The 144,179-nt window shown below is 41.4% G+C and overlaps 1 protein-coding gene and 3 long non-coding RNA genes across 5 annotated transcripts; 2 read left to right on the forward strand and 2 right to left on the reverse strand.

Annotated features, from left to right (window-relative positions):
- Positions 1–17,428: 17,428 nt before the first annotated feature.
- On the reverse strand, positions 17,429–65,090 carry LOC116987252. Of its 2 annotated transcripts, XR_004415677.1 has the most exons (5): positions 64,917–65,090; positions 62,333–62,441; positions 39,227–39,342; positions 35,915–36,577; positions 17,429–17,443 (listed from the first exon to the last, which is right to left on the reverse strand). It is a non-coding gene; the product is annotated as an uncharacterized LOC116987252 (long non-coding RNA). The 2 variants fall into 2 exon arrangements; XR_004415676.1 differs by lacking the exon at positions 17,429–17,443 and having other exon boundaries at positions 34,507–36,577.
- Positions 65,091–65,845: 755 nt separating this feature from the next.
- Positions 65,846–74,570, forward strand: tbx3 (T-box transcription factor 3). Its single transcript, XM_033043127.1, has 7 exons — positions 65,846–66,582; positions 67,776–68,043; positions 69,154–69,300; positions 70,820–70,896; positions 71,269–71,432; positions 71,969–72,633; positions 73,324–74,570. The coding sequence occupies exons 1-7, from the start codon at positions 66,191–66,193 to the stop codon at positions 73,783–73,785; spliced, it is 2,175 nt and encodes a 724-aa protein (XP_032899018.1). The 5' UTR covers positions 65,846–66,190; the 3' UTR covers positions 73,786–74,570.
- A 2,324-nt stretch (positions 74,571–76,894) lies between these two features.
- On the reverse strand, positions 76,895–78,172 carry LOC116987253. The gene is made up of 2 exons (XR_004415678.1): positions 77,349–78,172; positions 76,895–77,125 (listed from the first exon to the last, which is right to left on the reverse strand). It is a non-coding gene; the product is annotated as an uncharacterized LOC116987253 (long non-coding RNA).
- A 43,636-nt stretch (positions 78,173–121,808) lies between these two features.
- LOC116987195 lies at positions 121,809–136,480 on the forward strand. The gene is made up of 3 exons (XR_004415659.1): positions 121,809–121,849; positions 135,560–135,569; positions 136,471–136,480. It is a non-coding gene; the product is annotated as an uncharacterized LOC116987195 (long non-coding RNA).
- The last annotated feature ends 7,699 nt before the right edge of the window (positions 136,481–144,179 follow it).

Here is a 144,179-nt window from a genome sequence, read left to right on the forward strand (position 1 = left end):
AGCTGTGCAACAGGTTAAAAACTCACCAGGTGCCATTTTAATTTATTTTTTCATAGTTAAGTAATGGGGACGAATATTTATCTCAAACCTCTATGTCCATAAAAGGACACAATGTGTTGGAGTAACTCAGCAAGTCAGCTGGCATTCCTGGAGAACATGGATAGGTGATGTGTTAGGTTGAGCCCCTTCCTCAGGCTTTTGAAGTTCTTTGTTTTTACATTCTTCCTCTTTGTCCATAGTTCTCCCATTGACTCCATTACTGCAACAGTGACAAAGTCATGGATGTAACACTATGCATCTGTGGCAAAGGAAATCTATCCTTCCTCCTCTTTCTCGACAAGCACGCAGAATTTCTGACCTGTGTCAATATCTGTCTGCTTCACCCCTTGGAATGCCACTGTAACTGTCTGGTTCCATTCTAATCCATCCAGTCACCAGCAGAAAATTATTAGAATTATTAGTGGTTTATATGCCCTGCCCATGTTATAACTGGTGTTCTTCAAGCCACATTCCCACCCTTCCCTCTAATATTTCTCATCCACCTGCTGTCCCTAGGTGCTATTATTCATAAACAGTGTAGGCTTCCACCCTTGGCAGTTGTGCATTGAACAGGGGAGGATCTAACTCTGCAACTCCTTCAACCTAGCTGCTCCTCTACCTCAATGGTTTCTTCATTGTATGTGTACCAGGTGCAGTGGATTATATTTTCTGCTTACAGCTCTGCAAGACTATCCCCGTACATAAGCACAAACCCCTGGTTAGTACAGTATGTACAGAACAGCCCACTGTTCACACAGTGCACTAATTTAGAAACAATCCCTTTGGCCAACCGAGTCCACGCCGACTAGCGATCCCCGCACATTTACACTACCCTACACACACCAGGGACAATTTACATTTACACCAAGCCAATTAACCTTCAAACATGTACGTGTTTGGAGTGTGGGAGGAAACCAAAGATCTCGGAGAAAACCCACGCAAGTCACGGGGAGAACGTACAAAGTCTGTACAGCCAGCACCCGTAGTCAGGATCGAACCCGGGTCTCAGGCGCTGTAAGGCAGCAACTCTACCGCTGTGCCATGGTGCACTCGGTACACGTGGCCATAACAAACCTGATGTCATTTAAAGAGGCCACTCAGCCTGTGTTTCAGATCAACCATAATTCCAATTTTTTTCTCTATTCTCTCTCATGTTTGACAACACCCCAGCTCCACTCCCCGCCTTCCACTCATTCTCCCACCACACATTTGAATACCCACACCTCTTTGGGAGGTGGGAAGGAACTGGTGCAGCTACGCATTCGCAAAGAGCAAAGGAGGTCGGGATTGAACTCTGCTCATTGGAGCTCAGAGGCACCCCTATTATCCATGGTGCCACTGTGCCACTAAGCCACATCATCAACAGCTCATAAATTAACCACAGCTGTTAAAGCCGGTCCTCCTTCCTCTGAGATTGGAGCAGGTATGTTGCGAAATAACCTGTTTGGTTAAGTATAAAACTTTTATTTCCCAACCTAATTTGTAATCCACTGTGACATTTGACTTTCCTTCTATTTATCAATCTTCTGAAAAGCATTTATTTAAGTTGAATAAATGATGGCCCTACGGGTTGAAGTGAACCATTTGTGACTATATGGCATGGAGCTATTGCCCCACAGCGCCAGAGACCTAGACTTAATCCTGACCTCGGATGCTGCCTGTTTAAAATTTGTACATTCTCCCTGTGACCACGCGGGTTTCCTCGAGGTGTTTGGTTTCATCCCACATCCCAAAGACGTGCAGGTTTGTAGGTTAATTGGCTCCTGCAAAATTGCCCCCAATGTGTAAGGATTGGATAAGAAAGTTGGATAACAAAGAACTATTGTGAACAGATGTTGGTGTGGACTAGGTGGGTAAAAGGGCTTGTTTCCATGCTGTATCTCTAAACTAAGCTAAATTACACACAGTAGAAATCTCAGATGAACAGTCTATTGTTGCGCCAGTTTTGCTATTGTAGCAGCTTTGTGATTCAAATCAAAGCTGGCACAAGAGTAGTTTAAGTTCTTGAAAAATATCTCTCACCCATGATGCCAAGACCTTACTACATACTATGGAAGTATCATTTCAAGGTCATCCTGAAGAAAGGAATTGGCATTTATATGTTCTCTTTCAAGTTTTCAGCATGTCCAAAAGTATTGCAGATCCAATATGATATGTCTGAAGTGTGGCCTTGGTTGTAAGAAAGAAAATGCAGTAACTCAGCAAGTTGTCACACACCGCCATAAAATATGATCAGGAAAATCTGTTTCAGTTGTGATGATGGATAGGGAGATCTTATCCGTTATACTGGGCAAGGTTCCGTTTCTTTCATGTACGACCAATAGAAAAGACTGGGAACTATCAGCAGGTCAGGCTGCAGCTGTGGAAAGAGAAAATGAATTAACATTTCAGGTCAAAGATGCTTCATTAGAAATGAGAAAGAGAAAAAAATCAAGTGAGTTGTAAGTTGCTGGGTGGAAGAGGGTGGAATGATCACACGGAATATCTCTGATAGCATAACATCTAGGTTGCTATGGTGATATTATGTTGATGAGGCTATTTGATTGATATATTAATGAGGGAAGATAATGTGTGTGAGAGAGAGAGAGAGAGAGAGAATAACAAAGGCTTAAGTGTTATATATCATCCTTTGCATGTTGCAAACTACTGGATTCAAACACGAGAACGCCCAGCTCATCCATGCTAAACTAGACATAGTCACATTTACCTAGGTGTGGTCCATATCCCTCCAAAGTTTATGTAGAAAGGAACTGCAGATGCTGGTATAGATCAAAGATAGACACAAAGTGCTGGAGTAGCTCAGCGGGACAGGCAGCATCTCTGGAGAAAAAGGATGGATGAGGGCTCAGGTTGGGACCCTTCTTCAGACAGGAAAACCCGACCCAAAAGGTCACCCATCCTTTTTCTCCAGAGATGCCGCCTGACCCGCTGAGTTACTTCACCACTTTGTGTGTCTCTCCCTCTAAACCTTCCCAATCTGTCTATCTAAACAAATCACTTTTAAACGGTGCAATTGCACCTGCCTCCACCACTTGCTTTTGATAACTCATTTCATATTCACCACTGTTTGTGTGAAAAAACTTTCTCCTCAGGTTCACTTTAAATCTTCCCCCTCTAACTTTAATATCCATATTATATTCCGCAGTTTCAGCTAACTTATTTTCTCTGTTTGATACAAACAGATACAAGCAGGTCCTAATGGGCCAGCTCTGCTGTAGATTATTAATCTGTAATATGAATTTACTTTTTCTCTCTCCTCTGACACGAGTTGATCTGCTGATTAATTTCTACAACTCTGACCTGCATTCAGTTTTTATCTGATAATCTCTCCGTTGCTCTCCCTCTCTCCCACCCTCTCCCCCTCCCTCCCTCACTCCCTTCCTCTCCCTCCCACTCCTTCTCCCTCTCCCCCTCTCCCCACCTCCCTCCCTCTCTTTCTATCTATTTCTCTCTATAACTCTTTCTACCTCTCTCCCTCTCACTTTCTCCCACACCCCCCAATCTCATTAATCTATCAGCAACATATTATCACCATGGCAACCTTGGCTTCAACCAATCGAGGATACTCGTTTTATCCTACCCATCTCTTATAGAAACATAGAAAATAGGTGCAGGAGTAGGCCATTCGGCCTTTCGAGCCTGCACCGCAATTCGATATGATCATGGCTGATCATCCAACTCAGTATCCCGTACCTGGCTTCTCTCCATACCCCCTGATCCCTTTAGCCACAAGGGCCACATCTAACACCCTCTTAAATATAGCCAATGAACTAGCCTCAACTACCTTCTGTGGCAGAGAGTTCCAGAGATTCACCACTCTCTGTGTGAAAAAAGTTTTTCTCATCTCGGTTTTAAAGGATTTCCCCTCTATCCTTAAGCTGTGACCCCTTTTCCTGGACTTCCCCAACATCGGGAACAATCTTCCTGCATCTAGCCTGTCCAACCCCTTAAGAATTTTGTAAGTTTCTGTAAGATCCCCCCTCAATCTTATGAATTCTACTGAGTACAAGCCGAGTCTATCCAGTCTTTCTTCATATGAAAGTCCTAACATCCCAGTAATCAGTCTGGTGAACCTTCTCTGCACTCCCTCTATGGCAATAATGTCCTTCCTCAGATTTGGAGACCAAAACTGTACGCAATACTCCAGGTGTGGTCTCACCAAGACCCTGTACAACTGCAGTAGAACCTCCCTGCTCCTATACTCAAATCCTTTTGCTATGAATGCTAACATACCATTCGCTTTCTTCACTGCCTGCTGCACCTGCATGCCTACTTTCAATGATTGGTGTACCATGACACCCAGGTCTCGTTGCATCTCCCCTTTTCCCTAATCGGCCACCATTTAGATAATAGTCTGCTTTCCTGTTTTTGCCACCAAAGTGGATAACCTCACATTTATCCACATTATACTGCATCTGCCATGCATTTGCCCACTCACCCAGCCTATCCAAGTCACCTTGCAGCCCCCTAGCATCCTCCTCACAGCTAACACTGCTCCCCAGCTTAGTGTCATCCACAAACTTGGAGATGTTGCATTCAATTCCCTCGTCCAAATCATTAATATATAATGTAAATAGCTGGGGTCCCAGCACTGAGCCTTGCGGTACCCCATTAGTCACTGCCTGCCATTGTGAAAAGGACCCGTTTACTCCTACTCTTATAAATCCTCTCTGCAATAGTTTCTATCTTCTCCAATCCTGACAAAAGATGTTTAACTGGAAACATTAATGCTGTTTCTCCTTGCATAGACACTGACTTTCTGAGAGTTTCCAGCATTTTTAGTTGTTTTATTACTAATTTTAGGCATTTTATTTTTTGACTTACTTTCTCATTATTGAGGTTTCATGCAATCTTTAATGGCTACTGGGGTGAGAAAATATGTCCTTGCTTTAAACATTAAAGCAATTGAAACTATTAAAACAACTGCCCAAATTGCCTGCTCAAGTTTCTTGGGGTAGGACTTAAACGTTCTTCTCATGAACTGAGGCGATGTGGCCAAGAGCAAAGATACTAGAGCGGAGCTTCTGGCCAAGAGTGCCCTCCAGCAGTGTTATGTGTAAAACCACATGCGGAAGCTGGATGCAAGTCATGTACATGCATTTCATAATTATGACTCAGAACAAATGTCACACCTCTGAAAGCGTTGTTATTCTGGAAAATCCAGTTTCACATCCTGGCAAACATACAACTGGGTTAGGCACAGAAACAGAGAATGGTTCTTCCATATTCCCAGGAATTTACCAAACTCCTCTGTAAAGGGCCCGTCCCACTTGGGCGTCATTTGCGCGTCATTTACGCAATATCATTTACGCGTCACGACGCACGACGCGCGCGTCGTGATGTGCGCATGGTGCGCATTACGCACGCATGGTACGCATTACGCGCGCATGGTGCGTGGTGACGTAGGCAGTGACACGCGGTCGTGCGCGGCGCCCCAGGATTTTGGGATGCCATCTGCGTGACGTGCAAATGACAGGCCCTTTAGTCATTCCAATGTTGTCGTTCCACTTAATAAATGCTACTCGCGTTATTCCCTTTATCATGTATCTGTGCACTGTGGACGGCTCGATTGTAATCATGTATTGTCTTTCCACTGACTGGTCTGCACGCAACAAAAGCTTTTCACTGTACCTCGCAACATGTGACAATAAACTGAACTCAACGCAACTCAAATTCAATTAAACAACTAATGATAATGTAAAATATGTTGTAAATACACAAGGAACAATTATAGCAAGAAAAGTATGTTAAGTATGTTAATAACTGTATGGGATCCACAGTAGCACAGTGGTAGGTGCTGCCTTACTGCACCAGAGACCCAGCTTCGATCCTCACTACATGTGCTGTCTGTATGGAGTTTGTACGTTCTCCCCGTGACCGATATGGATTTGCTCCAACAGCTCCAGTTTCCTCCCACACTCCAAAAACGTGCAGAGTTGTCAGCGAATTGACTTGGTAAAATTGTAAACTGTCCCAAGTGTGTGTAGGATAGTGCTAATGTGCGGGGATTGCTGGTTGGTGCAGACTTAGTGGGCCGAAGGGCCTGTTTCCGCATTGTGTCTCTGAACTGACCACCGGGTGGTGACAGCAATGGCTGCTTCGCCAACAGCCAGTCTGTCCTTTCCTTCTTTGTGTTTAAATAGTATGTGTTAAATGTATGCTTTTAGTGTTCTTTAGCTTGTTTCATGTGAGGGGTGGGGGGGAAGGTTTGGGGGTTGGGGGAAACATTTCTAACCTCAATGGAGATGCAATTATTTTTTTTCCGTATCGTATCTCTATCCACACTGCGGCCTAACAACGAGGAGTTGGCGGCCTTTGCTGGAAACCGACCTTTGAGAGCTCCACCGCATGGAACCTACTGGACTTTAGCATCGCGGATCCCTAGTCAAAGACCGACATCGGGAACTACAAGCCGCGGGAGTTCCGACCGCCCCGACGTGGGAGTTTCAATTGCCCCGACACGGGGGATTTGACCGCCAGCTGCGGGAGCTTCAATCACCGGCTGCATGGGCTTCGACCGCCCTGATGGATGGTTTGAGTGCCCGGGCCATGGGAGAAATAAAGAGGAAGAAGGTTGGACTTTTTTGCCTTCCGTCACAGTGAGGAATGTGGGGAATCCACTGTGGTGGATGTTTATGTCTACTTTTATGTATTTGTCTGTCTTTCTGGGGGGTTTTTCCGTATGGCTGTAATTCGCATATCACTGAACCTTAATTGGTACACGTGACAATAAAAGTCCTTTAAAATGTTGATCTTTGAACTAAACTAAACTGAACTAAACAAAACTAAACTAAAAACTGCCACTGAACAACTAAAAAAAACCTTTGTTTTATCATGCAAGAAAAAAAGCAAAGGCACCTAAAAGCTGCCAACAGCTGACAAATGAAGCAAGTTTGTTACCTGCCCTGCCACTGTGGTGTACCACAGATAGCTGCCAGGAATAAAGTGGCAGGGGTTTCACAGTCAGACTGAACCTCCTTGCATTGTTTTTTACCTCACCAGCTTTACTGGAGTTACAGTGCAGGCTCGAAGGGCCCAATGACCTTCCCATGTTACAGATGGAGTTCATACGTCTTGCTCACCCTGTGTAGGCTTTGTAGGCACCACTCACCTTTTCCTCAGGAAAGATTACTGAACATTACTCTCCCTTGCCATGGAGGCAGTAATATACAATATGATACGATACGATATGTTAGGATGCAATAGAACTTTATATAACCCATGAGGGAAATTGATCTGCCAGCAGTCATCAAACACAAAATATTTGAAACATGAAATTAAAGTGATGATTGGAAAGGATTGGGGATGTGCAAAGGGAGGGAGGGGGGAGTCAGTCCACCGCATTTATTGAACTTATCAAAAAATGTTAGACACAAAATGCAAGTGTAATTCAGCGGGACAAGCAGCCTCTCTGGAAAGAAGGGATGGATGATGTTTCAGGTCGAGACTCTTCTTCAGACTTCAGAAAAAGTTAACCCGGAGTAAAAATATTAGTTTTTAAATAGCTTTACAATTCTGAAATGCATCTCAATTTATTTTATTTAAAACAGTTTATTAGCATTATTCATTCTTATATTTGACAATTATTTCACATTGGATTGTTTGGAATCCATAGAACCATACATACATGAACAAATAGATCATTTCCAACCATTATTTAACCCACTTTTTTTTCATTAAGATAAGTCTTCAGTGGAATTACTAGACTGAGTAATCAAATAGTCTTTTCATTGATTTCATTTGTGTGAGAGTACTTACAATGCCACCTTTGGTAATGAGGGAAGCATTTTGAATAAGACCAGGGAAAGTCAGAAAATACTTCAGACATTTTCAGTAAATGAGGTAAAATCTATGCAGTGTGTAAGAGGAATACTATAGGAGAGAAGGGAATTTTTCTTCCCATTTTTCTTTGAAGCAAATAAGAAACTATTCAATGATTCAATTATATTTCATAGGTAGACAAAAAATGCTGGAGAAACTCAGCGGGTGAGGCAGCATCTATGGAGCGAAGGAATAGGTGACATTTCGGGTCGAGATCCTTCTTCAGACTGATGTGGGGGTGGGGGGAGGGGGCGGGAAGAAGAAAGGAAGAGGCGGAGACTGGGCTGTGGGAAAGCTGGGAAGGGGAGGGGAAGGAGGGAGAAAGCAAGGACTACCTGAAATTGGAGGTCAATGTTCATACCTTTGGGGTGTAAACTGCCCATTGGAGAAGTCAATGTTCATACTGCTGGGGTGCAAACTGCCCATTGGAGAAGTCAATGTTCATACTGCTGGGGTACTTCATTGTCATATGTATCCAGATACAGTGAAATTATTTGTTTTTGTGTACAATCCTGTAAAATCACACAAAGAGTCGCCACATTTCTGACGCATACAAAAATTCAAAGGTTCTTGGTAGTCTTATCTTCTCGCAGGCCAGGCTCGGCTCGGCATGCCAAGAGAATTATTTGATCACATATTCCTCTTGGTTTCACTTTAATGCATTGGTAAGTTTAAATAACATTTCTTATGGTTTGGGGGGGGGGAGGGGAATCTCTTCCTCCAATCTAGAATTTGATGATAGTGTTTTCTATCCCTACTGCTTGAATTTCTATTTGGGTCAATTTGTGATATTCATCTAGGGGAAATTTGGTGGGAGTGCATTAAATTCAATGTTCATAATTTGCGATCATTGTTTGAACCTTTACTCAATTATAAATTTCTACTGGGCGACTGGGGGACATATTTTTGATTGAAGATATATTACATACAATATATTTTCAGTATATATTATATAAATGATAATGGTAAAAAAAAGGCCAGAACAAAACAGGGCCGGCAACAGACGACCAAGGAAGGGTGCAGCCCATAATGGGCCATTGTTGGCTGAGGAAGACGTGATAATGAAGGGATAGAAAGATGTGAACAGTGAGTGGTAGGAAGACTCGGGCGAGGGAGGGAGGGAGAGAGGGGGGGAGGGAGGCGACAGATCGGTTAGGTTAACAATAGCTTGAAATTGTCTGATTTAAAGGCAGGGATACTGCACATTGGAAAGCAATTCTTAAGCAATTTTACAATTTATATTTTATTATATTAAGTAAAATTTCCCTGGTATGAAAAATTGAAATATTTGTATTCTCTTTCTTTCTTTTCCTTTTATATAGGTCCTGCCTTTCTCTGCACCTACAGAATTTTTTGCCTGTAGAATTTTCCAAAGTCGTTAATGGTACTGCTCTTCAAGTGGTCACAATGAAGGAAGTGACAAAGATTTAGAGTCAATTAATTCTCCGGCTTCCTTCCTGCCTTGAAAAGTATCTACTGTTCCTTGCTACTCTGAGACGCAAGCAAAAACCACACATTCACTTAATGACACACTTCACTGCTACCACAATAACTCATCTATTATATTTACAGGGTTTTTTTCAAAGAGAGCACTTTAAGAAGATTCTGCGCAATTAGGCATTAATTCAGATTCTTATTAAAATTAAATAAATGCAAAAATTCCAGAAAATCTAATTTACCGTAAGAATTACATTGAAACTTTAATTTCACTCATTCTTGCACTCCTGCTGCTCTTTGGTTTTACATTTGCAGCCAAAATGCAATGCAATGCGGGAATAAAATATGTCTGTTCTATTTCAGAAATTCCAGCCTGCTATACATTTTTATTTCTGTACCCTGGGTGCCAACTAAAGCAAAAGCAAAACTTGTGGCATTACCTGTGGCTTTGTTTGGCTGACCCAGCTCTGCTCAGGAGCAAAAAGTCCTTGCAAGAAAAATATTGGTGTGGAAACAGTTGAAAGAAAATAAAATGAATTGGAATGGAGACCATGGCATCAGATGGACTTGGATCCACTAGAAAATAAGGTAACTAATAAAGGGATAGGTGATGATAGGAAACGTCACATGTTCCTCCTTCAGAGATGATGTCTGACCCATTGAGTTATTCCAGCTCTTTGTGTCTATCTTCGGTTTAAACCAGGATCTGCAGTTCCTTAGATAGACACGAAAAGTTGGAGTAACTCAGCGGGACAGGCAGCATCTCTGGAGAGAAGGAATGGGTCTGCAATTCCTTCCTGCACAGCTAGTAAAGGGACATATACCACTTATTACATTAAATTAATGAAAAATGCGATCAGGTAATTTTCCAGATATTTTAGTTGATATCCTTTAGATCATTGTCTGTGTAATCTATCGGCAGTGCCAACATCTTAGAAAATCATCTACAAAGTGTGCTCCAAACATTTCTGTCACTGGAACAATGTATTCAACACAAAAGGCAAGAAATTGCCAGACTATTGTCATATCCAATCTATTGTCATATCCAATGCAAATGGGAGAAGTTTTGAGCAATATCTTCAAGTATAAAACGTCATATTAAAAAGGAAAATTCAAAGGTGAACAAAATCATCTTTCTTTCAAAGATTATTTGCCTATTTATTTACGTAAGGAATTATCTCAAATTGCAGGTCTTGTAATGGTTAGATGGAAATTTGTACACTTCTGTGAAAAGCATTTGAAAAATCCTAGCTATTTTGCAAGTAAGAAAGTATTTTTTGTAGTTTTGCATTGTATTTTGCATGCCCTTGCCATAACAAATGCCAATAGTATAATTTCTTCTTCACACTAAATGTCAAACATTGGTATTTTGCAATCAAAGATAACTTTGGAGCACATTTTGCAAGAAGAAAGGTAGATTAGGAAATGATCTATTAATGTTTATACATAGAAATCATGACACTACATAAATCATCACATATCTTCCTCCCCCACTGGCATTTCATAATAACAATAATAATTCAATAATTATTTCAACTGTGACTTCAACAGAACTGCATTGCTTTGCAGTCACATTATCCTTTATTCTGCAAAATCCCAAATAACATGTGTTCAGTTTAGTTTATTATCATGTGTACCGAGGCACAGTGAAAAGCTTTTGTTGCGTGCTATCCAGTCAGAGGAAAGACAATACATGATTACAATCGAGTCAGTTACAGTGCATAGATACATGATAAGGGAATAACATTTAGTGCAAGGTAATACCAGCAAAGTGCAATCAAAGACAATCCAAGGGTCACCAGTGAAGTAGATAGCAATTCAGAACTGCTCTCCAGTTTTGGTAGGATGATTCAGTTGTCTGATAAAGTTGGGAAGAAACTGTCCCTAAATCTGGAGGTGTGCGTTTCGCACTTTGTGACAAGTCTCAACTATCATTAAAAGTTTAAATTGAACTTAAAGTATAAATTGATTCATTTTACACCATTTTAATCTCCAATCCATGTGAGTGCAGGTGTTTGGTAAATTCAAATTATAAAATTAATTGACATTCATATTTTTGTTGCAACTTGTGTAATTCTACACGTTGGACAAAATAGTATGCGGCTAGTATGGCTACAAAATTGTGCTGCATTTTTTGTAAGTCACATTTTGGAGTAGGTTCATTACTTATGTTTCACCCAGTTTTCTCATGCCTGGGACGGAATTTCAAATGCAGTAACAAACATCCAGACCTTCACTTAAATAGTCTCACATTCACACTCTGTGAGTATTGGCAAGGTCATTCCCCTTGGTGGTATTATAGGAAAACCTGATCTGGCTACCACAAGGTATTTCCAGACTAATGCTACTGCTGTTGGCACTCAGCAATGGCCATGCCTGCAAGTCCCAGATGACTCTTTTTCTCCCAGGTTCAGCGGTAATAGCTGTAATTTTAACTGACTGCGTCAATGAGGAATCCCACAAGATTAAATTTGGTCTAAACAGTACCTACTATTGCTCCCCAATGATTTTAAAGATCAGTAGAATTGTGCTTACACTATTGCCCCTAATTTTATTCATATCCTAAAGATTCATTAGGTCAAATTGGCTCTTTTCAATGCTTCTAAACTTAGGTTAGGTTAGGTTAAGTTTGTTATTGTCACGTGTACTAAGGTACAGTGAAAAGCTTTGTTTAACATGCAATCCAGTGACATTATCCATATAATTAAAGGTCTAATCTTGACCACTTCCTGTTTATGCTGTATATTGATTTTAGAAAAAAACGCTACCACTTATGGTTGCGATTTCTGGCCATCTTACTCAGAGTCCCCCTCCGCTCATCAAGTGCAGAGGATTTTTCCCATCAATGAAAAATAAAAGAATTATTAGTGTTTAAAAAATGTTGAGATACTCTCTCCTGTCAATCACCGCCATGAAGGCCACACCCCTTCCGGGGTATGGACGGAGAAGCTATAAAACCCGGAAGTCTGGACATGGCTCTTATGCAAGCGAGAGGTCACGACTCTCAGTCTGAGCTGTGAATCTACAGAACACTTAGTGTCTACTGACCTGTGAGTGCCCTTTATGTTTTTAAACTGTGGCTTTTGCAACTATGGCTGTTAAAATGTGTTGCTGTTGAAATGTGTGGCTATTGAAATGTGTGGCTATTGAAATGTGTGGCTATGGCATTGTGTGGCTATTGAATTGTGTGGTTATTGAAACTGTGCGGCTATTGAAACTGTGTGGCTATTGAAACTGTGTGGCTATTGAAACTGTGTGGCGTTTGCAACTGTGTGGCTATTGCAACTGTGTGGCTATTGCAACTGTGTGGCTATTGCAACTGTGTGGCTATTGCAACTGTGTGGCTATTGCAACTGTGTGCCTTTTGCAACGGTGCCTTTTGCAACTGTGGCTTTTGTAACTGTGGCTTTTGCAACTGTGGCTTTTGACAGCGATATGGAGTTGGTCAGTAGCACTAAGTTCCTGGGGGTGCAGATCACTAACAGTCTGACCTGGTCAAATAACATCACATCAATAGTTAAGAGAGCGCAGCAGTATTTGCACTTTCTGCCCCGGATGAGAAGAGCTCACCTCCCCCATCCCGTCTTCACCACTTTCTACAGAGGCACCATAGAAAGTATTCTGACCAGCTGCATCTCTGTCTGGTTTGGGAACTGTAAACCCTCCGACTGGAAGTCCGTGCAGAGAGTGGTGAGAACGGCTGAAAAAATCATCGGGACTTCTCTCCCCTCAATTGGGGACATTGGGAGCAAACATTGCTTGTCTAACACCAGCAGTATTATAAAGGACCCCACACATCTCCATCATGGACTGTTCACTCTGCTGCCCTCGGGGGAAAGATATCGTAGCTTAAGGAGCAGAACATCAAGGTTTTGCAACAGCTTCTTCCCACGAACCATCAGACTCTTGAATGCCATGTAAATGGGCCACCAACATTATCTATTTTATCTTTTTATCCATTTTATCTTTTTATCCATTTTATCCTTCTGTTTATTTTTGTGTTGCACAGGGAGCGAAATGCAACGGATTTTTGTTTAGAATATCATATATCAATGTATTTCTAAATGACAATAAAGTTTTGATTGATTGATTGATTGATTGATTGATTGATTGATTGATTGATTGATTGATTGATTGATTGATTGATTGATTGATTGATTGATTGATTGATTGGAAAAACATTGTAAAAGTCCCTCTCATTTTGTGATTTCCGTTTAGTGGACAGGTCACGCTGATTGCATCATTTCCGCTGAGTGTAGACGTCGTGCTGAATGCGGGAATGTTGCTGACTGCGGAAGGCTCAAAGTGGAGACGCCGTGCTCAGCCGTTTGAGTATTCAAAAAAGTTTACTGCCATATATATGGTGAGCGTGTGTGTGTCTTTGTGTTTGTGTTTAAGTGTGTGTGAGTGTCTTTGTGTGTGTGTGAGTGTCTGTGTGTGTTTGTGTGTTTCTGTGTGAGTGTGTGTCTGTGTCTGTGTCTGTGTGTGAGTGTCTGTGTATGTGTGTGTGTGTGCGCTGTGTCTGTCTGTGAGTGTGTCTGGCTGTGCGTGTGTCTGGTTGTAAGTGTGTGTGCGTGTGTCTGTGTGTGTGTCTGTCTGTCTGTGTGTGTGTCTGTCTGTGTGTGTGTGTGGCTGTGTGTGTCTGTGTGAGTGTCTGTGTGAGTGTATGTGTATGTGTGTGAGTGTCTGTGTCCGTCTGTGTGTCCGTCTGTGTGTCTGTCTGTGTGCCTGTCTGTGTGTCTGTCCGTGTGTCTGTCTGTGTCTGTGAGTGTGTGTTTGTGTGAGTGTGTGTGTGTCGGTCTATGTGTATGTCGGTCTGTGTGTGTGAGTGTCGGTGTGAGTGTCTGTGTGAGTGTCTGTGTGAGTGTGTGAATGTCAGTGTGTGCGTGTGTGTGTGTGTGTGTGTGTGTGTGTGTGTGTGTGTGTGTGTGTGTGTGTGTGTGTGTGTGTGTGTGTGTGTGTGTGTGTGTGTGTGTGTGTGTGTGTGTGTGTGTGTGTGTGTGTGTGTGTGTGTGTGTGTGCACTGCTTGAAATGCTGTGAATTTGGATTTGCTGGCCTGCACTCCACTTGGAGTGCTGTGAGGTGGGACTTGCAGCCTGCACTCCGCTTCAAGTGCTGTGAGATTGGATTTGCAGGCCTGCACTGAATGATGAATTTTGAGGTAAATTCTCAGATTTTCTTTGTTAAAATGTGACCGCTCAATCTCTCTATATTAAAATTTAAATTGTCTTTTTTTATATCAACAGCAAAGAGCCATCAAGAGGCAGTGAGCAGCAGAACACAACAAGAGACACAACAAGAAAGAACTTAATAAATCTCATCTTTAACATTTAAATTGTTGTTATATTTTAAGAGTCATTCACATTTTAAACTTTAAAAAATCCTTTTTCCAATTGCCATGCCTGCATGTTCTTCATCACAATGGGAACCTAATAGGCAGGAATGGCTGCGCTGTCGGAGAGCCACTAAGAGTGCATGGGAGGGGAGGTTGACGGGAGATGGACTGAATGCGTGGGGGGAGGGGAATGGCAAGGAGCAGAGTGGGGGGGGGGGAGGTGAAGGTTTAGGGGTGACTGAGTGAACTGCCACCACACCAGCCATGAGTGACTGGCCTGCCAGCCCACCAGTTGTAAGTGACTAAAGTGCCAGCCCACCAGCCATGACTTAGTGAACTGCCAACCCACCAGCCATGACTCACTGAAATACAAGCCCAAGAATCCATTCAGTCCACAATATCCATACTAGCCCTCTGGAAACCAGTCCCTTCAGCACACAAAACCCACACTAGCGCTACAGAAAGCCCCCCCCCCCCCTATACACAAGTACAATCAAGTCAAACCCAAGTAAAATGGCATGGCATGGTGGCACAATGGTAAAATTTCTGCATTACTGCGTCAGAGACCCTGGTTCAATCCTGACTATGGGTGCTGTCTGACCGGACCGGTTTATATGTTCTTCCCGTGACCACATGGGTTTTCCCCGGATGCTCCAGTTTCCTCCCACATTCCAAAGACGTACATGTGTAGATCTGAAGATATCTGAAGAAGGGTCTCATCCCGAAATGTCACCCATTCCTTCTCTCTAGAGATGCTGCCTGTCCCACTGAGTTACTCCAGCAGTTTGTGTCTATTTTCAGGTTTGTATGTTAATTGGCTTCAGTAAATATGGTAAATTGTCTCTAGTGTGTAGGATAGTGCAAGTGTCTGGGGATCGCTAGTCAGCACAGACTCGGTGGGCCAAAGGGCCTGCTGATCCATGCTCTATCTTTAAACTGTACTAAACTGAACTAATCTACAATCCTTGGCCAAGGTGAGATTTGTTAATTTACTGAAGAGCAGAAATAAGGCTCAGAAATAGACTGTGAGGTCTAGCATGACATCATTCAGGTATTGTACAATACCATTGAACACATATGAAGGAGAAGTAAGCTTTAACACCAATTCATATTAAACTCACTTTGTTCATGTCATAGAATAAATCTGATCCTTGTATGTCTCATTAGAATGGGTTACAATTCATGTTTCATCACCAATGGATTTAACAAATAGAGCTGATCTTATCTATCTTTCTATCTATCTATCTATCTATCTATCTATCTATCTATCTATCTGTCTGTCTGTCTGTCTGTCTGTCTGTCTGTCTGTCTGTCTGTCTGTCTGTCTGTCTGTCTGTCTGTCTGTCTGTCTGTCTGTCTGTCTGTCTGTCTGTCTGTCTGTCTGTCTGTCTGTCTGTCTGTCCATCTATCCATCTATCCATCTATCCATCTATCCATCTATCCATCTATCCATCTATCCATCCACCCACCCATCCATCCATCCATCCATCCATCCATCCATCCATCTTTAAAATTCTGTGTGTGCGTATGTGTGTGTGTGTGTTTCTGCCTGTCTTGTGGGTGCCAGCCTTTGATTCGTAGCTACGCCAACACCACACGCAAAAAGATTTTTTCCATTTCGGTAGAGATCTCACTTTTCATTCCAAGTATCCACTACTGATTAAATTTTGTCGTGTTTATGTACACATTTTTAATAAAATCCTTCTTCCACCCCCATCCCCCCCCCCCCCCCCCCCCCCCCCACCCACCCCAAAATTTTGAAATGTTAAAAAAAAAACAGCTCTCACCCATACAATGTTGGTGAACGTTCCATCATGTGATGTCACAATGCCCAATGCTTACAGATGTCCAATCGGAATGGACCCATTTACATATGCCTTTGCCGCAGCCCCAGACCCTCCCCCCACCCCCGCAGCCTGTGTCGAAGCGCGTCATCATGTGTGTGGGAATAGAGAAAGAGGAGTGGGGGTGATAGGGAATGGGGAACAGATGGACTGTCCCTACCCCTCCCCCTTCCACTCTCCCTCCGCACTATTTCCCCCCTCTCCCCCCATCCCTCTCCCCCTCCCTCCACACACTTCCCCCTCCCTCCCTTACTCCATCTCCCTCCTCCCCTCCCTCCCCCATCCCTCCCCCCCTCCCCGCACCTCTCTCTCCCCCTCCCCCATCCCTCTCTCCCCCCTCCCTCATCCTCTCTCCTCCCCCTCTCCATCTCCCTCTCCTCACCCCTCTCCCTCTCCTCCCCCTCCTCCTCCCACCCCATCCCTATCACCCCCACCCCCCTTCCCTCTCCCCCCTTCCCTCCCCCACCCCCTCTTCCACCACTCCCCCTACCCCTCCCTCCCCACTCTTCCACTTCTCTCCCCTTTACCCCACCCCTCTCCCACCCCTCTCTCGCCCCCTCCCTCCCCTCCCTCTCCCCTCTCTCCCCCACCACTTCCACCTACCCCTCTGACCCTCTTCCACCACTACCCCTACCCCTCTCCCCCTCCCTCCCCACTCTCCCACTTCTCTCCCCCCTCCCCTTCCACTCTCCCTCCCCACTCTTTCCCCTCTCTCCCCCCACCCCTCTCCTTCCTCCCCTCCCTCCCCCATCCCTCCCCCCTCCCCCACACCTCTCTCCCCACCCCATCCCTCTCCTCCCCCTCCCCCTCCCCCACCCCTCTCTCCTCCACCTCTCCATCTCCCTTTCCTCACCCGTCTCCGTCTCCCCCCCACTCCCCTTCCCTCTCCCCCCACCCCTACCGCGTCTCCCTCATCCCCCCCTCCCCACACCTCTCCTCCCCCTCCCCCTCCCCCATCCCTCTCTCCTCCCCCTCCCCCACCCCTCTCCCCCCTCCATCTCCCTCTAAGCACCCCTCTCCCTCTCCTCCCCCTCCTCCTCCCACCCCCATCCCTCTCTTCCCCACCCCCTTCCCTCTCCCCACACCTCCCCATCTCCCTTCCCTCTCCCTTCCCACTCTTCCCCCTCTCTCCGCTCTCCCCCTCCCTCCACACTCTTCCCCCTCTCCCTCCTCCCTCCCCTCCATCCTCCCGTCCCTCCTCCCTCCCCTCCCACGCCCTCTTTCCCCCCTCCCCCACCCTCTCTCACCCCCTCCCGCACCCCTCTCTCCTCCTCCCTTTCCCCCCTCTCTCCCCTCTCCCTCTCTCCTCACCCCTCTCCCTCCTCCCCTCCCACGCCAACCCCCACCCCTCTCTCCCCACTCTCTCCCCCCACCTCTCCCTCCTACCCATCTCTGCCTCTTTCACCACTCCCCTTAACCCTCTGCCCCTCTTCTGCACTCTTATCCTCCCCCCTCCCTCACCACTATTCCCCCTCTCTCCCCCCTACCCCTCTCCCCCTCCCATCCCACTCTTCCCCCGCCCCCTACCACTCTCCCCCTCCCTCCACACGCTTCCCCCTCTCCTCCTCCTTCCCCTCCCTCCTCCCCCTCCTCCCTCCTCCTCCCTCTCTCCCCCTTCCCCCACCCTCTCCCCCTCCTCCCCCACCCCTCTCTCATCCCCTCCCCCACCCCACTCTCCTCCTCCCCTTCCCCCCTCTCTCCCCCCTCTCCATCTCCCTCTCCCTCCTCCCCTCCCCCCCTCTCCCCACCCCTCTTCACCCCCATCTCCCCCCCGCCCCCTTCCCCTCTTTCTTGCACCACTCCCCACTACCCCTCTCCCACCTCCCTCCTCGCCTCCCTCCCTGTCTCCCCCTCCCCCCACCTGTGTGTTTGGGGGGTGGTTAGTGTGAGTGTGATGCCGCACCCCCCCCCCCCCCCCCCCCCCCCCCCCCCCGCAAACACGCGTTTGGGAAACAGACCCAACGTTTAGTCTAGTTACCCATAAAAAGCTATTAGGGGACTAATGGTCAACAGACTGGAAAAAAGATCAAAGTGCAATTATGACCATGTTTATCAGGTCAAGGCTGTTATCTGGTGCCTCACTGTAGCAAGAGTGCAATGTACAGTAAAATATATTTAACAGAATGCAAACTGCATTATATAACCAGATAACATTGTGTCTCGGTTTTCTTACATTTGAACCAATAATTATTTTCATACTGGCACAAAGGAAGCATTTCTTCATTACAACAGATCTTAATAGAAAATTGTGGGCAAAATGAAAAACAAAAAGCTGTTTATTCATCCCACATAAAAAGGAAAGTTCACAGTTTGAGCAGAAGGCTGATTACACTTCAAAGGTCTCATTCATATTTGACCTGAAAATTAGAAGAAAGTATTCCTAAATGAAAGAGATCATGGAAAATATTGGCCTTTGGATTGAATACTCTTCACGATTTTGTTCTCTGCTCAACAAAACATCCACTCATCCTTGGTCTGAATAGCATCATGTGCTCACGATTCGCTCTTTATCAATAATTTCCAAATCTTGATGCAAAGGCGAGACATAGGTGCACTTTGTCACTCCCTGGGTCTTCAGGCAACCCAGAACCCCTCGTGATTCCATGTGCTTGCACCGTTTGCAACTCCTAGCACTAGAGAAAAACAATGTGGTTTCTCTCCCATGAATATAGCACATTATGATATCCATGTACTGCAACCAGCAGCAAGCTTACTGGCATTGATTACATGGTGTGCCTACAATGTACAGAGACTAAAAAGTTCAGAGTAACTTTGATCTTGACTCCAGGCAACCCAGACTAGCCCACACACGTTTATGCTGGAACACTGTCTAGAGTAACGTATAGATTTGTGTACCCTCTTGACTTCAAAAACCTTAGTTTTCAGATATTCTGCTTCTTGGAGAACTGGCAGTGGGATCTATAACTTTTGGTGGTGGAGGTCTATGAATATGAACTCTTTGTCCCCATTTTCTGGATCCAAAACATGTCTGTTCATGTGTGTTGGCCCATATATTGCAAGACAGGAACTCACACGACAAAGACAAGAAATTACAGTCCCAATAACATGAATAAAACATATTATGATATCCATATCCGGCGCCCAGCAGCAAGCTTAATGGTAGATAGACGCAAAAAGCTGGAGTAACTCAGCGGGTCAGACGCCTGAAGAAAAGGAATAAGTGACCTTTCAGGTCAAGATCTCTCCTCAGACTGAGAGTCAGGGGATAGGGAAACGAGAGATATAATGGTGTTATATAGAGATATAGAATAAATGGATGAAAGATATGCAAAGATGTAATGGCGATAAAGGAATCAGACCATTGTTAGCTGTGGGCAAGGTTAAAACGAGTTGCAGCCAATGAGACACAATATGACAACAGGCTTAATGGTATTGATTACTTGGCACTGCCAAGGGGTGGCACGGTGACACAGTGGTAGAGTTGCTGCCATACAGCACCAGAGACCCGGGTTTGATCCTGACTACGGGTGCTGTCTGTACAGAGTTTGTGCGTTGTCAATGTGATCTGCGCTGGTTTTCTCCGGGAGCTCTCGTTTCCTTCCACACTCCAAAGACGTATAGGTATGTCGGCTAATTGGCTTGGTAAAATTGTAAATTGTCCCTATTGTGTGTCGGCTGGTGTTAGTGTGCAGAGATCGCTGGTCGGCGTGAACTCGGTGGGCCGAAGGGCCTGTTTCCGCGCTGCCTCTAAACTAAACAAAACTGTACTAAACATTGTGCATGCTATTCATGTTTTGAGAGTAGATCTGAATTCTTTTTTTAATTAAGCATAGATTTATTCATGCAATTGGGGTTTTTTAGGCATGCGTGTAACTAGTTTCATTGGTTAATAAAAACATATTTTCCTGAAACCAATCCAAAAATAATTGTACCATCACTGTAAGGCACCCCTTCCAAAATGTTTTGTGGCAATGATTTCTGAAAGTATGAGCCAAGAATTTCCACAAGTTCTTGGCCTGATCTGTAAAATAATCTTCAAAGTAAACAAATGAACGTTAAAGATTTAAATAAAATGGTTTCCACTATATACAGTGCCCTCCATAATGTTTGGGACAAAGACCCATCATTTATTTATTTGCCTCTGTACTCCACAATTTGAGATTTGTAATAGAAAAAAAATCACACGTGGTTAAAGTGCATTGTCAGATTTTATTTAAAGGTTTTTTTATACATTTTAGTTTCAGCATGTAGAAATTACAGCTGTGTTTATACATCGTTCCCCCATTTCAGGGCACCATAATGTTTGGGACACATGGCTTCACAGGCATCTGTAATTGCTCAGGTGTGTTTAATTGCCTCCTTAATAACATAGAAACATAGAAACATGGAAAATAGGTGCAGGAGGATGCCATTCGGCCCTTCGAGCCAGCACCGCCATTCATTGTGATCATGGCTGATCGTCCCCTATCAATAACCTTAATATACTTAATGCAGGTATAAGAGAGCTCTCAGCACCTAGTCTTTCCTCTAGTCTTTCTATCAACTTTAGAATCTTTTATTGCTGTTTATCAATTATCAACATGAGGGCCAAAGTTGTGCCAATGAAAGTCAAAGAAGCCATTATGAGATTGAGAAACAAGAATAAAACTGTTAGAGATATCAGTCAAACCCTAGGCTTACCAAAATCAACTGTTTGGAACATCATTAAGATGAAAGAGAGCACTGGTGAGCTTACTAATCGCAAAAGGACTGGCAGGCCAAGGAAGACATCCACAGCTGATGGCAGAAGAATTCTCTCTATAATAAAGAAAAACCCCCAAATCCCCAAAATGTTTTCCACCATATACAGTGACATCTAGAATGTTTGGGACAAAGACCCATCATTTATTTATTTGCCATTGTACTCCACAATTTGAGATTTGTAATTAAAAAAATCACATGTGCTTAAAGTGCACATTGTCAGATTTTAATAAATGCCAATTTTATAAATGTTGGTTTCACCATGTAGAAACTACAGTATTGATTATACATACTCCCCCCATTTCAGGGCACCATAATGTTTGGGACACAGCAATGTCATGTAAATGAAAGTAGTTCATGTTTAGTATTTTGCTGCATATCCTTTGCATGCAATGATTGCTTGAAGTCTGCAATTCATGGACATCACCAGTTGCTGGGTGTCTTCTCTGGGGATGCGCTGTGAGGCCTGCATTACAAGCTTATGCTTGTTTTGGGCACAAGTCCCCTTCAGTTTTCTCTTCAGCATATAAAAGGCATGCTCAATTGGGTTCAGATCGGGTGATTGACTTGGCCACTCATGAATTAACCATTTTTTAGTTTTGAAAAACTCCTTTATTGCTTTAGCAGTATGTTTGGGATCACTGTCTTACTTTGACACTCAAAATTGAGCTTAGGTTCATTCTGTTTCCATTAATTATCCTTCAGATGTTTCTACAACGATTTAAATTAAATTGATTGGACATGATTTGGAAAGGCACAGATCTGGGGAAGGGTATAAAACAATTTCTACAGCATTGCAGGTCCCGAAGAGCACAGTGGCCTCCGTCCTTCTTAAATGGAGAACTTTGGAACCACCAGGACTCTTCATAGAGCTGGCCACCCGGCCAACCTGAGCAATCGGGGGAGAAGGGTCTTGGTCAGGGAGGTGACCAAGAACCCGATGGTCACTCTGACAGAGCTCCAGACTTCCACTGTGGAGATGGGAGAACCTTCCCACTCCTCAGTAAAAGGCACATGTCAGCCCGCTTAGAGTTTGCCAAAAGGTTTATTTTCTCTGGTGCTCTGGTCTGATGAAACTAAGATTGAACTCTTTGGCCTGAATGCCAAGCGTCACGTCTGGATGAAACCAGGCACTGCTCATCACCTGGCCAATACCATACCTACGGTGAAGCATGGTGGTGGCATGCTGTGGGGATGTTTTTAGCGGCAGGAACTGGTAGATTAGTGAGGATCGATGGAAAGATGAACGAAGCAAAGTACAGAGAGATCCTTGATGATAACCTGCTCCAGATCGTTCTGGACCTCAGATTGGGGTGGACGATCACATTCCAACAGGACAATGACCCTAAGCACACAGCCAAAGGCAATGCAGGAGTGGCTTTGTGACAGGTCTGTGAATGTAATTGAGTGGCCCATCCAGAGCCCGGACTTGAACCTGATTGACTATCTCTGGAGGGACCTGAAAATAGCTGTGCATCGAAACTCCCCATCCAACCTGACAGAGCCAGAGGATCTGCAGAGAACAATGGGAGAAATTACCCAAATACAGGTGTGCCAAGCTTGTAGCGTCATACCCAAGAAGACTTGAGGCTGTAATCGCTGCCAAAGGTGCCTCAACAAAGTACTGAGTAAAGGGTCTGAATACATATATAAATATGATATTTCAGTTATTTATTTTTAATTAATTTGCAAACATTTCTAAACAACTGTTTTTGCTTCTTCATTCTGGGGTTTTATTTGTAGATTGATGACTAAAAAAAATGAATTTAAACCATTTAAAAAATAAGTCTGTAACATAACAAAATGTGTAAAAAGTGAAGGGGTCTGAATACTTTCTGAATGCACTATGTTTTTGCACTTACTCACTCCCACATATTTACTGTGAACGTTCCCATCAATTTATCATCAAGTAACTGGCCCTAGTTTATATTTATGAAAATAAGTTGGTTTTTTGGGGGGGTTTTTAAATCCGCTTTACCCCAACTCTAAGTGTTTCACACTTGCTCTATTTTTGTCCTTTGTGGAAATTTTGTTCAATGTAGCGCACTTAATACTGCTGCCTCAAATGTTCTTCCATTGTCATCTTATCCATTTATCCAGGTCCACTCTCTAAAACTAAATACATTTCCATTCCATCTACTCTTAGTTTTGATATATGTTGCATAAAAATATTCTCTTAAATGCTTTCCAAGAGCTTAACACCTTTTATACCTATTAATCCTGCTGCTCTTCCAGTCAATTGTCTGGAAACACTCATATGAATCAGTCACAAGAGTAACCGGTTCAGCTCTCTGAACCTGCTGCCAATTGTCGATATCCTCCAATAGTCGTCTTATTTCCATTGAACTTCTCAGGAACTTGCTTTCTTATTTGCACTTCTCTGCCTCCCATTATCTGCCAACCAATGAAACACACAAAGCAATGTAATTGTTCTGTCTTTATTCTTGAGTTGTTGATCTTTCTATATTATTACTAGACTAAGTGGGACCTGTTGGGTCCCAGCATCACACGGGAGGGCTGGTCTCCCAATGCAACATTCCACCTCTCCACCAATTCCAATATTGGTGGCATGTGGAGGGGGGGGGGTGCTTTCTGGAGCACTAGTATGGGTGTTGTGGGCTGAAGGGACTGGTTTCCAGAGGGCTAGTATGGACATTTTGGGCCGTATGGATTCTTGGGCTGGCAGCTCAGTCACTCAAGCCTGGCGTGCTGGCAGCTCACTCACTCACAGTTGGCGGGCTGGCAGTTGACACGGCTATTCCTTGATATTCCATTTCAAGCAGAGTGCAAGGCCACCAAATTAAAATACAGTTTCATACCATTTCAAGCAGGGTGCAAGGCCACCAAATTCAAGTGCAGTTTCAAACCATTTCAAGCCGGGTGCAAGGCCACCAAATTCAAGTGCAGTTTCATACCATTTCCAGCTGGGTGAAACCACCACAAAACCACATAGAACACCACAAAACACCACACTCACAGTTTAGTAGATATTCACTATGTTCAGTTGATTCACAGCTCAGACAGAGTCGTGACCTCTCTCTCCCCAATCTTGCAGAGACTGAGCCACGCCCACACTTCCGGGTTTTATAGTCCCTCCCCCCTTCCACTGGAAGGGGCATGACCTTCATGGCGTGATTGACAGGAGAGAGAATCTCAACATTTTTTAAACATTAATAACTCTTTTATTTTTCATCGATAGAAAAAATACTCTGCACCTGATGAGCGGAGGAGGACTGAGTAAGATGGCCAAAAATCACAGTCATAAGTGGTAGCGTTTTTTCTAAAATCAATAGAAAGTGCAAACAGGAAGTGGACAAGTTTAGACTTTTAATTATAAGCTTTTTCAAACAAACCACCACCACCACATTTGCTTAGTTTTGTCAAACCAACCACCGCCACCACATTTGCTTTGCTTTTTCAAACCAACCACCACCACATTTGCTTTGCTTTTTCAAACCAACCACCACCACATTTGCTTTTTCAAACCACATTAAGGGCACTCACAGGTCAGTAAATCCACTCACAGTTTAGTAGACATGTGTTCAGTGTTATTCACCGCTCAGACTGAGAGTCGTGACCTCTCGCTCCCACATCTTGCAGAGACTGAGGTAGTCCACACTTCCGGTGTTTATAGTCCCTCCCCCATCCCACCGGAAGGGGTGCGGCCTTCATGGCGCGATTGACAGGAGAGAGAATCTCAACATTTTTCAAACATTAATAAGTCTTTTATTTTTCATCGATGCGAAAAAATCCTCTTGCCCTGCGCAGCGGAGTGGGACTGAGTAAGATGGCCAAAAATCACAGCTGTAAGTAGTAGCGTTTTTTCTAAAATCAATATGCAGTGCAAACAGGAAGTGGTCAAGATCTGAGTTTTAATTATATAGATGATGTTGATCTATCTATATTATCCGTTGTCACAGCAGTAATTGGTTGCTTCACCAATATTGCTGCACACACACTATTTCCCCATCCCTCTTCTCGATCTCATGTAATAACTGTGTAACCAGGAATGTTGAGCTCCCACTCCTACTCATTTTCAAGCCATGTTTCAGTAATAACTATAACTTTATTAACTTTCACATACAACTTCATACTTCCTGTGCTCCTTCAGTTCACCGCCTTTATTTCTGAGATTCATTGCTTTAAAGAATATACCATCAAAGCACAGTAGCACAGCTGGTAGAGCTGACGTCTCATAGTGCCAGAGACCTAGGGTCGATCCTGACCTTGGGTGTTGTCTGTGTGGAGTTTGCACGTTCTCCCTGTAGCTCCATGGATTTCTTCCGGGTGCTCCGGTTTCCTCTCATCCCAAAGATGTGCAGGTTTCTAGGTAATTTGGCTTCTATAAAATTGCTCATAATGTTTAGGGAGTGGATGTGAAAGTGGGATAAAATAGAACAAGTGTGCAGGGGTGATCTATGGTCACCGTGGACTCAGTAGGGCAAAGGGCCTGTGCCCATGCTGGATCTCTAAAATAAAATAAACTAACTCCTTGCCGAAGAAGTCTTGAATGAAGAATCTGGGGGAAGGAAAACAGACACTGATTGGATCTGTTAATGGATATGGCTGTAAGCAGTGGTAACTGAGGTGAATGATCAGCCTATACTTGGGCAGGACATGTTGGCTGGACTAATGTGCTTAAAACAATGACTGTTGTAGGGACTCTGAAAATCAGTTTAATTCAAACCACCACGCATCTCCTTCGAGTTAGTTTAGATCATTCATTGGGTGGAGAATATAACCGAGACAAGGTTAAATCTGAGAAGGAAGAACAGTATGATGTCATGTAAAATCAGCCAGCTTCCGCGTCAGATCTAGAGTCAGGCAGGGTTGCCCTCTCTCCCCTGTCATGTTCATCTATTGTATTGAACCTTTTGCCGGGTCCATCAGGAAGGACGAGAGCATAAGAACACTGCCAGGCAGTGGGGGCACTCAGCTCAAACCCTCCCTTTACATGGATGATGTCGCCGTCTTCTGCTCGGATCCAGGGTTAGTCCGCAGACTGATTAGCGTCTGCGACCAGTTTGAGTCAGCAACAGGAGCCAGGGTGAACCGCAGAAGAGCGAGGCCATGCTCTTTGGCAACTTGCCCGACCGATCTTCCGTCCCCTTCACCATCAAGCCTGACTTCTTGAAGGTGCTGGGGATCTGGTTCGGGGGGGGGGGCGGAGGCGTGTAACAAGAATTGGCTGGAGCGGATAGCCAAGGTGGGGAAGAAACTGGGGCTGTGGAAGCAGTGCTCCCTCTCTATAATGAGAAAAAATCGGTCATCAGGTATGAGGTACTATTGGGGCTGCTGTACTTGGTGCAAGTGTGGCCCATCCCCCCCTCCTACACCACAGGGATCACCTGGGCCGTCTTCCAGTTCATCTGGGGGTCGAGGATGGACCGGGTGCGACGGGCCACCATGCACAAGTCGGCAGACAATGGGGGTAAAAGTGTGCCCAACGTCGCCCTCACCCTGATGGCCACCTTCGTGTGTGGCTGCATCAGGTAGAGCATTGAGCCAAGGCACGTGGGCACCAAGTGACACTACCTACTGAGGTGCTACCTGTCACCGGTGTTGCGAAGGGTGGGCCTGGCGCAAATGCCATGCAATGTGCCAATCAGCTGGACATTGCCGCTCCATCTGTCGATCGTGGTAAGGTTCTTTCGGGCCAACACCTTTGACCGCAAGTCCATCGGTCAGTGGTCAGCACAGAACGTCCTGCAGGCACTGCAGGGAAATGACTCCATGGATCCTGTGGCGTGGTTCCCAGAGCAGAATGCCCAGCTTGTCTGGCAAAATGCCTCATCGGCAGAACTTACCAACAAGCACCAAGACTTGGCTTGGCTGGCGGTGAGGGGAGCCCTCCCAGTCAGATCCTTCCTGCACTGTCGGAACATCACTAGCAGTGCATGCTGCCCTCGGGACGGCTGCTATGGAGAAGAGATGGTTGTCCACGTCTTTGTAGTGTGGATTTGCAAAGCGGTTCTGAGAGATTTACAAGGGTCCCTGTCACGATTTATGCCGAACAGCTCTGTCACAGGGACACATTCAGAGACGGACATCGAGTGCTGCTGGAAGGTCATCAACTCGGTGAACGACGCTCTTTGGTCTGCCCAAACTTTGTTGATCTCCTAGAGATGTTCGTCCAGGAATGTTGCTGACTGGCCCGCTGCAGACTGCAGGAGTACTTGCTGAGGGACGCACTGAAGCTCGGTGCAGCCAACGCTAAGGCTCGGTGAGGGAGGACCACAGTCTAAGTTCCTTCCACTACTGGACATGGGGGGGGCTGGGTGTGATGGAGACGCCCCTCAAAAATAAGGGAAGGGATTCCACGCCAGTGGGCCACATCAGTGGCAAGGGTGGGGGATAAATTTGTGTAATTTGTGTAAACAGTATTGATAGTTTGTCTAGCCTCCGAGAATGTTGGATGAATTTTTGGAACGGTTCCTGTATTGTATATATTTAATACTTGAATAAAGTCAATTATGATTTATTTTTTTAAATAAATGCATCTCCTGCAGATCAACAAACATGTGTCTATTGGGTTGTTGTCCTTTCTTCCAACTTCAGACATTTTGATGTAATCACAAGTTCTGTGCCCTGATTGATTAGAACAGATGTGAACATGAAACACGTTGCAAATTAACGAGCTCCGTAACTGAATTCATTCAGTCAAAATGGAAAACATAACATCTGATTAAATGACTGCACATTCCTTTGTTTATTGTCTAAGATGTTTTTTTTTCTACCATGATTGGAAAAGTGAAGTGCACATTTTAAAAGTAACTAACATTTTCAGGAAGGAAGACACTTTTGGCATGAATTAATATCTAATATCTGTTCATGGCTGAGTGTCAGCTGTCTGATTTTCTAAAATGTCCTTATTTGAAGTGGACACTTTTATAGAATAACAGAGAACACCTAAAAAAAAAATAAAGTCAAAGAACAAATATAAAACTACAAGCATTGTAGAATTTTATAATCTGCCTTCAATGAGAAGCAAAATTTAGCAGAGTATAAAACACATGCTTATTTTGATTCTATCAACTTCCGAACATGTGGGTTACGTCAGGGTCGACAGATGGCACAATGGGCTAAGTGTTCGGCTGGCAACCGGAAGGCAGCCGGTTCGAATCCCGCTTGGAGTGCATACTGTCGTTGTGTCCTTGGGCAAGACACTTCACCCACCTTTGCCTGTGTGTGAATGTGTGTGAATGTGTGTGAGTGATTGGTGGTGGTCGGAGGGGCCGTAGGCGCAGATTGGCAGCCATGCTTCCGTCAGTCTGCCCCAGGGCAGCTGTGGCTACAGAAGTAGCTTACCACCACCGAGTGTGACTGAGGAGTGAATGAATAATGCGATGTAAAGCGCCTTGAGTATTAGAAAGGCGCTATATAAATCCCATCCATTATTATTATTATTATTATTATTACGTTAAAATTATTCCTATAATGTAGCAAGATAACCTTTTCATATTACATAATACTTTCTTGGGATTATACATGGCACTTGATAAAAATCAGTAAAGCGGTGCACAGCCTAAAACAATATCATAAATTGAAATATCTATGCATACATTTATCATTTTGCACATGGGGTTTGATGGTAAATAACAATGAGCGTGATTTTAAGTTCAGACAACTGCATTAAAAAGACTTGGTAACACAGTTTAAATTTCTCTCATATATTGAACTGAATGCATACATGGAAGAGCTAAGACAATGTTCTGTGGAAGCTTTTACTGATTAACATGTTTTTTGATGGATCAACAAAATAATCCCCTTCAGTTTGATTCAAATCAAGCACCTCATCTAATATGTTGTAGATAATACAAGGTTCAAGTAAATTTATTCATGTATGTAAATTCATGCATTATTGTACTCGAAAGATCATTGAAGGTATTCCATTTATAATTTGGACAACAAGAACATTTCATTAACTAATGGAACAATTGTAAATGAAGTGCCAAGATAGAGAGACCCTAGATATATGTACACATTTGTTTAGGTGGCAGGACATATGAGGAGCTTATTCAAATAGTCAATAGAGGCCTTCGTTTCATAGATAGAAACAGGATTTAAAAGCAGCGAAGTTCTCTATCCTCACTAAATAACGATTAGGTCTCCGCCTTGCTCCCAAGGCAATTTATGAAGTAACCAAAGTCTTAGAATGGGAGCAAAGGAGGTTTAATAGAAATCATTTGAGTTTGAAAAAAACTCATATTACATTGAGAAACCACAGAAAGAGTCATTCTTTTTGGAATGGAAAGAAAAGGGAAAAGTTTGAAAGAAGTGTTCAAACCCTATGAAGGTTTTAATAAATTAAGAATTGTTTTTGTCACTGGCAGAAAGGTAAGTAACGGAGGGACACACATTGAATGTGACAAGCGAAAAAAGAGACTTATGTTTAATTTTGTTTTATTTAGATAAATTATTTTGACAGGAATTATTCATCCTTATTGATGATAAAGATAAATATGACATCTATACAATTCTTCTCATTTTGCACTGTATAGCTGTTGCTTTGCAAGATGAAAATAAAAGTTGATTGATTGATTGCTTATTCTGGAAACCACTAAACTGCACATCGAGCTGTTGAGTTATGAACTTGTTAATTTTTTGTTCATTTCAAATATTTTAAATCTATTTATTGAATATTAGTATATAAATACTAATTTATTGAAAAAATAATAAAAGTTGGCAAGGTGGCGCAGCGGTAGAGTTGCCAGAGACTCGGGTTCTATCCTGATTCAGGTGCTGTCTGAATGGAGTTTGTACGTTCTTCCCGTGACCGGCGTGTGTTTTCTCTGGGTGCTCCAGTTTGTCCCACACTCCAAAGACGTACAGGTTTGTAGGCTAATTGGCTTTGTTAAAATTGTAAATTGTCCATGGTGTGTGCCGGATAGTGTCAGTGTGCGTGGTTCGCTAGTCGGCGTGGACTCAGTGGACCGAAAGGCTGTTTCCGCACTGTATCTCTAAACTAAACTATACTAAACTATTGTTTCTGAAGATTGGTGATATTAGCTCAAATAATTATTCCAAACGCTGTTGATTCTCTAACAGTTTTCACTTTGTTCAAATGACACCAAAATGTGCCTGAAGACCTAAAAATAAAAACTTATCCTTTCTGCTGCCAAAGTTTCTTCATGTGTAATTGCATAGATTCTCCCTTGGGTAGCAATCAACAATTCTAGCTTAAATTGTGCCCAAAATTGCATCTATTTAATGTTTTATCCCAAATATCCACTCAAAAGCATTTTGTTGAACGCAAAATCTGCTTTCAACCAGCTTAATCAAGAAATAAGTCCAGGCTGTAAGCTGTGTGTAAATGATGAGTGAAATATACTGAAATATTTGGGGGGGGGGGGGGGGGGGGGGAAACATGTATACCATACAATGCATACAATATTTCTTAAACTCATCAACTTAAAAGGGCAAAGATAAACATATTTTGTTTCTTGAGTAGTTTTCCATTGATTGATTGGAACCTGAATATTTGAAATTTATATCATTGGAGTGTTGGTTATACATATTACATCTCATCTTTCACTATAAAGAGTTTCTTGAAACATGCCAAATTGATGTCAGCTAGAACCAGGAAACGAACAAGTGATCCATGAAAAATCTGACTAGAGAAAAGCCCATCTGCTCCATATATTTATATCCTTAGTCCCACAGAGACTCTTGGAACATTATTGTGATCTGTTTTCAGTCCTACTGCCAAACATTATTTTGTATTCATACAGAACGCTTCAACATCGAGCTTTGGAGAAAACATCAGAATGTCAAGTCAGGGAAGTATCTTGGCAATCTAATTAATATTGACATTTATGTTTAAGTATTTTGTTGCATTAAACTGCTGGAGCAAGTATTTCAATTTTACTTACTCTCATAAGGCTGCACTGAGTTAGTTCTAGTTTGGAAATTTTCACCATTATATTAAGCATAAAATTAAGTTTTAGATTTTTTAATTAAAAAAATAGACAGTGTACATGTGAATTTTTAAGATATATTTGTCAACTTAAAGTGTGTCATACTAGGGTTTCACAGACAGTGAATAAATTAATTACTTTAAATAGTATGAAATTCAATATTAATTCTAAATAAGCTATTAATACAACCTACTAATATAATATACAGTGCATGTGCAGTAGTAAACAGAAAAGACCCCACAAAGATGAAGTCAAATTTAAATCATAATGATGCACAGGTGTCATTGCCCCCACAATAGGATACAGATCCATTAATTTACTTTCTGCATGGACTTCATGTACAGCTCAGTCTGTGGAATTAACATATTTTGAATCCAGCATTAATCTGATTTATGCATCACTTGAACAATTAAAACAGTTATGAAAGCTGCCGTGTCTATGAACTAGTTGTTGATCTGAAACACTCTCCATGGTTGTTGCCTGACCTGCTGAGTATTTCCAGCTTTTTCTGTGGTTTTTTTACTTCAGATTTCTAGGAAGTGCAGTTTTTTGCTTGTTTAGCTGCAAGAACATTTATTTATCAGGTTCTGAGGGTAGCATTTTTTTAAAGTGTTTTAGGAATGTGGATATTACCTGAAAACTAACGTTTATTGCCACTCTAAATCATCATCATCATCGTTAAAAACATTAGCGATGCAGTGGTGCCAGTTTCCGACAGGAACGGTGACGGACGCTCCACACATCTCTGTCCTCCAGTTCCTGCAGACCTCCGCCGCTGGATGTATAGGATTTTGTTGTGTGTGCTTTATCATCATTCCTTACAATGCTGTGTACGACAGTAATCGCAACGTCTACTGAAGTGTGGATGGCCGTTGGCTCGCTCTTTGTAAGGTCTAGTTTTTGGTCCTGCTGGGGGTCCACAAACCAGGTGGGGAAGACGGTTTAGTCTCCGACTATCCGACCACGGAGCAGGTAGCACAGGATTACAGTATCCGTGGCTGGGGGGAACTCCCCCCGACCTGACCTCGAAATGGTTTGGTCTGGGATCATTGATGAGTGAACAGCAATGCAGTTCCAAAGCTTGTCGGTGTGTAACTAGTAGCCAAGTTTGGAAGTTCTGTTGGACACATGTACCCATTGCTTTACTACTTCTGGGCGTTTGAAGCCCTGTGTTTCAGAAATGCTGTGAAACCTTTGGCACGTTGCTGCAATGCATCATGCCTCCCATGGTACAATAATGGGGTAGGACATACTCATTAAGGAGATAAGCAGGTTGCCAAACATACAGGAGGCTCGGAACTGGACGTGTTAAGTTCTTAAATAACAATAGTTGCAATCATCTAGGTATTCCACAACTCTCCATACTTCTGCTCCATAGCTACAAACAATTTGGGAAGTCAGGTGGCAAACACCTAACCTCAGAATATTTTACTTCAGACTTACCCTTAGGGCCAAAAAAAAATTGATTTTGTTAATTGATATTGATTCCCTAAATATTGACAATGAAGTGTCAAAGAGAGGAAGGCATAACTTTAAGGTAAAAGGTTCAAAGTTTTAAGGAGATATGTAGGACAATTTTTTTAATACAGAGAGTGGTGGATTCCTGAAACATGTTGCATTTGTTGGTGGTGCAGACATGATAGTAACATGTTTGAGACTTTTAGATAGACAAATGGAATGGATGGATATTGATCAAGCTGAGGCAGTAAAGATTAGTTTATCTTGGCATCATGTTCAGCACAGATATTGTAGACCATAAGGCCTGTTCCTGTGCTGTACTTTTCTTGTTTAAGAAGGAACTGCAGATGCTGGAAAATCGAAGGTACACAAAAATGCTGGAGAAACTCAGCGGGTGCAGCAGCATCTATGGAGCGAAGGAAATAGGCAACGTTTCGGGCCGAAACCCTTCTTCAGACTGATGTACTTTTCTATGTTCTATAATAAGGAACTTAGCAATATTTTGGCTATTAATTGTCATGGGTAGGTGGATAGATTTCACTTATAGTTGGTGGCCCTTTCCTGGCATATGTGCCAGTTATCAGTGCACTGCTTCATTACTTGTTCAGATGCAGAGACATGCAAGCACTGTGTAATCACCATGAAATATGCTTCTGCCTACATTGTGGAAGTACGTTCTTTGATGATGTAAATGAAAATGTTGGTTCCAGGACTCTGTTCCAAGGATCTCCTGCAGCTTCATCCGGGGATTGAGATAATTTGCCGACAAGCACAGCAACATCATTTTGCAAATTATTATTCCCATCAGTAAAGTGTTTTCCTCGTGATTTCTATTAACTTTAATCTTGTGAGGATTCCATGGTGCTACACACGCATATACATGCACACACACACACATACGTACACGCACGCACACGGGCACATGCTCCCACACACACGAACACGCACACTCTCTCACACACATGTGCGCACATGCACACATGCACGCACACCCATGTGCACATATGTTTGCGCGCGTGTTTGTGCATGAGAGCATATCTGTATATGCACACACACACATGCGCACACGCACACACCAGGATAATTTCCTTCAAACCTGTCGCTTCATTGTCACCTAGGTACAGTTAAAAGCATTGTTTTGCATGCTATCCAAACAGCTCAGACATACCTTATGGATACAATGTAAAAACTCAAGTAGAATAGACCAAAGGAGAAGTGGGGATGTTCTTTAAAGTTTAGTTTTTTTTATTGTCATGTGTACAAAGGTACAGTGATAAGCTTTGTTTTGCATGCCATCTGATCAAATCATATAATACTATATATAAATACAATTGTCAGACTCAAGTACAATAGATAAAGTGGAAGATACATAATGCAAAATATAGCTCTCAGCACTGCAATTCACCAGTTCCATACATCATGTCAGTTAGAATATGTAATCCTGACAATATGTTAGGAGTGTTGGCCTGCAAAATTTCTATATAATTAGGAAGCATTTTGATACACTGTTTTTCAGTCCATTACAAGGAGATGACAGAATTCTGGACATGTGCACATGCAAAAGTATCAGTCAAAAAGCAGATGCTACAAATCTGGAACCAAAACAATTCAGAAGTGGTCCCTTCATCAAAACTGGAACTGATTTTCGAGAGAAGGATCCACTCCCAAGATGTCAACTGATCCTTTCTTGTCTAACTCACTCAGTGCTTCCGAGGTTTCTGACTTTGGTTCAAGTCTTCTGCAATATCCATTAGTTGGGGAAAGAAAACTTGCAACATCGTCAATTCTTTCCAATCAGTGCCAAAAATAATATGTAACAAGGAACTGCAGATGCTTGTTTAAACCAAGGATAGATACAAAAAGCTGGAGTAACTCAGTGGGTCAGACATCTCTGGAGAAAAGGAATAGGTGACGTTTTGGGTCTGAAGAAGCGTCTCGACCCGAAACGTCACCTATTCCTTTTCTCCATAGATGCTGTCTGACCCATTGAGTTATTCCAGCTGACTGTGTCTGTCTTCAAAAAAAAAAAATGATTACCTGTACTAATATTTTTGGTGAAGTTGAAATCAAGCAGATTTAACTGGTGTCAGTCATTCTACTTTTAAGGAAAAGGCCTGGTTAGGAGAAAAGGCTACACCTACAATACACAACAATATTTTTCTCAAGTGAATTAAAAGCTGGATTATCTTTGGAATAAACTGTATAATAAACAAGACTAATTATTTAAGAAGTACTTCCTTTTTATTCAAACAACGCTATTTATCTGCATTTTCATGAACTCAAGAAAAAGACCACATTTGTAGGAAGGAACTGCAGATGCTGGTTTATACCGAAGAGAGGCACCAAATTCTGGAGTAACTCAGCGGGACAGGCAGCATCTCTGGAGAAAAGGAATAGGTGATGTTTCGTGTCGAGATCCTTCTTCAGACTGCGAAAATAATAATTTATTTTTCCTGCTCTTCTGCTCACCAAACAAAGCGCACAAATTGACTGGCAAATATTCCCCAATTTGGTGGTCAGGCAACATCTGAGAACTAATAAACAGAATTAAGATTTCAGATCAATGATATTTCATCAGAATATCCTGATGAAAGGTCATGACTTACATCATTCACTCTGTTTCTGCCTGCATACATGTGGCCAGAGTAGCTGACTGTTTCTGTTTTTTTATTTATTTATGACTATCAGTATTCACACAATTTTATTTTTGATATTATAATTTTTTGGGTTACCTTTCCCCTGTGGCCTGCGCTACCTCAGATTTGAGAGAAAACCATGTTTTTTTACACGTGAATGTAAATGCAAAGTTAGTGTAATAAATAATGCACTGTAGGTTCAGCACTGAACACAGACCTCAACAAAGGTTCACCATGTTCCTGTCACATAAAGAATCAATGACATTTGTTAGGTTCTCTATCATATTGTATATAAATTACCACTTAACATTTATATCTGATACAAGACCATTCTACAGATGATTCATTGTATTTAGAGATAACTAATAATAACATATATTGACAATTACAATGGTTTCTTTGATCCTGGTATCTTTTCCATGCTAGTACTTTAGGTGCCATTCTTAGTATCAAAATAATGCTGTTGCTATGCAGGCAAACATACAGAAAATGCAAAATAACTCACAATCCTCAAATCGTTGACCTTCCAAAGAGATTGTGACCCAGAAATCATGACTTTGATTTTTGTTTAATGCAAAGTATTTGGGAATGAGTAGGGTTAGCATCATAGTTAAGTTACAGGATATGCATCCTGATGCCTGTACTATTGATCCACATGCAAGTGTTTGAATCCCACCAAGGCCTTGGGGAATTTATTAAATATATCTAGAATTAAAAACACAAACTCAGTAAACATAGAAAAAACACATAAAATAGCAGGAGTAGGCCATTCGGCCCATCAAACGGCACGGCCATTCAATATGATCATGGTTGATCATCCAAAATCCGTACCCGTTCCTGCTTTCTCACCATGTCCCTTGATTCCATTAGCCCTAAGAGCTACATCTAACTCTCTTGAATACATACTTGAAAACATAACTAGGAAAGTACTAGATTGTTGCTGAAACACATTAGGTTAACCAAGACACCTTTGGGGAGAGGAAAGCGACTGTTAATCCCTCTACATTTATTTAATGTTGCCCCCTTCATAAAGATAACAGAATAATGTTAAAACAGGACACCACTAAAGTAGGAGGTATATGAGGTATGGCTTGTAACAACGGTAAAAGTGAAACTTGCACACAAGCTCAAAAATATTTGTACAGCAGGGCATTTACAGAAACATTAACGTTTCAAGTCTTCTTTAAAACAACGAGGTGAAGAATATAAATACATTAACAATTTATCTGCTAATCACATTTGTTACTTGATTACTTTTGATGATGCCTTTGGTGTTTCTTTAGGCTGATGTATAATCTTCATAAGAAAGCCAGGTTCTGGTATTAATTTTGTATCACTTTTTATTTATATTTGTACTCTCCATGTATGAAGCTTTGGAAGAACGCCTTCTGTAAACCAGAAGCCAATCACTTTATGTCACAAAGCATTCATGAAACAGATACTTAAAATGAAGAAAACAATGATTTTTAAACACATAAAATGAAAAGTATAAGGATTTGTTTGCATTCAGAGACTATGGTATTAACTGTGGTCACTTATAAGCATATACCACTCAATGTGTGCATGAATATTAGTTTCTGCTCTTTATTTTGCTGCATTTACTATCTGTAGGAAAGCTCAAGGGAAATAGTACATGCAGGAATTTGGGTATTTAGGTATGCATATAATACATATGAAATTCAAGAAGTAATTCATTCTGTGACGATAACATGATGTATTTTCTTTAAAGAAGGAATGCATGAAGAGGCAGATATTTAAAATTTACTTTTTGGACTGTTTCAATGAAAGATTCTATTTGACTTCATGAGCTGAGTTTCAAGTGGTGTGATATTAATTAAACTTTTTCTCTAATTTTTTTTAAATCCTTCAAACGTCTCTATTGTGAAATGCCCAATAGCAGACACATTAAAAAAAACACTTCACCTTTCAAAGATTCGGGTGTCTATTACGGCAGAGTGCACACCCCATGACTGAAGCAAAAGCAAGCCACTTATATCAATTCTACATGACACACTGGTCAACCTAAGGTGTACCTTCAGCAACAGACAGGTTCCACCAAGATGCTGGACAGAACGCCACATGAGATCCTTCTTCCCTGTGGCTATCAAACTTTACAACTCCTCCACCTTCTGTGATGGGGTAGACTGAGATTGAGACTTATTCCCCCCCCCCCCCCCCCCCCCCCAATCTTTGCACATCCCCCAAGACTTTCCACTCGTCACTTTAATGTCATCAATTGTGTTTTGTGTATTTTGTGTTTTTATGACTGTTGACAGATCAATTTCCCTCCTGGGATAAATAAAGTTCTATCGTATCGTATCATATCATAATGCATATGACACATTACACTTTTTTATTTTGAGGATGACAGATCTTTGACGGGATAACATAAAATGATCATGGTGACGTAGAGGGAAATATGCTGTTTAAATCTGGGGATGTATACTTAAGCTTCCCATTTTTCCCGTATTTTGTTCACACTCATCCATGCTGGGGACTACTGTGATGGACATGTATGGTGTAAATTTATAAAAGACTGCATTAAAAATTCCTGTTATTCCTATTGAGTTTAAACGTACGATGAAAAATAGGAACAAAGAAAATTCCTCACCTTTATCTAATACGTGTATAATTATATCTTGATAATAAATCCAAACTTGCAAACTCTGGCTTGACAGGTAGAATAGTGCTTCATGTTTTCAATTTATATTTAAAGGGATTGGGCATGCTGGTGCGCAATACTTAAATCCTACTTTCCATTTGTCTTGCTATTACTCTTTGTGTTGTTCATGCTTCCCCATGTGTTGTCTGCCTGTTATTTCCACATTCCTGTTTCTGACTTTGATCATCATTTTATTGTCTGTTTCCGCAAAACAAGGGATTTGATCCTTTGGAACGTATGAAATTATATGACTTTGAAGAAGTCACAATGGCAGTGGTCACGTTTTACAGTGAGGTTCTTTTTGGAGCCAAAGCTTCACATAAATCTAGAGGTGGTGCATTAAACCCAGTCTAAACCTGAGCTGTTTTCTGCAGGATTTACTGGAAGATCAAGTAAAACATCCCTAAAGCTCTTCTGTGTGAAACTAATGTCCTGCAGCATTAGCCGCTGGTCTATGTATTTATATATAACTGCAACCAATACTTCAGTCCCTGGCATCTTTCCATCATTTGTCAGACAGCAGGGTACGTTATCTGCTCGTTGTTTCTTACAGTATTAATTTGAAGGTCTGAAGAAGGTTCTTGACCCAAGACGTCACCAGAGGTGCTATCTGAGTCCGGAATTTTGTGTCTCTCTTCAGTTTAAATCAGCATCTGCAGTTCCTTCCCACACAGCATTAATTTCTACTTTTCATTTATCAGATGTATTGAAATATCTTAATTGTTTCCCAAGAGCACTAAATGTTGCCTCCCATTTAAGACGAATCCCTAGAGAACACCGATACGCAAACTTTTCAGGTCGGGACCCTTGCTCCGACTGATTGTAGCAGGGGTATTGAGGTCTCCTCACTACCACAATCAGTCTGAAGAAGAGTCCCAACCCTAGACATCACTAATTCGTTTTCTCCAGAGATGCTGCCTGTCTCCTTGAGTTAATCCAGCACTTTGTGTCTTTTATTTTGCAAACCAGCTTCTGCGGTTGCTTGCGCCTGCGAGATGATCACCATCCCTATTCTTGGGTACAGACTGGCAGCACAAAATTACTACTGCTGTGATTTCTTGACGGCAAAATTAATATTTTACTGTAAAATGGAATATTGTCTGTCAAAAAATAGTATTCAATAAATGTTTAAGGATCAAACAAAAAGGACATTGATTTGTTTTTCTAAACTTAGAAAGTAATGATGTGCTGCTGGATTAAATGAGCTAATACACATCATTAGAAAATAAGATTTGTTTTATTTGCCTTAGGAAAATAAATAAAATCAATCTTACGTTGCATATTAGTTATTACCTCAACTATGTTGAGAGATGGTAAGTTTTGCCTTAACGGCTCGGGACACCATCATTTATCTTGTTTTGCAGGATTACATTACCTGGCTCATAGTATTATTTATTCATCATCTAACACGGGCTCAAATGTTCAGAAAGTTGCCCTTGATTTTAAGGGGTCGGAAGTTTCAACTTTGGTTCATATTCTGCAGCTTTGTAGCTGGAACAAAAAATAGCTCAATCAACTTGGGAAAGCATAACGTTACTTTAATGTACATTTCCTGTAATTATGATTTTCGTTTTTAATTATTCACATCAGTAAATAAATATGCAAGATTTCTCCCCTAAACTTCATTATTTAGAAGTCACATTTGTTATTGTGAATTGTGTGCTGCCAGTTCATCCCTGGTAAGTGACTTAAGATAGAGGGTACAAATTACAAGTAGGCTGCATGTTCTAGAGTAAGAATGTAATGTTTATGTTTTATTTTGGAAACATCTTGCTTGTGTATTTACTTAATCAAAAAGTTTTGATTAAACCAACTCTTATCCAGGCATGTGGCATCATGTGCGATTACTTCTGATAAACGAGTACTGTTCATGATTCCTTTATGAGCTTCATGAATTGTTAAGTGGCTCTGGGCTTAAAGGTTATCATATCAAAAATATATACACACCAACCTATATTTGAACTATCGACAGAGAGAGAAGTGTATGCATATAATTATGGATTTGACGTGTGTGTTCATTATTCTTGTAACTTATAGTGAAAATGCATATGCACGGTCCCATTGATTATACAGCCCCGGGTAGTCCGGTGATTTGTTACAACTGATTTATTTGGAATGGCCACGAAATCTTAGGCTTGATGTCCAATTGTCCAATTGCTGAAAATAACCTGCCGTATATAAACGATCTACCAAAAAGGCGGTGTTATGAATATATAAAACTTATAGAATGACAAGTGGCCATAGACTTAGCCATGCGGGTTTGAGCAGCATTGTGCGGTACCAAAGAGATGTTACCTCGGGAAAAATTCGAAAAGCAAAAAAAACATCTTGTCAGTGCCCTTGGAACAGGAGGATTTATGGTCGGCTCGGCACATACTTCGAGAACTTGACTGAGAACGCACAGTCTAGGTCTCAGCTAAATTGGGTTACGGCATTTCATTAACAGTTTCGCATCGGTCACCAGAAGTCATGAAGGATAGGTCATGTTGCTTCTGGTATTTGACCATTAGCAATGCTGGCACCTGAAACTAGACAGAGATGTGAAAATGACTATAAATGATTTGCAGACCAGCCGTTCTGCAGAAGCCCAAATTAATAAATAACGGTCGAGCCAGAGGAAGGAGGTGCGATAATCCGTGGTCGGTCACTTGGCCGGGTGCGTGGTGGGTTTGGAAGAATGAAGTAAGATAGATGCAGAGAGATTTAGTGATGAATTCTTAAACGTGGAAACTCGGGTGGCTAAAACCAAGTCAGCCCTTCCAACGAAAGTGTAGTCCGAGCAAGGAGACATGATAGCTTGTGGGTTAGAGTACTAGTAACGTTTATACACACTGGCAGCAAGAGTAAGTAAAGTAAGGTCACTCATTCATGAAATATACACCGGCGCATAGACCCGTTGATTCTATAGAGCTGGTCATTTTCTAGTCGTGTACCTTTGAGATCAGTCTTAACATTTAATTTTTAGCCAAGATCGCCACACTTGTCCATGGGATTATCACTTCTAACACAATGTTAGATCAGCAAAATAAAAAATCCAAAAAAAATCATAGAAAGCAGAGTGTGTAAGAAGGAACCGAAGGTAGACAAAAATGCTGGAGAAACTCAGCGGGTACGGCAGCATCTATGGAGCGAAGGAAATAGGCAACGTTTCGGGCCGAAACTCTTCTTCATAAAAAGCAGAGTGTTGGTTTAAAACACCCGCATATCTGAACATGCAAACGGGCTGGAGGACAATTATTAAAGATGGGGTTCTTCTGATGACTATTCTGTTTATTCCATACCTGGACTCGAACATGTTGGTTACCTTCGGTGCAATCTTGTGACCACCTCCATCCAGCCTTGGGGCCGGGCCGGGCCGGGTCCGGGTCCGGGCGGGGGAGGGGAGGGGGTTGTTTCAGTTTGAATGACCTTTTTGAGAGTTTATTGATGACACTTAAATCAGCTCGAAAACGTCTGCATTTTTTAACTGTCGGGGCCGGGTACAGATATGGTTGCGATCAAAGGCTACGCTGCGGCGCGTAAATTTATAGCAGTTCAGGGGAACAATACCGAACATTATCCCGAGGAAATATATGTCCAAACGACGCGTCAGAAGCTATTTCCATTTGAAGAATATTCTTTTTTTTAAATCGTATTACAACCTCCCCCCCTAAAAAAATCGGTGTAAAAAGCTTTCAGCGTTAACGAAGAATGGTATTAGACACACATTAAAATTTCCGCATGCGCCAGGAACTGTTTCACGAATCGGAAGAAACGTCTTTCAATTTAGTTATCAGAAATCGGGGACGTGAATCCTTACGGTGGATTAAAGAGGCATGGGTGTTGCCTGATAAATTAGGTGGAAGGCAGCGGGTGGTTTATCGTCAGAAGCGGCGGGACTGAGCTCACCGATCCGCTCGACTGTCTAACCCGCTCTCGGCAGCGGTGCAAAGCACCATTTGCATGGGCAGGAGTTATAGATTAAATGTGCAGAACCGCGTTTCATTTGCTACTGTAGCCCGATACTCGATGTAACTTGTTCATCGTCAGAGGGCAAAACTTTTTTTTTGTTTGTTTTAACTACATTATCAGCCCAGATATCAACGTTAGTTTTAAAATACTCTGTAGATGAGTGTAAAATAAAATCTCTTCTAATTATCGACGCGGCAACTGCAATTTATCTCAGCGCCTCGGTTGAACTGATTATTCTGCAAATAAAAAGTGTGTTTTTTTTGTGTGTTTTATTCCTGATTCGGGATCCAAGGATTGCTGGAAGAGCCAACAGCTTGCAGATATCGGAAGCAGGGTGCGGGACGTGTGATTTCAAATCGCACAAGATGAATCCAGCAAGTCAATAACCGGATTTAGCAAGTTGCAGAGGGTCCATTAGGTAATAGGTTCGGAAGAATAATGCCTTTAACAACCCATTAATGTCCCTTCACTCTTAAGTAAACTGCGACTCAACTGAAAGAATTACATTCATTCTCTTTCAGATACCGGCCGACCTGCTGTAAAATTAAGACAGCGTTACATCCCATTCATTTAATTCGACTTAAAGACTTGGTCCTTAACCTCCTCTGCACTTTGGCGAGTTGACTTATGTACCATGAGCGATGCGTGTGCCAGGTTTGAAATGAAAGTAATCGCGTCTTAATTTTGCGCAAAATTCGCCATATCTGTCTTCCCCCACAATTAATGCGGGGATTGTGGAAATCCCAGTATTGCCTGTGATTTTTTTTTTAATTGGATTTATTTCCAATCCATCGACAGATTATTGAAATTAAAACATATATATTTTTGGATAATATTTTATTGGCGTTGTTACCATTTACCAGTGAGAATGATGGATTGTGATTGTTGTGTAAAAATAAAAGAAAATTCACCACATCCGTGTAAATTCGAGTTGCTGTTTGATATTTGTTAGTAAAGCAACACCATCTAGCTTGGCGTAAACCATATCCCGCTGTGCGTGTGATAAGCTTTCCTCTCCACACTACTCCACTGGCAGGGGTTGACAAAATAAGATTGAGAAGAATTCGTACTTCGATAGAGACCTGACATGCAAAACCACTGAGGCGCAAGTGTGTGGGGTCGCTGGGGCAACTGTTCCTCCACACCCCCCCTGCCATCATCCTCTGCCAGGTGCTTGAGGTATTGACAGCTGAGGCCTGGGCTATGTTGAAAATGTACCAGGATGGCAGAAGGCCGAGAGAAATTGCGAGTTCTAGAGAAAACATTGGCTTGTTCAACCCCGACCAGTTCCAACATTTTTTCAAACATTAAACAAACCTTCTAATTTTCCTTTTGTCCTTGTGGGATGTCAAATATCCTCTCTGTCTTCTGGGGGTGATGGTAAAAGGTTCATGTACACTAGCCTGAAGAAGAACAGGAGAGTTATCTGTGAGCAAGGGGGTGTTCTGGCCAATGTTCAGCACTCGACGAACACGGCTCAGCATGCCATTGGCACATTGCCGTCAGTGGGAGCTTGTGTGTAAAATGGCTGACATGTTCGCATATCGCAAGCACCAAAAGCCGCTGAGTTGACCACGGAGCGCTTTGGAATGAAGAAAGCCAGCAAAGCGCGCTTCACAATGGCAGTCTACAATAATATTGTTCATTGTATTACCAAAATACCCTAAACATATAACTTATGCTCACATTTGACATTGTTCCTTCCATCCGAACAGTTTCCCCAAGGAACAACACCGTGGCTATTTACTAATGGCCACCTTCATTCCGTGTGACAATATTCAAGGTACCACTCAAGGCAAGGTACCGTGGCCTGACTGCAAGCAAGAAACAGAGGGATTGCTGTGCTTTCACGACATCAGAGTCGCTTCTGCGGCTAATTACATGGTCTTAATGTACGAAAACGCGATTGAACTATTGCAATTCTTAATTGTACCCGCTAGATGCTGCTCCGAGATCCTGTCTGTTCAAGGGGAGGGAGGACAGGGCGGCATGACTAATTTGCAGCTCAACTCCAGCGAACTGTCGGACGGAGAGCGCGAAAACACAACCCGAACGAGTTTAAGGCAGAGCAAAATATTTTATGGCATGCAAAAACATTACAAATACCAAGAGGGCGAAAGGATTTTACAGGAAATACCTGCGATTATAGTTACAACTAAAACATAGAAACTTATTTATATTATATAGCTGAAGAAGTCTGGTATTTAGAAGTAGGTGGTGTTAAGTGTTTTGCTGGCACCGGGAAAACATTAAAGCTGTATATACATGTAATGATGGGGGCAAGGCAGCGTCCTTCTGGAAAAGAAGTCGAGAAACTACTGAAATGTATTTACCGCATCAGAACATATGAGATAGCTGACATATTGGGGAGGGGGGTGGGGGGGGGGGGGTATTCATTGTATTAAATTGATCATACGCTTAACTAAATAGCTTCCATACATCCAGAGACCTTAAAACTAACTTCGATCTGTATTCCCTACTAGTGTGTGGTTGCTAATGGCCACAGCAATGCTCTTGAGAAACTGTTTGCTTTATAACGCAATGCAGGAGTGTATTGCCCAATATTGAATTATTTATGATTTCGAATGTTAAGATAGATTTGCAAACGTATGTAATACCCTGAGACCGTTCTTTCAAATCTTTCTGATTGGATGCAATGATCAACCGACCTTATTGTTGTAAATACATCCATTCGGGATATAACTAATTACCTTTGGTGCCAAAGGGAACTACTTCAATATTGGTTACCAATAACAGCACCTGGCAATTTACTTAAGTATTCAAGTTCTTGCTTTTTCTACTCTATCATCTTGTTTATAAATTCCATTAAACCAGCGACCACCGGAATTAATATATCCGTATATATGAATATATAAAGTGTGTAAAAGAACACGCGCGGGCGCACACCCACACACACACACACACACACACACACACACACACACACACACACACACACACACACACACACACACACACACACACACACACACATATTATATATATATATATATATATCTCTTCGGTATGATAAACATAAAATGCTGGAGTAACTCAGCGGGACAGGCAGCATCTCTGGAGAGAAGGAATGGGTGACGTTTCGGGTCGAGATCCTTCTTCAGACTGAAGGTCTGACTGAAAGTTATACTTCATGATGAAGAAGGGTTTCGACCCGAAATGTCACCCATTCCTTCTCTCCAGAGATGCTGTCTGTCCCGCTGAGTTACTCCAGCGTGTATATATAAATATATTCTTCAAACTTCCGACATAGCACATTAATCGTGTCTATGTCGAGTTCATAGCTCATGCACCCCTTATACTGATCGTATATTCCGTGCGGCAGGTGCCTTATATTTGCCGCATCAATTACATTGCTGGAATACAAAGGAGTAGGATACAACATTCCGCACAGTGGTGGAGGGGAAATTTGGAATGAGAGCTATGTTTAAAAATATGGCAAGAGAATATAAAAGTTTTGTATTGGCAATAATAAATATATATATATGTGTGTGTGTGTTGTGTGTGGGAAGGAACAACAGATACTGATTTACACCGAAGACAGATATATATATATATATATATATATATCTGTCTTCGGTGTAAATCAGTATCTGCTGTTCCTTCCTACACACCACACACACACACACACACACACACACACACACACACACACACACACACACACACACACACACATATATATATATAGTTTAATTGCCAATACAAAGCTTTAATATTCTCTCGCCATATTTTTAAACATAGCTCTCATTCCAAATTTACCCCCCACCACTCTATGAGGAATGTTGTATCCTACTCCTTTGTATCATGTGCTTCCAACAATGTCATTGATGCGGTAAATATAAGTCACCTGCCGCACGGAAAACAAGATCAGTATAAGGGGGTCATGAGCTATGAACCCGACATATACACGATTAATGTGCTATGTCGGAAGTTTGATTAATATATGATTTTCCAAAATAAATACATGGAAATAGCGTTAACAAACAAATGGTGAACAATTGGTGTCACTGGTGGGTGCATAATCTACCATGTATTCCTTCATTGCATGTAACATACTGGAAACGATTCCTCCCAACATTTCTGAGAAAATATCGGTGGATTTTATTCATGTTTGAGACAGGCTAGTTTAAGATGTTCAATCACACCACAGACTAACAACTTCAGAAGTATTCTGAGGTTGACAGCTTTCCCCAGGATATATAGAAAGCGATGAGCTTATCCAGAGGCATAGCGCAGGACAAACTGGCGAACAGCAATTTCCAGGTGCACCTTCTAAAACTTGCCGTTTCTAGTCCCTTATTTTGAATGCGTGTCTCATGTCAGTTCTAAAGGTTTAAAATATCCACTCTACCATATTGATTTTGGGACTTGGCTCTTGATTGAGATTGTATCGAAGATCGGTAGGGACCAAACCTGCAATATTCGTCAAAAGTCAAGTTCAAAGATGAGTGCAGGGGAATGTACTTTACTTTCTTGCTCCTTTGAACAACAACTTTAAGTGAATGATGTGCCTCGCCGAGAGATAAGAACACCAGATGAAAGTATTGGTTATATACTTCACACGACACTTACTTTTCTGCTTAAAGTAATACTGAAGGGAAAGGGTGAGACGTTTGCGTTTTAAACCAAGATTCCTATACACGCGGGGAAACATATGAACCGATTTCAACTTCTTTGACGCCAATGTTATTCCAGTAAAAAATGTGAACTTTTGACCCCCAACCTCCCACGCGTACACCTGAAATATTTCATTTTTGTTTCGCGTTCAGTGATCCTTGTCTTGTTTGCAGAGGTAAACATTATTGCAGAGTTTACTTCAGGCACGCTTTGGGGGCAAGTTTGTATCACTCAGTACATCAACTTTGTTGCGTTTAGCGATCATCAGGGCGGGTGACTTCTGAGGTTGTCTTGTGTGTTATCCTGAGGAAACCTTTCCGGTAAATATCCCTCTGCTTTGCTTCTGGCGAAACAACTAATAAGCACACTTAAATGTTCGTTAGTAATTACGGACAAATGAATACCACGTCAATGCATTTTTCACATACTACACATCATGCCAGTGGAATCCCTTTCCTTAACAAAACTCCACTTTTCCTTTCTCCGGTGGTGTGTTAACACTCCAAGTCAAGGTTTTTACATTGATTCATATAACTGGCAGCGGTAAATCACCGCCGGACCAATTTATCTAATACACACTTAACACAGGGGGAAATTATTGTGTCACTAGGTTTGCAAAACAAAAAGAAGAAAACCGAAGAAGGGTCTCGACCCGAAATGTCACCCATTCCTTCTCTCCAGAGATGCTGCCTGTCCCGCTGAGTTACTCCAGCTTTTTGTGTCTATCATCGGTTTAAACCAGCACCTGCAGTTCCTTCTTACACAAGAAACAACGATAGTTTCAGGAGACTCCGTGTGCTCATAGCATAGCAATATGACGACGACTCACACAGAACGATATTCACAATGTATTATTATTTTAAAGTTGGTACATGGGATTTTAGTTACAATAATCTGAAATGTTCTCCAAAGTGGAAAGGCTAAGGGTAGATAAGACGTGTAGAAAAATCCAACTCGGAATTGCTTCCAAAGGACTTGCTTGTACTTCGTGCTGCAACTCTCTATGTTGTGGAGACCTTATCAGGCTTAACGCAATGAAACATGTTTGGGCCACTGACGACTATTGCACTAAGCCACGCACTATCCTTTCTCAAAGCGATGCCCTCGAGTCTGGTGGCTGTAGGCAAGACGGTTGTTTGCGGGGCAGGCGGCTTCGTGTTGCACAGAAACACCCATCAGTTATATTGCCAAAGCATGACAGACACAGGGGGGCCGATCGTGGCAGTGAAGAACGCAGGAGGCGAGAAGGGGGGTATTGTATGTCTAGGAAACTCCAGCAGTTGCTGTTGTCGACCACAACTCATTCGTTATGCGAATGTGTGACCTCTGTTTCACATCCCGGGCGTGGACGATCAAACGAGGTTGATTCGACCCGCGCACACGTTTTCCCATACTTTCCCAGTGTTATCCTTAGTCTTGAACCCAGGACTGCTTGGGGGCAGTGGTCGAGTTAATAAGAATAGACCGTTGCTCTGGTCGGATGACAGCCAACTTTCTGGAATACTGATTTTAGTCTGCAAGCGTTTAAAAGTTAAAGGGTGATAAGAGGTGTAACGATGTAGTGAAGTAAGTCGGGAAAAAAGCTTGCACGTCGCCATGATAATTAGCCGAAACTGCATTCACAACAAATTGTGTATCAAAGGCGTAACTAGAAACGACTGAGGACTCTAAACTGAGCAAACATCCCTGGTCAAGGTCTTACTAGTGAGTGAATGGCAGATGTCATTTAACGGTCGGGGCTCCATGGAAAAACTAGATGAGAACCAATGAATCAATGAAATCGGGACACTTCATTGCATTTCTGATGTGTTTGTGTTACCCAGTAAACCATTAGTACAAACCCAGAGGGTCTACATTTTTATGCGACATCGCCAGTTGTTAGAGAAACAAATCATAAAATCGTGACTCGGAGATCAATTTGCAGAAACGATTATAAACCTTTCCTTTGCTATTATGGCAATGCACTCGACAACTGGTTCAGGATATCTGTGATGTAATGTGATTCCGTCTTGCACAGGTCGTCCTCCAAATACTTGCATGAAAAGACAACGAATGCCCAGTCAAATCCCTAAGTGCAAAACCCATGGCAAGCACGTTTCCATCTTTGAACCGTGCTAATGCAATAACAATTTCTAATTCATCAGTTCTTGAATTACAGCAACGACGCCATCTAACAGCTTCAACAAAATTCGTGGTGTTATGAAGTTTAACCGACCGTGGGTAAAAAGGCAACCCTTTAATAAAAATCTAGTTTTCATTCTTATGGAATGAAATTTTATACCGAGGTGAGGAATATATGAAAGTGATGTTTCAGTGGCCCAAGACTTCTGACATAGAAATCTATCGAGGGATCGCACAAATTGGACACTGGAGCCAGTTTGGCAGTTAATAATTGATTGGACAGTATATTAGTTCGGAGCCAGGAACTGCTGCCCGACAACGTCTTCACTGCGTCTAAACTGGTCAACCCCTCTCTCTTCCTATGTGTCTCTGTTTATCCCCATGTCTGACACCCTGTCTCCCAGTCTGCCCCTCTCTTTCTCTCTCCGTCTTATGAGAGGACGGGGGAAGGGACGCCGGCGGGAGGGTCCCAAAGGTCAGCCAAATTATGTTTTCTCCGCTGAGACCATTAAATCTGTGTATGGTTTAATAATGATTTGAATGGTTAGTGGAACCCTTAAGTGCCAGTTCCAACATCCGATTACTTGAACGACGTGCATTAAAATATCACAGAATTACATGTACAAAGCAGACAGCTCAGAGGGTACTTTATGTTTCGGGTACATAACACATATTCGGCAAGCTTCTGCGATAGCTTCTCATTTGACACGAAACCTTTTAAAAGCTTGATATAATTGACCCCCCCCCCCCCCTCCAAATTCACTACATATTAAGGACGAAGTACTATTTCTTTCATAGACACAAAATGCTGGAGTAACTCGGCAGCTCAGGCAATATCTCTGGAGAAAAGGAATATGTGACATTTTCAGACCCGAAACGTTACCTATTCTTTTTCTTCAGAGATGCCGCCTGACCCGTTGGTTACCCTATCATTTTCTGTCTATTGTTTAAGCAGGAACATCAGATGCTGGAAAATCGAAGGTAGACAAAAGTGCTGGAGAAACTCAGCGGGTGCAGCAGCATCTATGGAGCGAAGGAAATAGGCAACGTTTCGGGCCAGCATCTGCAATTCCTCCCTGTACTGTTTCCTTGAGTTGAGTAGAGTTTCAAACCTTTAATTCCATCCAATTTGAACGTGTATTATATATCCCAACGAGTCATACTTTACATGACATTTTCTCAACAACTTATTTCTGAGAGATTCCTGGCTGCTGAGTAGAAGAAATTGGGCCTGAAATTGAAATATGTTAAAGTAAACATGGCGAGTAATGGGATAGCAGCGCGTAGCAAAAGCCAAATGCGAATTGGGTTGGGGTTACTGCCAACCAACGCAGTGTAGGGCACCAAAGACGGAAGCCCACCCGTCAAAGCTATGTATCTTATATCAACTCGAAATATGATGTTAAGTATAGAATCCGAATGGCGGTTCTGGTTAGTTTCAATTGGAAGCAATGTTTATGGTGATTTCACTCAAAACAGACCCCAGAGTTATCCCTTCACGTTCCAGGGCTACCTTCAAATATCCTCTAAACTCCAGGGCACCCACCCACGTGCGTTGAAGGGACGGGCCGCCAAATAGAGGGAGGCAGAACAGAATCTGGTGCAGATTTCTCTCGTAGCCAAGATTCACATCAATTCAAATTTGATGATCTCCCATCCTGCTGGACTGTTGTTAGCCTGTGCATTCTCATCCGCTCACGTTCGCCTTCAGTAACTCGTTTCACATTCTCTGATTCCCTTTCCCCCCCTACCATCAACTATATCCAGTTGCATTCTCTAATATATATCTTCTTTTAAAAAGGGTTTAGTCCCTGTTCTAATTATCCTCGATTAACTACTTCATCGACACCGTGAGGTTTGCTGTTGTCACATGCATAGCTTCAAAGTTACCGGTCCGCCTACCGAGGATTCTTACCAAATAGGGCGCCTATTGTAGGGCGAAATGCTGAATGCGCCTTTGTAACTTTGAACTGCGCGTCCAAGACAACGACCATCATGCCTCCACTGTCAATTTCAAAATCAGGAAGTTTAAACCCTGATAAATACAAGAAACAAAACAAATACAAGAAACAAAGTCAAAAAAATGAAATGTTTCTCACAACCTACCCCCACAGTGATAGTGTTTCAGCCATTTTAGTGAAAACTTTGAGTGTGGCTGTTTTATGATTTTAAAAAGCCACATGTTTACTCCCCGCTAAACATAAAACATCAAAGGTTCATTCTAACAATGTCCACTCACAATAACGTGTAGGATTTATTCACTTGCTTGTGCTTCTTTGCAGATTTGAGTTATTTATGCACAAAAATAAAACCGTGGCCCTCGACGTTGGTCTTCAAGTAAGGGCGTTGAATAGATTGTTCTAGTTAATAAGTTGTGGATTAAACGGCGGGATTTTAATTTGTTGTGTTGAAATTGCCTTATCATGTTGCACTCTGTCGAGACTCGTGTGCTTGCTGGCCCTGGTCCCTCCCACATATTCGCCAACACGAAAGTCACTTTATCTAGTGGGATGGTGTGAAGCGTGCGTGTTGCGTTTCTCTCATCTTCAGCTCCCCGCAGTGGGGGGAGGGGGAAAGGGCGGAGTGGGGTGGCAAGGTGTGGAGGTGCCTTGCAGCAGACTGGAAGGGCGGAGTTTGCTACGACTAGACAGTAGCACAAATATAGCAACATATCCGCAGTTGTCTGTTTTCTGTGACCAATATTGCAAGCATTTGAAATGACCATCCTCAAATAAAGGCTTGTACTGAATAAAGAATCCCCCGGTATTTCTTCGTACGCAAATGCCCAGAACTCTCCCCAGAATACTTAACAAGAAAAAACTACAGTTAGCATTAGCGGCGAAAATAGACACAAAACGCTGGTAACAGCGGGATATGCAGCATCTCTGGAAGGAAGGAATGAGCGACGTTTCAGGTCGAGACCCTGCTTCAGACTGAGAGTCAGGGGAAAGAGAACCGAGAGATATAGACAGCAATATATAGAGATATAGACGAAACGAATTAATGATATGCAAAAAAAAGTAACGATGTGACCCGAAACGTCACCCGTTCCTTCTCTTCAGAGATGCTGCCCGCCCCGCTGAGTTACTGCAGCATTTTGTGTCTATCTTCGGTATAAACCAGCATCTGTAGTTCCTTCCTACACTCCTAAGCATTAGCAGCGAATGAGGATAACGCTCTGATGTTACTTGGAACAATAAACACTTAAGCAAATAAGTTGCATTTGACGTTAAAAATATGGCAGTTGATTTGCCTTTGTTTCAATTTATTAACGTATCGATCTGCAGAAGGACTTAGGTGATGACACCATGTTAGTTACTTTGTTAAAATATTCTGGTTAAAGATGTCGAAATCCTTATGAGTCAGAACTGAGAGGTGCAAGATTCCTTTCGGATATAACTATGTCATTTCAACAAAGACCAAAACGTGGTCTGTATTCCTGATAGGAACGTGATATTCTAAATTATTTAGGAGAAAATACACCCATCGCTTTTTGATAGTTATACCATTCAAAATAGCGAAAGTTAAAACATTTGGATTAATTTTACAAGTAAGATGTCCTTGTCCTTCTAAGATGTCCTTCTAATTGCGCTGGGGATGGAGGCGCGGGGCAGGGAAGACAAAATACGGCACTTGCAAATATATATAACTGACGGCTGGTCACTTATATCATTGATGTTCTCAAGGAACACAGTAACAAGCTGCATATCTGTGAAGAAGCCATGAATGTGACTATAGTCAAGTACTTTCGCATTCTCGTGTGTGTGTGTGCGTGTGTATGTGTTTGCGTGTGTATGTGTTTGCGTGTGTGTGTGTTTGCGTGTGTGTGTGTTTGTGTTTGTGTGTGTGTGTGTGTTATAGATCTTGATTGCAGGAGTGATACAATTGAATCCTGAGGAAGTTTACCGGACTGCAACTTTAGTGTTTTTCTTTAAAGCTCCTTTTTATGCAATTTCTGCAGAACTAAAAACATGTTAAAAGTGAATGTTTTTATGTCAAAATGGTGCTAAGAAATTCATATCAATAAATTAACTCTGCGGTTGATCAGTAGGTCGAAACGTGTTCATCTTTTTTTTAAATCAAAGCAACACCACAACAAGGATCTGGGTTTCTTTAGGTAGACAAAAATGCTGGAGAAACTCAGCGAAGGAAATAGGCAACGTTTCAGGCCGAAACCCTTCTTCAGGCTGAAGAAGACATTTCTTTAGATCAGTTAATAAAGAGGCAATTTCGTAATGGCTTTTTTCTACTTTTTAGGAATCTATTATCAACACTTCACTTAAAATTCTACAAGCATGAAAGTTGCGAATACTTGGTCGATTTTGCCTAGATTTGTCCACATTACATATTTATGCCCTTTAATGTGGCTTGGTCACGACATAGTGTACAATACAATGTAAGCTCTGCCACTGATATTTGCCACATCCAATCTTGGCATTGGAGTATTCTCTATTATTATTTTCAAAAGCCCAGGGTTGCTGGCTTAGTAGCACATTCAACAGTTATGGAAACATTGGTAACTGTTCCATCGATATGCAATATGCTGAAAACACTATTTTCTCCAGCTAAATAATAATTGGAGCTGATTGATTTTTTTCTCTATTGGAGAGACAAACATTAGAAATAAAACCGTCCAAATTCCCGATCAAGATATCTATTAATTATAGATTATTTACGTTTCCTCTGGTTTTCTCGCGATAAACTTTACTGCACTTTTTGTGGGCATGTTTGATGTAGTGGATATTTATTACAAAAATATATGTGGCTGGTCAGTTTGTTTATAGCAGTTGCCTCTTTTCCGCTCGACCCCATTCACACATACACACGCACAGATATATATATATACCTCCAATTTATGCAAGCGGCGTGAATTATAAACCTTCCATTCGTTTTTCTGTTCACAGAACCTCTAAGGTAGTTTGTTTTAAGTTGAATTCATCATTAACACATTGTAGACTGATTTTTATTAATTAATCTATTATATAAAAATAAATTATAAATTAAGCCCCTTTTCATGAACAAAGTAAAATACGCATTTGTTTTTTTTAAACTATCAGTCCTTAAAAGCTGAATAACTCTTATTTACTGGTTTACCGCCAGCCGGTAGATTGCTGGTTGTTCTGTTTAAGCGGCCTTTAAATTAGTGATAAAACAGTGAAGTCGTGTGAGTATAAATATTCATTTGTATTGAATGTATAGGTGGATCAGCAAGTGACATTACCAGAAAAATAGACCAGCCTTAACTAGGATTACAGGAACGATATCTTTATCGCTGCAAAATTCCAAAGCGAATAGCTTTCTTTGGTGAAAGTGGTGAGCAGTGAGTTTGGTCGGAATGGGATCGGCCGAAGGGAGTACTTGGAAATGGGTTTCGGGGAACACATTTCTCAAACGATCAGATATTTACGAGGACATATCATTTATTGAAAAATAGCTTGAAAATAAATCATTCCGCGCGTTCTCGTGGAAAAGCAAGCTGTCTTCGAATTTGAGTGCCTTGGTAAATATTTGAAGGGAACGTTTCAAAAGGTGTAAAGCAGTTAAATAAATATAAAGCGTTTTATGAGATTACGGCTACTCGCGCTGGTCAAAAGAAAAGTCCAGAATGTTTGGTGAAGACTTATGGTGTAATGTCGGGTGTTGTTCTCTTGAATTTCTTAAACGACGGTGACAGTGGTACATTAGTTTCTCTAGCCCCTCATGCGCTTACTGATCCGGAACGGTCTGGTCTCGCCTAATGGAATCATTAGGCTACCTGTGTGTGAATACGGTGGCTGAGTGGCCTGGCTCCACTTTGACCAATATGATGAATGTTTTCAGCAGCCTTACGGGATGGTAATAGCCCTTGCGAAATGGGAATGTGTGCACTGCGCACAACAGATGCGACCCTTTGGATCTGCAGTTGAACAGGATTCCTTTGGCGTCTGGTTAATATCTGTCACTGGACTGTCCAATGATCTGAGCTTTGGGGTGATTGTGTACGAGTTATTTGTTTGGGGTAGCTTTAACATAGATCACTATTGATGCTGTCGAAACAAACGCCCTCTTACTGGTAATAATGATTTAGCTACATCCCTTAGCATTCACCAACTATGGCAAAATAACACAATTGTGGCACGCATTTAAACACAAATATTAGTTTCTTTCGTTGTTCTGGTTTCTGGTGATAAAACGATACGCGTGTCATTAAGTTGTTTTGATCATCTCGTCAATTTAAACTTACAAAGTAAGGCTGATGAGTCCCAGACAGACTGGCACCAGTGGTCATCTCTGTAGGCAATAGTGCTGTCAATTCGAGCCATGGGACAGGTGTAAATCTAGCTGACATTCCACATTTCCACCCTGGGTCCTTACCTGAAGCTAATCTCATTTATTACTGGTAGCGAAACGACTACATTTTTAACACGTTAATCACGAGACGCACTCCGAATGGTGATAATAAAGGCGCTGCCTATATGGGAAAGACAGCGTTGCTGAATGCGGCCCGGTTGTACCTAGGACCAGTGCAACCCATCACCCGCTTTTACCTGGAATGACACATTAACAACCAATAGTAAAACTCATTGTTTTCCTTCTTGCTAATGTAGCGTTGGATAGATTTTTGTTGTTCTTTAAAGACATGGAATTGATAAGAGTTTTTGTTTTGCAGAATAAAGAGGAAATAACATTTCGAGGAATTCAAGTACTCATTTTATAGAATCCAAATGTTAATTTTCTTTATTTGGAGTTAATGCGCTTTTTCATGCTGCCATCCAAAATTATTTCCTTTTTTTTTCATGTGCACACCATTTCCCAACTAGAAAAGACTGAAGTGGTTAATGTTTTCTGATGCCTTTTATTTGATTATTTAGCTTGAATGAAAAAAAAAGTGGCGTTAAAAGTATTGATTTTCCAATATAAATCATTATTTTATTGTTAAATTATTTTAACTTTAGTTTCTGTCTTCTTTTGGTTTTTGACATCTGAGATAGTTCAGTATTGGACCAGTTAGTTATACAAAGTAACTTTCATAATAGTGTCCCGAGGTAAAGCCAGTTTAACGTTCTGTCGTTAGGACAACGTTTATTTATATAAAGTTATATGTCTCTAACATTTATCACGCTCGTTATTAGATTCTCAACTATTGTTGTTATCGTATGGGTCGACTGAATTTTTAAGTAATCAGATATTTTAAACGTAAGATTCATGCGGACTAATAGTTGCATTTGACTAATTTCAAAATCCTATACATATTCAATTAAGCGGTTGTGCTGGTAAGACTGGTGTCCATTAGTCCGAAGACGGGTCTCGACCCGAAACGCCATCCATTCCTTCTATCCAGTTATGGTGCCTGTCCTGCTGAGTTATTTCAGCATTTTGTCTCTTCCATTAGTGTGACCTGATTTCTCCCTCACAATGTTCATCGACTCACCCCCCCCCCCCCCTCCCTCACCCACCCACCCTCAAACACGGCACCCCTCCCCACATTATGCACCCACACATCCCACCCGGTGGAACTGCCCCCCTCCCCTCCCCCCCCCCCCCGTGCATTTATCTGACATTGATCACACCTTATCCATACTACATTGTGATAAGCAAAGCATGAAACGTTGCACCAGACCTTGGCTAGTGTTGTATTACAAACAAGAGTCTAATTACATCTCCGACACAAACACCGCACGTATCAGGGCACAAGGTCCCTAACTATGGTACAAGTCCACTACGTAAAACCGTTGGGGAAAATATATATTTTGACGCTCTAGAAATGAGTAGTTGGCGAAATAAAAGGTTAAAAGAAATGCAACATTCTTATTGCAGTTAAACTGCAAAAAGTCTTTATTTGAATCAAGTTACTTTGCGTTGAAAGAAAACTATAACCACGAGTGCAAGCGTTGTGAGTGCCGATGTTGATTATGAATCGTTCTCAAAGATGTGCTCAGGCATGAGATAATGAGGGCCGTGATCGCCCAGATCCCTTTACCTTTTCCCAGGATTGAAGCTGTCGCCAATGTACAAAACGACAGTGTAACAGTGCACCACGCTACTCACATCCAATTTGTTCTGCACAAAAGCTGATCCCCAAATCCGCACTAACAAAGCGGTACTCGGAGACACATCATATAATGTTCAATGTTATTCATTTTCTACTAATTAACTGGAATCCCACCTTTTCTCATATAGTCTCCAATTAATGTGCAATGTATGTCAGAGGTCGTTAGACTTCCAGTAAACCTTTGTTGAGATTTTGGCTCCCTCTCTATATTGATCTTATTAGGGCATTTCTTCTTCGCGCAAAAGGCCATGAAGAGATTTTTTTCCCCCCACTGCCTCGGTCTTTAACTTGAAGCGTTGATAATAGGATTCGTGTCTGGGCTCAAAGTTTAAAGCAATGTCGTGGTTGTTTGCTGGGTAGGTCAAAACACAACACAGCAGAGTAATTTGCCATTCGGATAATATCCGGTACAGCCAAACAATTTTCAGTTGAAGCAAATCTAATTAACCCGGAGATAATTTAGATTCGACAATACGAATATAAAGTATAATTTATGTTACATATGCCTTATGAGCCACAATACTAATGCATTTAATTAGCACAAAATATGAGTCGAACACTTCAAACTCAGCTTTGCCTTGAATGTCGCATGTTCTAATTAACAGACAGCTTATCTGTATGTAGGAGGGGTGAAACAACAGAATGTGTTTCAAAAGATCATTTCTCGTGGCGAGGTTACAGTGATAGAAAGGCACCACTGGGGAAACTGAGACCAAAAAAATATGTTTTTTTCTCTATTTTACCCTTTCAGCTATCGGGCCAGTCTAACGTTATAAAATAGATTTTCCAGACTGCCCTGACGTTAGATTGAGAGCGCACGACCTCTGAATTGATTAAGGCTAACCCGACGAAAATGACATTACCTAGGCTATTCGATCAGCTTTGCTTCTAATGCACAAGAATCCTACCAAAAAAAAAAAAAACAAGCACGTCAGGACTAAATACATGACCGTGTAGTCGCAGCCTGACTTCACTAATGGTGGGATTTAAAACTTATCTTTGAAACTGTTGCTGGTCAGAATTCCAAACTATGAAAACCATGGAAGGTTTAATTATAATGTTATAATTTGAGGTGTTGAAGCCGCCAGCCTCTACTTTAAACATTTCAATTGAAACGGTTAGAAAAATATAATTAATCAGTTTGATTGACGCTCATATATCATCGGTGCAACTAAATAGCCCCATGGAAATTATTGTCACACTGGCGAAAGGCGAACCTACAACACAGAAAGTGAACTTCGGATGAACTTTTTTGTATAGAATGAGCCCTTGCATTAAAACTAGAACCCGTAAGAGCACGCCTGATATGGGCAGTGCACATTGGACAGTAGCTAGATGAGAGTGCTTATTTGTTTTGTTTTTTCTCGCTCATGTTTAATTGACAATTGGGTAAAAATAAAGCAAAATTTGAATATTTTGCAAAAATCCATTATTATTGTGATCGGATATGAATATTTTTTTCAGACTAATGGCAGGAATCGTTCTTTAAGCGTAGAAGTAAACTTACCTTTTTTTTGCCTGTGAAATTCTGGGTTGAGAAAACAGGAAACTTCAAGACAGCGCCATCAAGCGATAGGCGGCTGTTATTTCTCAAGGGAGCAATTTGGCCTGCGCGGTATCACAGGATATTCTAGAGCTGTTATTTGCATCAGGAGATTTAAAGCGACCCCCCACCCCCCAATTTACCCAAGCAATCATATTCTCGTTTACCAATCATTTGTACCTGAGATATTATTTTAATATATTATTTAAAATCACCGAATCAGTGGAAATAGTTCCAATGTCATTTTAGGACTTGCCGGGTAATATTTGCATTCCTTTCAACTAGAACAAACCACCATTATTATCCTTTCCCTAATATGACGGTGACATGCTTTTGTTCTCACTGGCTACAACTATTTTAGCCGTGTAAACTCGAATCGAGGTGTTTCTTTTCAGCAACACACCGCGACCTGATGCACTTAAGAAGTGTGCAGTTATATATGTCACACTTCTAAACGACCTATATTTACACCTGCCGAGTGATGATGGACCTAAGTGCATTGCAATTATGTGAATTGTAAATCTTTTCCGTATGTTTTTAAAAAAAAACAGGAGGATCATCTGTGTTTAATAAATCCTATCAACACGCCCTGCTGCAAACAATGCGGCGCGCAACGATCACCTTGTTTTAGACAATTTACGTAAAGAAAGACATTGATGGTCAGTGCTGTAAAGGGAAGCACAACGGGTATTCTTCGTGGGTTTTGGGCGCGTAAATTCCGGCAAAGGCCTCGTTAAATATGTTCAGTCTTCCTGGTTTCACAAAGTTATCTGTGATAGCAGGTAGATTACTCCTAACTTCATCAGTCTCTCCTTTTCCCTCTCCCCCACTGCATTTAACACTTCAACTTTATGCACAATACAGATGCTTCAGTAGGTCATTGTTAAAGTTAGCACCGTCTTTTAATGGTGTTAATATATTCAGCACGCGCGCTAATTCGTTCTGGGAATTAGTAGTTAATGGTCACTAAAGGTATACAATCGTCCCCTTCCTTCCCTTGCTTACGCCAGGCACCCTCTTGCTTACTTGCATTGTGAGCGTGAGACTGTAGTTAAAGGCTCGTTTAGATCATATTCGCATGTTTACTTAAAGCACATGAATTACCGTCCTATTTGTGTTCTGCCTTTTTTTTAATGGTTGGAGGTAGCATCGGGTCCACAGCGCGGGCATATCATGTCAGCAGTATATTTCATTTAAATTTGTGGTGAGTAAAGCGGCATTTAAGTAGCAACTGATAATGTTGTGATACACTCTGCTCTCGCTCGGTGCAAGCGCTGCAATATACTTCCAACGTCAGTACTTATGATATGAAAAGAGATAGGCGGTGTCAAAATGTAAACAATCAGGAATGAACTGTACTGGTCCTGGCTGTTTATATTCATGTTCTTAGATTTATTTAAATCTTTGCAATCATCTGATTATATTATTGAAATTGGCGAAGGGAGGCTTACTCGGTAAACTCGGTGTAATAGTGCAAAACGGAACAAAATGCCTATCAGGTGCAAAGAAAAAAATTGCATCAATTATCCAGGCAGCTCAAGTCTCTCAGGGTAGAGCCAGATATCACCTCTGGCCACAACTGGTTAAAATGCACCTTAAATCTCTGTGCAAGACTACTTAACATTTCACAAGTTGTTCAAATATTCCCAAGCATTTCATTATTTATTATACCATATTTATGAAACTTGATATATTATTTGTGGATTTCTCAAAATGCACGTTATTTCCCTACTTGTTGACATTTAAAGGCACTATAATAAAATTAATGTTTAAATACTCAAGGTAAGAAAGAGAAATGCTCCAAATTTGCAGATTAGTACGTATATTTGCTTATTCACTCCAGTTATAAAAAACAAAGATTGGGTAATATTTATCCAAACAAATTAAACAAACCAGCATGCTATATTTGATGCTATCCACTTATTCAGTCTTATTTTTCTTCAAATTATGGTAGACAAAAGCAAATCCCACATTTTGTGTCTGTCTTCTGTAATTATTCTATCTCACTTCAATAAACTGTTCTGAATAATTAAGTCAACATATATTTTCACTTTGAACTTGTTTGATATGTGCTGCATATTCTTAGCCATTTACTCTAACAAATACAATAATTATTCATTGATGATGTGCAGAGGATTAATAAAGGATGCGGCAACAATCTTTTACATAAAAATATCTGAAGTACGTTTTTAGTATGTTGGTTTTACCTTTAATTAATTATCATTAATTCTACCTCAGCTGCGCCAATGGGCATTGCAACAATTACAGCAATGTCAAATGGTGTCACACTGGTAGAAGCAGTTTATTCCCATATGTGCTTGGAACACATAAAGGACCAACACATATCACAACATTGTAAATAAATGGACAGAAGTAAGGAGAGAGAGAGAGAGAGAGAGTGAGAGTGAGAGGGAGAGAGAGAGAGAGAGAGAGAGAGAGAGAGAGAGAGAGAGAGAGAGAGAGAGAGAGAGAGAGGAGTATCAGAGAGAGCGAGTAGCGAGGAGATATACGACGAAATAGCTCTCGTCGACTTCGCTCTCTCTCTTCTCTCTCTCTCTCTATCTCTCTCTCTCTCTCTCTCTCGCTCTCTCTCTCTCTACTCTCTCGAGAGAGGGGGAGGTTAAGATATATTTTCACTTCATATATAGATATCATCCAACTAAATACAGTTAGAACATCGCCTTACATGAGGCGAAAGTAAATTAGTGGTTTCACCTTTCATTGCCATGTCTATACATTTTTAAAATAAATGTCAGACTTTTTGCAGCAAAGCTTCCTACAAAGAATACCAGTGGTAGTGCAGTGTTACCACAGATGTCAAAATAGTGAACAATGCTACCTGTCTAGAGGAAGCATTTGAATGAGACATGTAACAAGTCCCATTGCAAGCTTTTTGGTGCATGGATATGTTCAGAAATATCTGAATAGCATTCTTCATCATGCCGTTGACAAATAATTTCAAGATGATATGGTATTTACATTATATGTTGGAAAGTAAGATGAACTTACTTCCTTGAATAAGGACATTAATACTGGCGGGGAGCCAATGGTCAATTCTTTAATTAAACTCATATTCTATTGTATAAGAAAATCACACATATACGAGGCACTTGCAAGATAAGCTTGCCTCAATAACTTTACTTGAGCAATTATTCCTTACATTTTTACCATATATAATAATATTTATCAGTGTTGATACCATGTTACTAATTCTTCACCAGTTAGAGCACAGAGGGTGGGTTTAATTAAGGTATCATTCTTGCTTATTATCAGGGCATCAGGCTTAAATAACATGATCTTGATCGTAATATATGGCAAGAGACCTCATGAGTACTTGGAATAAAATAGATTTGATATTTTTTCTTACACAGGCTAAGATCTAGTGCACACATTTCGGATATGGGGCTCCTTGCTTTTGCTTCAACTCAATTAGATTGGTTGCTTACATTTCCAGACATGCAATAGTCAGAAGGAGATTAATATTTCAACATCGGCAAGGTTTAATTGCCGAAGCTTCTGTGAGAAGCTGCTGAAAACGGTTGCAAGTGTCAGGCAGGGTGATTCAGTGAACAGACAAAAATGTAAAGTGTTTGGTGGAACTGAAATCAGAGGCAAACTCCACCAAGTAATATGCAATTACAAAGCGTTGCTATCTGAAAACAAAATTGCAAATACATTTGGCAAAGCACTTTACTGAGGTAAAAAATGAAAAAATAAGTTAGCTATTTAAAAATCACACAAATTATTGTTGGTAAACCCACACCAAACACCAGTCACTCTTTCTGCACTTATTACGCCCTTTTGTTGTAAGATGACTCGAGACACCCCCGTCGAATTTTTTTTACATCTATTGATCCCTATAGCATGTAAAACATCTGCTTAAAATTGCTCAGTTAAAAACAATCACCAATAATTGCTGTCAGTTCCAAGTTAGCGAATGCCTACAAGGCCATGTGTACCTCTGAGCTGCCCCGTGCTAGTAACTACATTACCAAATACGTATCAGAGAAGGTTTGTTTCAATCTCCACCGCATGACGAAAACACCGCAAACGATTACTTTATGTTCACTGCATCTGTGTGCTTGTGTGAGTTCTGTCACCACTTACCTTTCAAAAATCAATCTAAGAATTTCAACACAAGCTGATTGGTGCGACTATAAAACACAATTTGATGGTAAAATGAGATAAAAAGTCACCTTGCCGTTTAAAGTGGTAGGTCTTGTCATACACGATCTACGAGCAACGCATCAGCAATAATGTTGCCGGCAGTTCTTAATGTATCAGCCCTTTCTTTGCACAGCGGTTCTGTAGCAAAAAGCACACAAAGAAAGCATTGATACAGTAGTTAGTTACCTTAAATAAGTTACGGACGGAAACTCCACTTAGTTAAATTTCCACAAGAAAAAAAAATATTTTCGACTGTCATCTCATCGCAATGTCCAAATCATGATTTGGTTTAAAACGTGATTAGGACTGTTATGCTTAGATAAAAGGACGTTGGGCATTATCCAAAGGCTACTTGGATATTTCGCCAGAAAACATGTTCCTAAATGAAAATTGACAAACGGATGATCACACGTAACGTTCGGCGGTTTGTGAAAGGCTTAAACCAGCTGGCGCCAACATCCGTCTCTGGCCCAAAAAATAATGCAGCAGGCTCTTCCAGAGAACGTGAGACAACTGTTGACAATTGGGACAAAATTCGTGCCTTGCCACTAAATTGGTGGATCGATAATTGAAGTGGCTGTCAAGAGAACAGCGAGCTCGGATCGAGCTGTGCTTCTTTCTAATGACGACCCCGAGGAGAACACTTCTCGCAGAAGTTAGAAATTAAGTTCATGAACTTTATCATAACTGTGAAGTTTTTTTACAGCGTTTGGAAAGAACCAGGGCGGTTTAGTTGTCGGGGGAAGGACACACACGAGTTCAACGATTAGCAGGCGTATAGCAGGGGGAGATGTGTGGTCACTTGGACAATGAACGGGGCTGGTTTGATAAGGGGAAGGGGGAAAGTGCAGTAAAAGGCGAGAAGGGCAGTGGGAGTCTGAAAAAGACAACGAGATTAACAGACTGAAGACAGAAAGTGAGATCGCACTGGGAGTCGGCAACAATAAGGACGTTCAAAGATGAAGGCCAACTCCGAGTTGCATGCAAACTGCCATTTATTATGCAATATGGCAGATGCCGCTCCAATGTGTTGCAACAGCCATTACTGCTGCCTTTAGTTCAAAGCAGAGCATGAAGTACGTGCATGAAAAATAGTTATTTCAAAGGACAACGGGTAGAGAATATCTACAATAAATTATTATTGACAGACGTCCCAATGTAGTATAAACAAATGTGCTGATTATATCTGTTTTGCTGCCTTGCAGCACAGTTTCTCAGACTTCCAGCGTACATGGCGTACATATACACGTTGATAACATGTAATACATCTATAATTTGGCGGGTCATCTGTTTAATATGAACTTTGCAACAATTACGCGGGTGCTAAAAGTAAGTTATTTTTACTGGTGTGAATTCGCGTTTATTTTAATATTTGGATTACCGCCACACGCTAGAGTATTCTCGCACCTGCATTGATATAGGATTACAATAGCGGTCAGTTCATTACAACTGGCCGTCAGCAGAATAACAAAAGACGCCGGCCGCAGTGTAAACTTATTTAGTAACACGTTCGGTTCGATTGTAATGGCTCGCGAATGGACTGAGAAGTTTCGGAAGGAATAAGCATGTCATCGGCACTGGTTGGACCTCACACATACCAACAGAATATTTACAAGAAACTTGCCAATGTAAACGTGACCGCTCCCTCAGATAAACAGTAATCAACAAACCTCTGTATCATTTCGAGCTATAGCTCTGTCTGCATATAGTTAATGAAGTGAGGTGTCTGGTTGCCCAGCCACTTCAGAGCCGTTTGGTGCTGGCGTAAATGCTTTCAAAGCCCATTTTAATTTTCACATCAGTGCACTTACTACGTTTAAAGCTCTGACGGCTAACAAGTAGCTTGCGGTATTGGCGAATGTTTAACTAAGATGGCTAGCCATCAATTCCCTTTTGTTTGTTCGCAAATTAATCATCCTATACCGAGTTGGCGCCAGTGTAGATTTATCACACACGGGAGGGTGAATGAGTCGGGCGAGGAGAGACAAAGGGAGTTCGCACCTTCCTGCTTTTGATCCTAGATTAGTCCACCCTAACGCTTCATAATATGAGTCTCCAGAGTGCTTAGTCTGGGAGGTCAGCCATAATTGGCGGAAGTTAGAGCAAACGTTTTAAAACGTTACATTATAGCGCATATTTCATAGATATTTATAACTTCGACTGACTCACTTCCAACACGATATTCTAGAAATAATAATCAATTTGTAAAGACTACATCCCAACACGACCCGATCTCTTTTCTTGGCAATGATACTGTTATATGGAATGTTTAAAATGGTGATTATAAGTTAAAGAAAGCAGAGATCCGAGCAGGACCTCTCTTTGTCAAGATGTCAAACAAAAATGCACACGCATAGGTTCAGGGGAACTCGCCTTGAAGAGACCCTGACGGCATCCAATTCTCCACAGGTCAGACAAGTGCTGTGCGTTAGACATCCGCGGCAGAAGGAAGGAGCCAAAGGGCTCACAACACCACAGAAGCAGAGAGAGAGTGAGAGAGGGAGACAGAGAGCAAAACAAAACCGGGAAGCAAATAAAACGATGTTAGATCGTTGGCTACAACCGCGGAGGATGGTGCTGGTCAGAGCGAGCTATTCGCCAGGGTATACTCACAGATCAGGGAGGCGATATTTGGGGGGGTTTTAAGCGAAAAGTGATACGCGACGGTAGTTGCAACTCGACGTCAGCGAGCTGGCGCCGAGCGCCCTTAAACATGTGCGTCCAAAATGCAATGTTACAAGATCTAATCACTTTAGATGTTCCGCTCCTATCTCCGTGCGTTTAGCCGATGGGATTGCTTAGCAGTTACAAATCTGTTTGCAGCAGCACTCCGATAGAGCGAAAGAGAGAGAGAAAGAGAGAGAGAGCGATAGAGAGAGAGGGAGCGAGGGAGAGAGAGGGGAAGAGAGAGAGGGGAAGAGAGAGAGGGGAAGAGAGAGAGGAGAGAGAGCCCTTGGTCTTTTAGCAAGTGCAGCCCATTAGGCGCCATGTCCTGATAATTAAATCACCTCGTTAAATGAGGCTTTTCGTTGTTGTTTGAAAGCGTGGCCAATAAATAAATAAAATCTAAGCACTGCGGCCTTGCTTGCTTTTGTGAAAGCACACTAATCGCTCTCTGCCGCAGAGGCCCGGGGAAGAGGACAAAGCAGCACACAACGAATATATATATATATGAAAAACAATATTGAATATAAATAAAACGGTAATGGCCCAAGCTGGCATTTGCAGATTGTTGAGGAGGGAGCAGTGATGTTTCGGAAGCAAAAGCACGTAACGTAACGGCAGGGATGGATGGGGCAGTGGGGCCGGTTGAGCCGCTGATTTACTTCAGCTTTTGGAGTCCGTCTCCGAGCCGGGCTTGCCTGTGAACACAGATGATTTCTTGTCGATTTCCGGGTACTCGGTGGCGTAAAGGGCACCTGAGGCGGCCCAAGGCACTCCCATTGGTTATCGCCCACTCCATTACCCCCCTCCCTCCCTCCACCCCCCCCCCCCCCCCCCCCCTCCCCTCCTCTCCCCTCCCATAATGATGTTGACATATTCACACGGCTGAAGTAGTGATGCTCGCTGTACGTTACAGTTTCCGACACCTTCTTTTTATAACTCATCTATCCCCGGCTTTAGTTGTCAAAACCACGCCTATGGAGCCACACAATTGGTCCGAAAGCGTCAAATAGCCAATCAACAGGGCTCAGCTATTCGCAACACGCACACATACACACACACACATAGAGAAAGATCAGAGTGGACTGTTTGGAGAGATGCGTCTCGGCTCTGCCACCGCCAACCAGTCTTACTTTCTGTTAATGTGAAGAAACGAAACAATAATATTATCAACAAAAATGCCCCGCTTATAAGTGATCGTGCGACAGAGATCTGGAGAGTGGATGAATTTACCGATGAGAGAGCCAGTCATTCCGGGGACGAGTATGGCTTATCATCCGTTCTTACCTCACCGGGCACCGGACTTTGCCTTGAGCGCTGTATTGGGACATCAGCCTTCGTTCTTCCCGGCACTCGCCCTGCAGCCGAGCGGTGCGGCCTCGCTAACACTCCCGGGCGTACTTAGCAAGCCCATTGTGGATCAGCTTGTCAGCGCAGCTGAGGCTGGGCTCGCTGTGTCGGCAATGGGCCATCAGCCCTCGCATCTGAGGCCTCTTAAGACTCTGGAGCCCGAGGAAGAAGTGGAAGACGACCCAAAAGTTATACTCGAAGCCAAAGATTTGTGGGACCAGTTTCACAAACGCGGCACTGAAATGGTTATCACTAAATCTGGAAGGTACAGCGCTTTTTATCCATCGAAGAAACGAGTGCCAGCCTTTCCGGCTGGAAATCATACATTTAAAAAAAACACCCACTCGCGTGTAATTGTGGCACAAGATAATACGGGCATCTTACTGGGTTGTAGGTTTTAAAAACGCAAGATAATGTTTAATTGAGAAAAATGGCCAATGTCCTTAACGTGTGATCTGACAAGGGGGTTTCTAACACTTGGACTGAAACTGCTTCCTGAATAATGATCCATTTTGGTGACACGGTTTGGCTCGACTGTTAGTTTCTCGATATCTGGAGTCGCTTATTCATTGGATTAGCGTAGCGAGAGGCTCCGATCCCTTTAATCTGCATCTTGTTTTTTTTGGTTTTGAGATACGACAATTTTAGATGGTCGGACTGAGAAAGAAATTAACCACGGCCAAATATTTGATTTTAGCAAATTGTAATGGATTTATTTTAACTAGGTTCTTCCTTGTGATGGGACGGGGTCACATGTGATCTGCGGGGAGCCTATTGAAGAATCTGATTTAGCGAACTTTTATTTATTCATTCATTTGATGGGGGGGTAAACGCGGCAGTAATAAGCAGCTGTACCCTAAGTAACATGCACCGGTTGCACGACTAACGTCCCAAACCAGTACGTAGATCCCACAAGAGGGATTACAATTTATCTCGAAGGAAAGCGAATGGTAGATTATGTCTACGACACCTGCGAGAGTAACATTTTAACTCACTCAGTTTTTTTATGACACCAATCGGTGATTATAAAACCATAAATGTTAGCTGCGGCCTTACCCAGTTAGCAGGGTGACATATATGTATACTTTGTACAAGGGTAGCTGAATCATATTTTTTAAATTTCAATCAATAGGCATCTCGAGAATTAAGTTGAAATATCTCCAATGAAATCCTATTGCTTCGACAGTTTGATATGCCCCTTTTATAATAAACGGCAGTATTTTCTTAATGTTAAACATGATCACAAAGCGTACACAGATCTCTTGCAGTGTCGTTTCTCTTTTCTAAAAAGTGACACCACTGAGATTTGTTGCCTCAAAAATTGCATGGACAGGCTTACCTGCGAGTCTAAACTCCAGCCAAAAAAAGGCATTGGAATTAACGTTGGTTTTGCAATAGAGGGTTACGGTATTGGCAATTTGCTGCTTTAAAAAAAGTCAACTTCACGTTTTCTTTCAGGAGAATGTTCCCGCCATTTAAAGTTAGGTGCACGGGACTGGATAAGAAGGCCAAGTATATTTTGTTAATGGATATTGTGGCGGCAGATGACTGTAGGTACAAATTCCACAACTCACGCTGGATGGTAGCTGGGAAAGCTGACCCTGAAATGCCAAAGCGAATGTACATTCACCCCGATAGCCCGGCTACTGGTGAGCAATGGATGTCCAAAGTCGTCACTTTTCACAAGCTGAAACTGACAAACAACATTTCCGATAAGCATGGATTTGTAAGTTCAATATTTTATTCTGAATTAATCTCAATTGATCAGATCGAGTGATTTAAATATATACATTCCAGTGTATGATGTGTTTATTTAGCAACCTTAGTTTAAGGTGGTAAACCAGATAAAAAATATATAATTTCAATATTTACAAAACGTACAAGCGCCTCTCGGCATCAGGACTATGTGGGGGTTTTGCCTATACTTTTGTCCCCAGCGTTTTATGATTGTTCCCATAACCTGGGGTATCGTGATGATCGGCCATTTTAGGTATCTGAGATTGCAAGTATTTGGTCAGAAGAGGCATATTTGCCAATTTGTTTTACCAGAATCAAAAAGTGACAAGGCACAGGTTTAACTTTCTTAATTCTTTGATTCGTAAATCTGGAAGTAATAGGCAATGTCTTACAAAGCAAACATATTTAAAATATGTTTTTTGTGTGTGTCTAAAGCTGCCTTGAATTAAGCCTTGTGCTTGCTGCAAAGGCCACTGTATTAACAATGCCGATAGCAGGAGCTCCGCAATCAACTCATGTTAAAAGTGACATTCAAAAAGCGATGCACTGACAAGTCAAAAAATCCGTAGGCTTATTTAAAAATCACTATCTACCTAACTCATTCCAGGGCTCGGATTATTTTAAAGTACGTAGTGGTTTTGTTTATGAATTATGATGCAGATTAGCTACATATGAGTGTCTGTACGAACAAGTACATATTTCTGGAAAGAAAAATGGATGCAGAATAGTGTGTAACTATATATTTAGAAATAGATTCAGGAAAAATATTTATATATCAGCCCGCTTGATTTTTGATAGCACTTTAAGCTGTGGGGAAGGCTATACTGTTGATGTTACCTCGCCGTCAGTTCACGCAGATGGTGAGATTTACATTTCTGCTGAAATCTGTCCTTTCATGTTGAAAAAATGACTGGCCATTAGTATATATTATTGCTGAACAACCATTAATGAGCAGTGTGCGTTCAAAGAGTAAAATGATATTACACTAAATTTAGCAACAGCGATCCGAGGGTCAGTCTGGCAAGACCGAGAGCATTGGTAGACTCTGTGGAGCTGAGCTCGCTTTGAGAATTATAATTCTTTGATTTATTCTCCTCAGACGATTTTGAATTCCATGCACAAGTACCAACCTAGATTTCACATTGTTCGTGCGAACGACATTTTGAAACTTCCTTACAGTACTTTCCGGACCTACGTTTTCCCAGAAACAGAATTCATAGCTGTAACTGCATATCAAAATGATAAGGTGAGTAGTAAAAACATATGGCAGTTCGCAACTTGTGTATAAAAACAGCTTGTTAGATTGAATTGGGTTTGCTCAGTAACATAAAACACCCTTCACGCTTGAAAGTTAAAAAGGCCGAGTTTTAGTGAAACACTTCTCTTTCCCCGCATCTTAGGTTATATTGGCCAATATGAGTTTTAATAGTAGACGACGGGTAGTGATTACATTTACAAGATTGCATGTTCAATATTCTGCCTACAATGTGGTGTAATTAGATTTTTTGCTTTGTTTTGTAACATGGATGAAATGATACACCAGTACAGACAACTCTTCTGAATGCACACGTTTGCACGGGTCGTGCCATTAGAACAATACTGCACCACTAAGTGGTGGGCTTTAATAGATTTCCAAACTGGTCACAAGATGTAGTCGTTTAAAAGCAAGTGGCACATTTTGCACTGTGTTTGGGAATTATACGAATGTAGACGAACCGCATAGTGTTTAAGTCAAAACGTTGACGTGGTATATTGTTCTTGCACAGGTATCAAACTTATCAGGATGGTCAATTAATTGTAATTGCAGCTGGGCACTTTATACCAATAGTTTTAAATAATATCAAACTCTACCTCAACATCGCACTTCTAACTGATCAGGTTTTTTTTTAATTAAGAGCCTTAATGTTGCGGTGACCTGAGTCATTATTGTTCACCGCTTTGTTGATTGAGAGGAGCGTCATTTCAAGGAGCACGTAGATAGCATAAAGACAAATTATGAAAAGATTGCTAACTTGGCATGAGCCAAACATGACCAAATTCTTCTCCTGACTTTTGGGGTTTCGGTTTCTTGCACTCCTGGAATATTATCTCCAGCCCATTATTAAAATGACAGTGATCTTTAAATTCTCTACCCCCATTGAAATGAAAACGATGTGACAATAACGTTAGTGTTGACTTTGTTGTCAAGAGAGGGCACGTTATGAAGGCGACGCCAGACCATCTTCACTCATAAATACCTGCTTATCTTGCACCAGCTCACACCCGGGATTGTCGTGAAAGCAGCGTGTTTTTATTTGAGGGCAGATATGTGATTTGTACCGAAGATCTTCATTGAATAATATAAATACTCCGCATTAAACACTGAGTTTATGTCACTGTGCAAAAATAATGCGAACCATATCATCGCTATTCCCACCGTGATGCCTTCTTCCTGTTCGGTTGTGTTCCGTTTTGGCCTTGTATTTAATACCTGGGGTACAATTAAAACGTAGGAAATATTGTAGCAACGGATCAGGTAGTGACAGAAAATAAGTTGTCTTTCAACTATTGGTGCATTGCCATTTGTCGAATACAATGCGGCGGTGGATTGGCCATAATTAGTAATAAACTAAAATATTAATCTAGCAGTAACTTCACGCAGTCTGGTCTCTGACCTTCGCGTAAAACGCTCGCCGACAATGCCTTGAGCCTGAGAATTGCTGTTCATGGGTTGTGTGGCAGAACACGGGGAAGAATTGAACCTTATATTTTTTTTTTACGTCTAGATAACTCAGTTAAAAATCGACAATAACCCGTTTGCCAAAGGCTTTCGTGACACGGGGAATGGGAGGAGAGAGAAACGGTGAGATTGGTTCAGTCTAAGTCTATTTTGTCCGTGCGTGTGTCTAGTTATCTTGCTGATATTTAACGTGGCGGTGTTACAATGTCAATCATGCAGACTGCGAGATTATGGATTGTTAGTTTGCTCGTTACATTCTGAGACAGAGTCGTAACTATCTTCCTACCCTTTGATGTTGGCGTTGGTTAGTGTCATTTTAGAACTTTAATTTCGAGAAGAAACTGAGAAGGGGGAGAGGGGGGTTAATCATAAGAAATCACCGTTTACTTTTTGTTGATGATTTAAACGTGTGCGGTTTCCAGGGAGAAATAAACAGAGCAGTTATTGAATGATTCTAATCGCTGTCATTGTTCATTTTCTTAAAATGTAAAACAGAAAACAGTTGGCAATCCAATCGTTGCGAGTTTACGAAGAGCATCAGAAAGGGTCCAAAGAGAATGGGACATCGGACGATTCATCCAACGAACAGGCCACTTTCAAATGCTTCGCTCCGTCCGTCTCTCCCGCTGCTTCCACTCCAGGGACCGCCAACCTAAAAGGTTATTATTTTGCTGGCTACACAAGGGGCCTGTTTGCTCTTTTTTATAAAGCGCGACTAAGTCCGTGTTTTTTTCTCTCTCTCGCCCATTATTTGGGAGATGTTTGTATTAAAGATCCTAATCACCTCACACCATCAGTAAGTCAGGGGCACCACGCAGTGTTATTCTGACAAAACCCCGTTCCCCTGGAATACGTCTAAAAACATATTTCGGAAACACTGCAAATTTATAGGGATTTTAAACAAACCGAGACCAGATAACTGGATGCATCGAATTTGTACTTAACCAAGCCAATAAAAGTTCAGAAGAAACCGTGCAGAAATATAACTAGAGAAGTCGGGTCCCTCTCTCTGGATTGTTCGTGTCCGCCGTCCCTGTATTGTCATTGCATTGCGGTTTGACTCGGCCCTGATATCCCGGGACTCTCGCACCGCGCCAAGGCACCACGGGTTGTTAAAGGAAAAATTGGCTTTAGACCGTCTTTAGATTTGCTTTCACCGTATTTTCCACTTTAAAAAAAATCTTCTGTTCTCCAGGTGCCCTGCAAAGCGATGGAGAAGAGAGCGATATGGATACTAAGGATGACCCGGTCGAAGGGGAGACGGATTCAGAGAAATTATCCACGACCGCCGAGCAGCGGAAAGATGAGCGCAGTTCTGTCAAGCCGCACCTATGCCCGTCTGACACGGGGAGCAGGAGCAGAGGACATGAAAGCGCCAGGACTGATAAGAGTTTAGCGGATTTGCAGCACAGCCCGACAAATACTTCGTCCCGCACTGTCGCTCATAATGGCGAAGGATCGGGGATCAAAAGTCCAGTCAGAGACCATCAGAAAGGGGACGGATCTATTGCGGTGAATAAATATGCCTATTCACCTCTGACCGTGCAGACGGATGGCATTTCGCACTTGAACCATGGACATTTACAGAACTTCGCCTTTTCTCACAACTTGTCCGGTCAGCACTTCTTCAGCCCGTTTGGTGCCGGCCACCCCCTTCTGTTGCACCCTGGTCAGTTCGCTATGGGTGGGGCTTTCCCTAATATGGCAACGGGTATGGGTCATCTTCTGGCCTCCATGTCGGCGTCCACAGGCGGGATCGGCAGTCTGGACCCCCTGGCTACATCACAGCAGGGATTACCCGGCGGGTCGGCGGCGGCAGCTCTACCCTATCACCTCCAGCAGCATGTCTTGGCTTCACAGGTACGCCTCTTTTTAAAACATTCACTGTTGCCACAATCCCTCTTGCATGTGGACTAAGATTTCAAAATCAGCTTGATTGTTTTAACTAAGCCACTATGCTTATAATAATAGTTAAATACCATCTAGAAGAACCTAAAGATACTTTTATTTTATTTTTAAGATTAAGAAATGACAAAACTATACACGTTTTCTCTTTATAAAAAATAATTTGCAAAATGCACCTGCACAATCATAAATAGTGGAGCGGTCTCCTCTGTTGTGAATTTTCTGCCATCCTATGGGCCATTGAGTTGGAACACTCAGCTGGATGCAGAGCGACTCTATTGCTTGCTGTGTTCTGCAATGTATATCTTACAGTGTACATTTTACTGCACTGAACATTTCACGTTTGTCCACTGGAATGTGGTCAGTGCAGTGAGTAAATAATGGCGATATTCATGTTTAGTTTTAATAAGAGCCACCCGCACATGGTCAATGTTCCAAATGCGTGCCTTTTCGCTGAGGCTGCTATGCATTTGCCCGGTGCCAGGTTTCATTCATTAATTTCCATTAGTGCAAGCTGCTGTAGGAAGTCTACATTATCTTGCTTTAGAATCTTGGAACATTGGTTTATTGTTAAATGCAGAAATGCGGTTTGATCCATCCTGTGTGCTCGGTAATTATATACGACTTTTCTTGTTACATTGGCAGGGTCTTGCGATGTCACCGTTTGGTAGTCTTTTTCCTTACCCTTACACCTATATGGCGGCTGCGGCTGCGGCCTCAATGCCCGCTGGAGTCCCTACATCCATCGCATCCTCGTTACATCGCCACCCCTTCCTCAACGCCGTCCGTCCTCGCTTGAGGTACAACCCTTACACGTTCTCCATGCCAGGAATGGACAGTAGCGGCTTGTTGACCACCGCTGTGTCGTCTATGTCCACCCCAGCTGAGGCTAAGGTCAGCAGCATGGCGACCAGCCCCGTATCAGCGGGCCTGGACTCGGGATCAGAGCTGAACAGCAGGTCCTCGACTCTCTCCTCGGGCTCCATCTCCCTGTCTCCGAAACAGTGTTCAGAGAAAGAAACGTCCAGCGAGCTTCAGAACATCCAGCGCCTGGTCAGTGGACTGGAAAGCAAACAAGATCGGTCAACCAGGAGCAGCTCCCCCTGATAGGATGGTGATAGCCGAAAGCCACAAGGCTTTGCATGTCACACATGTATTATCTGGTTTCGTTTTTTAATGTTATCGTAGAGCCTTGATCATATCGAGTTTCCCGGATTAGCGACAAAAAGTAGCTGAAAAGTGGAAGATGGGAGTTTCAGGACACCATTGGTAGCTGGGTTGTAGATGTCAATCTGCTTTTCATATATATGCAATAACAGAAGGAAACGGAGACTATTATAAAGTATTTATGTAATTATTTGATAACGTGTAAATATACTGAAATTAGAATACTCGAAATTATTCTTTAATTTATTGTTGTTGTACATACATCTGTATATAAGGCTGCAAGCCTTTATTTGTTAGTCATACCCATTTCAGTACAACTCCCTATTAATCAGAATGCCGGCATTGTTACCACTATTTTACCTAGTAATGTGTTACCTTCCAACATTAAAAACAAAACCTTTGTAGAGTACAAGATGTGCCATTTTTAGCTTTTATCATTGTTTCAGTGTTAAAGTGCTACTGTCTTTACAGTTTAGAGTAACAAAAAAATACACAAGCTCACCTGTTGCTTGAAAAGTAATGAAGATGCTTTCGGGGGAGGGTGGGGAACTTGGTGAGTCGAAAGGAATGGAAATTTTATGCTTACAGCTTGAAAGTGCCGAGAGTTAAAATAAATAAATGAAGGTATATTTTGTGTTATAAAATATTGAATTTTCTTGGTTTTCTTGTACTATTTGTTTTGCTTTGAAGTTCTCATAAAATGTTTCAATAAATTTTTATCCAAGTCTCTTGTACCTGTTATTCCAATCAAACCTCCATTCAATCGTACAGCCCCCCCGCCCCCCGCCCCCCGCCCCCCGCATGAGTTTTGTGAGATTATTTATTTCACTTGACAATTAATCCTCAAATTTAAAGGGGTTTGTTCATCCTTGCTGTTAAGATATGCAATTTCTTACAAGTGGGTTTGTGAATTTCAGGTTACTGATCACAGAGATATTTCCTTTCGCAGGTTTGCCCATTGTCCTTCTCACATTCTCCACTGTGTTATCTGGCCTTAGTTACTTCACTCTCCATTAAACTATCTCCCTTGCTACCACACCACACAATGGCCCTTTTCAACTGTAAATTTATCCTACCCGCTGTCTAATTTAAACCTACTTTGCAGTTTGTTAAATAGTCCCCTAATATATTCCATATTTGCAATGTATGATATCGCCTCCACACTATGTTCCATAAACTTATTCCCAACCTTAAATATGATCTCATCCTCTGTATCACACAGATGCTTATGTATCCTCTCCATTGTAGTGCACCAATTTCCCACTGTGAAATATTCTTCCCTGTGGAAACTGCATTCACACGTTGCCATGTAACCTTCCAATTGTATTGTGCTAACTCAATATGCTTCTGCATTACTCCTGTTAAACTGCTTTGAGTATCATTTAACCAAACTCTGCACATATCTATTTCCCACTTTTAAACACCCCCCACCATTCCCACTGTAAAGGTCGTGGAGTATTTGCCACAGTAACTTTCTACCATCCCAGAGGAATATGTTGATGGTATATCCATCCTCATTTGTCGTGAAGACGCAATTTGTTTCACATAATTTGTGGGCATAAAACAACGCGGTATTTCTCCGCTGGAGAATGCAGTGTTTTATTTAAAGGAATAGGGTAACATTATTGTTCAAAATTACCTCACCGCCCCCCCCCCCCCCCCCCCCCCCCCACCCCACTGATATCACGATTTCAGATCTGAGATCTTGAGGTTAGAATTTGTAAACCATCAGACCACATGATACATTCGCGAGGGCTCATTTCATGTCGCCTAACAGACAGACAGTGGAATCTACATTTTGTTTTCCCCCCAACAAACGAGCAGGAGCCTTGCGGCATTCTCAATACCACGTTTCTGGAAATACAAGTGTGTTTTTTTACCTTAATGAACGAGGGGACTAATCAAAATGTTGTGGTCACGTAAAGAAACATATGTAATGTCAGTTTCATGGAGAGAAGGCAAATCCCCAGAGCGAAAGGGCAGCCGGGTTGCAGACTGCGTTGACTGTTTTCTTATTTATGATGTATGCAACTCACGCCCTAACTTGTTTAATTTTAAATCCAATAGGGGCTAGTAACCTGCGAATGTCTAAGCAACTAACGCAATTTATTTAGAAAACGTAACCTTTTCAAAGCGCCATCCCTTGAAAACTCATGAAACGTCCATAGAGTACTATTTTATTTTAAAGTTAACTTTTCAAGCCGAAGATGACGCGGGAACAATGTCCGCTGACCTGTTGACGGTGATGTTAATAAATAACCTCAGCGGCGCTCCTGTATCAAGGTAAACAATGTGCACTCTGCTCGTTTTATCACAGTGTATCAACTCACCTGGCGCCTCCGCTGATCTGATGTGAGATTTCAACAACTTGGGACTTTACCCTGGTCACCGAGCGCCATCTAGGGGTTAGCGCTCTCAATAATCTCAGTGACCGGGGTAGAGTGGAAAGGTCACTCCATGGCCAGCCTGCGTTAAAAAATCATCGCAGGCTCGCCTGTCTAGATATAGAATTGAAAATCGTTTCATTACCCCGTTTGGGGGGGGGGGGGGGTGGAAGGGGGTGCAATTGTTGGGATAGAACGAGCAACATAATTATTGTATTGTTCCCGTAGCAACACCTCCAAAAAATTGGCCTGAAGCTGAGATGAGTTATTTTATAAAGTTAAATTTTAAAATGTACAATTTCCTTCATAACACCGGTAGCTGTAATATTAAAAAAAAACGAAGAATGATTGAAAATATATTTCAAAATAACTGCGCCTATTTAAAAATGTAATTGTTTGGGGGGAAAACGCGATGGATTCATTATTTAGAATGAATACTGTATATTTTCAAATCTTCTGTGGTCTGGAGAAGATCAAATTAATACGGTGGTGTGGGTTGATGGCTCAATATAAAGGCGTCACAGAGGAGGTATTTTATGAATGAGGCCATTTAATTTCCCGCCCGACCCTTTTTATTTAATTATTGAGCGCACTGCCAAGCTACAACCATTATAGCTATTTCGTAGCTTCACTTTTACAACCGTTTAAATAACAGTAAACGCCTGAAAAATAAGTTTTATTTATTCGCAGAACTGTTCTTTATCCGCTGAGAATACCTTATTTTTGTATATCTCACATAAGTCACGATAATTTTACTTTTCAGTTATATCCTAGCGCAACTATACAGGTTGTATTCTTAGCCTGACGTCGAGATCAAGAGAAAGCCCACGTTCAAATTAATCTGATGTGTCACTTTGATGTGAAGTTGGGCTAGACGCACAGGTGAAGATTCTAACCTGTAGATTTGCAAGGGAAAAAACAAAATACAAAGTTAAAAAAAAATATCAGCAAGTCAGCAAGGGAAACAATTCTGAAATAATTTCCTCCTGATATTTAAATTGATAGGAAATTTGCCAAATAAGATAAACAAACTGTGTAACTCAAGTGCAAATTGCAGTAATACGGCGTGATGTTACAAAGTCTACTAAGTAGGTCGACAGCCGACTGGTAAGTACATACGTCGATAATGATCAATTCAGAGGACCACGCGTAGTTAATAAATGTCGATGAGGTGTGTGTTCTCCTCAGCTTCATTCTATTACTCAGCCGGTTCAGAACCGGCCGGCAGATTTACTGCAGCCGATGAAGCGTGAGGCGCCATCTATAGGGAGGTGTCAATTAGTTTGTTTCAGCCGGAGCGACAAGCCTTTCCTTTTGGCAACCGGTTCGCTTGACAGACGACTGACGCCGGGGTGTCCAGCCGCGCTGACCCTTTCCACACCTCGGAACAATGGTGAGGGGCCACTGGGCTTGCCTGCGGGCTTGAATGTGCATAGACTGGGCGCACCCACCAAACGCAGCTCCGGGGCACAGCTTCACGGAGGCCAGCCAGCCGGGGCACGGAGCGCTCTCCAAATTGGCTCTGGCTCGCGTCGAGGTCATAACAAAGGCTGCCCGATCACTGTGTGCATTTGGCCCCGCGAGGTGAATGCTCGCATACATTCCACTTGGCGGAGCTCCAGTACCAGATAACCTCCATAGCTGATCTGCAAAAGCGTTCAAGGAGCTGCAGAAAAGGAGGGAGGGATGGTAGGGGGATCATGTAGGGGTCTATCCCATTGGCACCGCCCGACAGAAAATAATACACCGACTCGCAGCCCGCAGTTGGAAACATCATGACAAGACGGCAGAATATAAAACGTCCGCTAACATATCTTTCAACATCGCTCAGACGACTCTTTTATTTTGTAAACAGCTGTATTCAGATTGCTCGATAAATGAGAAGTTGGTTTCAAGTACAGGATGGCACTTCACAATATAATTATCTGATACATCTCTCTTCCGTTGACGGGATGTTGACTTTAAAAAAAATGATTTTGAAAAATAGCAGCAGCTTATTGAAGGGCTAAGTACAAGAGAAGCGAATGGCATTTTCCGAAAGATCAAATCTGACTCCCCCCCCCCCCCCCCTCCCTCCCCCTGACTCCCAGTCTGAAGAAGGGTTCCGACCGAAGTGGTACTCGTTCCTTCTATCCAGAGATGCTGTCAGTCCCGCTGAGTTACTCCAGCATGTTGTGTCAATCTTCAGAGCAAATCTCAGAGCAAATCTCAAGTTCGACGCACGTTTAAAATCTGTTGGTTTTTAGTTCTAGTTCGTCAAATGCCCTTTGGAGAGATGGGGACACACAAAGAACCGCAGATGTGGGACTGAAGACGGGTTCTCAATCCTTAACGTTATTTGTCGATTGGGATTTGCAGATACTGCCTGGCCTGTTGAATTCCTCGAACAGTCTGTTTTTTGCTCTGTATACAGTGAGTTTTTTTGTTGTTTAATATATTAGCACCTGAGGCATTGTTCAGCAGGTCGTGCAGACGCTGGGAGTTTCTAGTGCACTTGCCCTCAAGTGTATTGACCAGCATCTGCGAGGAGTTGTCTCCAAAGCGCTGACGTGTCTCCTGGTGGCGATTTCAGATCAAACGCCACCCTCGGGTTAACGCGCAACAACCTGCTTATCTGCAGCACTTTGACTGTAGTAATACCTCCCAAGATAATTAACAGGCAAAGGGGACTTCACAGAGCCTTACTTACCAAGATCATTGGTGCAGATGGTTAATTAAACCGCGATTTTAAAAATATATACAAACCGCGCAGATGCCGGAAATCAGAAATAAAAACAGAAAATGTGCTGGAAACACAAAGTGCATCTGGAGGCATTTGTGGGAAACGAGAGTGGAGTGGAGCGTGTGGAATTGTCAAGCTGAATGGGGGATGGAAATCTAATAGATTTTAAATTGTGGAGGAATGGAAAGGACAAAGGGAAGAATCCACGGATCAAAGTATTGGTTGGGTTGATGAGTGAGTCATGGATACTGGCAGCGAGAATTCGCGCGTGTTAAGGGCGAGGTAATGAGATGGAAAGGTTGATGACAATATTCCTGCACTTTGTGATGTTGTAAACTGATGAGAAATGGACCAACACCAGGATGCTGGGATATCAGTGGGATTTCAGTCTGGAGAAAGTACAGAGATGCAGAACAGAAACTTGGTAAGTTGAATGCATTGCATTCATCAAAAATATTTAATATTTAAGTTACGCAAATGTCTGAGTTATTGTCAAATGTTGCACCGTTTTATCCTCCACTTGGATTGTTTAAAACGTGTGTGACCTTCCTCTTCTTAGGCCATCCTGTAATTTGGAGGACTCTCATTCAGTCTTTTTGAATTCTCAGCTGCCTGATGAAGTTATAGTAGGAACCACAGATTCTTCTGTGGCTCACACAAGATTTTGTTGTGCTCCTGATGCATGACGTCACAGTTCTCAATACCATCCTGACTGTTTCTTCTCCACTTTGAATGGTTATGAACCTGAGATTCACAGAGGTCAGTGGGGAATGTTGCATTTCCTCATCTTTGAATCTTTTCTTCTGTCTGCCTGGTAATCTGTTCCCGTGTCAGAGCTTGGAGTGGAGTAGAAGTTTAGGGAGCCTGGTGTCGGGAAACCTACACAGCCAACTTTGTATAACTAGGGCCTCGTTACAGGGAGTAGCCTGGAAGAGGATTCACTTTGGTTCACTTGTCCTTTCGGTGAGCAACTGCTAATGGTCCATATAAGGACAGCATCAGCTGTTGCCCTCTGTTAGGCAACACTGATCCCTTACATGATACATAACAGTGAGTTAGGTTCTGCAATGTATTTATCGGGTAATGTGAGCACAGTTGTTTATATGAGATAAAATGCAAAATTAAAAAATTGTTGTGGCCCACGATGGTAAAATTATTATTGGAGACTGTACGTTCAACTTATCCTTTGTGGTGTGCCCAATGCTGTTCCACTGCTTGAATACTCTTATAGCAGTGCAACAAATGCATGGAAACGCTAAGGTGGCCACATACTTACAAAGTGTATTGGAGTACAATAGATTTTAGTAGCATGTAGGTAACACGCCATGGCATTCTTGGCACACACAAGGTGGACTCCCATTGTTAGTTAGTCTATTAATAAGAGTGAGCAAGTGAGAACTGGGAGAACTAGGTGTCATAACCTCCCTGCACCTTCTGCAAAGAGATATAGGCAATTCTGACTTGCCAAAATGTGCGCGAATAGAAGTATATTTCTAAGTTGGGTTAGTGTATTTTTTATCCCAAATGCAACTTTCTATTGTTACTGGATGCCCACTTATGTCCAGCCAAGGCTGCTGTCTACCTTCAGATCAGGTGCCTTTTTTATACAGCATTCAGGATCAATATGTGTGTGTGATACTTCAGCAGAGCATCTCAGGATGGGACTAGATATCATCAGCAACACTGCGGTAGAGTTGCTGCCTTACAGAGCCAGAGATCAGGGTTCGATCCTGACAACGGGGGCTGTCTGTACAGAGTTTGCACGTTCTCCGTATGACCGTGAAGTTTCTCCGGGTGCTCTGTTTTCCTCCCACATTCCAAAGACGTGCAGGTTTGCAGGTTATTTGGATGGGGGTCGGTATCATCAGCTCATTGGCCAGAATTGCAGGTGGAAAAAAGAGAACATCACTAAAAGAAACACTTTAAATCGATTTGGAGGTGGGTGCAACGTTGATGGAGGAGAGGTACATGTGTCAGCAAACAAAGTAATACTCCATGAACCTTTAAAACACAGCAGTGTATTATTGATATTATTCTCACCACGTACTCCACCACCCCATTATCACCTCTGATGTCCACACAATCATGAACCCAGGACCCTCCTTTGGACTCAACCTACTGTGACAGGACACCACCAGCTTTCCTGAAGTTGTATCTTGTAATATCAGATCAACTAAAATAAAAATTAAATGGTGTGGAGTGATGAAGCCATCATTTATTACATTGATGTCAATAATCTGTATAGGCATATGGTGGGTCAATGATCAGGTCATACAATAAATCATATGGCATTTTGGCCACAGTAATATCAGTCAGTACTGCCATAGAACAGGTTATTTTGGCATCTATGAAACAAAATCATGTAATGTGATTCAACAAAGGCTCTAATTACATTTTCTGACTTTAAGTATATATGAAGGAATTTGTTAGATTTGGGTGTTTAAGTATCATAACAAAAGAACAGGACTTTCCTGCTTGAATATCAGCAAGGAAACACGCCCCAAAAAACATAAAACATATTTTTGATGAAGTAAAGAGCCTTTTCAATATGATAGATGGATAGACTGAGAAATGATTTATTCTGTTCCTATGTACAGTTATGCAACTTGAGGTTTTGACAAAAGCTTCTGGGGAAAAAAAATTCTATTGGGCAAAACACTTTCCTGGAAGTATTTTGCACTGCCCTGCTCAAATTTGTTGGATACTTCATTCACTGTTTACTAAAATACACGAATGTAATGTTTACTTCCATCTGTTGTATAGCTTTAAAACGGCACATACTGTCTACTGATTGTCCATGAACGTAAAGACTGAGAATCACCCATAGAGATGATTTAGTGAAGGCCTTAGATGCTTAAAAAGCCATGGGCTTAAAATGATGTTGTGAAAATATTAATGTACTAACACTGTATGAGATTCTGTTGTTTGTTATATCAACAAAGCAGTAATCTATTTAATGTGAAGATGTTAAGTGGTTTGTTAAATAATAAGTATTTGCTTAGTGTCATTTCAAGTGCCTAATTTTGTGCATTAGATCCATTCTATGAGGTTTATATTCAGTTACTTTGCAAAATAGGTTTATTTGATTACACATTATCTAATTGTACAGTAAAAGAATTTAGATATCCAATTACCAGACAGCCATAAATCTGTCTTAAGTTTGACTCTTTTTAACATAACCTGGGGTAAGGCTGTCATTGTAAATCAACTGTCCTTTGTGAATTCGCCATAATTTTCATTTCAATAAAAACAGATGAATTGAATAGAATAGTCTGTGTATTCTACAATAGGTGACAATTCCAGTTTCAGACGGCAAATTCAAAATCAATCCGAGTATTTCAGTCTCATGGTGTATATGATCATATAACCTTTACATCACTATTATATGGTACTACATATAAATTTAAAAAAATTCTGACAGTGAAAGAGATTTTTGTTTGTATAAAGGGTAATTGCTGAATATAAATCATTCACACGAGTGCTCAAAATATTAGGACTTAAATGCTCAATATATTAGCACTTAAAATTATTGTATGCAAATAATTAATGTCTAAAAAAGCCATTAACCTGTTTGCTCTAAATGGATTACCTCTATGTAAAGGATAAAAGAGCTTCATGTATGCAAATTAAATGTTCATACAATAGTCATTTAAAAAGAAAATCCTTTTCTAAATTATCTTTTATTATAATCCGTCGCACATACTCAATCAACAGTCATGAGTTTGTTCAGAAACCATTTGCTGCCCATCATCTTACTGTGAAATACATCATGTGCCTCTGGTCTGAGACCAGCTGCTGACCAGAATCAAAGGGCATTTGTTCATTCCCTTAGTGTGATTCTAACTTTTAGGAGTAGGTTAAGTGTGTTGCCAATGCTGATAAAGCTTAAACATTGTGAATGTAGAAAGGAGGATCCACTTTGTCCATTAAAAAAAAATATATATATATTGTTATTGGAAGCAATTTAATTAAAAGATTTAAACCATATATATAACGCTCTATATACAGCTAAGGCAACATACACGGAGGTTTTTTTGGCTTCATTATTTGCTGCAGGGGATTATTTAGCCTCTACAGGCTCGATGTATTGCATTATGCAGCTGCAGTATTATAACACGTCTATCACTATTTCATAGCCTACCACACCTCTCCATTTTATCACGTAACCTTTATGTAACTGAAACAGCTGCTACTCAAAATCACGGCAACGCAGACAAAAAGTTCTCACCCTAATATTAGTGATACATCTGTAACTCAACAATAATCAGTCCATTTCACTCAAACTTACTCCATGGCCAACGACGTGAAAGACAAGATTTGTTATTTAAGGTAACACTGGAGATATTTTGCAGATAAAGAAAAAAACCTGTTGTTATTTCTTTATTTGGTATCTGATCAAACATACGAGAAGGTAGTGTACAAATCATTAACGTATTCAGCACATGAATAAACTGTTCAGCTTAAGATATGCCAAAATTATGCTCTACTCAAACCTCCACCTAATTTCCTTTATGTGACATATTTTATCACAATTGACCCCCCTCTTTCAGTATTCTTATCCAACCTTCCCTTAACATCTTTATTTAATCTTCCCAATAAATAGTGAGTTCTATGTTCACACATTCAATGGAAGAATCTTTTTTTCCCCTCTGAATTCCCCACTGAAATCCTTCTTGATTTCTTTCTATAAATACATTTTGGAATTGCTCTTCCCTCATGGACATACTATCTCTTCATCTGAGAGTGACACAAAATGCTGGAGTAACTCAGCAGTTCAGGCAGCATCTCTAGAGAAAAGGAATAGGTGACATTTCTAGTCAAGAACCTCTGAAGAAACAGTAATTTCCAATCATACATTGAACCATAAACAGCTATTTTTTAGATTAGAGATACAGCATGGAAACAGGTCCTTCAGCCCACTGAGTCCACACCAATCATTGATCTGTTCACACTAGTTCTATGTTACCCTACATTCGTAAACACTCTTTACACACTAGAGGCACCTGACAGGCAAATTAACCTACAAATTCACGCCTTTGAGATTGTCCAGAGTAGGTGAATCGAGGACCAGAGGACATAAGTTTAAGATGAAGGGGAAAAGTTTTAATAGGAATCTGAGGTGTAACTTTTTCACACAAAGGATGGAACAAGGTGCCAGAAGAGGTAGTTGAAGCAGGGACTATCCCAATATTTAAGAAGCAGTTAGACAGGTAATGTTTGACAGGACAGGTTTGGAGGGATATGGGCCAAATGTGGGCAGGTGGGACTAATGTAGCTGGGACATGTTGGCCAGTGTGGGCAAGTTGAGCCGAAGGGCCTGTTTCCACTCTACGACTCTATGTGAGAAGAAACCAGACTACCTGGAGGAAACCCACATGGTCACGGGGAGGACGTGCAAACTCACACAGGCAGCATGCAAGGTCAGGTTTGAACTTGGTGCAATGAGGCAGCAGCTCTACCAGCTGAGCCACTATGTTGCACCTTCTGCAAAGAGGCAAAGCAACAGCAAATCCCAAAGTAAATAAGTTACAGGGCTAATTGCTTTGTACTTTATGTGCACGACAAACAAACTAAAAATATTAAATATGTCTAACATTGTGCCTGTCCAATATAATAACTTCTATTTATATAGTGCCTTTAATGTGGGATTTAAACCCAAGTGTTTCATAAAGCAAAACGATTAAAATGAAGGCTTGGAGAGTTAAAACAATTGAAAATTGATTTCTAAGCAGGTGGAAAGGGAAGAGTCAAAGAGATTTAGAAAAGATCTTTCGGATAAAAGCAGTTGAAAGCATTCCCAACAATGGTGGGAAATGAAATATAGATGAGAAGGAAGTGGGTTGGGTTGATAGAAGACCAGAGTCAAAGAACAAAAGCAATGAAACTAAACATTATAATAAAATATTTGCACTAAGCAGATGACTCATACGTTCTCGTGCAATTGTATGTTTTGCAAATTAGAGGCTCCAGCTGGGAAAAAGTGTGATGATAAATATTTATTCATTTATAATATTTAGATTTTATTTTGCAACTTTGTGCAACTGTAAAAACGACATCTGTGCAGTATCATTGTTACAATCAAGCCATAACCTGCCTGTGCCTATTTTGCTTCAGTAGAGAGAGAGCTTAACAAAAAATAATTTACATTGTGCTACTCGTGTGATGTGCCGACTTCTTGTGTTCCATGTCTGTACTTTTGTACAGTTGGGGGATTACTGTCCAATAACATCCTTGAAAAAGTCTTGCAGGTGCCATTTGGAAATATTTGCTTGTGCTAATTCAACAACTTACTTTGCTGTGACAAATGAAAACTTTAAAGTTTTCCCGGTTTAATAATCACAGAATACCTGAGAATACTTTAAAATTTTAGCTGTTAGACGTTGTAAAATATTCATTTCCTCAAGAAGTTGACTGCTTTATTTTAATGTCTTTTCATTAAAATGCTAATTTCCATTATGTGGTGAATGTGATTTCTACATCTCTAAGCAGGCCCTTTTTCATTCATATAATGAATCAATTGTTAAGGATGCGTATGGTAGATGGGTTTCATCTTATCAAAGATAAGGCCAAGTTTGGCAGTTTGGAATCTCCCCTACAACTCTCACCAACTTCTACAGATGAACCACAGAAAGCATTTAATCAGGATGCATCACAGCATTGTTTGGGAACAGCTCCATCCAGGACCGTAAGAAAATGTAATGAATTGTGGACGCAGCCCAGGAGATCACACAAACCAACCTCCCTTCTATTTATTTCCATTTATACCTCACACTACCTCAGCACAGCCAGCAGCATAATCAAGGTTGAGTCGCACCCTGGCCACTCCCTCCCCTCTCCCATCAGGCAAAAATATAGAAGTGTGAAAACGCACACCACCAGATTCTGGGACAGTTTCTTCCCAGCTGTTATCAGGCAATGGAATCATCCTACAACAACCAGAGAGCAGTGCTGAACTACTATCTACCTCTTTGATGACATTTGGACTATGGACTTTGCTGGCTTTACCTTGCACTAAATGTTATTCCCTTATCATGTATCTATACACTGTAATTATATTCAAGTATTGTCTTCCTGCTGATTGGTTAGCATGCAACAAAAAGCTTTTCACAGGACCTCGGTACACGTGACTGATACTGAAACATCTTTCTGAAATGATTTTTTTTAGGCATTTAAAGGATTGTTGATAATTAATTTGTTAGAAGGATGGGCATTAGGATGAAACAATGGGGGCTGGAATATACTCATTTCTAGCCAGCAATTCCAAACAGAGCGATTGGCTAAGTTCAATATTTTGTTCAGCTTGTTCCTACATTTTACATTGGCACATTACAACAACAAACTGGAGCTCAGATAGAATAGAATAGAATAGTTTCTTTATTGTCATTGTAACATGAACCATGTACAACGAAATTGTAAAATGTCAGCCAGTCAGTGCACCATTCAAACATTTCTAAAAGCTAACGATACATACAAGGTAAAATATTTAAAAAAGATAAACAACTAAAATAAATATCATAAAAATAGCACGCATAAACACCCAGCCCTACATCCTTCTGTCGATTTCACAGTCTCTTAGTATGTATCGCCCCTGCGTTCCTTGGCGGCTACATTTAGTGCCTTTATAGCAGTGGGGTAAAAACTGTTTTTAAGTCTGTTTGACCTTGTCCTTGTAGATCTGTACCGTCTGCCTGACGGTAACAGTTCAAACAGGGAGTGTCCGGGGTGGGAAATGTCCTTTATAATACTCTGGGATTTTTTGATGCAGCGGGAACTGTGTAAGTCCTCCAAGGTAAGGAGAGGGCAGCCGACAATCCTCTGGGCGTTGTCAATGGCCCTCTGGATCCCAGTGTATCTGACATCCCAGGGCACTGCAGAAACCAAGGGCCAAGCACAAAGTTCAGTTTAGTTTATTGTCACGTGTACCGAGGGACAGTGAAAAGTTTTTGTTGCTTGCAAACCAGCCAGCAGAAAGAAAGTACATGATTACAATCGAGCCGTTCACTGTGTACAGATACACAATAAGGGAATAACGTTTAGTGCAAGGTAAAACCAGTAAAGTCCAATCAAAGCTAGTCCAACGGTCCCTGATGAGGTTGATAGTAGTTCAGGACTGCTCTCTGGTTGCAGGAGGATGGTTCAGTTGCCTGATAGCAGCTGGGAAGAAACTGTCCCTGAATACGGAGATGTGCATTTTCACACTTCTATAACCTTTGCCCAATGGGAGAAAAGTTGTGGCACTTTGCATCTGACCCTACAGATGTAAGCCTGCAAGGGCTGTGCCATATGCATCACAATACAATTCTTTTCAATGAATTCAGTGACCTTGACTATAAAAGTAAGTGGTTGGTTGTTATGACTTTATCTGTTACCTAATTATATGGGTGATTGATGGTCAGCATGGACTCAGTGGGCTGAAGGACCTCTTTCCACGCAGTATCTTTCAGTCAATCATGAAATAATGATTTTACTTAATTTTTCTAACACTTACAGATGCTAGGAAGTAAACTTATTATTTTGTAACATTCTACTGAATTTGATGTTCTGACATTATCATGATCATAGACATTTAAAAGTAAATCTGGGGTCTGTGATAGCAGCGAGCTGTCAGATATCTACCAGGAAATGTGAACATGCTACCACTGTCCAAGGCCTACAAATCTGTACTCCATGTAATGGGATGGTTATGGCAACAAGGACACCACAGTGCCTCAAAGGTTCCAGCCAGCTACTGGACTAGCACAGGCAACAGTCTGGAACAAGCATGTCTGATGCATTTGAATATAGGAGTAGGTACACAGAGACCTGAGAGAGAAAATGTTAGTAGACTAAAGCGTTCAGGCATTGGCATATGCAACCTCTAACATGCGATTGGATTGCATGAGTATACCTACAAAATAGTTTAACTTAGTTTAGAAATACAGAGCGTAAACAGGCCCTTCGGCACACTGAGTCTACACCGAACAGTGATCGCCGCACATTATTACTATTCTATACACGCTGGGGACAATTTACATTTATACCATGCCAATTAAACTGCAAACCTGTACGTCTTTAGAGAGTGAGAGGAAGCTGAAGAACTCGGAGGAAACCCACGTGGTCATGGGGAGAATGTATAAACCCCGTACAGACAAGCACCCGTAGTCGGGATCAAACCCGGGTTTCTGCCGCTGTGAGCGTTGTAAGGCAGCAACGCTACCACTGCCCCACTATGCCGCCCCTATATAAGTGGTAAATACGATTGTTAAACCTCTCCTCCCCACAACTCCCTCAAAATGGATCTACAATATAATATAACAAAGTCCTCATTGTAAAGGAAGTAGAGCATAGGGTACTAAATATGCTTGGATGCTACATATAGATAAAATATACAAAAATGAAAATGTAGGGGATAGAACAATGTTGATTGAGATATCAAATAGAAAGAAACCACAATATTACTTTCTCCTTTCTTCTCCCCCCCCCACCCTACATCAGTCTGAAGAAGGGTTTTGTTGCCTATATCCTTCGCTTCATAGGTGCTGCTGCACCCGCTGAGTTTCTCCAGCACTTTTGTCTACATATTACTTGAAAAGGTTGTTATACATTAAAGGTCAAATATGAGATCTATTTAGTTAGAATGAAGATGACCAATTACTCTATTGGATCTAGATGAAACCAGAGAGCATATGGGGAAGACATGAAGAGGGGATATGAGGTCGACCTTCTGCACCAAGAGGATGGCACTGGTAAGTACTGGGAAATGCATTGCCTGGATATAGGAGTAGGTAGGCCCCATAGCAGGAGCGTCCACGTCGTGGGGCTGGAAACTGGAAGTATCCTGAGCTAATTCTGCTACCACCATCATCTATTGCGACAAGCGAAGGCTCCCACTGATTGTCACCGGAAGCTTGCGTCCTTTTCAGGACGGACGATGACAGCGAGGCCAACATTTGTAACAAGATGGACACGAAAAGAAGAAGAAGGAGTAGGTACACAGAGACCTGAGAGAGAAAATGTTAGTAGACTAAAGAGTTCAGGCATTGGCATATGCAACCTCTAACATGCGATTGGACTGCATGAGTATACCTACAAAATAGTTTAACTTAGTAATATCCAGATGAGTGCTTTAATCACCGTGACATAAAAGACTAGGCCAAGTTCTGGAATATGGGACTAATACAGAAGGATGACACAAAATGCTGGAGTAACTCAGCGGGACAGACTGCATCTCTGGAAAGAAGGAATGGGTGACATTTCGGTCGAGGCTCTCTTGGAGACAGAGGAGTTCAGTGTGTAGGAGATGGGTCAAAAGGCCTGATTCCATGATGTACAATTCTGTGACTCTTTAGCTGTGTTGCACCGTTAACAGAAACTTGATTGAGTTAGTTGATCAAACAAAGAAAGGGTTAATGAGGACAGTGATTGATTACGTGATTGTGGACATTCAAGAAGACATTTGGAATGGCACCACACTGTTAATGACATTAAAGAGATTGCATTGATAACAAAATTGTGTTTGAAAGCAAAAGCAATGGAGACGACAGTTTTTCTGATTAAATGGAAGAATCCAGGGAGGTTCCCTCCATGAGTGTGTAATTGTTTTCTTTATCTTTCTTGAGAACTAGAAGTTGTTTTAATGGAGCAAAATTCAGAGTGCTGGAGTAACTCAGCGGGTCAGGCAGCATCTGTGGAGGGATTGGACAGACAACGTTTTTGTTCAGGACAATTTGGACCCTGTCTATTCTCTCCACCGATATTGCCTAAGTTCCTCCAGCATTTTGTCTTTGGCTCAAAATTCCAGCAACTGAAATTTCTTGTGTCTTCATTTAAATGGAGCAATATTTCAAAATTTGAAGATAATATAAAACAAAGAAATATTTTCATCAAAATGACCGGTAATAATCAGCCTGAGAGGAACTGAAAAACTGGTAAAATATGCAGTGATTGGGCAATTGAAAGCAAGTGCTGAAAAGTGTGAAGTGATACATTTTGGTAAGAAAGGAAGAGACAATATGCAATTAATGGTGTCATTTTATAGGTTGGCTGGAAAGGAAGTGAACTGGTACATACAAGATATTGAAGATAGACACAAAATGCTGGAGTAACTCAGCGGGACAGGCAGCATCTCTGGAGAGAAGGAAAGGTTGACGTTTTGGGCCGGGACCCTCCTTCAGACTATTGAAGGTGGCAGAAGATAGACACAAAATGCTGGAGTAATTCAACGGGACAGGCAGCATCTCTGGAGAGAAGGAATGGGTAATGTTTGGGGTTGAGACCCTGAAAAAGCAACAAAGTTACAAACAACCACAATGAGCATTGGTGGGACCACATTATGGAAGCATGTGATGGCCCTGATTCATACTTACCTGGAATGGTATCTGAGTGTGAAATTAAAATTATGTGGCAACATCTGAGAGAATGAATTATTCTTATAAGAGCTAAGGTTAAGAGGAGATTTGATAGAAATGTAGAAAATCATACATGTTTAAAGAGTAAAGAAAAAAAATGCAAATGATACCTGAGAATCAGTCAGCGCAGGTCATAGATTTAAGGGTCAATGGTTATATAAGGAGGTGTTTTCTTAGAGCTGTTGTGTTCTAAAGTGTGTGGTCCGGAGGTGTGGTGGAAGTAAACTCTATGGTAGCATTCAAACAAAAATTGGATTAATAAATGAGAGCAAAAATAAAATGATCAGTCCATGGGGAAATGAGGGTTTGTCTGGCACTAATAAAGGACCTGCAGAAGTGGAATGGGCCAAATAGTCTTGTCTAATGGTACGTCAAACTGTAATTCAAATACTCTGAACTGTAAGAATCTACCCTAGCATGGAAGATGTGATTGAAGAGAAGAATGGCATTGACATGAATTTCCTCTGGCTTCTGTGGTTCTAATGATTCATAAAAATAATAAAGTTAGAGATCTTGGTGAAGACAGATTATTACAGCTAATGGAATGCAAGACTTTCTTGGCTTGTTTTATGTTGCTATATGGTAAAGACATTTACTACCATTCATTTTTGATGATTCCAGACAAATTGCAAATGTTTGCTTCAAATATGTGAATGATTTGTGTACATGCTAAATGTGTTTCTCAAAGGGAGCATTTCAGAGAAAGTTTAGTTGACTAATACCTGGAATAGGCAGGTTATATGAAGGGAAACATTAGTCTTCAACTAGAGTTTAGAAGAGTGACAATGACTTGATCGAAACACATGATCTCAAGAGGTCTTGGGAGAATGAATGAGCAGCAAATTCTTTTTCTGGTGAAAAAAATCAAGAACTAGGGGGTTGCTGTTTTAAAATAAGATGTGTCCACATCTGTGAAAAGGTAAATACATTTTCTCCATGGTCATGTGTCTGTGAAACTCTCTTGCTCAAAGGGCAATGAACAGTCTAAATATTTTTCAGACAAGGATAGACACATTTTGCATTAGCAAGGAATGAAAGATTATCGTGGTTAGGAATGCAGAGGTGAGGTGACAGTCAGATAAACGTTGATCACATTGAATGGTGGAACTGGCTCAAAGCCCAAGGGCTGATTCATACTACTACTTCTTTTGTGTGCAATGCATACTTAGAGCAGTTTTTCCTTCACTTGCCTTATCTTACGATGAAATGACATGGATGAGTTCTCACATTGTCTATCCATGCGATAATGCCAGTCAACTGCTAATATTTGTGAAGCTCAGCAGAGAGCTTTGGATCACACTCAGACAGTCATGAGTTTAATTCACATCCACTTACTTGTATAGGATTATTTTTTCCACTTCACGGTTGGGTTTGTCAGCAATGAACTGTGCAAAATAATGAAAGAAAGGAAGAACCTTGATTTATGTTATGCCTTCCTGGACCTCAGGTCATCCCCAAGTGCCTAAAGCCAATTAAATGCATTATTTAAATGTGGTCACTACATTGCAGTGTAGGAAGCGATACGTATCTTGACCAGAAAAAACTCTCAAAAATGTTACTACAAAAATAAAAGGATAGCACAGTGGCTCATCTGGCAGAACTGCTGTCTCACAGCACCAGAGACAACAGTTCTATCCTGACCTCGGGTGCTGTCTGTGTGGGGTTTGCATGCTCTCCCTATGACCATGTGGATTTCTGTCCAGTTTCCTCCTACATCCTAATGCCCCTGTCCCACTTAGGAAACCTGAACGGAAACCTCTGGAGACTTTGTGCCCCACCCAAGGTTTCCGTGCGGTTCCTGGAGGTTCCCGGAGGTTTTTGTCAGTCTCCCTACCTGCTTCCACTACCTGCAACCTCCGGCAACCACCTGCAACCTCTGGGAACCGCACGGAAACCTTGGGTGGGGCGCAAAGTCTCCAGAGGTTTCCGTTCAGGTTTCTTAAGTGGGACAGGGGCATAAATGTGCACTGGTTGCAGATTACTTTTGACGTTGCAAATTGCCCCTAGTACGTAGAGAGTGGATGTGAGGGTGGGATAACAAAGAACTAGTGTGAATGGGTGATCGATAGTTGGCATGGGGCTGAAAGGCCTATTTTCCATGATGTATCTTTCAATCAAACAAAAAACATTTTTCAGTTGATATTGGTTGAAGGACATGTTGATCAGGACAGCGAAGAGATGTCTCCTGCTATTATTTTTTTTTCCTCGTCCATCTGAAAGAGAACGGAAGATTTCAGTTGATCATTACATCCCTAGTAGTCATCCCTCTGCAGCTCTCAGAAGCCTGTGCAGTGTGGGCTAACAGGGGCAAGGACCTCAGTAATCATTAAGCATACAACTGTATTCAACTATGACGTGTGTATAATGGAGATCTGTTCATTGTTCCCACCCAAACACGGTCTAACTTTAATTTCTGAACACACCACAGTCAGCACTCAGTACTGAGCTAGACAGCAGCATTGATTTTTTAAGTAGTTTAGTCTATTATTGTCACGTGCACTGAGGACCAGTCAAAAGCTTTTGTCTGTGTGGTATCCAGTCAAAGAAAAGAATATATATACATGATTACAATCAATCCATCCAAACTACACAGATAAAAGGTAAAGAAGGGCACAACATCCAACGCAAGATAAAGTAGAATGAAATCTGATTAAAGATAGTTCAAAGGTCTCCAATGAGATAGATGGGAGGTCAGGACCGTACTCTAGCTGGAGAGGATTTCAGTTGATCATTACAACTGAATGATTGTGGTTCAATTGCCTGATCAGGGCTGGGAAGAAACTGTCCCTGAATCTTGAGGTACGCATTTTCTGTGCCTCTTGCCTAATGGGACAGGAGGGAAGAGTGCGTATTCAGGGTGAGCCTAGTCCTTTTAATTATGCCAGTGATCATGTGCTGAAGTCTTCATGGTACCATTAGGACCCACAAACGTCTGACTCAGAGACTAAAGTATGATTAATTGAGCTATCTTGGAAACTTGTTCTAATATTAATTCCTTGGGTGTGGATTTTGGTAGCAAAGCCAATATTTATAGTCTAATTGTTCTACCAAGGTTGCCTTGCACTGCCAGTTTGAACTGTCCGGTGGTAAAGGTACATTGGCAGAACATTATGAGATGCTTAGCTGCTCTGGTCTTTATGATAGAAAGTTTAGGAATACTATTGAATAGGCCTTTGTGAGTTGCTGAATGTTCCATAAAGAAGGAGCACAGTTTACCAATCTTATGTCTGGTGGAAGGAGTGAATGTTGGAGATGATGGATGAGGTGCCTGTGAATTCAATTGTTTTTCTGAGTCAAAATGTGGGCTATGCAAATAGAACGTCTGACGAGTCACAGCCTCTGACCAGCTCTTCAGTAAGACCCTGTATCAGTAAGACCAAGCAGAGACTAGGTAAATGCTGAACATTTACGCTCTGGGTCAGCACAAGATCCCGGTTGTTAGCTAATTCAATTCCCCTTCCCATTCCCATAATGACCTGTTTATCTTCGGACTCCTCCTTTGCCTAAAGCATGATGTCAAGACCAATTCTGCACATAATCGATATTCCTTCAATTTTCAATCCCTACATATCCAAATGCCTCTTAAATGCCACTATCTTTCTGCCTACACAACCAGCCCTGGTAATGCATTCCAAGCACCCATCATTCTACGAGTAAAAATCTTGCCTGCATATCTTCAAATTATTTAATATTTCCATTCTGGCAGAAAGACTCTGATGATCTGCCCAATCTATGGGTCTCATAATTTTATAAACTTGTATCAGATTTCCCCTCAACCTCTGGCGTTCTTGAGAAGACAATCCAAGTCTGTCCAAACTCCCCTTATGGCTAACACCTTCTCATCTAGATATCATTCTGGAAAACCACCTCTGCACCATTTCCAAAGCCTCCAGATCCTTTCTGTTTTGGGGTGCATGCAATACTTCATCATCATTAGCGACGTTTTCCAATGGGAACGGTGACGGACGCACCACACATCTTTGTCCTCCTTGCGGACTTCCGCCGCTGGGTATAGGTGTTTGGTGTGTGTGCTTTATCATCATTCCTTATAATTCTATGTACGACAGTGATCGAAACTTCTACTGTAGTGTGGATGGCCGTTGGCTCGCAAGAAGCTCATCCGCCCTTTGACAGGTCTTGTTTTTGGTCCTGCTGGGGGTCCGCAGCCCCCTCCTCACCTGGCAAACCAGGTGGGGGAGACGGTTTCATCGCTGACTATCCAACCATGGAGCAGGTAGCACGGGATTACATGGCGCGTGGGAAGCCCTACAAGTTTATTCCAGGGATAGTTGGCACATGTTGTAAGGAGAGCTATTAGGGAAGGTTGTTCAAACTTGGATTGTTTTCTCTGGAGCATCAGGGGCTGAGGGGAGACCTGATCGAAGTTTATACAATTATAAGAGGCATTGATAGGATACACAGTCAGAATCCTTTCTCCAGGGTGGAAATGTCAGACTAGAGGGCATAGTTTTAAGGTCAGAGGAGGCATGTTTTTTACATGGCGAATGGTAGGTGCCTGGTACGCACGGCTTGGGGCGGTGATGGAAGCAAATACAATAATGGGAATGGAGCAACTTGGATCACATGCAGGCAGGAGGGATTAGTTTAATCTAGCATCATGTTCGACACGGACATCATGGGCTGAAGGCCGTGTTCCTGTACTGTTCTCTGTTGCTGATCTTAATTGAAAAGTTCATGTGCACACCTTCTCTCTCTATCTTAAAAAACAGCGTTATTTCTAACTTCTGAAAGTGCCGAAAGGTTATCAACCTCAAATGCTAATACATAATGTCATGTGATAGGAGCAGAATTAGGCAATTCGGTCTACTCTGCTATTCAATCATCGCTGATCAATCTCTCCCTCCTAACTCTATTCTCCTGCTTCTCCCCATAACCCCTGACACCCATACTAATCAAATATTGTTTAACAAATTGTTAAAATACTATTGCTTTCCTGACAGATGCTGTTTGATCTGCTGAGTATGACATTTTTAATTTTTATTGCAAGCAAATATAAATATATATATATATTTATTCTAATTTATTTCTTGCATTTAAGAAAGTTATCAACTTTTAAATAATTACACCTCTTTTAAAAATTATTTGGATCATTTACTAATTACCAGAAATGTATGGGAATGCCAACTGTGGCTTGGTTGCTCCTTGCAGCCCATTCCACTTAACACTATGGACCCCAGTATAGTAAGATCCAGAGGCCTGCCAGAAGTAAGTGTGATCATGGGAATAACATGGGTGGTAGACAATATTGAACACAATCTAGGTCATTATTACAGCTATGTCGAGAAATTCAGTGGATTAGCCCTTTCCACTCTCCCATAACACAGAATTATTCTTCCCAGGTGAGGGGAAATGAAACAAAGACAAATATGTAATTTAATAAATGTAATTATTTGAATTGAAATCCTATTATGTAAAACCTCAGTAACCAAGGTTATAATAATGACTTGTGTAATTACTTTGGAATATGTTCAAGTAAAAACATAATGTAAACAATTTGCCAAAAAAGATGGCTTTCAAAGGTTTTGCCGGAATAATATTAGTGATGCTAAAAATGAAGTGGATGGTAGAGATCTAAAACAATGATGATAAAATAATTTGTTTTAAATTGGGTTTATTGTCACATTCAAGTTTTTTTTGTGATAGAATATATATAATTGTAAAATTAAGACATATTAGTAATTTAACAAATTGAGGATTTTTGATACCTAGACTGATAAATGGTTGTAGGATAAATGCTTCCTTGAGTCATACAAAATAATTTGGCATCAGGGTTGAACAATTAATTAAACTGTAGGAAAAGTCTTGAGTAAATGTACAATGAAATCCTTTTTCTCTTTTCCTTTTTTTTCCCGACAAATCTGGCGTGTAGTCTCAATTTCTGTTTGCTTACTTCCGTCAAATAATTCTGCAATGTCGCCAACAGAGCAAATTAATCAGGAGAGATTAATGTTATCCTGTAATCGAAAATGATATAAATTAACAGCCTTGGTCTCCAGGAACTCAATTAATCAGATCTCAATATTAGCAGATTTGCATTTCCTTTCTTGATGATAACTATGATTAAACTATTTTGGTAAAACTTTCATCCGAAGCTATCAAGTCATTAAGTCGTACTGGACTTCAATGACTCCAGCAGTCAGTGAGATACCTTCGAATTAGAGGATGCAATTACAGACCAGATTTCCTGTGTGTGATTTAGTGAATTTATTGTGCATTGGCATCTTTTATATAGTTTGAATAAATTGCTTCCGGATTGAGTAATTTCTGTCTTTAGTATACTGATATTCACTGTTCCTAGTGCTTGACAATGATGCAGAGCTGGATTATTAAGGTTCACCCTCTATTTAATTCATCCATGTACTGTCTCATGGCAGCCTTTCTACAAGATAGTTATCCCGGTGAACCAGCAAAACTATGCATCTTTACACGGTAACCTCAACACTGCCTAAACTGTGTATTTTTCCAAGGTGATTTTCATTCATAGACAAATTATTCTGAAAGAAATTATTTTGTTGTGTCCTTGTGCTTGTCAAAATTTATGACAGAAGTCACAATTGTTTGTCCAAGGACTTAGACACATACTTTCTTGATGTTTTGTTTGCAACTTTAGAGTGCAGCTTCCCATAACAATGTATTGCTAACCGCTGGCAATTAATCAGGGATTTTCAGTAAAATCAACTTCATCAGTATGTATAATATTATTAATTTGGGTGCTATTATATAATTGTTAGAATAAGACTAATTTTCGCTGTCAGAACTTAAAGTGGAATTGTCATCTGAATTCTTTGATATTATTTGAAAATTATATTGTAATCATGCTTATACAAAACACAATTAATGAATGTATTGTATTGCTTTTTTTAAGAGGCAGAGTAATTAGACATAATTTCTGCTCTCTTTTCATGATGTCACAGTTTGCCTTTAACCCGATCCATTCCTTCTGCACTCTCTTATGTCTTTGTTTTGAGTCTTCATGGTTCAGAATATTTCTTTTAAATTCTCTCGAAATGTTCTAACGTTTAAGGAGAGCAGGTCCAGGCACTCCATGAATCAATGAAGTATCTCCTCCATCTAATTAAACTACCATCACACTTTTGGGATTGAGAGAAAACGAGGGCAGCAAAGGAAATCCATTCAGCCACATGGACACGTTGAGAACTCCACAAAGATCGCACACAAGGTCCGAATTGAACCTAGCTCCCTGGTGCTCTGAGGTAGCAACTCTAGTTTAGTTTATTGTCACATGTACCAAGGTACAGTGAAAAGCTTTTTTGTTGAGTGCTAACCAGTCAGCAGAAAGACAATACATGATTACAATCGATCCATTTACAGTGCACAGATAAATGATATGGGAATAATGTTTAGTGCAAGGTAAAGCCAGTAAAGTCAGTTCAAGGGTAGTCTGAGGGTCACCAAAGTGGTAGATAGTAGTTCAGCACTGCTCTCTGGTTGTGGTAGGATGGTTCAGTTGCCTGATAACAGCTGGGAAGAAACTGTCGCTGAATCTGGTGGTGTGCGTCTAACGAGTGTGCCACTCCTACTTCTGCTTTTGCGGCTCAATTTTGCCTCAAAAACCATTTTGCAACTGAATGGATCATGATTACAAATGACGTGGTGGGTATTGATTTGATGGTCTCTTGGCTACAACATAAATTTGTCCTTTCCCTATTTCGGTTTTCAAGACACTGTTTCTTCTTAACATCATCTGGAACTGACAGAGCAAGGTTCTAGCATCTACTAAGTTTGCATAGATGAGCTCTCCCTGTAATGCAGGGAAAATTTGAAAGACAGTTTTAATGCCAAGTTTGGAGACTTCTTATCTCTAAATGTATTGTGAAAAATAATTATCTTCGGATTCTATTTTTTTTAAACTTATTTGTACGTTAAGTATTTAATTTTAATGAAGACATATTTAATAATTTTCTGCAAAGCCTCAAGGCTTAGGGCATTTTATACATTTGGAATCAATTTTATTGCTGTTCAATGGAACGTCTTTAATGCATGAATTTGTTCTCAACATTATGCTGATGAAGGTAAGCTTATCTGAGCACGTCTGACAAGATGATTGCTAATCTTTAGCATTACTTCTGGAGAAATATGTTTAATGCTGTTGCCTGTATATTCCAGATATCTCTTATGTTGCATAGATATTGGGAAGTAAGTTCATATTTATGCAACTAGAGTCCCTGGTTTATAACGAAGAAGCATGCAGGGGAATAGATATTTTTTTTTAAACATGGAGGTCTATAAAAAGTGCATACATGCATAAAACATTGCATAACTGATCAAATATATCATGCAACGATGCACACTATTTACGTGTACCGGAACCCAAAATATTTGCTTGCATAGTGCAACATTTGTGTGCTACATGTAGGCATTTATAAGAAAAATAACATTTGAACATGATCAAGTACATAGTGTGTATTAAACAAAGGTGACAAAATTGCTTTCGTGTATTCGATGCAGTAATTCATAAAAGCATCTCAAAAGGCACAGGGAGCACAATAGTGTGAATGTTCGGGAAAGTTTAATCACGTATATACAATCCACGCATGCAATAGTAAAGTCTTCATAATGAATATAGGAATTGCTTCAGGGATACTAGATGGTGGGCTACCTGAGTAGGTCTCAATCTACAGAATTTGGCGGTGGAATTGTCTGCATACAAGAAGCTTATGGACTCATCTTTCTGTTGGTTTCTCTGTAGCTCGCTCCACCTCAGCCCACAGGCACTGCCAAGCATTCCCCACCATTCCCATCACTGTCACTATCACATATCTTGATTGCTTTCCATCCCCAGTCCAATAATGAATCCTATGGAACTGCCTCTACCAGTCTCTCTGGACTACACATTTGACCAACAACCTACTTGATCTTCACTGACTGAACTCTTACTAGGTCTCATGCACAATAGAATGTTGCAGTGGTGTGTGCTCATGCAGAACATGTGTTGACATTCTTAGCAACATCCTCTAATGCAACTTTCTCAGGGAATTTCTAGGCTGTCACATTGAATGTTATTTTCAATGTATTTCCAACTCGCCATCATTTAACTTAATTCATGGTTTTACAGATGCCACATTTTAAAAATATCTAATTTGGGATGTTCAAGGCGACAGATCAGGTGGAGAAAGTTATCATGACCGGTTGACTAGAGGGTTTGGATTATATGACAGGAAGAGAGAAAGCCGAGGAGAGATTTGAAGACTGCGGTGAATTTTCTTAATGTATCAGGCCCCGACCTGATACATCGCTTATCAGTTCCCACCATAGATGTTGCCTGACCCGCTGAGTTACTCCAGCACTTTGTGTTTTGCTCAAGATTCTTAAAATGGATCATGCCTGATGGGGAGTCACCATAGGCAGCACACACAGGACTGGGTAAGTTAGGACCAGGGCAGAAGGTTTTCAATGAATCTCACCTACACCGAGGATCAACAGGTATGCCGTCCAAGTGTACATGAGATAAGTGCAGTGGTAATAAATGCAAATACATAACAGAAGGTTTCAGCTGCAAATAAGATGACATTGGGTGAAGCTTGAGCACGTCACAATGTGGAAATAAGCAGTCTTACAGTATTTGCAGTTTTGATCTCTGATTCAAAGCTTATCTCCAGATGAAATATGTCATCAGGATTTATTTTTAACTGCCCGAAAAAAATAGTTTTGCAACCCCCTCACTAAGGCTATGCTTAAAACATGCAATAAAATTCTCAACTTAAAGTGATAGTAGGTTTGTATCCAATAATGACCCAGTATCTCAATGTAGCAATATTACAACATTTTGAGATTTTAAAAATCAAGTCTGCAATTTATCCCATCAGATAAAGCATTAAAAGAAGTTTAATTTGACACCTAATTCACTTTCATATCTTCAGTATTAAAAATGTTATGGCCATTTTCATACTGAAATTAGCATCTTGTTCCCTATTGCTTTTCCATTGACTTAACTCAAAAGCTGTGATCGAGGACAGTCAAAAGCCCATAACTTTCTTAAAAATTAAGAGAACTGAAATAAAATTTCAGTTATTATAGATTGAAGCATTCTGAAACAAATATGAAACAATCTTACGTGGATGACCTGAAATTAAAGCATATAATTAGTTAGTTACCTAATTGTAGCTAATTACAAAACTCAATTACTAGTTCTAAACATCTATCCATTTCTTAAGAAAAGATCAACATTTTTAAATAGCCTAAGTGTCCAAATAACAGTCACACAAGAATTCACAATATAACATGATTTTTAAATCTCATTGTCATGAATTTATAGGTCAAATGGAAGGAATTTAGTGTTTAATTCCCGTAAATTAATGGCCATTTAAATCATCTTGCGAGTGGGATTTTGTGGAATGCGATTGATTGGAACGTTGCATTTGCGGTGAGTTTAAACCGCATATCGGCAGGAAAAACACTGCTGGTTCGTATGGGGCCTAAATCACCTTTTTGCCACATGAAATTTTGATAAAACGCAAGTCGGATCGATTATAATTCAGCAGCTAAACAGCCTGACAAAAATCGACTTCAACAGGCTGGAGAAAAACGGCATTTTAAACCCGCCCCCCTCTCAAAGGCGCCAAAGTCGCGCACACGGGCAGTGACAGAACTGCAGCGCCGCTGAAGGCAACTTTTGTAACATACCTACTCAATGAATATTAATATTTGATATTATTTGCATTTCATGAAGCGCCAGCTCATGAAAATATGATTATATTAGTACTGCATGTATAATGTATTTATAATCATTTATCACAAATAAAACATAAATATGAAAAATAATTATAGCATTACATAATATTATATTATGCATATATGTGTACATATGCACATAATTTACACTGATTTTGATTATTTTTTAATACTACGCTATTGTACATAATTGTATCAATGTTTCATATTATAAAGGCAAAGTGATATTAAAAAGATATCTCAAAAATACAAATCAATTTGCCAGGTGAAGAGAGAAGCAAATATAATGTTTTGGATTATTGGCCTTTCATTGGAACCAGAAAAATACAAAAGTAAGTTGGGGAGAACAAAGAGAAACTCTGCAAAAGGGTGGAGAACAGGTTTGTACCGATGACTCAATGCTTTTGGTATCAGTTACTGCAACTTAAAACACACTTGCTTTCTTACTGTTTTAGTTCTGATGAAGGGTCATGCTGACCATAAAGCACACCTGAGCAGAGGTGAAGAGTAATATATACATGTATATATAAATTGCAAGAAGCACACATAATCAGTACAAATGATATCAAGCATCTTATAATGCAAATAAAAATTGCACAATAACTCTCAAAGTGAACAAATGGATAGATGAAGCAACAATAGGAGGTCATTTTCATACAGCATGAAACTGACCAAAGTCAGTGTGTACGGGTTTGTTGGTTAATTGGCTCCTGTATATTGTAAATTGTCCCTACTGTACAGGACAGTGCTGGTTGGTGCAGTACAGGGTGATTGCTGGTTGGTGCAGATTGGGTGGGCGAAGGGGCCTATTTCCACACTGTATCTCTAGTCTAAAGACTGATGATGGACATATTATCTGATGATGGCCACATGACAGTGGTCTCATAGAGTGCAGAAACAAAACATTGCATCTTGTCAGTCATATCATATGAAACCACTGACTGATTATTCATATTTATGTTGAGGACAGCAGTTACATTTAATCATTTTTACTGAACATAGTGTACAGTTTGCAATAAAAATTAAAATGTCTGTTTTAGTGACATTTGACTTACAAACCAATGTCCTTACAAGGATAAAACAAAGTGGAAAATAAGAAAATGTCTGCACTTATGCATATAATTAATGTACAGATTTTGTGTGTGTTGGTTCTAACTTCAGAACTACATGGCTGGCATACCCAGGTGCTCCCTGTAGAGGTTGGTTGTAGCCATGTCAACAACCTGAAGGGAATGGGAGTTGGAGGACAGGCCTTCCGGCCAGACGTCAGGTCGCTGTCAGAGGCTGCCGAGCGAAGCAGCAACTGGCTGTGGCTGAAGAGGAGGGACTCCAACTGGGCTGCAAAATGACCAGCAAGAGGGGTAAAATGGAGGGCAGCGCACCTGGGATGCCAGGTGTTGCTGTTGAGCCCTCTGGAGCTCTCGTGGGCCTATCAACGAAACATCAAGGAAGGAGGGTGCCCACCTGATGACGTCAATGAAGTCTTTACCCCTACCCCCACTCAAGATATTAAGAAGGTACCAATTATAGTAGGGAATGTAATATCAAGTCCTATAAGCTCAACATAAGAGTTAATTAAATTGGAAAAAAATCTTTCAATGCAAACAACGAAGTGTCCACTGAATTGAGTATTTCTTGAAATAATTATTTAGCTATAAAGTGCACATTTCAAACTTTATATATGTAGAATTGTTGTCAATTTTTTAGGCAATTAAGCATGGAATTTTCGGTTAGTTAAGCTGGTTCTACTAATGCAAAATGCTTAGATCTTCCATAATTCAATAGTCACATTATTGTCACATATGCCTAGATACCGTGATATGCAGATATTAGGCTGCATCAACATATTTCCCATAAGATTTTGGACATAATCATAGTTTACTGCAATGTATACATTTTACATAAGATGCTTAAACCAAAAACAATAACGTTTATAATGATATTACAAATGGGGGAGTGGGGAACACAGCCCAATACATTGAACTAATTTTATTGTTACTATTTATAAAGATTAAGGTAAAGAAAAATGTTCTATTTGTCCCAATAATGTAGAAATCAGAGGGTTAAAATGTAACATTTTTCAAGAAATATAGATCTGAAGCATATATTTTTTTTACATACTCTTTATAAAGAGAGAGCATAAAATATTCTATAAATCAATGAAGGATTAAATTAAACATCTGGTTGAATGAGATGAGCATATTATTGAAAAGTGGATGGCAACGCATCTGGTATTATACAAAAAAAACATCTGTTGTCAACAACAAATGCTCGCATAAATCTGAGATTATCTAAATAACCCAATTTCAGATGATAAAGAATTGACAGCAGTACAAATTTTGTTATATTGAAAACTGTGATGTAACCTTTGCAACATTCCAGAATTTAAACTTTCCTGCACATTTTGCAACAACAAAACACATTTGCCATGTCTGCACTTGTGATTTGGAAGAACTTCAATGATGCGATTCTGAATGTCTTGATGCCTGATTGATATTTTGTTGAATTAAAAGATTCATACTCAGCTGAATCCAGTAGCAGAAGCATTTCTGAATAAAGCTGGGAGTGTAACCCCACCCATTATAGTGGCACGAAACGCAACCCCCACGGCCAAGTCAAGTAAATGAACGTTTGGCCTCGGGCCAACAGAACCTTTTGATCTTCCCACAACTCTTCAGGCTTAGTGAAGTTACCATTCTGTGTCGGCATAATTGAATTTCATGCCTACTTTGGTACTGTAAGAAAATGTGTGTTATTCACTTAAGTGAGCTGAGCACAAATCTGCACATCCCCCTGCCATTAGTTCAACCATACAGTTGGCAAAGTCAATTAAGGTTCATCAATGGTAACCATTCTCACCATCAACCAAACCTATTGCAATCATTCAGACTGACGGTGAGAATGCTTCACATTATGTGAAGCTGCTGGCATGTATTAAAATGCAAAAGACAGATAATGACAGTAGATCACTAATATTATTTTTTTTAACATTTCAGAGCACGTATTTGACACGAGCATTTGAGGCATGTCTCCATGGAAACAGCCCAAGAGGAAGACTGCCAAAAAGATGGAATGACAGCCTGAAAGCAGACTGCAGCAAAAAGAACATCAACTCTCTGGTCAGAGCTAGCCGGCTAGCTAAGGACAGAAGAGAGTGGCAGGACATCATGAAGCAGATGGCACCATTCAACCCCAAGTTGGAGTGAAATAGATAGATAGATTTGTTTGTTTGTTTGACTTGGGCATTGAGTGAACAGTTCTGACAGGCCACCTATTAAATGTCCATCTTGAGGTCAAATACTATAGAAGGCAATGAAAGTGAATATTAAGCATAGAAAGCATGGGTATCTGTGTACCCCTACCCGCTCCATTTTAGATGTTATTTCATGTCAAATACGTTAATTTTACATACATACACTAATCTTTTTTAGATGTTTGAAGTTTCTGAAATATACTTATTTGATGAGGCATTATTACTTTGTTAATGCATGATTTTCAGTTGCAAAATAACTTGCAAAAGGGTCAAACGTCATGTCAATGTGTATCTCCAAATGTACTAAACTAATTAAATACATCTTCATACCTTTTATCTCCTTTAAACCCTGTGATAAATGGTGTGTAGTTATAAACTTCCTTTAAGGGGCAACAGTGGCACAGATGGTAGACCAGCTGCCTTGCAGGGCCAGAATCCTGGATTCAATCTTGACCTCAGTGCTGCTTGTGTGGAGTTTGCATAGGTTTCTTGTGGGTGTTCCAGTTTCCTCCCACATCTCAAAGATGCTCTCTGTAAATTGCCCCAAATGTGCAGTGAGTGGAAAGCGAGAGTGGGATAACATAGAACTAGTGTTAAAAAGTCTGAAGAAGGGTCCCGACATGAAACTTAACCTATCCATTTTCCCCAGAGTTGCTGCCTGAACCGCTATGTTCCCCCAGCACTTTGTGTCTATCTTTGGTGTAAACCAGCATCTTCAATTCCTTGTTATTACATAGAACTAGTGTTTTTGTTTTTGTTTGTGGTTTTTTTTAGTTTTAAAGTTTTTTTTTCAATTTGTATTTTTATTAGAAGCAGAGTACAGTAGTATAAACCGCGGCATATGACAAACATTTTGTCTACAACTTCTATTTTAAATTTAACAAGAAAAAGGTAGATCAAGAAAGAGAGAGAGCGAGAGAAGAAAGTGAAGGAAGTAGTGATGTGTAAACCCCGAGAGTACCAGATGGCAGATGGGCAGTCCAGGGGTGAACAAGTGACAGCCTGTAGAAAAATAAAGACAAAAACCCATTAAATTGTAAAAACAGAAAGAAAAGAAAAAAAAGAGAGAAGAAAAAGAAAATGAGAGAAAAAAAGGACCATTGTGTAGGTATATACCTGCTTATATCTTACCACACCCATCACCCAGTCCGTGAATCGGTTTATTTCCAGAGTTATGTTGCACCATACTATACTTGTAATAAATCAATAAATGGAGATCATATCTTTAAAAATTGCTCTGATTACATAGAACTAGTGTGAATGGGTGATTGATGGCTGGCCTCGACTCACTAGCCTGTAGGGTCTGTTTCCATGCTGTATATTTAAACTACACCAATATTTTTAATTATTAACTATATTTAAGGATATTTAGCCTACATTGTTTTATTTTGGTGTCCTTGAGACTCTTGAAAGGCGCCCATAAATAAAATGTATTATTATTATTATTATTTTGTGTGCTTTTATTTATCTATATTACTAAATATCTGATCTTGACCACTTTTGGCCCACTGTGCTGCGATTTCCGACAGAATGCCGTGACCTATGGCCGTCATTTTTGGCCACCTCGCTCAGAGCCCCCCTCCGCCTTACGGGTGCAGAGGATTTTTCCCATTGATAACAAATCAGAGAGATATTAGCGGTTTTTTTAAATTCACCATTCTCTCTGCTGCCCCTGCTGGAGGGAGGGGGAGGGACTATAAAACCAGGAAGTGGTGTGGCTCACTCAGTCTCTGCAAGATGGATGAAGCCAAGGGTCACGTCTCTCTGGGCTCTGAATAACACTGAACAAATGTCTACACAACTGTGAGTGCCCTTAATGTGGTTTGAAAATGAAAATATGGGTTGTTTGAAGTAAAAAGGCACTGCCTCCAAATGGTTGTTTGGGTGCTTTGGCTTGAAGTTGAAAGGCACTACTTACTGCAAATGGTGGCATGAGGTTGAAAGGCACTACTTACTGCAAATGGTGGCTTGGGTTCTTTGGCTTGAAGTTAAAAGGCACTACTTACTGCAGATGGTGGCTTGTGTGCTTGGGCTTGAAGTTGAAATGCACTTCTTACTGCAAAGGTGGCTTGGGTGCTTTGGCTTGAAGTTGAAAGGCACTACTTACTGCAAATGGTGGCATGAAGTTGAAAGGCACTACTTACTGCAAATGGTGGCTTGGGTTCTTTGGCTTGAAGTTGAAAGGCACTTCTTACTGCAAATGGTGGCTTGGGTGCTTTGGCTTGAGGTTGAAAGGCACTACTTACTGCAAATGGTGGCATGAGGTTGAAGGGCACTACTTACTGCAAATGGTGGCTTGGGTGCTTTGATTGAAGTTGAAAGGCACTACTTACTGCAAATGGTGGCTTGGGTGCTTTGGTTTGAGGATGAAAGGCACTACTTACTGCAAATGGTGGCTTGGGTGCTTTGGCTTGAGGTTGAAAGGCACTACTTACTGCAAATGGTGGCTTGCATGTGGCTTAAAGTTGAAAGGCACTACTTATTGCAAATGATGGCTTGGGTGATTTGGCTTGAAGTTGAAAGGCACTTCTTACTGCAGATGGCGGCTTGGGTGCTTTGGCTTGAAGTTGAAAGGCACTACTTACTGCAAATGGTGGCATGAGGTTGAAAGGCACTACTTACTGCAAATGGTGGCATGAAGTTGAAAGGCACTACTTACTGCAAATAGTGGCGTGGGTGCTTTGGCTTGAAGTTGAAATGCACTATTTCCTGCAAATGGTGGCCTGGGAGCTTTGGTTTAAAGTTGAAAGGCACTACTTACTGCAAATGGTGGCTTGGGAGCTTTGGCTTGAAGTTTAAAGAAATCACCATTCTCTCTGCTGCACCTGCTGGAGGCAAGGGGAGGAACTATAAACCAGGAAATGGTGTGCCTCACTCAGTTTCTGCAAGATGGATGAAGCCAAGGTTCATGTCTCTCTGAGCTCTGAATAACACTGAACAAATGTCTACACAACTGTGAGTACCCTTAATGTGGTTTGAAAATGAACATATGGGTTGTTTGAAGTAAAAAGGCATTGCCTGCAAATGGTTGTTTTGGTGCTTTGGCTTGAAGTTGAAAGGCACTACTTACTGCAAATGGTGGCTTGGGTGCTTAGGCTTGAAGTTGAAAGGCACTACTTACTGCAAGTGGTGGCTTGGGTGCTTTGGCTTGAAGTTGAAAGGCACTACTTACTGCAAATGGTGGCTTGGTTCTTTGGCTTGAAATTGAAAGTCACACTTACTGCAAATGGTGGCTTGGGTGCTTTGCTTGAAGTTGAAAGGTACTACTTACTGCAAATGGTGGCTTGGGTGCTTTAGCTTGAGGTTGAAAGGCACTACTTACTGCACATGGTTGCTTGGGTGCTTTGGCTTGAAGTTGAAAGGCACTACTTACTGCAAATGGTGGCTTGAAGTTGAAAGGCACTACTTACTGCACATGGTTGCTTGGGTGTTTTGGTTTGAAGTTAAAAGGCACTACTTACTGCAAATGGTGGCTTGGGTGCTTTGCTTGAAATTGAAAGGCACTACTTACTGCAAATGGTGGCTAGCGTGCTTAGGCTTGAAGTTGAAAGGCACTACTTACTGCAAATGGTGGCTTGGGTGCTTTGCTTGAAGTTGAAAGGCACTGCTTACTGCAAATGATGGCTTGGGTGCTTTGGCTTGTGGTTGAAAAGCACTACTTACTGCAAATGGTGGCTTGGGTGCTTTAGCTTGACGTTGCACTACTTACTGCAAATGGTGGCTTGGGTGCTTTGGCTTGAGGTTGAAAGGCACTATGAGTGCAAATGTTGGCGGGTGATTTGGCTTGAAGTTGAAAGGCACTTCTTACTGCAAATGGTGGCTTGGGTGCTTTGGCTTGAAGTTGAAAGGCACTACTTACTGCAAATGGTGGCGGGTGCTTTCGCTTGAAGTTGAAAGGCACTACTTACTGCAAATGATGGCTTGGGTGCTTTGGCTTGAGGTTGAAAGGCACTACTTACTGCAAATGGTGGCTTGGGTGCTTTGGCTTGAAGTTGCACTATTTACTGCAAATGGTGGCTTGGGTGCTTTGGCTTGAAGTTGAAAGGCACTACTTACTGCACATGGTTGCTTGGGTGTTTTGCTTGAAGTTGAAAGGTACTACTTACTGCAAATGGTGGCTTGGGTGCTTTAGCTTGAGGTTAAAAGGCACTACTTACTGCACATGGTTGCTTGGGTGCTTTGGCTTGAAGTTGAAAGGCACTACTTACTGCAAATGGTGGCTTGAAGTTGAAAGGCACTACTTACTGCACATGGTTGCTTGGGTGCTTTGGCTTGAAGTTGAAAGGCACTACTTACTGCAAATGGTGGCATGTAGTTGAAAGGCACTACTTACTGCAAATGGTGGCTTGGGTGCTTTGCTTGAAATTGAAAGGCACTACTTACTGCAAATGGTGGCTAGCGTGCTTAGGCTTGAAGTTGAAAGGCACTACTTACTGCAAATGGTGGCGGGTGCTTTGCTTGAAGTTGAAAGGCACTATTACTGCAAATGGTGGCGGGTGATTTGGCTTGAAGTTGAAAGGCACTTCTTACTGCAAATGGTGGCTTGGGTGCTTTGGCTTGAAGTTGAAAGGCACTACTTACTGCAAATGGTGGCGGGTGCTTTCGCTTGAAGTTGAAAGGCACTACTTACTGCAAATGATGGCTTGGGTGCTTTGGCTTGAGGTTGAAAGGCACTACTTACTGCAAATGGTGGCTTGGGTGCTTTGGCTTGAAGTTGCACTATTTACTGCAAATGGTGGCTTGGGTGCTTTGGCTTGAAGTTGAAAGGCACTACTTACTGCAAATGGTGGCATGAAGTTGAAAGGCAGTACTTACTGCAAATGGTGGCTTGGGAGCTTTGGCTTGAAGTTGAAAGGCACTACTTACTGCAAATGGTGGCTTGGGTGCTTTGTCTTGAAGTTAAAAGGCACTACTGCAAATGCACTTTCTTCCTGTTTGCACTGTATATTGATTTTAGATAAAACGCTACCACTTACGGCTGTGATTTATGGCCATCTTACTCGGTCCCCCCTCCGCTGAGCAGGTGCAGAGAATTCTTCCCATCAATGAAAAATAAAAGTGTTATTAGTGTTTAAAAAATGTTGAGAATCTCTCTCCTGTCAATCACGCCCTGAAAGCCACACCTTTTCCGGTGGGAGGGGAGGGGTTATAACACCCGGAAGTGTGGGTGTGGCTCAGTCTCTGCATGATGGGAGAGGGAGAGGTCATGACTCTGTCTGAGCTGTGAATCAACTGAACACACTGAATGTCTACTGAACTGTGGGTTTGGTGTCTTGTGTGGTTTTATGTTGGTTTCACCCTGCATGAAATGGTATGAAGCTGCATTTGAATTTGGTGGCCTTGCACCCTGCATGAAATGGTATGAAGCTGCATTTGAATTTGGTGGCATTGCACCCTGCTTGAAGTGGAATGAAACTGCACTTGAATTTGGTAGCCTTGCACCCTGCTTGAAGTGGTTGGAAACTGTACTTGAATCCGGTGGCCTTGCACCCTGCTCATAGTGATAAGAAACTGCACTTGAATTTGGTGGCCTTGCACACTGCTTGAAATGGTAGGAACATGGATTTGAATTTGGTGGCCTTGCACCCTGCTTGAAATGGAATTTCAAGGAATAGTTATGAGTCAACTGCCAGCCCACCAGCCGTGAGCGAGCTGCCAGCAGATCAGGCTTGAAGGACTGAGCTGCCACCCCAAGAACCCATACCAGCACTCCAAAAAGCCCCCCCACTGGCCACCAATATTGGAATTGGTGGAGAGGTGGAATATTGCGTCGGGGGAACAGCCCTCCCATGTGAACATGGGACCCAACGGGTCCCACTTAGTCTAGTTTTTACTTAAATTCCTCTGATATTGTTTCATGATATCTGATGACCAGAGATCTCTGAAAGCAGTCCCAAAATAATTTGACCACTCCATACTGGAAGCAGGGTTCAGGATCTGATGCCTAAACCTTAGCCAGGCACTTCCACCTTGCAAATTGTAAATGAAGATAGACACAAAAAGTTGGAGTACCTCAGCATCTCTGGAGAGAAGGAATGGGTGATGTTTTAGGTCAAGACCCTTCCTCAGACTCCAGATCTTAGGTAGAAGGGTCTCGACCCGAAAAGTCGCCTAATTCCTTCGCTCCATAGATGCTGCCTCACCCGCTGAGTTTCTCCAGCATTTTTATCTACCAGGTCTTAGGTAAGTGAGTTGGCTTTGACATCAGTCCATATCCAGAATAGGTTCATATGGATAGGCAAAAATCACAGATGGCAGGGTCTCTAGTGAGCCTATTTCACGAGAATTCATTCTTTTTTAAGTGGGGAAAATATTATAAAGTTACTGCCTTTGTGCCTCATATTCCACTTGGATAGATCACAACCCAATGGTATGAACATTGAATCACAACCCAACGAGACAAACATTTTTTCAACCTCTCGTCCCTATGCCGCACCTGACTGCACACTAATTTCTCCCTTCACACTTTCCATCATGTTCATCCTGCTATATTCTTTTCTCTGACTTCACATTGCACGCCTCTTCTATCCTTGTCTCCATATCCCACACTTTTTTCTTCTGGCCATTGTCCAACCATCTGCTAATCAAAAAACACTCTCACTTGTACCCACCAATTATGTGCCAGGCTTTGTCCTGTCCCCTACCTTCCTTCCAACTCACTTTCTCCCCAACCCCCCTCCCCCACCACAATCAGACTTAAAAAGGGTCCCAACCTGAAACATCGCCTATCCATATTCTCCAGGGATGCTGCCTGACGCGCTGAGTTACTGCAATAATGTGTCTACTTTTGTACTTACAGCGGTTATTTTCTTTTACTCCAACCTACACTGATGCATTATTATTACATGTTATTGGAGTTTTAATGTTGAATTGCTGTACAGCTGATTTGAAGTTTATTTAATTTCAATGAGAAACATGTGCTTTAAAATTCTTTGTGATCAAGTTCACAGAGTTTTCACAGAAAATGGAATGCTATGTGTTATATGATCCCCAAAACACTTGTAAAAATCCTGTAGAACCACATCGTAAAAACTATAATCTTCCATTCGCCATAATTCAATTTTTCTCTCTTCCTTGACGCAGGATACAAATTTGAATAGATGCAAAAATCACATTTTTATCCAGGAAACAATGATTATAATTTTGCTTTCTTCTCATCTAGATTAGAAGTTGTTCAGACAGAGCTGACCACACTTCTCGGCATCTGCACAATGGTGTCTGTCCTGCGCTTCTTGTGCATGGTGGTGGAAAGCAGGCGAGCCCTCGCGGAGGGGAGCTCTCTGTTCACTGGCCCACGGCTGCCTGAAGCTCTGCTGGAGCTCCAGCTGCCGCTGCGTCCGGAGCCTGGGATCTCTCGTTGGGGACCCCGGAGGAGGAGAAGAGCTCCGACCGCCGGCCTGCGGCCTACTCTAACCGCGGGCGCGGCGAGGACTTACCATCCGGAGCAGGGTGCCTCGCCGGGGATCCCTGGAGAGGAACTCCAACCACCGGCCCTGCGGTCTGCGGTGCTTCTGGCTGCGGCGCGGCGGGGACTTTTAGATCTTCGATCGCCGGCCTGCGGCCTACACCAACCTGAAGCTGAACCTGAAGTCTCCGGTGGGGAGGCACCGATTCAGGACTTACCTGGACTTACCTTATCTAAACATCTGGACGCCCGCATCGGTGACTGCGGAGGGTTGTGGTCCTGGCCGCGGGGGATAATGGAGGAGGACTGGCCAAATTTTGTGCCTTCCACCACAGTGATGAATGCTGCGACGGATGTTTGTGTTAAATTTTTATTGTGTATTGTGTATTGTTTTTTTTTATTGTACCGCTGCTGGCAAATTCATTCACTGCACTGCATGTGCAAGTGACAAATAAAACTTGACTTGACTTGATGAATATATTGATTCAACATTATTCCTAATCTGTCAATTTTGTATTGCAGATTAGACCTCTGGCAAGTGGCAGGAGAGCTATTGGTAAATTAATTATGAGAGGCATCAGATGAAAACGTACCTTCTTGCGTTATTATCATGCAGTATTATCTCAATGCTAACCTAGCTATGTACTTGAATTACATTGGAATATCTGGCTGATGACTGCTTAAAGTAGAAAAAGAGTGGGTATTAGACAATAGACAATAGGTGCAGGAGTAGGCCATTCGGCCCTTCGAGCCAGCACAGCATTCAATGTGATCATTGCTGATCATCCCCAATCTGTACCCCATTCCTGCCTTCTCTCCATATTCCCCTAACTCTGCTATTTTTAAGAGCCCTATCTTGGCCTGGCCCTCAACACCAGCAAAACCAAGGAACTGATTGTGGACTTTGGAAGGAGTAGGAGGGGGACCCACAGCCCCATTTATATCAACGGGTCGATGGTTGAAAGGGTCAAGAGCTTCAAATTCCTGGGCGTGCACATCTCTGAAGATCTTTCCTGGTCCGAGAACACTAATGCAATCATCAAAAAAGCACATCAGCGCCTCTACTTCCTGAGAAGATTACGGAGAGTCGGATTGTCAAGGAAGACTCTCTCTAACTTCTACAGGTGCACAGTCGAGAGCATGCTGACCGGTTGCATCGTGGCTTGGTTCGGCAATTTGAGCGCCCTGGAAAGGAAAAGACTACAAAAAGTAGTAAACACTGCCCAGTCCATCATCGGCTCTGACCTTCCTTCCATCGAGGGGATCTATCGCAGTCGCTGCCTCAAAAAGGCTGGCAGTATCATGAAAGACCCACACCATCCTGGCCACACACTCATCTCCCTGCTACCTTCAGGTAGAAGGTACAGGAGCCTGAAGACTGCAACAACCAGGTTCAGGAATAGTTACTTCCCCTCAGCCATCAGGCTATTAAACCTGGCTCGGACAAAACTCTGATTATTACCAACCACTTTCTGTTATTTGCACTATCAGTTTATTTATTCATGTGTGTATATATTTATATCATGGTATATGGACACATTTATCTGTTTTGTAGTAAATGCCTACTATTTTCTGTGTGCTTAAGCAAAGCAAGAATTTCATTGTCCTATACAGGGACACATGACAATAAACTAACTTGAACTTAACTTGAACTTGAACTTGAACTTAAGCTCTCTCTTGAAAGCATCCAGAGAACCTACCTCCACTGCCCTCTGAGACAGAGAATTCCACAGACTCACCACGCTCTGTGAGAAAAAGTGTTTCCTCGTCTCCGTTCTAAATGGCTTACTCCTTATTCTTAAACTGTGGCCCCTGGTTCTGGACTCCCCCAACATCGGGAACATGTTTCCTGCCTCTAGTGTGTCCAAACCCTTAACAATCTTATACGTTTCAATGAGATCCCCTCTCAACCTTCTAAACTTGAGAACCCTGAGTGTGAGCATGAAGAATAAACAGAAGCCATGTATTATCAACTTTGGGAGAAAATTCCCTCAAATTACCTGCCTATCTGCCCGGTTGTGTGCCTCATGCACCATCTTCGGAAGGTTCCGTTGATTCCATACAAGTCTCATCAGAATGCACAGAACCAAAATGGATACTAATTACCCCCCTTCCTACGGAGAAAATTAAGTTTGGCGCAAACTCTATCAGTGAATAACTTTTAGTAACAGTAAGAAAACAAAGACAAATGCAAGGAACTGCAGATGTTAGTTTACAAAAAAGGGACAAAGTGCTGGAGTAACCCAGCGGGTCAGGCATCTATATCTGGGAAACATGGATAGGCGATGTTTCAAATCCTTCTTCTGACCAAATAGATGTATCAACTGAAATAGCTGTTTTATGTAGAAAATACTAAAGTAGAGTTCCAGCCTGAACTGTCGCCTATCCAGGTTCTCACGAGATGCTGCCTGACCCATTGAGTTCGTCAGGCACTTTGTCACTCTTTTTTTAAGAAAACAAAGATCAGGTACTGCATCATATATTTCCTGAACTAATCTGTGTAAAATGGAATTTTATTAATAAATGTCATGGAAACTCATCCCTCTCCTTTTGTCTTTTGTACAGAATAGCTCGAGTTTCAATTGAAGTCTTGAGAGAACCAACCAAATCTGGTATAAAAATGAAGAGTGCCACTTACTTGTTGACACCACTTGAGGGCAGTGTAAGATGGCAATATAAACATTTCGAGTATTTTCATACTCTTAAAACAGCTATTTCAGTTAATATATTTATTTGGTAGCGAACTCGTGCATTAAAGTCATTCAAAATGATTCTAGATTTATGTCTTTATTATGTTGAGAGGTGTTCAGCAAAATCACCCAATTTACAGTTGTCAAAACACCCTATTTTGTCTGCAGGCTTGTTGGTGAGATACCCTCCCATTCCAGCCCACTCTGACTCATCTGCCTGCACTTCACCAGTGATGCTATGCAGAAGCTCAAGAGATATCACTCAGACTGACACTCTGCAACCTTCGTAACTCAACACGAGTATCATCGATTTCATGCCATAACCATTGGCCGCATTTTCTTAAACATCATGAGGAAAGGCTGTTTCACAGCAGCTTTAGACCTTTGTGTCTTGCCCCATTTTGCTGGATTGCTTACACCAGTGGTTCCCAACCTTTTTTAGCTCATGGCCCCCTTGGGATCTTTTAATTTTTCTGTGGCCCCCGCCTGACATTATTAGCGGAATAAAAGTACTTCAATATTATAATACCTTCCATAAAAATATCAGTGTCTATTAATTGCACATATATTCTCTTTTTTTCTATTCCACAAACATAAAAAATATTTAAACTACATAGATTTAAATTTATTAGAACTGAAATTTAGGAGGCAACAGGGTGGTAGCTCTGTGGCCCCCTTCATTGAACCTGTGGCCCCCTAAATCCCAAAATGTTTCTGTGGCCCCCCTGAAATTTGCCATGGCCCCTTTGGGAATCACCAGGTTGGGAATCACTGCCTTACACAATATGTGAACAATTCTCCACCCCAACCACATCAAGAGCCAGGTGTGCACTTCTGTAGTCGTGGCATGACTTCTTCCCTACTGTGGTTTATTTATTCAGAAACCTCTCACGCTCTAATTGAGTTACAAATGCTGCCAGGAGTAGCAGTGAAGATGTTGAGACAAGACCACTCAATCCAACACAAAGGGATAATTGTCCTTATTTAATTGTATTAATAAAAGGTACCCTTTAAAGCTTGTAACTTTAGTTTCAAGGGGAGTCATATTTCTCATTTTTTCTCAAATTACGAGTTCCTTTAGATATTATCTCGGTTTTGGTAAAATTACTTAAATTCTCCACATTTTCATCCCATTCTCTGTGATTTTCTTTGTTTTAATAGATTGATTGATTGAAACAAATATAATTACCAGGCCCTTCAGCTCACCAAGTGGGGTCAAGTAAAGAGCATTCACGTCGCTGCCCTGTTTCCACCAATCTTTCCACCACCATGCACAGGGCTGGATTTAGATGAAGAGAGGCCCTAGGCTATTCCACTTGTGAGTCCCCCATCCCAGTCCTCCACGATGAGAGGAAGATGGAAGAGTCCACCAGATTGACACCAATGTGCAGCCGAGCGTGGCCAATGAGATAAGGGCTGGAAAGTTGCGCTTTTTATTTATTGCCAGTGCTAGTGTTGAGTTATCGGCTTAAAACACTATTATTCTGAAATGGAGGGCAAGGAAAATTACAGAAGTGTTTTTTAGAGACTACAGTGCGGTGTGACAACATATGTAAGAAAGGCCTATGACAGTGTCAAAAATATTATACACTAGGCCTGTATGAAGCTTTTCAAAAAGGGGGATGGCATGGCAGGATTACAAAAGTTTTATGTGAAATATAGTGCACCCAGCACATAACACAAAAACACCTTGGCCGGAGGCCCCCTAGATTTTGAGGCCCAAGGCTTCAGCCTATGAAGCCTATAGGTAAATCCGGCCCTGCCGAGGCACCCCTAGATCTGGAGGCACTAAGCTTAAGCTTGCGAAGCTTATACGTAAATCCGGCCCTGACCACGCACAAGAAACGCAAGACAGACGCCGTTGTATGCAGATGCCGAGAAGTGTGTTCAGCTCTGGTTGAACAACTTCTAATCTTGTGTGTGGACTCGATAAGAAGAAGAAGAAGCTCACCAGGTCCATGCTGACCATCCATTCACACCAGTACTATGTTATCCCACTTTCATTTCCACTCTCTCCACTCTATGGGGCAATTTATGGAGTTTTCAGGTGTATTATTGTCATGTACCGAGGTACAATGAAAAGTTTTGTTTTCTATGCTAGCCAAACAGATCAGACATATGATAAATAGATACAATCAGTTCAAACTAATGTACAATAGTTGGAGCAAAGGCGAAGATACAGAGTGCAAAATATAGTTCTCAGCATGGTAGTGCATCAGTTCCTTAGACAAAACCCAATGTCGCAATGGGGTAGAGATGAACCGAACAGAACCCTAACTTATGGAAGGAGCATTCAGGAGGCTGCTAATGGAGGGGAACAAGCTGTTCCTGAGTCTGGTGCTGTGTGCTTTCAAGCTTCTGCATCTTTTCTGGGTGGGAGTAGGGAGAAGGTATGACCAGGATGGGACAAGTCTTTGATTATGTTAGCTGCTTTTCCCACGCAGCGTGAAGTGTAGATGGAGTCAATGGTGGGAAGTATAGACTTGCCTACATCCACGTCTGTCTGCAATTTCTTGCGGTCTTGGGCAAAGTCGTTCCCCAACCAAGCTGTGACCTGAGACCAATGAACCTACAAATCTGCATATCTTTGGGATGTGGGAGGAAACTGGAGCACCCGGAGGAAACCCACCAGTCATAAACTGTGTGCAAACTCCTCACACAGACAGCACCTGAGGTTTGAACTTGGGTCTCTGACCCTGTGAGACAGGAGCTCCACCAGCTCCACCAGCTGCACCACTGCGCCGCCATATTTTTAAGTGGAAAATAATTGCCTTTATCATGTTTTTGTTGAGAATAGTCACAAAGGAGGCGGTGGTGTCGCCCGCAGCAGGCAGCAGTGGTTCCGTGCCTATCCCCGATGCAGTGCCCGTCCTTGAGAGGGAAGCCACTGAGCGCAGTCCCTGTCCATTCCCGAGGGCTGCAGAACCAGGGAGGAGGGAGGAGATAAATGTCAGCGATGGCAAACGCAAAGGACAAAGGGCCAGTAAGAGGAACCAGGGCGTACCCTCAAGGTGTTCCAGCGGATGGGATGACGATTCACTGGCCTAAGCAAGAATCTGGACCAAGGCGACAGCTGGAGGTCCTGCAGCAGCATAGGGTTCAACTAGATCGGATGCCTCTCCAAGTGACCGTACGCACGCCCCAGAGAAGGCCTGTGGCGGCACAGAGCAGAGGAGCAGCAGTGGAGGATGCCTACAACTTCACTTGTCCAGGCCGGTCCAGGACAATGGCTCTTTATGGCCAGCTGCACCAAAAGCAACTGCAACTTTGAAAATGGAAGCAAAACCTAGCGACTCTAGTACATTGTCTCAGTGGACTATTTCTACATACTTTATACTTAATCTAGGATTGTGCTTATGTATAGTAATATTTTGCTGAACTCTCTGCAAAAAAATAAAATTTCACTCTACCCTGGTACATGTGATAATAAAGAATCATTGAACCATTGAAGGTAGTTCAGAAATCCACCTGCTTTTATCTTTGTCATCCAACCTTTATCTGCTCACATTTCCCATGTTTTGCAATCACTACAATTTTATCCCTAGCAACAGTGAACACATTTAAGCCCTGACTTCAGATACAGCCTCTCATCGTAAAAACTCAGTGCACAGAATGTGAAGTGAGAGCTTTTTATCCTTTTATTTTTTGCAGCCATTACAGTTGAACTACTATTGAGTCATTTTATTTAATCTCCCTTTGAACAAATATTCACTGGTTCCCAAAATATCAATAAAAATATGCTTTCAAGCAAATTTATATTGATTCAGCAGGTCACAAATATTCATCTAACAGCAATATATTATTTAGCCTTGCTCATTGCTCGTATTTCCATAAATATATCTGATCAAAGTATATAATATCAGGGAGAGAGCAACTGAATAGGCAGCTGCCTGTTGTAAGCAAATAGGTAAAAAGTGGGGATTAATGCTGGGACCACACTTAACCATATATAACCATATAACAATTACAGCACGGAAACAGGCCATCTCGGCCCTACAAGCCCGTGCCGAACACTTATTTTCCCCTAGTCCCATCTACCTGCACTCAGACCATAACCCTCCATTCCTTTCCCATCCATATACCTATCCAATTTATTTTTAAATTAACTTGTTCATGTTTCATCGAACAATTTTGATTTTGTAACCAAAAGCATAATTTCTAGAGTTTTGGATGACTCCATATTGGAAGTGGATAGAAACATAGAAACATAGAAAGTAGGTGCGAGAGTAGACCACCAGGTCCGTCGAGCCCGCACCGCCATTCGCTCATGGCTGAACACTAAACAGACACACTTACCCACAAACAGTAGACACAAGACACAGAACACAAGACACTACCCTCCCCTTTATACCGCTATCACCCCTCTCCACCCCAAGAACCGCGTGATCTCCTGGGGGAGGCAAAAAACCGGATAAAAACCCAGGTCCAATTCGGGAAAAAAATCCGGGAATTTCCTCTCCGACCCCAATCCAGGCGATCGACACTTGTCCAGGAGATCACTCAGGTCTTACTATACTACCCATACCTAGGTCCATATCCCTGCCCTCTCCCCGTAGCCCCTTATCCCCTTGGCAGCTAAAAAAACATCTATTTTAGACTTAAATATATTTAACGTTTCTGCTTCCACTGCTCCCTGGGGCAGTGAATTCCACAAACTAACCACCCTCTGGGTGAAGAAGTTCTTCCTCATCTCAGTTTTAAAAGAGCCCCCCCTCACTCTGCAACTATGTCCCCTAGTTCTAGCCTCCCCGATCATTGGGAACATCCTCGGTGCATCCACCCGATCAAGGCCCCTCACGATCTTATATGTTTCAATGAGATCGCCTCAATAAATCGATATAAATGGTTAGTCCATATTAAGGAGGGCAGCAACAAATAATTAAAAAATAATAATAAACACATCATTGGCAAAATTATATTGGTATCAATAAATGCGAGGTATGAAGTTTTGGTAAAAAAAATAATTTAGTCACATTTCTTGGAATTGAAATAGCCAATGGGAATAGCAACATTACTTTAATTAACTGAATATCTGATCTGCAAATACTTTTAATGAGTAAATTATGCTTCAGTGTTTCTTTTTATAAATGAATTACTGAAAAGTAGAGAAGTTTTAATTAAATTGTTTCTATATTTAGGGTGCAGGAGCATAGGAATCGTGGATTAAAAAGGAAATATGAAAAAGGTTATATAACCCCTGCAGTCTGCCATCTCATTCAATATTATGGGTGTTCGTCCAGCTCATGTCCATCTTTTTTGCAAACCAAATTTTTTTGGTAAACCAAAATCTCACCTTGATCTTACCCGTGAACGCATTCAATGACCAGGCATCCGGAGCCATCCGAAGTTGAGTAACCATCCGGCTGAAGAATAGTTTTTTAATCTCAATCATAACTGCATGATCCCTTATCTTGAAACTCTGCTTCCTGGTTTTACACACTCGAGATAGGTGAAAGAGCTCTGTGAAATTTTATATGATCTGATGATGTCACTTCACTTTCTTCTAACCGGCAATTAGTTTTGACCAACCTTTCCCCATTTCTCCTCACGCGACAGCATTCTCCGTCCCACAGATCAATCCGGTGATTCATCGTCAAGGCAAATATATTGTTTGGATGCAGAATCCAGAAATACACACTATGATACCTTACCAAAGCTCTGCATGTTCCCAGCAAGGCTTGAGCACGTTTGTAAGAATCCACCCACAAAGATAGGTCTTTAATATACTGCTTCTTGGTTTCAAATCCCTCCATGGTCTCAGTAATCTCCCCCAACCCCATCTGAGATACTTGTACTTTTCTAATTCTAGCCATTTGATCATGCCCAGATGTATTCCCTCCATCATTGGTAAGTAGTTTTGCCCATTATCAAAGCCCTAAGCTGTGCATTTCCCTCTCTCAACATGGTTTCCCCTCTATTCTCTTCCTTTAAGATCCTCCTTAAAACTTATCCCTTGGCCCCATTAAACATCTGTGCTAATGCCTCCTGGTACTCTTTGATACCGTCCCTATGAATTGCTAAGGGCTATTTTAACACAGGAAAGACATTTCATAAACTCACAGTTATTGATTTAAATAGAAGATAGACACAAAATGCTGTAGTAACTCAGCAGACCAGACAGTATCTTTGGAGAGAAGGAATGGGTGAGAATGGAGCATTCTCTCCAAAGATGTTGCCTGTCTATCACCCATTCCTTCTTTCCAGGGATGCTGCCAGTCCCGCTGAGTTACTCCAGCATTTTGTGTCTATCTTAGGTTTAAACCAGCATCTGCAGTTCCTTTCTACACAAATTGGTTTAAACATGTGGGCATTTTTCCTACTTGTAATGTTGGGTGATAATCAGGGCTGGAAAGAAAACCGAATAGGGGTGAACATGACATTATCTATTGTCTATTGTCTATCCTTGCCGGCAAATTTTCCTGGCTATGGAAAAATAAGGCCAACGTATACATCAACACTTAATCATATTTTTAAACTACTGCACAACATCCCAGCACGGTATTCTATTTTTTTTAACAACAGTATCATCAAGTGAATCCTTTTGTGAAAGGGTTTACTTTCAAATCATTGACTATCCATTTTACAAATCGGCCATATTTTAGGAATTTTCCCACCATCGGTCAAGCGTGAAGCTGGCCAAATTCCTACTATGCCCTTTTATTATACCTTCACAGTTCAAGTACTGTAAAACGGCTAAAGATTTCAACTGAATTGGACACAAGTTAATCGATAAGGCATTATGTCACTCACGAGTTTGTAAGGATTTTATTGATTTAGTTTGCGACCTGTTTTCCAAGTATTCGGATTTTATTGAAGGCAGGGCCTTAAGTAAGACCACTCATATTGCAATCAGAAAGAGAATTAAACAAGGTGAGCTGCTTTCACCCATTTTATTGAACTATATTGTGGATATTATATATTTGTTAGAACAAAATGGGAATGTTTTTTACCAAAATGATTTTGACACATCATGTTCACCCCTAACTTTTGTTGATGTTATTACTTTCGTAGGTAACACTCACAAAGGTATGGCTTGACAATCAAATTAAAATGTGTCTTGAAAACTAGTTAAGAGTGCTGTAACTTCACTGCTAACATCAGGAAGAAGATACAGGAAGGAGCATGAAGACCATGACCACCAGGTTCAAGAACAGCTTTTTCTCAACAAGTCTCAGGCTCTTCAAGATTCAAGATTCAAGAGAGTTTATTGTCATGTGTCCCAGATAGGACAATGAAATTCTTGCTTTGCTTCAGCGCAACAGAATATAGTAGGATAACAGAATACATGACATTAACTTCAGCAACAATGATCTACCATGGATTTACGTTAATGCCATAGCAATACGAACTTTGGTTTTTACACTATTGTGGGTACCTGGTGTTACAGTTTTAATTTATTATATTTTTGATTATTATATATTATTTATTTGTCATTGTGTTTACGGGCCTGGTAAGCTGCAACAAGTGCAAATGTCATTGTTTCATTGTCAGTACATATGAAAATTAAACAAACCGGACTTAAAATACTATACAGACATCTATAATAATATTGAGAATTGGAAGAATGTTGGTTCATATTGATTACTGTGTTAGCACATTAAAGGAATCAAATGAAATGTGTTTAGTATAGGAATGTAACACAGATAAACAAACTATTTTATTCATTGGTAAATCAGGTACAAAAATGTTTCCTACTCTTGCCTCTATTCTTATTGTTTTCAGTATTTGGATCCCCTTGTGCTTTATTATGAGTTTACTAAATTAATTCAGCAAGTACCCTGCTGAATTAACCAGGAATCTGTGTTGAGCAATAGGACATAGAAACATAGAAAAATAGGTGCAGGAGTAGGCCATTCGGCCCTTCGAGCCAGCACCACCATTCAATATGATCATGGCTGATCATCTAAAATCAATACCCCGTTCCTGGTTTTTCCCCATAATCCCATGATTCCTTTAGCCTTAAGAGCTAAATCTAACTCTCTCTTGAAAACATCTAGTGAATTGGCCTCCACTGCCTTCTGTGGCAGAAAATTCCAGATTCACAACTCTCTGGGTGAAAACGTTTTTCCTCATCTCAGTCCTAAATGGCCTACCCCTTATTCTCAAACTGTGACCCCTGGTTCTGGACTCTCCCAACATCGGAAACATTTTTCCTGCATCCAGTCTGTCCAGTCCTTTAAGAATTTTATGTTTCTAAAACATTAAAATATTAAAGTATTAAAATCCAATAAACTACAGATGCTATCTGGTCTCTTCCTACCCATATTCATATTATTTATATTCTCTAACGACTGAGAAGGCACCGATTTTGACTCATCAAGTCCATGCAGCTCTTCGAACCCATTTCCCTGTGACATTTGCCTCACAAATGTCCATTAATACTCCATTAATTCTCCCAGCTCCCAGTAGGATGATTTAGAATCACCAGTTAACCTACAAACAATCACATCTTTGGGTTGTTGGAGGAAACCAGAGCACCTAGCAACAATCTAAAAATGGTACATGAAAATCAAAATTCCTGCAGATACTGAAAATCGCAAATAAATACTGAAAATGCTGCAAACACTCAGCAGGTCCAGCAGTATCAGTGGAAAGAGAAATAGAATTAATATTTCAGATTGATGATCCATCAGCAGAACTGGAAAGGTGGGGAAACAATTGTAGGAAGGAACAGCAGATGCTGGTTTACACTGAAGATAGACTCACAATGCTGGAGTGCTCAGCAGGACAGGCAGCATCTCTACAAAGAAGGAAGTGGTGATGGACAGGCATCATAATTTCATTGGGCACACATATTTTATATTTTATGCACCAATTATTTTTAATACTATTTTAATATTAAAATCTTTCTTTTATCCTTTAACTCAGCAGTTCAATTTAACATGCAGCTTTACAGAAACTTCATTATTTTACACTGGTCATAAACTTGAGTATATGAACAAGATTTATAATGTTTAAAGAAATCTCTGCTTCATAGCATTTATAAAACCATAGTGAGCAAAAGAGTTTGCTATAGACAAATGGTTTTCTATTTATCATCAGCTTTTCCCGGCCAGCTTTCAATCCAGTGAGGTAATTTAGCATTAATGTCACATGCCTTAACTTTTCTTTATACAGGGAATTAAACTGCTTCTTTTGAATCATAAAAATAAGCTTATATTCACAGCAATGCACAGTTTTCAGTACCACTGCAGCTGAAACAGTATCAGTTACAGATTTGTCTTCAAATGCAAAACCATCTCCAGGGAATAGTCTCACACAGCTGCGGAACAATTACACCTGGGAAACGCAAATTGTTTAAACTTCAAAATTACTTTTTAAGAATTGCCCAGGTGTTTGGCTGAGTGCCCTGAAACCTCTAATATAGCAAAAACGATTGAGGGACCTTTTACTTTCTAACAATAAAAATGTCACCAGTATTCGGATGTTGTCAAGAAGCCCTTTGTGGATGTATAGAAGAATCTACATTAAAAATACTATTTTGCTCTACATTGAGAACAGTTCACCTAAACCAGATAACTTCGGAGTGCCACCTTGCACTGTTTATAAACGCCAAAGACAGCTCTCTATCTATCTATATTGCTAAAAGTCTGATCTTGACCACTTCCTGTTGTTCTGTATATTGATTTTAGAAAAAACGCTGCCTATTACGGTTGTGATTTTTGGCCATCTTACTCAGAGTCCCTCTCCGCTGCGCAGGACAAGCGGATTTTTCCCATCGATGAAAAATAAAAGAGTTATTAGTGTTTAAAAAATGTTGAGATTCTCTCTCCTGAAGGCCACGCCCCTTCCGGAGGGACTATAAAGCCCGGAAGTGTTGAGTGCCTCTGTCAGTCTCTGCAAGATGGGGGAAGCGAGAGGGTCACGTCTCTCAGTCTGAGCTGTGAATAACTCTGAACACATGTCTACTAAATTGTGAGTGGTTTTACTGACCTGCCAGTGCCCATAATGTGGTTTGAAAATATAGTTTGGAAATGCTAAAGCTGTGTTGCCTTTGGTTTGGAAATGCTAAAGCTGTGTTGCCTTTGGTTTGGAAATGCTAAAGCTGTGTTGCCTTTGGTTTGGAAATGCTAAAGCTCTGTTGCCTTTGGTTTGGAAATGCTAAAGTTGTGTTGCCTTTGGTTTGGAAATGCTAAAGCTGTGTTGCCTTTGGTTTGGAAATGCTAAAGTTGCCTTGCCTAATTAAAGTTGCCTTGCCTAATTAAAGTTGCTTTGCCTAATTAAAGTTGCCTTGCCTTCTATATAATTAAATGTCTAATTTTGACCACTTCCTGTTTGCACTTTATATCGATTTTAGGACAAATGCAACCACGTATGGCTGTGATTTTTGGCCATCTTACTCAGACATGGCTTGGATAATTTCCATGTGTGGTACTTTTCTGTTGATGTGCAATTGTATCAAATTACTACAATAATTATAGTAACTACCCCCCTGCTCATGAGGTGACAAGGATTTTTCCCATCGATGAAAAATAAGAGTTATTAGTGTTTAAAATATGTTGAGATTCTCTCCTGTCAATCACGCCATGAAGGCCACGCCCTTCTGGTGGGAGTGGGGAGGGACTATAAAACCCAGAAGTGTGGGCATAGCTCAGTCTCTGCAAGATGGAGGAGGGAGAAGTCACGACTCGCTGTCTTTAGTGGTCTTGCACCCTGCTTGAAATGGTTTGAAACTGCACTTGAATTTGGTGGCCTTGCACCCTGCTTGAAGTGGTAAGAAACTGCACTTGAATTTGGTGGCCACCAATACTGGAATTGGTGGAGAGGTGGAATATTGCGTTGGAGGACCAGCCTCCCATGTAATGTTGGGACCCAACGGGTTCCACTTATTGTAGTAATTAGATACAATTGCACATCAACAGAAAAGTACCACACATGGAAATTATCCAAGCCATGTCTGAAGATCCAATTCATTACATTGTTCTAATTTGGTATCTGTGTTGCTTTATTGCTGTCACATCCACTGAGACACAGTGAAGAACTTTGTTTTTTTCATGCTACCCAGTCAAATCATACTATACATTAGCAGAAACAAACCATGTTGGTTTGGATGGTTCCGTTGCCTGACAGCAGCTGGGGAAAAACTGCACCGGAATCTGGCGGTGCCCGTTTTTACACTTCTACACCTTTTGCCCGGTGGGAGAGGGGAGAGGGGAGAAGAGGGAGTGGCCAGTTAGCGACTTGTCCTTGATTATGCTGCTGGCCTAGTGTGAGGCAGCATGAAGTATAAATGGAGTCAATGGAAGGGAGGTTGGTTTGTGTGATGGTCTGGGTGGCCTCTACATTTCTCTGCAATTTCTTGCCGTCTTGGGTAGTTTATATTCCCAACCATGTTGTGAAGCATTCCGATAAAATACTTTTTATGGTGCATCTGTAGAAATTGATGAGAGTCGTTGGGAACATGTCATAGAAACATAGAAACATAGAAAGTAGGTGCGAGAGTAGACCACCAGGTCCGTCGAGCCAGCACCGCCATTCGCTCATGGCTGAACACTAAACAGACACACTTACCCACAAACAGTAGACACAAGACACAGAACACAAGACACTACCCTCCCCTTTATACCGCTATCACCCCTCTCCACCCCAAGAACCTCGTGATCTCCTGGGGGAGGCAAAAAACCGGATAAAAACCCAGGTCCAATTCGGGAAAAAAATCCGGGAAATTCCTCTCCGACCCCAATCCAGGCGATCGACACTTGTCCAGGAGATCACTCAGGTCTTACTATACTAACCATACCTAGGTCCATATCCCTGCCCTCTCCCCGTAGCCCCTTATCCCCTTGGCAGCTAAAAAACCATCTATTTTAGTCTTAAATATATTTAAAGTTTCTGCTTCCACTGCTCCCTGGGGCAGTGAATTCCATAAATTAACCACCCTCTGGGTGAAGAAGTTCTTCCTCATCTCAGTTTTAAAAGAGCCCCCCCTTATTCTGCAACTATGTCCTCTAGTTCTAGTTTCCCCGATCATTGGGAACATCCTCGGTGCATCCACCCGATCAAGGCCCCTCACGATCTTATATGTTTCAATGAGATCGCCTCTCATTCTTCTAAACTCCAAAGAGTAGAGTTCCAGGTCCACCAGACCTTTCCTCATATGTCAATCCCCTCATTGCAGGAATTAATCTTGTAAACCTTCGCTGCACTGCCTCCAGGGCTAGTACATCCTTTCTTAAGTATGGACCCCAGAACTGTACACAGTATTCCAAATGTGGTCTCACTAATACTGTGTACAGCTGCAGCAAGACCTCCGTGTTTTTATACTCAATCCCCCTAGCAATAAAGGCCAAAACTCCATTGGCCTTCCTGATTGCTTGCTGCACCTGCATACTAACTTTTAGTGATTCATGTACTAATACCCCTAGATCCCTTTGCGTTGCATTACAACGCAGCTCCTCCTCATTTAGAAAATAACTTGCCCTATCATTTTTTTCCCCAAAGTGAATGACTTCACATTTATTAGTATTAAATTTCATCTGCCAAGTTGTTGCCCACTCACCTAGCTTATCTATATCCTTTTGCAGACTCTTCCTATCCTCCTCATCCCCTACTTTTCCTCCCATTTTTGTATCGTCCGCAAATTTTGATATATTACACTTGGTTCCCTCCTCCAAATCATTTATATAAATTGTGAACAACTGGGGTCCCAGCACCGACCCTTGCGGAACCCCGCTAGTTACCGGTTGCCATCCCGAGTATGAACCATTTATCCCCACTCTCTGCTTCCTATTTGTTAGCCAATCCTCTACCCATGCTAATATATTACCCCCAATCCCATAATTTTTTATTTTTAGCAATAGTCTCTTATGTGGCACCTTGTCAAAAGCCTTTTGGAAGTCCAAGTATACCACATCCACCGGTTCCCCTTTATCCACCCGGGTTGTTACTTCCTCAAAGAATTCGAGCAGATTCGTTAAACAGGACTTCCCCTTCACAAAACCATGCTGGTTCTGTCCGATGAAGTCATGTTTATCCAAGTGCCCCGTTAGTGTTTCTTTAATAATTGTCTCTAACATTTTACCCACCACCGATGTTAGACTAACCGGTCTATAGTTACCCGCCTTCTGTTTACTTCCTTTTTTAAATATAGGTGTTACATTGGCCATTTTCCAATCCACTGGGACCGTTCCTGCCTCCAGGGAGTTTTGGAAAATTATCACCAATGCATCCACAATCCCCACCGCTATCTCCCTCAAGACCCTTAGATGTAATCCATCAGGCCCAGGGGATTTATCCTCCTTCAGTCTCATTAATTTCCCTAATACCACCTCCTTGGTGATCTTAATAGTATTTAGCTCCTCCATTCCTACCGCCCCCTGTTTATCCAGCGTTGGAATATTTTTTGTGTCTTCTATGGTGAAGACTGATACAAAATACTCGTTTAATGCCTTTGCCATTTCCATGTTCCCCACCAACAACTCTCCAGTCTCACCCTCCAATGGACCAACGTTCACCTTAGCCACCCTTTTTCTTTTTATATAGCTATAAAAACTCTTACTATTAGTTTTTATGTTGTTCGCTAAATTCCTTTCATAGTCTATTTTCCCCGTCTTAATTAATCTCTTAGTTATTTTTTGCTGACCTTTAAATGCTTCCCAATGTCGAACTTCCTAAGCCTTGTAAGGAAATATAGTGGCGTTGGTGTGCTTTCTTGGCCATTGCTTCAATATGGGTGGTCCAGGAGATGTTGTTGGTGATATTGACTCCTAGGAATTTGAAGCGTTCAACCATCTCCACTTTGGCACCGTCAATGCAAACTGGGGTATGTATACCTGAAGTCGATCACTATCTCCTTTATTTTGCTGACATCGAGAGGAAAGGTAGTTGTTTTGGCAGCAGGTCACGAGGTTCTCAGTCTCCTTCCTGCAGTCTGTCTCATCATTATTTGATATCCAACCCGCGATGGTGGTGCCATCAGCAAATTTGTAAATTGAATTAGATTTGCACATGGCTGCACAGTATTAAAGACAGAGCTGTATTCCATGATGTACATTAAACTCCATTAGCCAAGTTTAGTTTAGTTTATTATTGTCACGAGTACTGAAGTACAGTGAAAAGCTTTATATTGTATGCTGTCCAATTAGCATAAAAGACTATACATGATTACAATCAAGACATCCACAATGTACAGATACAGGATACAGGGAATAACATTTAATGCACGGTAAAGTTTTTATCCATCACTGAAACTATCCATATCATAGAAACATAGAAAATAGGTGGAGGAGGAGGCCATTCGGCCCTTCGAGCCAGCACCGCCATTCATTGTGATCATGGCTGATCGTCCCCAATCAATAACCCGTGCCTGGTTATCCTACTAGATGTTGGTGAGATCACACCTGGAATACGTCACATAGTTTTGGTCCCTATACTTGAAAAATGATATGGTAGTGAGTATTGAGTATAGCTATTTGGAGGCCATAGTGCAATTACATAAGACTTTAGTGAGGCCACATTTAGCGTATTGTACTCAGTTTTTGTCACCATGTTATAGGAAAGATGTTGCCAAGCTGGAAAGGGTGCAGAGAAGATTGACAAGAATGTTGCCAGGGCACAAGTGCCTGAGCTATAGGGAGAGGTTGAGCAAGCTAGGACTCTATTCCTTAGAGTGCAGGAGGATGAGGGGTGATCTTATAAAGGTGTATAAAATCATGAGAGGAATAGATCAGGTAAACGTTGGGGATTTAAGAGTTCATAGTTCTTTACTTGCATTCAGATTAAGAGCATTGGTTATTTTGGGAAATTTACTGACTCTGGATTTGCTCTGTGTTGCCTTCTTCTGTTTACATTTTCTGCCCAAGCCTGCCGCACTTTGGTTGCCCATTTCCCTCTCACCATCTTGTACCACTGCTCCCATTTCTTCTTACATTATTAAGCATCCCATTCTTACTGCCCTCTCTCCTCCTACTTAGATCAAGGCCCTGTCGACCACCTCATTTATAGGATTCACTAGGACACTGGTTCCAGCAAGATTTAGGTGAAGCACATGATACCAGAGCAGTTCTCTCCCAGTGCCCAATGAAGCAGAAAGCATTTCTACCACACTGCGTTTTAAGCTACACATTTCCCTCTCATCCTATTTCCCCTTTGCCAATTTACACATGGCCATGATGCAGACACCTTGTTGATTGGAAATAGGAGGTAATGTTCATTGTGTGATTGTTGGTGACTGGAGAATTTCTGGCTGCACTGTTGGATGTGTGGTTCACTGGCGGGCAGAAAGGGGTCATCATTGCTGAAATGGTCATGCAGTGATCAGTGCACTGCCAGATACCAAAAGATCTAGAACACTTCCATTAAACATCTCACCTGATGGTTTGTGTTGAAAGGAATTGCAGATGCTGGTTTACACCGAAAATAAACACAAAATGCGGGAGTAACTCAGCGGGACAGGCAACATCCCTGGAAAGAAGGAACGGGTGACGTTTTGGGCCGAGACCCTTCTTCAGACCTTCTGAGCCAAAACGTCACCCATTCCCACTATCCAGAAAGCTACTTAGAACAGCTACTTAGAAACTATTTATGGGAATAAACCATCGTGGATCAACTAGCTGAGGGCTAATCTGGTCTTTTCTATTTTATGTTCAAACATTTAGAAACATTGAAACATAGAAAATAGGTGCAGGAGTAGGCCATTCGGCCCTTCGAGCCTGCACCGCCATTCAATATGATCATGGCTGATCATCCAACTCAGTATCCTGTACCTGCCTTCTCTCCATACCCCCTGATACCTTTAGCCACAAGGGTCACATCTAACTCCCTCTTAAATATAGCCAATGAACTGGCCTCAACTACCTTCTGTGGTAGAGAATTCCAGAGATTCACCACTCTGTGTGTGAATTTTCTTTGGAATAATAGGAAAGCAACATTTTTGGTCAGTGGGTGAAGATTGAAAGAATCCTTTCATTCATCCAAATCATTGTGTTCTGACTTGAACTAAGCAACAAGCAACTTGAAGAAAACTCATTACCTTCTATTTAGGAGTCAGCAATTACTCTCGATAGTAAGCCCTTTGCCATTGCAAAAGGAAAATAATATACATTATGGAAATCAGAAGTAAAAAAGCTAGAATTGTACAGGTGAGGGAGCATTAGTAGTGAGAGAACGAATTGTTTGTCAAAATATAAACCATCTCCAATTTTAACTGATAACAGAATCAATAAACATCAAATGTGTAGGATTCACTTCACCCGTATTAATATGATATGAATGCCATTTTTTGGTAAACATCCTTTTTTAAAATCAATTATTAAACCTTTCCATTTCACCCCATTTTCCGCCATAATTTCAGCAGGACACCTTTGGAAGCAACTAAGAAATGTTATAACTGGTCAATGATCCTATTTGCTCTGAGATTTTCACAAAAGTTGCAGCTGGAAATCAGAAAAACCCCGCAGAAGTTCTCCCTCAGAACTTGTTTACGATGTTACTTGTTAATACTGCTGAAAAATGAAAAACCTTTACCACATTTATATTGCATCAATGTAAAACTGAACTCATGGAGTTAAACGTATGCAAACATTAGCAACAGAAGAATTTGATTCATGTTGAGCAAGAGCAATTTATACAAATGATGCAAGATCCCAATGAAATATGGCATCCTTGAAAGAATGTGGTCTGTCTCCAAATTTATCAATCTGGAATATTTTAGCAACCTAGATCTGACCACATGTTCAGAAGACCATACAATACATCCATACAGTATTAATGAAGAGACAATATGTACAAAATTAGCAATGAAAACCAAATCAGAGCAGAGTAATATACTTATACAGCAATTGTATTAACACTTGGAAGTTGTTTTCAAATGGACTAATTTTAAACATGAATAATTTTCAAAAAGCAATATTGTATAACGAGAAAATTATCATGAAATTAGAAAACGAAAAGTAATCATTTTATTTAGGATTCAGTGTGGAAAGAGCCAATATATTATTTGTGTCTGGATGCACTCTGAGCACAACAAAATGCTACTGGTTTTGCTAATCAGTCCTCGATGTCCTTGAGATCCAGGAATTCACATCTGGTTCTGTTTAATTTCCATAAACTGATACTGACCACTTAATCTCAGTTTCTAATGAATATGGCCAATCAACTGCACCAGTATTAATGGAAAGGCTCATATTGCGGATGCCTCCGGCACTGATCGCAAAATGTGATGTCAATGGAACAACCAGTTCCTGTCATATGCAATGCCAACTATTGGCAGAGCGCTCGACTATGTTAGAACATCAGTGTCGATGCTGTTGCACATCTATTTCTGGCACCTAGATGAATACTTTGATTTCATTACTTTTAAACCGTAAGGCATATAGAGAAACCATGGAAACATTTTAATGCACGATTGTAATCATTCTTTCCACTGACTGGATAGCATGCAATAACAGCTTTTCACGGTACCTCGGTACTCAAGACAAAAAACTAAACTAAAATAATATAGTACATTTAAAAATATATATAAAAACTACAGTGGTGAAATTAACCAATGCTGTCCTAACTGGGTGCACGGAATGAATCTTTAGGTCTGCCTCTTTTGTTAAGTGACTTTAACATGCAACTATGTTATATGTTTTTATGTTATACTTGGAGCACTTGAAAAAGAAAAAGAATTGGCCCATTTATGTTACAGATTCGATGTGGACTGAAGTTCTTAATTCTACCATAAGGTGGTGGAGTAGCATTTCCAAACAAGGCTGAATATTTCAAGATTATTTTGGCCCATGCATATAGCAAGGGAAATAAAAGGATTGCTTCAGTGAATTAACCCATTGGCATTTGCATAATGTAGTTGGAAGAGATATTTTCTGCAAAGACATTCAAGTTTATTGTTTTAAAGATTTCAGTGAAGCTATTAAGTAAACTCAATAACTAAAACTATTGGGTTACATAAACTTACTTACTTTTTATTACAGACACAAGGTTCAGATAAAAGACAAAACATTACATAGAATAAATTGCTTACAAAGGCACAATAAATTACATACAAAAGCACAGTAAATTACTTACAAAAGCACAATACATGGTTTAAGATCAAGAATTAAAAAAAACCAGTGTCCTACAATGAGACATCTATACCAATGTCTCCACAGCTGGGATTGGTAGCGTGTAGTGCTAAACCTTATGTTTGATAAGGCCAGGATGATTTCATTTTCAGAGTCATTCATCCGGCAAATAAATTTACACATAAGATTTCTTAAGAGAGTTTGTAAAGTATTGACCCCTGCAGCCACAAACATTTCACTTACGCTAGACCATCTAGGTCCCATAAGTAATATTCTCATGGCATCATTATAAGCTACTTATGTCTCTGTAAGCTTGCTTGTCTGTCGTTTGACCACAGGTGTGCAGTATAGAGTGGTGTACAATATGCTCTGAACAGAGACATCTTCACTCCATCTGTACACGCATAAAAGAATGTTTGCTTGTGCACACATCATACGGCGTTGCCAGTAAAAATATCCTCATCATCTGTCATTTGTTCTGTAATAAAATGTTCAAGATGGTTTACCTTATTGCAGACACTAAGATTATTAGCAGACAATTTAAAATCAGGAAATATTAGACGTTTATCCTCTTTGGTTCTACAGATCATAACAGCACACTTACCAGCATTTATTTAATATCATGTTCCACACCATACACAGAACATATAGTAAGGAGCTGCTGGAGACCAGTGCTCGAAGGACACATTGCTGGTGATTTTAGATATTGCCCACATTGATTTCATGTTTCTGTTTATTTCTGTCATGCATTGTTGCGGAGAATGGTACCTTGCTAAAAGATAAAAACTTGCGTACATCCTCAAAGCATGTTCCTGCCCATCAATATGAGAAAATATTATTTTAAATTATTCATTTGTGGAATGTTTCAAAGCCTGTATTTATTGTTCTCCCTAAAGGTCTGATCTGAGAATGAAGATAAGAGCAAACCACATTGATGTTATATATAGGCCAAACTGGGTAAGGATGGTAGGTTCCTTCCTCGATGGATATTATTCAACAAGATGGAGTTTTACAACAATCAGGTACTTTCTTGATTACTTACTGGCACTAGCCTGATGCTGAATGAAGTACGAGACAATACTATGAATATGGACCTGTAAGTTAGAAAAGGGAGAATACCCTTCTTCTTTAGAAGGTGAGATGTGAACCAACATTCTTAGAGGAGCCTTGGGTCTAACGTAAGAATTAAAAAATTAGAGACAAGGGTTTGGATCTTTTTTCCACCATTCAGTTAGGTCATGGCTGAAACAACCCAGCACATTTACTTTTGGAGGGAAGCTAGTAATGTTGCCGTAAGATCTACAACAGTATGTTTTCCAAAATTCCATACCCCAGTCAAACTAGGCAAATTATACACCATTAGTCGCATATCAATTGAGATATGAAGCCAATTCTTGGATCATTTGACTGCAAAAATGTACTCCACTGTCTCTTTGGAGGATATCACTGGTCCTGCTGCTGCTGTAAGGCTTTCACTGAAGAAGCTGGAGTTTAAAAGATGATAATCACACAATGAAACAAAACTGATCCATGTCTTGATGCAGTAGATTTAAAGTTGATATTTCACCTGGCTGTGCTTGGCAAGATCAAATTTCCAAATATTCAAAGCAGTCATTATCTTGACAGGTGCAAATGCGTCCTCGTGTAAATGATCTCCAATGTTAACCATCAACAGCTGATATATTTCCCTCATATTCCTGAATAACGTTTAGTACACGTATAGTCAAAGATGTCTGAAGAAGGACTTCTTGTCCACAAGCCCAATGGTTGTGTACATGTACTTGGGAAGAGACTCATTATGTGATGACTGAAACTGAGCCCACAAGCTTTCTTCTCTCCTCTGCAGTGCATAACGTGAGATCCCATGCAAAGTGAATTGAGCTGGGTAAAACTCATAGAAAACGGTATTGATTAAGCCTCATTAGGCATGATGATCAACCTAGTGGATTAACAGATTCAGTCCTAGACTATTGATCCATGATGTAGAAACAAGGAACTGCACATGATGGTTAATACACAAAAGGACACAAAGTGCTTGAGTAACTCAGTAGGTCAGGCAACATCTCTGGAGAACATGGATAGGTGACACTTTGGGTCGAGATCCTAGGTGCTTTAAGCCCCCATAGAAGCAGAGACATTTAATTTCAAGTATTTAAATTATATGGAATAAAGGTTAATATTAACAATAGTGATCATGAAACCATTGATTTGTTATAAAATCCAACCTGGTGTGTCTTGTGAAGAGTTTCAACCGGAAACGTCACCTATTCCTTTTCTCCATAGATGCTGCCTGCCCCGCTGAGTAACTCCGGCATTTTTTCTATCTTCAATAAAAACCAGCATCCTTCCTATACACTTTGTTTACAAATGTCCTTATCCAATTTACACATGTAAATCCAGAGCTATCAATGTTGTTAACACTTAACTATCCTCTGAAAGCCATTCATGGAACATGGGATACTGAGTTGGATGATCAGCCATGATCATATTGAATGTCGGTGCAGGCTCGAAGGGCCGAATGGCCTACTCCTGCACCTATTTTCTATGTATCTATGTATCGATTTGGGTCATTCTGTCATTTGTATTAGTATTTGTTATCGGGGAAGGGATAGTCCAGAACGCAGGGTTAATAGGTCGCAGAGGTTAACTACCCTCTTTAACCCATTTTAATGTGGCACTTGGCGACTGGTGCATTAAAACGTCATTGAGTGGTATGAAGTCGTGGATTTTAACAAAATGTTAACTATTCAGTGTCCCAAATCCACCTCAATTGAGAATCTAATCAACTGTGATATAGAGTAGAATGTAATTAAAGAAAAATATATTGAACATAGAACAGTACAGCACAAGAATAGGCCCTTTGAACCACAATGTCTGTGCCAAACATGATGGCAAGTTAAACTAATCTCCATTGCCCACACGGGGTGGGAGATTGCAACCTTTACCTGTTTCGACGAATGCAATCAACCCGGTGTGCACAATCAAATAAGATCAAATAGAACAAGTTGTCCTACAACTTTAGGCTGTGCACGCCATACGTAAGGAGAAGAAGACTGCCTGCGTGTGATCCCTACAACTCCATTTCCTACACAGACATGTGCCTATTCTAAGGACAAATTAAAAGCCTCTTAAATATTTTTAAAGTTATATTTTAAAAGCAAAGCAAATGTTTAGTTAATCTGCTTTGTTTATAGTATTTTGGGCATGCCATCAAACAAATCACGAAAGCATAAATTTCCCACTTCTCCGTAGAAAACAGCTCACATTTGATTAGTAGGTAGGGGGTGCCGTCCTGTATGGTATGGCTGCCCAGCCTGCAGCTGTCCTTTTTTCTCTTTAAAAAAAAAATGTTTTAGTTAGTTGAGTTTTTTGTTCTGGAGTTCTAGCCTTTTTTATGTGGGGGGAGGGGGAAACTGCTTTTCTAGGGTCCCTACCTGGTCGGAGAGGCAGCTTTTCTCCGGGCTGCACCATCGACCCGTCCTCGCGGCCTACCAACGGGCCTGGAGCGGCGTTTCCTGTCGGGGGACTGACCAGAACCTCGGCTTCGGCGGCGGCACAGCGCTGGAGCGCTGGAGCGCTATCGCAGAGCGGCGATGCCATGCCCGGGTCGCCGCGCTGGAACTCCAGTGAGCTGAGACCGCCGATAAAAACATCGCAGAGCTGCGGGTCTGTGGAGCGGCCAGCCGCGGGCGGCGGCGCTGACTTTAACATCGAGAGCCTGGGATCTCTCAGCGAGATCACCAGTTGTGGAGCTCCATCCGGCACGGCCTTGTTGGCTTCGGAAGCCGCGGCCTCCAGTACGGAAGCGGCCGTTCCAGGTATCCCAAGCCGCTGTGAGGATTCTCCCGACGCCGGAGCACCATCACCCGGCGAGAACGGCCTGGAACATCGAGCCTCCGTGGAGGCAACTGTGGAGGCCTCAATAGGCCCGACTATGGGTGAACTGGGGATGGGGACTGGACATTGTGCCTTCCCTCATAATGGGAACCATTGTGGGGGGATGTTTTTATGTTTAAATGTCTTTATTACTGTTATGTCTGTATTCTTTCTTTATGTGCTGCATGGCAAGAAGCATTTCACTACACCTAGGTGTATGTGACTAATAAAATAACCTTTGAACCTTTATTATAAAGAAGAATGTAGAATCTGGGAAGTGCAGATGTTGGTTTACAAAAAAGGTGCAAATTGCTGTAGTCGGTCAGCATCTAAGGAGAACATGGATAGGTGGTGTTACCATTAAGGACTCTTCATCAGACATTGGGGGGAGGTGAAGAGAGCTGGCAAAGATGAGGGGCAAGACAAAGCCTGGCACGTAGGGAAAAGGGAGAAAGAGGTTTAAGAAACAGTTGGACAGGTACATGGATAGACAGGTTTCGAAGGATATGGACCAAACGCAGGCAGGTGGGACTAGAGTAGCTGGGACATGTTGGCCGGCATGGGCAAGTCGGGCCGAAGGGTCTGTTTCCACGCTGTATTACTCTATGACTCTAGGTGTGGGTCCAGTTGGGTGGGGAAGAAGTGGGGGTATGGTGGGGAAGAAGGGAGGCGAGGGAGAGGTTTGTAGTTATCTAAATTGGAGAATTTAATGTTCATACTTTGCTTTAGACTTCAGAGATACAACATGAAAACATGCCCTACGTCACACCGAGTCCGAGCCGAACAGTAATCACCTTGTACACAACACGATCCTACACTGTAGGGACAATTTACAATGTATAAAAGTCAATTAACCTACTAACCTGTCTGTCTTCGGAGTGTGGGACGAAAACGGAACACCCGTAGAAAATCCACGTGGTCACAGGGAGAACGTACAAGCTCCATGCAGATAGCACCTGTGGTCAGGATCGAACCCGGGTCTCAGGTGCTGTAAGGCACCATCTCTACCGCAGCCCCATTGTGCCGCCCACACTGATATACCATTGGATTGTATGCTAACCAAGTGGAATATGAGGTGCTGTTCCTCCAGTTTGCATGTGGCCACACTGTGGCAATGAAGGAGGCCCAGCACAGAAAGGTCAGTACGGGAATGGGACAGGGAGTGAAAATGGTTAGCAACCAGGAGACTCAAACCAAAGACCAAACACAAGTGTTGGCCAAAATTTGATTATGTTGCTTCTCAGTACTCACTTGTTGAAAAGAATACAACTGCCCTAATGTTAAAATTATTTTTAATAGTGATCTCTGGCATTCAGAATGTTACAATGAATATTGGCTCACCACTAACATTTTATCTCCATTGAGTGATTTGCAGTTGCTGAATGATTTAAAATGTGGCAGATTTTTAAAAACTGTTCCAAAATCCCAACCGTATGAAGTAACTTTTTTGAGCAAAACAATATAAAGAGCATCTACTGTAAAGCAAGAAAAAAAACAGATTGCTTTGATCCCGCTGATCAAAGACGTCTAAATTAGATTAGATGCCTTCACGTCATGTCGTCATACAAAGATGCATTGGACTCCTGCAATAACCTACAGACCGATCATTGCTGCATTATACAGATCCCAGAAACTTGCTCTGTTACTGAGGAGAATCTGTATGACTCATTTGGATATAAAGCATGTCCCTGATAAGAAATGCAGGTAGCTAGAAAGAATCCGAGCAGTGTAAAGATGTGCCAAACTGAACTTGTGTAATTCTATGACTGAAGTAGTATCTGCTCTTAATTTACAGGGCAATGCAGGCCCAGCTATAACTTACAATACAGACTCCAATCAACCTATCTATGGCACCCGGCAATTCCTGTGGCAGGTCCATTGATTGATGACACTTTAAATGAAAAGAAACAACTTCTTGCATTGCTTTTTTACCTCACTGTTGCTGATTAGTGCTGATCCTGGTTTTATTGGTCTAATTACAAATCCCTAAATTTGTTATTCAAGTCTGTTCCCTGAATCTTTTGATGTTAGTATTTACCAAGCAAAAATCAAGCACGAAATGCTATAAATGGAGCAAATATTAGAGCAAATCAGGTAAACACTAGGCACATCTGTGTGCAGGGTTTTCTATAAAGGAATAACCTCTGAATCCTTTGACAATATTTCACATACAATCACAATTTCAATTTTAATTTAACTTAGTTTAGTTTAAACAAGTATGGAAACGTTTGGCCCACTGGTTCTACATCGACCCTCAATCACCTGTTCACACTAGATCAATTTTATCCTACTTTTCAATATACCCCACACAGAAGGATCAGTTGTTTGGTCTAAAGATACAGCTGGGAGGTATATTTTGGGCCATGAAGGTACTTGATGTTTATAGTTAATAATTTAGTTTATTGTCACATGTACCGAGGTACAGAGCGAAGTGGCTTGATTGTACTCGGGTGTGGAATGATTTGACTGCATAGCACGCAGAGGAAGGTTTACACTGTATCTCGGTACACATGATAATAATAAACCAATACCAATACGTTGTTAAGGATTGTGGTGGAATACAACCTGCTCTTGCTGAAGACCCACAGTGTCTCACAGCGAGGGGGGGTGAGGGAGAGGGTGTGTGGGGGAAGGGGGGGTGGGGGAAGGGGGTGTGTGATGAAGGGGGTGGTGTGGGGGAAGGGGGTGGTGTGGGGGAAGGGGGTGGTGGTGTGGGGAAGGGGGAGGTGGGGAAGGGTGGGTGGGGGAATTTGGGGTGATGGTAGGGAGGTGTGGGGGTAGGGGGGGTGTGGGAGTAGGGGGGAGTGTGGGGGTAGGGGGGGTGGTCGAAGGGCGGGTGAGGCAAGAGGGGGGTGGGGGATTTGGGGTGGGGGAAGGAGGTTTGGGGGAAGGTTGGGTGGTGGAAGGGATGGTGGTGGAAGGGAGGGTGGGGGAAGAGGGGGGGTGGGTGTGGTGGGGGGAAAGGGGGTGTGGGAAGGGGGGGTGGTCATAGCAGACGCAGCTCGCACTCTGCTCACCCTTCTGGCCTCACGCAGCAGCTCCCGGTCCCATTCCGACTTCACTCAAAGGCTTCCGGTTCAACTTAACAGCTCCCGGCTCACGCTGCTCTCTGCCCGCACGCTGCTCATGGACTCAGCCCCGCCTCCAGGGGTTTATTCTCCGCGGGTGCCGGAAGGGGCGTTACCTTCATGGTGACTGACAGGCGAGAAGATCAATCTGCTGATCTCATGATTTTTAAAATCTTCATAACTTTTCTAATATTTCATCGATCGTAACAAAACTTGGTGCGCTTGGAGCAGACGAGAACGGTGATTAAGGTGGCAAAAAAAATCCTTGCGATATAGTTTACCGTATTAGCGCAAATTAAAATAAAACGCAAATTGGAAGTGGTCAAGATGAGAGTTTTAGTATAGAAGATGCACAAGTATGGTGAGTTGCCAGTATTTCAGAGGAACAGTACAACTATATAAACTTTTTAACACCATCAAATGGGAATGAATTTCCAATTAACTGTCTTGCTTTAGGATCTCAAGATTTTATAAGTTTTGTTAAGTTGTCTTAACCTTTCTAAGTAATCTTCTCTACTTCTGCTACCATCTTCGATGACGTAACACGATCACAGAAAGGTTACCACACAGAAGGTGGCTATTCCATGTGCGTTATCAACTCAAACAAAAATCTGACCTTTAATAACCTACTGCACTTTATCTGCTTATTTATGTGTGTATCTATATATATTCAATGGTATATGGACACACTGATCTGTTCTGTATTTATTTATTTATTTATGCCTACAATATTCTGTTGTGCTGAAGCAAAGCAAGAATTTCATTGTCCTATCTGGGACGCATGACAATAAACACTCTTGAATCTCTTGAGTCTTGATCTTCAAAGAAGAGAAATCCAGCCAATCTCACCCACCTGCCCGCTCTACAGTAATGTGGAGGTTTTGTATCAGTTACTTCTCCAATTCTGTATAGAACCCCATGGCAATACATTCCAATCCCTGCCACCGAAGAAGGGTTTCGGCCCGAAACGTCGCCTATTTCCTTCGCTCCATAGATGCTGCTGCACCCGCTGAGTTTCTCCAGCATTTTTGTGTACCTTTGCACATAATGTTTGCTCACCTTCATTCCATGTCTTCAGGTTTTGGCCCTTTTTGCCAATGGCAAATAACATTCTCTCTATCTACTCTAGCCAGATCTTTTTTTTACTTGACTATGTTTCTCTATTAGATCCCTTCTCGTTGTCTTTTCTTTCAAGGGCTACAGCTCCACCTTTACCAGGGCATCCAAGCAACTGAACTCACTTATTCCTGAAATGTTTAATAAATCTCTTGTGTACTTGTGGCCTTACGCTCCCAGATGTCCTGTTTGCTCAACAGCTTTAAAATTACACACTTAGTTTGTATTGCTTTTACTCACAAAAAAAGGCAGAAAAATTAATTTGAAACAAAAGTTTGCATTTTGACTCTAACCCAGTTTTATATGCATATTGCTGTTTAATCTTATGGACTTTGCTAAGAATTTTATTATGTCATATTTTATACAATCCTGTTTGAAATGCTGATCTTTCTCAACCAGATTTGTTAATCCCTTCTATTCCTTCAATGAAGAACCCAACTCTCACTGTTTTACCAGATATCTGATCACATTTTCAAATATTATCCACTATTTTCAGGAAAATTAATACATTTTGTCCCAAACTATTTGTCCTAAAGGTTTCCCCAACATGCTAATGCACTGACATAGCTCATGATGGTGTGGTTTATCACAGCAATCGATTGCTTCAATAGCTTTATTGCACAATTATTACTTCAATGGCTTTATTGCACACAACACTCCAATTATATTGCAGGTACTTTAAGTAAGACACAGAAGACCTGTGCCTAGGACCCTTCAGCTCTCCAATATAGCTGTTCCATTGCAACTGTGACTGAGATTTCTACGTTTAAATGGTCAGGGAACACAAGAAAGCCTAATGTGACTGTACACCGCTTGCCCTGTTGACTTCCTCATAATCCACAGAAGAGTATTTTTATAGAAACTGTTGAAAGTGCTCACAAGTTAAGCAGCATTTTGGAAGACCAAAACGAAGATGATTCCGATCGATGATCATGCATCAGAATGCTTTTCTTCATGAAGGTGCTGTTTTATTTGCTGAGTGTTGCATCATTTGGGTCAAATTCCCAGCATACGCACAAGTTTTGTTTTGACTCAGCAGCGTGAAAATAGGAATCCTGAATTCAGTTAAAACACAACGATTGTATGTCGCTGAGTGTCAATGGTGCTTTTATTGTGAGTGTCAATGGTGCTTTTATTGTGATGTACAAATTGCAAATGCAGTGAAATTATTTTCTTACAAACAGTCCAGCAGAGTATTCCCATACCTAAGCTCATCCCCAATTAACAAATTGTACAGAAATATTCTACTGATCCCAGGTGCACGAGACGGCATGTTTTGACAAGTCCATGCTCCAGGTATTATGAGCAGTGTCCATTCCAGGCAAGCCCCAGGCAACTGCGAACTGACGTCCTTGGACAAGCGGGTCAACCTGCGAACTGACTCTCCTCTCTACGCCTGTCCACCATTGTTACTGTGTACAAGCTTTCAGTAGTCCTGAGTTTGAGTTGACTTGTTGGCCCTATAGAAATATGCCTCCATGAATGGCCAGCGTAGTAACATAGAAACATAGAAAATAGGTGCAGGAGTAGGCCATTCGGCCCTTCGAGCCTGCACTGTCATTCAATATGATCATGGCTGATCATCCAACTCAGTATCCTGTACCCTGCCTTTTCTCCATACCCCCTGATCCCTTTAGCCACAAGGGCCACATCTAACTCCCTCTTAAATATAGCCAATGAACTGGCCTCAACTACATTCTGTGGCAGAGTAGGATCATGCAGGATGCTAGAATATTTTTCTGACGTTGAATCATTTTCATTTTTCGAATGTTGATTTTGACAAATCACTAGTATTGAGTGAAATGGGCGATTCCATGAAACGCATTCATTCAACTGGAATGGGTGACGAGAAATACAGTAAACTAACTGGTGGAACCAAAAGGTTACTAGCATATATTGAGAATGGCATCATTATGTGGCCCGACTCATGCAATGAATGATATAAAGGGACAATGTGGGATAAGGCAGACAGTGGAATGATCCTCAAGGCTGCTCAATAGGCTCACTGAAAACTCATTAATACCAGTCTAAGCCATCAGTTACATTGTAAAAGTGAACTAAAGTAAACCTGTGCCTGCATACTGAATAGCAACCAATAGACTCCCGGGAATGAATTTATCTGTACATACATGGAAAAAACAGAAAGGCACACACAGCCCTCGTAGCACACAGCACGCTACAGCACAGCAATGAAAACATTTACCTCATCCTATGTACTCACAACGCACGCAGGGTAGAGATAATGGGGGGAAAGCAGATAAATAATAGTAAAAACACAACGTATCATTAGGATCGGAGAGCATCTGCCCTTGGACAGGTGGCTGCCAAGTTGGCCACCTTACAAAAAAGAGAATTTGTTCTGAAGATGAACCCCAGACTATGTGTGAAATCTTTCCGTCTGCAGATGGTGTTATAGAGGAGCAAGACTCATATGGAGAAAGACTTAATGGCCCATCGTGTCGCACCAAGAAGCCCACTTTGTGTTCAGGATGACATCATCATGGTGCCTGGGTCATATATAAGATGACATCATCATGGGCTCAAATCGCAAGGACATGACGTTGTGGTGGAGCACGGTTCATGTGCAGCATTAGATCACTGTACACATGGAATCTATCTGAAAAAGAGTCCCAACTTGAAATGTCACTTCTCCATGTTCTCCAGAGATACCGCCTGACCCGCTGAGTTACTCCAGCACATTGTGTTTTTTTTTTTTGTAAACTATCATCTGCAATTCCTTGTTTGTTCATCAAGGAATCTGACATGTAAATGGAGAGTTCATCATTGATCCAACTCATGTGCAGTATGAATTCATCAAGTAGCATCATTATCTGGTCCAGCTCATGGACTCAATGAGATCAACCTGGTTTATATCTGCAAGAAATCAACATGATGTCCTGTAAGATATTATCATAGAGTTTGGTTCATAACAGGATGACGTCATTCTTTGGTTGGCTTATGAGTAGTGGAAAAGATAAGAGGAACCAGTGATTGTCGGTTCTTTGGAATGTCTGAAGGCTTTCGACAAAGCTCAACAAAGGTTTATCCACAGGATTAGAGCAGACTGAATTGGGGGTAACAGAATGATATGGATTGAGAAATGGTTAACACGGGGTATTCTGTCCCCTGCTTGAATTCATGTGCAATAACGCCATCTGTTGGACCTTTATTGTGAAATGGCCGTTGCACACGGGAAGTAGGAAGTAGGAAGCAGGAAGTAGTCTCCCGTCTTTTTGTTTGTCTGTCAGGCTTTAATATCAGAAGCAATCCTTTCCAATTCTACCTTGTTACGCTTAAGAAAGCAATGGCTGTAAGTTCATTTTGTTTACTTTATGCTTAGAATGATATATTGGAGAGTATTTATGACGGATGATGTTTAACTCCATAGCATTTGTGAATGTTCAGTTTGCTAGCAGGCAGCCATGTTGTAGAACAGCTAACCTACAGCAAATAAGATTTGCAGTGGCATTAGCTGGATTTAAGTATATTGTTTATTGTACATTTGCCCTATATGTTTCACTGTATCAGAAGATTTGTTTATTTCCATTAAAATGTATATTTCTGTAAATGAGAGTAATTTGTGTATCTTCCTTTTCCTTTATAGTTTTCACTCGTTTTTTCAATGGTAAGAATGTGACAGCACTGGAAAGTCATTAAACTTGAAAGCTGAGATGCTAAATTCCTGACTCGCATTTCGTTATTGAATCGAGTTTGGCTG

This window comes from Amblyraja radiata, chromosome 25, assembly GCF_010909765.2.
Source record: "Amblyraja radiata isolate CabotCenter1 chromosome 25, sAmbRad1.1.pri, whole genome shotgun sequence".
In the NCBI taxonomy this organism is placed as follows: Eukaryota; Metazoa; Chordata; class Chondrichthyes; order Rajiformes; family Rajidae; genus Amblyraja; species Amblyraja radiata.

Excerpts from the sequence above, each read along its gene's own strand:
- tbx3 (XM_033043127.1), top strand. The coding sequence starts at position 66,191 with ATGAATTTACCGATGAGAGAGCCAGTCATTCCGGGGACGAGTATGGCT. Across the intron at positions 66,583-67,775 it reads GTTATCACTAAATCTGGAAG|GAGAATGTTCCCGCCATTTA; the intron begins GTACAGCGCTTT and ends GTTTTCTTTCAG. Across the intron at positions 69,301-70,819 it reads CTGCATATCAAAATGATAAG|ATAACTCAGTTAAAAATCGA; the intron begins GTGAGTAGTAAA and ends TTTTACGTCTAG.